Raw genomic sequence first — 144,179 nt, forward strand, 5'->3', positions numbered from 1 at the left:
GGGTATAGGCTATTGTCATGTTAAGAGGATGTCAGTTACTTGGTGGACAACTTGATCGATTGTTTGTTTGAATACGTTTTTAACAGTTTGCATAAAGTACAGAGCAGTGTTGTTTTTGGCAGCAAATTTAGATTTTAGTTTTAATCATAGTCTCTTGAATAATTTTCATATAGTTTTAGTCACATTTTAGTCACCTGGAATGTCTTAGTGTTGTCTAGTTTTAATCGACTAAATGTCATAAGATTTTAAAATTGTATTTTGGTGGGCCTTGATGCTCTCTCTCTCTCTCTCTCAAGCAAATGCAATTATGCATGCGATGCGAAACTTAATATTAATACTAGCGTTTTTTTGTTTTTGCAGGCCGCGGGGCGGGCGGGTTGTTGATTAATATATTGTTTTGCGGGGCAGGTTGGGCTGACTCCTGTGACGGGCGGGTTATGCAAAATAGCCGGCAACGCTAGTAGCTTGGAAAAAAATGAAAATTAATGAGGCGGTTACAAACACAGCAAAAAAAGTCTCACTTTGAATAGTGGGCTCGGATTGGAAGTGAAATGTAAGTGCCAGACCACTCTCCCCAATCTCGCCATAATGCTTGAGCATCTTGAAAACCAGGCCCGCGTTGTTGTTGTACTATGACTATGATTTTTGTAATATTCCATGCTGTGGTACTGTGACATTACTGTATACTACACTACTACAATATTTTCCTAACTTTTTATTATTAATTTCCTTCCACAGAAATTAATTTCCTTCCACAGAAATTAATTTCCTTCCACATCTGCTGTTAATTACAGAGTGATTAATTAACAAAGGTTTGACAAGATGTACGTAAAAGGTTTTCCAAACTCAGCGGCCCAGGCAATAAATGAGTAGAGACCAGTCCAGGGCACCTTCAATAAGGCTTTATTTCTTAATTTTTTTCCTCAATCACTTTGACAGTCATATTCAAGACAACCTGTCATCACTCGGGTTAGAGACCACTGACTGCCTTTTATAGGGTGGGAACCCATTACCTGATTAGCCCATACCATTCCCCAGGTAACAATAACAATATTCCCCACTCTTTGAATCACACAATGCCATTGTATATAAACCTACTACATGTATATGCACCCTCAATACCTATTCACAGTTAGCATTTAGCATAGAAATATATACACAACACATGATTACATTCAATATAGTCCATCCCAATCTCCCCTTCTATTCATTTCCCACTTGGTATCACCTCCCCCGGAACTATAAAAGGGGTGCCTATACCCAGAGGGAACTCATTTGCCCGAACACCACCCTGAAAGGAGGATGAGAATAAACAGAGGTAAATTTAGACATCAGAGAGATTTACATTCCTTCTTCACAAGTCTTCTCATTATACTGGTCAGTTAGAGGTCCCCAGCAAAACATCACAATCATTTTATCCATCCATATTTTTATTTTATTTTTAACTTTGGAAAATTTAATCTTCTCTTCTGGGGGGTCCTAGCTGGCACAAAACCTTTTCAGATGGCAGTTCATGTGCCAAATATTAATTGGCATGGAAATGTTTGAGAACCATTGGGTTAATATGTTTTGTCATCTAAATCACAACATCTGCCTCTGAGATATAGTAGAAGTATGGAAAATTGTACAGTACTTATAGTAGGGTATAGTAAAAGCGCCTAATTTTGCATCCCAAAACGCAGTTTATAGTTAAGGGATTCTCACATTTTGCTCGCATTTTTTTGAGGGGCGCTCTTATATCATTGTACATCATCCTACATCGTCTCATTCGGGCCAATCAGAATTTGCGTCCTCACCTTCGTCTTCAACGTTTGTGTTAATTATGCAATGAATTGTCCATTCATTGTCAATGTCATTTAATGTTTTGTGTTAGGGACAAAGTGTGTGTTCACGCACGCACGCATGCACGCACGCACGCACGCACGCGCACACACACACACACACACACACACACACACACACACACACACACACCAAGCTGGACAATAAAAAAATACAGTACAGTATTATAATGGTCCAGAGCTAGTCTCCATGTCCGACCACAAGCGGAGAAAGATATAATATTTTGCTAGAGGGCAAACAACAGGCCTATTCTCAGAATGGCACCACGGGACCCTGTTTGCAAATGTTATTCTAATGATAACTTCATGACACTAATAATCCCTGTCACGGTATATATATGGCCTGCAGCGACAGGGGGAGAGAGAGCTCCCCGTGGTGCGCTCAGCCGCCCCCGCGACCTTCCACAACATTCTTATATACAGTAGGTCCTGGGAAGGAAGAGCTATACGTCCATATAGTTAGAGTTATCACATTCACTTCTGTGAAAGTGTTTGTATTCCCACAAGGACCATTACGGTTTTTAACAACAGCAAGCCCTGGTTCAATAATGAAGTGAGATCGCTTTGTAGAGAGAAACATGCTTATAAACGTGGAGATATGGGGAATTATAAGAGACTGAAATATGAATTTCAGCGTGCTGTGTCTAAGGCTAAGGCCTCCTACAAAGTGAAGCTTGAAAACAAACTGCAAGCAAATTACATCAAAGGTGTATGGCAGGGTTTGCAGGACATCACTGACTATAAAACCAAACACCATGTTCCAGACAGGGACCCCTCCCTTCCTGGGAGGCTTAATGATTTTTATTGTCGGTTCGATAGTGAAAACCATCAGTCCCCCTCTTTTCCAAGAGAGCAGGGTGACTCTCCACCCAACATACATGAACATGATGTCAGACTGTTGCTCCGTCAGCAAAACCCTAGAAAGGCGGCAGGGCCTGATGGCGTGTCGTGTGCCACACTAAAGCACTGTGCTGACCAACTTGCACCTATCCTCACTTCCATTTTCAACTGGTCACTTGAAATCTGTACTGTGCCTGCTTGTTTTAAATCTGCGGTTATCATTCCTGTCCCAAAGAAAAATAATATCACATGTCTTAATGACTATAGGCCTGTTGCCCTTACATCTGTTATTATGAAAGTCTTTGAGCGACTGGTCTGTAAACACCTGTCCAGCATAGCACTAGACCCCCACCAATTTGCCTACAGAGCAAATAGGAGTGTAGATGATGCAGTATCCCTCTGTCTGCACACTATTACCCAACACCTAGAATCCAGATCCACCTATGCTCGTGTACTTTTTGTTGACTTCAGCTCCACATTTAATACAATGGTGCCTGGGAAGCTGATTTCAACCCTACAGGAGCTAGGCGTCAGCACACATCTATGTAAATAGATCTTTAATTTTCTATGTGACAGGAAACAGGTGGACAAAATAGGTGATCTCGTCTCGCTGTCGAGGCTCCTAAACACTGGGGCCCCCCAGGGGTGCGTCCTTTCTCCACTTCTCTACTCATTATACACTTATTTCTGTCAATCTCACTTTAGTACAGTTATGATGTATAAGTTTGCTGATGACACATCTTTAGTAGGTCTTATTACCAACGAGGTTGAAACCGACTACCGCAGAGCAGTAGAGGAGCTGGTGAAAGGTGTGAGAGTTACAACTTGATTCTAAACATCTCTAAAACCAAAGAGACAAAGTTGACATGGCAAATAAATTATTGAATCTTGAATCTTGGTGGAGGAAGTACTCATAGGCTGTTCCGTGCTTAGGTTAAAGAGCCAACGCCACCATGTCAGTGTTGATTTCGTCGACTAATGCTAAAGGTCATTACACACTGGCGAATTAGCGACGCGATGCGAATAAGTGATCTGAAAATGCGAAATATTGCATGTTGCAGTTCGCCTGCGAATCTCTGCAAAATACGACACCAGAGCGAACAAATAAAGAGCGAAAACGGTCGCATTTTCGCACATTCGCCACTGATGTGGAAGCTTGCATGGACTTAAATTGTTTTTTTTTAAATGCCTACTTTCCTTAGTAGAAGCACTCTGAGCCCCCCACCACATGTATAAAATGCAGTCCACTGCGCCCCCTACCGATATTGCCAAGAGAAGAATCTCATAGACAAGATTTTCCTTCCGGAGGGGGAAAAAAAATCCCTTTCTGGCCTACAGGTGCATTCTTTACATGTGGTGGGGGGCTCAGAGTGTGTCCACTAAGGAAAGTAGGCTTTCAAATTACACAAACCACCATTGTTTTTTCATTTTATATTTACGCTACAGACGAGAGGCTGGTCTGCATTTATGCGAGCGTAGAACAGTGAGCTATGGATCAGAGCTATTACTAACCCTATAAAACGCTCTTTCCTGTGAGTTTTTGTTGTTGTTGTTGTTGATGTTGACTATTCTATTCATGGTGTCCTACAACAATTTGCACTTGCTTACCCAAAGTTACTGTTTGAGCTGTTTAGACAAGAATAAAGAAATAAAATGTAAGTTGAGCCCAGCAGCTCCTCTGGGCATTGCTTGGTTACGTTAAAGATCATGTTGGCATATTGTACTATACTGTATTTGGCACGGTATGATGCTGACTGTATACCGTACAGTACATGCTCTAGGTGTTTTATCTATCAACACAAGGAAGAGAAAGAACATCCGCACACTAGCTTTTTACTACCATAAGGCAACAGATTGCAACATTTGGACCTACTATACGGTAGGTCTTCATCAGGCAATATTCTCTTCCTTGAGGTTTGCCTTGCTGTGTGACATCCAGCACCTGGCCTAAATATACAGTAGGCATTGAGATGTGCACACAATCTTCTCTGTGAACTATATCTATGAACACACGCATGCATGCACAATGCAAGCCCGCATGCAAGCCGTCATGTGAGGATGATGTAGAAGTAAAGGGACCTAAAAAGGTCTAGTTTAAACTATGATTAAAATAAAAATGTACTGTGCCTGAGTCTGCTTTTTGGAGACCAGCCATGTTCCTCTGATGACGAGGCAGCAGTTTTATAGCTTTGGTTATATCCTACGTTGAAAACATGTGTCGAGTGGTCAGCCTTACAGAGGTATTTATTTTCACCTGTCCAAAACTTGAGGAAAAACAAAACATACATTTTACGGGAGCGTACCTATGTTCCCCAGGTTCTATGTTCCCCACCATGCAAAAAAGGTTCTTTGTTCCCCACTTAGAATAAACCTAAACCAGAAACCTAACCTAGTAATTTTAGTAATTCTAGTAAGACTAAAAGTATTTTAGCAACTTAGTCTTAGTGTTACTTTTCGTAGCAAATTCTGATTTAAGCTCAGTCTTTGAACAATCCAATGAACTTTAGGCCTGCCTAGGCTACTAGTACTTAAACTATCTAGTCTTAGCCAAAAAAATTACACTGGCATAAAATAAACTAAAACATAATTGCTCAGACTCTTCAACAAAGATGGCAAGATAGTACAAAACACTGAAGTCCTTAAACCAGAAACATAACGCTAACCCTAAACCCTAAGGTAAGTGGGGAACATAGAACCTGGGGAACATAGAACCTGAGGAACATAGGGATGACCCCCATTTTACTTATAGGTCTGTGCGACTTAAATATTCCCTGGGACATTTTAAGATGAGGAGCTTTGATCTTCAACCAAACCCTGTCACGGTGGTATAAAGTTGCTTGTGTTATTAGTGTGTTTTCTCTGTCATTGTGGGGAAGGCTCTCGCACGCAGAAGATAGCCGGCAAGCTCACAACGCTTCACATCATGTGGAATGCATTAACATGCATCCCAACGAGCACTGCAGTTGAGGAATACAGTCATTCCTCACTTCAAAACTGCTGCATATGGTTTTGTATATTATTTGTATGGTAGCCTACTATAGTCCACAAGTCATTTGGTGCTCAATATGTGTGTTATACGGAGTAATCTCTCTGCTGCGAACTGGGGACGTGACAACTACAAATAAATGTATAAGAAAGCCTTCTAGACGTCCGAAATTCTCCTTTAAGTAAAGCAATCTGAGTATACTTTTCATCCATCCAACTGAATGAAAAGGCGCCTCACACATAGTAGGCTCAAAAGGATGTAATTGTGAATTATTCATAATAATAGCTATGCATAGTTGCATATCTTTCAGCTGATCTCGCCGTTGGTATAGCTCAGGTACCTATACGGCACCGGACATGTAGATTTTTTGTTTTGTTTTTCTACTGATCTCTCTCTCCTCTTCTTCTTCTTTTAAGGGACCAGGCCAGTCCCGAAGGGACTTGGTTGCTTATTGTTTTTGTCTGTTTTTTCTTCTTTGGCCAAAGAGTGGCGCTATAGCATAATTGAAAATGACCACACATAGCTCATGCACCGCTTGACCGACGGCAATGAAACTTCGTGTACATGTACGTAGTCCTTCGTCTGCCGTGTTGGGGACCAACATGGCAGATTTAGGACTATACATTTGAAACTCGTGAGTATTAAAGGCCATCTTTCAGAGCCAAGATGTCTATAACTTTGTTTCCCAAACAATGGGCCGGGACCCATTTCTGCGTCTCGGACACATTTTTATGAGCAAGAAAATATTTCTTCTTTGTTTGTTTTTGTTTTAAATGTCCTACAATTCCTTTTTTATTACAATTATTTGTTATTATAAAACACAAATTAAATTCAGGAAAAAAAAATGGCTATGCCCAGCTTTGTGTGAATCATAGTGATGATTTGATTGGCTGATCACCCCATAGCGATGATTTGATTAGCTGATCACCCCATAGCGATGATTTGATTGGCTGAGCAAATATTGAGGATAAAGTGAGGGCAGAAACGTGACTGAAGACGCAAATTGCGATTGGCCGGAATCAAGAGCGCCCCTCACTTCACATGGGTGTGATTTTTTTTATTAGATATACGGCAGGTTAAATAATAATGTATTTTTGTACATTGGGTCTATAGGGTCTTTTGGGCATCGAGCTCAATATTTTACAGTGCAGATTGTTGGGGTCGACAGACAAAACAAATAATTTAAAATAAATCACACTCCCGTGAAACCAAAGGGTGCCTTTGGTTGCATATGTACATCATGGGGCGTATGCTTAAAGCAAACTCACAAAATCACACTTGTGTGAATGAAGGGCGTTCTTATCATCATACTCGGCCAATCAAATCATCACATTCCGTGGTACACAGACACGCAAAGCTGGACATAGGAGGGGCTACCACTGAAAAAATGCATAGACTTGAGTCAAGTGTATGCAAATATGCAAAAATCCACATGCCCCCACCGTCAAGTCACTTAATGGTGGGCATGTGGATTTTTGGGGGATTGCATGACATCAAGTCTGAAAGCCAGACGTTGGAGGGGCCTAATAGTCCATGGCCTAATAATGCATAGCAAACTGGGGGGGTCCTTGAAATTGAAACGGTTGAGAATCACTGACCAAACCTACACTGGGACGTCAATCTAGATACTGTACTGTAAACTATAACATCTTGCTTACAGTATTTAACTCTTGAGATGCACGGACCAGGAACGGTCCACTTGGACCCTTGCAGTCTCCAAACCACCATTGAGAACCAGTGTTCTGATACAAGTCAGGATATTCAGTTCCATAATCATTACCACGCACGCACGCAAACACACTGGGTTTAGCCTTTAAAGTTAATTTTTTTGTTGTAATACATGTTTTTTTTCATGTTTTTTTACTTGAGTGGCAAGTCCTTCAAGAGGATTCAATTCAAGCCACCAACACCCCCATTTTGAAACCCATGTGCCCTAAAAAGGCCATTTTCGTTAACCTCCCCAACCATTTCTTTCTGCTTTTTAGTCAGACTTCTGCTTCTCTTTCATGTGCAGGAAGACGACGCTGAAGAGGAACAGGCCGGCCATCATGGAGAAAGCGCTGGCGTAGTAGGGGTAGGCCGAGGGAACGAAGCGCTCGTACTGCCAGTGCTGCAACGGACGCACGGACACCTGCGTGAACGAGTGCAGGTGCGTGTAGCCCAGCCTGTTGTAGTCCACCTTGAACTGGAACACTCCGTACACGTCGGGCAGCTTGAACCGCACGCTGTACTCGCCTCCGTCGTTCCCCTCGAGGTGCGTCCTCACGAAGGGGTCGATCCGCACGAACTCCAGCTGCACGTCGTCGGCGCGGTAGGGAACCCAGTGGCCCTCGTCGGACAGCGTCTCTATCACGATGCTGTACTCCACCAGGTCGCTGACGGTGTACATCGCGGGCGGGGCGCTCTCCCCCACCAGGTGGTGGGCGACGGCTCCCGCCCTGAGCACTCCGGCCTCCTTGAACACCCAGCGGGAGAGCGCCGCGGCCAGCTCCTCGTTGCCGGACCGCTCATGCCTCGGGGAGCGGCCTGGCGGCGCGCCGGCCTTCTGCACCGGCGCGTCGAAGAACGCGTCGCCGAAGAAGTCCAGCGAGCCGCTGAAGAGCGCCCGGGCGTTGTTCCTGGCCTGGACGCCGACGATCAGCAGGGTGTCCCTGCCGACGGCGGGGTGTCCGTCCCCCCGCACCGGAGAGACGGGTCTGTCCGGGAAGGAGGAGTAGGAGGTGGAGGAGCCGGTGAGGATGCGATGGACGAGAGGGTTCTCCCGGTCCGCCGCCATGCCCACGCCCTTGAAAAGAACAGGCTTGTCGACGGGCTTGTCGCCGACGATGGTGGGAGCGGCTTTCAGCAGGTTCTCCGGGTCGGCAACGACCAGCGTGTGCTCGCCGGGGTCGGACGTGTCGTGGCTGTGGTGGTCGATGACTGCGGTCCTCTTCTCGTCGAGCGCGACGCCACACCGCGCGGCCAGCTCTCTCAGCGGACCGCCGACGTCGGAGCTGGCGGCGACCAGCACGTTGCCCCCGCCGTCGATGAAGGACGCGATGGCTCCCGCGTCGACGTCACCCCCAAAGTCCTCGACCGACGGCGAGAAGACGATCAGGTGGTCGTAGAGGAACCGGCCGTACTTGACGAGGGACAGGGAGGGGTCGTCCGCCGACTTGAACGTCATGTCGAAGCCTCGATCCGCCAGGCCACGGAAGAACATCGAGTGAGTCCGTCGGATCGCTGGGTCGTCCAGCAGAACAAGCGTCTTCTTCCCGTCCGCCCACACTGACCCCATCACGGACACCAGTACCACGGCCAGGATCGCCACGCATCTGGATCTGTTCGCAGCCATGACTCCTGTTGTCGTCTTACGGTGATAGTCTGGAACTGGACGGGTTTCATTCTGCACTGACTGCTTTCAGTGACGCCATGACGTCACGTCAGTCGCACGATGATGTCAGTCCTTTTGCGTCGGTCGACTCCATACTTGGGCAACCTTTGACTTCCAGTTATAATATTGACGTTTTAAAAAGTTATGTATTTGAAACCACGTGGTCGCTCAGGTTAGCTCACTGCCATGTCTTAACCATAATGGTTGTCAAAGATATGTCTGTCATCCATAAACACATCGTAGTACAAGAATGGTGCACTCAGCAGACACTCTCCTTCTCTCCATCCTACCGATGTCTTGTACAGATGTTCCCAAATACAGATGTTCCCAAACTTGGGATCGGGACCCTCGGGGGGTCCCCAGATGTTTAGCTTAATGTGCAACATTGTTTTCTCACAGTAAACAAAACCAACATACACCATAAGTGTTTCAAATTGGCCAAATTGTCAAATAGTACGTAAGGAAGAGGCAAACATTGTGAAGAGTTCACAACGTCTCCATGTGAGCTTGTAGATCAGCTATGTTCCACAATATTTATTGGTGGAACTGAGTGCTTTTCTAGGGTGAGGGGTCCCTGCAGTTAAAATATATTTTTGGGGGGGTCGCAGCCTGAAAAGTTTGAGAACACTTGGTCTGTTAGTAACTAGACATCAGTATCATATTTGTTCTACAAATTAAAACTCGCTCACAGTTATTGTTTGTTGGCTCGATCTCTGGTGAGATCTCCATTTTATGTTCTCACTATCATAATGTTTTGGTATTTATATTTATTTTTTACAGTGCTACAACAGAAAACCTCCACTCCACTGTGTACGTTTGTATCGTCGTATTGTCGTGTGTCTAGATTCTCTCTATATTTATGGACCACAAAGGAAACAATACTTTTTTTTTACTTTTTTTGTGATAATCTATTTGGCTAATACTCAATCAATCAATCAATCAATCAATCATCAATACATAGATTTTAAGTTAATTATAGAAGTCTGGGATCAGTGAGAATGAGAATGAGTGGAATGTGACAAAAAAAGATGTCCATAAAATCAAGGCTTCATGGCGTGTGTAATTGAGAAATAGTGCTTTAAGTCTCCCTTCTTCAGAATAGCAAACTTGAGAAACATTCTCCAGATCTCCACCAGGGCAGGTCAGGTTGTGGCCTCGTGGTGGCGCTATAATAGGCCAATGTGAAAAGGGTGCCATTTGTCCTTATGCCTTTGATGGCAATTGGATGATTTGAGGCATTTTGTTCCAAAAATCCACCTGTTGGTGGCGCTATTACAGGCCAATGTGAAAAGGGTGGGATATATTCCTCAGCCTAGTAGGAAAGTGTGTGAAAGATTTCACGTAAATTGCATGCTGTGTTCATGATTTGAGGCTTTTTGTTCAAAACGGGCCAATCCTGCAAACTTTGAAGGCCAATGTTAACCAATTAGGGTGGAATATGAAATATCGGATAGATCCGCCTTGAACACATGATTATAGAGATAGTGTGTAACGACTTGTGGGATTTTTGGACAGAATCTGGAGGAGTAAAATGTGCGCCCGTGTGTGACGGGCACACACACACTCACACACACACACACACACACACACTGACAGAGTGCAAAACATACTCTCCCCATTCCTTCGGCCTGGTGGAGACAATATGACCATCACTGCATGCATCAAAAGTAATCAACAAACTATATTATGAAAACTGGTGAAACATTGGTAGAATTATCAAATAATATAAGAGGCTAAAATTGTGAAATTGTCTTCTCTTCTCGTCTCTTGATGCTAGACGCTGCTTGCATCTGCAGCTCGTAGGCCTTGGGGTGGATCTCGAAGCCGTACAGCTTGGGGACAAAGTGGCTGCTAGGCCTCTCGGGCCTGTATTCGGGATGCACCATGAACAGCATGTGAGGGAAACCCGTGCCGAAGTAGGCTCCGTCCGTGCGGTGGTGCCTGGACGACTTGGGCGTGTACACGTCCATGCACTTTGGACAGTACAGCTTCACCATGGCCTCCCCGGGGACGTCCGACAGGCCGATGGGCAGCACGGGCTGGTCGTCGCAGTAGACCCGGAGGCAGCGGCCAAAGTCGCCCTGGTGGTACTTCTTCAGCATCTGCGCGATGCCGCGGTTGGTGAGGATGTAGCGCGCGTGGATGAGGCCGTACAGCGTCTCGGCCGCCTGGTGCAGGTGGTCGATCCGGTTGGGGGGGGTGGTGGTGGTCGTGGTGGTGTCCTGCTGCTCCTCGTCCACGGTGCCAATGTCCAGGATGAGACCCAGGGCCTGGCGGTAGTGGGAGACCTGCTCGCTGAGGTCCGTCAGGTTGAACTTGTCTTGGATGAAGTTCCGGTCCACCTCGCAGAAGAATGCGTTGCCCCTCAGTCCACAGAACCAGGAGATCCATGACATTTCCTCTGAACTGCTCATTTCTTCTCCCCACCCCCTCCTGCGAGGAATATACAGTATAACAGGACCTGGAAGGTATATATATAAATAAGATGGGTAGTGTTAAGGATAGGAGGTGTTCTGAATTAACAGGTAAGGGCAGCAGACGGTTCGGAATACAGATTGTGATGGTCAGGTGAGATTGAGCCGAGTGTTGTGTTGCACACACAGGATACAAACAATAGCTGTCATGTGAAGGACAGTATATGTGGAGTATCAACAGCTGAGAGCTTTGAAACCAGCTGCTAAAGATATTGATGGCGAGTGGCAAGGTACAAACTTATCAGTGTTTCTTTGTATATTATGCTACTGGTGATGATGTGACATCATCACAATGCTACGTGTACATATTTGGGCAATTGGAGCAAGGTTAATAAAGTAGGTTTTCTAGCTATTATATTTTTGAGGGGCGCTATGTCCAGCTTTGAAGGTGTGTGTAAACGCAAACATTAAATGCCGTTGACAATGAATGGCCAGCTTTGAGTGTTTGTGTAAACAAACATTGCGTAAAATATGCAAACAATGAAGACGAAGGTGAGGACGCAAATTCTGTTTGGCTGGAACGAGATGATGTACGATGATAAGAGCGCCCCTCACTTCACACAGATTTTTCTGTCTACAATTTCATATAGAAAAAATTTATAAAATTTGTAAAAGCAAGTAGGCCTACTGCAGTACATTTAACTCCAGTATAAATGTGACTGATATGAGGGTTATTTTAAGGGGTTGCTTAACCCCCAAACTCCACTCGCAACCTCCACTTTGAAACCACTGTTCTGTACTTTGGCACTTTGAGATTTGTTTCAAATGTAAAGTGCAATACAAATACAATGTATTATTTTTTCACCATTGCAATATTTGCGTCTGATAATGTGGTGTAAAGTATCAAAAGAATGGGAAGACTCAAATGAAGTTTTAAGTGCCTCAAGTTCACAGTAGGCTATACATGATCAGTGGGTGGACTTACAGTTGCGTTCCACCAGTGGCAACCCAGTCGGGCATTTAAAGGATGGATGGCTATGGTGTAAAACTCGTTGTTTTGTAATAAAACAACCCTGTCTGGGTGACTCGGCTTCCATCGCCCTGGGATGGAAGGCGAGAAATTAATTTGTAATACGTCTCCGTCGGGTGGATGTCCAAACTCCAAAGCCAGTCCTTGTTGTATTATTTATTTTTGATAAAATATTGAAAATGGTAGATCTACATAAGCTTCAAGCTAAATGTAGATCTACCATCTGCTATATTTTCACTACTTTTGTGTGACATTCTTGCATAATGAAGTATATCGCTTTAATTTACAAAGAATTTACCAAAATGTGTTGCGTTGCAACACATTGTGAGCTTGTAGATCTGCTATTGTCAAAAGACTTCTATAAAATGTATCCACGGCACATTCTGCACAATGAGTAGGCTACTTTCTACTTTTGGTACATTTTGATACCAATACCTTTGTACTTTTACTTTGTAACACTAAAGAATGCAGTATTGATACTTTTACCTTAAAATGTAACTAAAGTACTTTTTTCCCAACAACTGGCGCTCATGTATTCTGAACCCTGGAGGAGGTCATGTATAATTGTGACATGCTCCATTCCTCTCACTGCTCCAAGGTGCCTCATACTGCAGTCTGCAGCTTACATTAGTGTCTCACTCTCTCTCTCACACACACACACACACACTTCAAAGGGCTTTATTGGCATGAGAAAACACATGTTTACATTGCCAAAGCACAATACAGCAATACAATCAAAACAAAGATTATGTACATTTGAAAGTCAGAATCTTCAATTGATCGATTTCTATGTACCAAGATCACTCGATGCAGGTATAGTGCAGGAATACAGAAGTGACATACGGTAGGAAAAGAGAAGGGAACCCGTACACTCATATGCTTCAAAAGGTATATATATGCCTATATATTATTGACGACGTTTCGAGCCAATTAAAGCTCTTCATCTGGTCAAACTCGTGCAGGAATATACACAATTGTGTTCCATTTGATATCCTTTTCCTATCACAGCAACTCACGAATCTTGCTGCTGTGTTTGCACATTGTTGTACTTCGCCCAGCAGATATGGGAGTTTTTTTTGTCACACACACTTATACACAAACACCTACTTAAAGGGTAAGACCACTTTTTGAGAGGTTTGGGTCGTTTTCTTACCTTATTATAGGCAAACTATTCCATTCCATTAGTTATTTCGCTCCGTTGTGTTGTTTATTAGCAATTTAAGAAATAAAAATAGTCGCTCATTGACTTCCATTGTAACGGGGAAACAGCTATCAAAGTCACTCTTTTAGCACATAAACCTAAAGCTGATTCTGACAGTTTATGACATCAGGAAAACTCATGCGGTTTTATTTTCTTCTTTTAAGTCGGAGATAGACTGGAGCAGTACTACGGCGTTCCCAAATCTCGCGGGCCGTCTTGCAAGGTTTCGTTTGTAAACAGAAGTCTCCACACTGTTTGAGATGCACCCTCACATGAGCAATCCCAGACACAGACACTTTACACACTTCTTCTAAAGTGTCTTTTAAACTGTTTCCCTCAAACACGTCCATTGTGTATGTTTTTTGTGACAAGCAGACGAGATCAAATCCATTTGTTTACATCCCTGTCGTTTCCAAATTAAGAAGTGGTGTACTGTTTTGGTCCATTCAGATCGGACCAAACAGAAGTGATTCGGTCGGTGTAGGCATGCATACCTACCGGATCTTCTTTCTACACAAATTAGTCAAAACAAGACAAAGTTAAAAAAATTATTACAAATAAAACCGCATGAGTTTTCCTGATGTCATAAACTGTCAGAATCAGCTGTGTTCGTTTATGTGCTAAAAGAGTGACTTTGAGAGCTGTTACCCCGCTACAATGGAAGTCAATGGACCCTATTTTGTATTTCTTAAATTGCTAATAAACAACACAACGGAGCGAAATAACTTATGGAATGTAATAGTTTGCCCATAATAAGGTAAGAAAACAACCCAAACCTCTAAAAAAGTGGTCTTACCCTTTAAGCCCAATGTGGAAGCACACGCGTGTGCGACCCACACACACACACACACACACTAAACCACATCACCGAATTCACCGCAACACATAACAAGGTTAATCAATGCATTGTGGCTTATAAAAATGGAATTCATCCCAGGCACGGCAGGCAGGGTGGTGGGATCATGAGTATCTAAAAGACAGACGTCTGAGACTTAGCATAAATCCTTCACTAACAGGATCTCCACATTCATACACACAAACAAGGGCGCCCGGCGGTCCCAAGTGAAACTCCACGATTCTTGTACTTGAGTAAAAGTACAAAAGTATATACTTAACATGTACAGTACCGTATATAGGCCACACACACACAGTGGCAAACCAGGGGAAACAGCCAGGCCTATTCCCCACAGAAGGAGGCTGGGGGAGGTGATAGAGGGAGTATATCACCCTGTACAGGTACATTGCAGCCAATGGGAGCCTGGACATGGACGCACCTGCAGCCTGTAAGGCAATCATCAGAAGCTTTTAAATAGCCGACGCCCAAGCTGTCTGGTGTGTCAGTTTGGACTAATGGAGGAGTGAGGAAGGAGGAATCACTCTGTTCATGAGGAGGCTGGTATGAGGGAGATCTCACAAGTGAGTACAAGATTTTACTCAAACCTTTGGACCCACTTGGATGTGCTGTGCGTGTATTATGGCTCACCTGGTCTCGTTCTCTCTTCCTCCCTCCTAGGCCGACTGAACTCCACAAGGGAGAGCCTACAGCACTCTCCCCCAACTGAATAAAGTAGTCACTAGCTCTCTCTGCTCTGCCCACAGGACTGCATGTGAATAGAAGCCCAATCCCCTGACAGGAGGAACCCTGTGTTGACGTTTTGCCCCGTTTCCCCCTTTCCCCTAACTTTAATAAAAGACAATTTAAATGTATGTTGAATCTGACTATTGAGCCTCTTATTTTATTGTGAATCTGTGCCTATTCTCCCCTGGGTTGCCACAACACACACACACACACACACACACACACACACACTGTGTACAGCCACATGTAATGATTAGTCAACACTAGTTTTATTTCTAAGTCTACTTACAGGACATTAACATCACATTTGAGTTCCTTTTGAATGCCTGTCAGATTTCTCTACATAACTGTCTCAGCTGTTGGTGCACGCCTTGCATGCCTTTGATCTATGGCTACGCGTAGAAAACATCTAAACATGTAACATGTAAACACAACATGAACATAGTACTCTTATTATGCATATTGCATTCTCGCCGAGATTTTTTTTATATATTTAAAATAATAATAAACAAAATAAATGAATGGTTCAAGCCCATTAATTAAGATTCGAGTGCCAACCCTAACGAGTGAAGGTTCGAGTACTTTAGTAAAAGTACAAAAGTATATACTTAACATGTACAGTACCGTATATAGGCCACACACAAACACGCACGCACACACACATGAGTGTGTACAGCCACATGTAATGACTAGTCAACACTAGTTTTATTTCTACTTACAGGACATTAACATCACATTTGAGTTCCTTTTGAATGCCTGTCAGATTTCTCTACATAACTGTCTCAGCTGTTGGTGTGCAAATGCTCCTTGTATGCCTTTGATCTATGGCTACGCGCATAAAACATCTAAACATGTAACATGTAAACACAACATGAACATAGTACTCTTATTATGCATATCGCATTCTCGCCGATAAATATTTTTATATTATTAAAAATAATAAATAAATAAAAACGAATGGTTCAAGCCCATTAATTAAGATTCAAGTGCCAACCCTAACGAGCGAAGGTATTCCTTGAATGTCCCATCGGGGTCCAATATGAGGAGGGACCGGTTGTATTAGAATAACGTGTTGTAGAACCTTATGTGGAGTACAATCTGAGGCAAAAGATGATCTCATTCTCTCCGAGTCTCCGTGCACAAATGCGACCAGGACGGAATATTACCATATATATATATATATATATTATTTGTGAACTTTGTATAGTTTGTGCCCTAAATATGGTTATAAGAGAAGTATTTATTGGTAAAAATGTCTTCTATTTGTGTTGATTTCCTTGATGCTAGATGAACTTGCATAATTTCATGGTGCCATAAATAGGATCATAACTTAGAGAGGTATTTGTTGGTAAATTGTCGTATTTGTGTTGCTTTCTTTGAGCTAGATGATTATTAATTAAAACTTGAGATACAGCGTGTTTCAGGAAAGTTGTAATCGTCAAACTTGCATGGGAGAGAAGACGGAGAACACTATATAATATTAATACCTGAGCTGTATTATGGTAAATGGTGCATTTATATAGCACCTTTATCCAAGGCGCTTTACATAGACTGTGCATTATACATTCACCCATTCACACACTGATGGCAGCAGAAACCATACAAGGCACCAACCTGCACATTTAGGGGTTCAGAGTCTTGCTCAAGGACACTTTGACAGTAACTCTGGGGGAGCCCACAGGGTTCGAACAGGCAACCTTGCGGTTACCATCCATCCAGCCACTCTACCCCTGAGCCACCGCAATGTGAACGCAAACACGCTTCGACCTGGTGGTCTGGTTGGCCACTTTGTCTGCGGGACACGAAAATAAAATAATCAAATCAACAAATCAAATCATAGTAGTTTAGTTAGTTGCTGCGAGAGTGAGGTCTAGCCAACACCAACTCGGGATTCCTGGATCGCTGCCCTCCACAATTTCCTATCCAACATCAGGTTCTTGAGCAGTGTTGTCAGCCAAGCACGTCTACATACAGTAGGTGGTATGCTTCTTTCCCCTCCTGGCTTTGCCCTGGGTTGGCTCCCATAGGGTCAATTTACTTGCTTACTAAGTCATGAAAAGGGTATCTTTGAAAAACAAACTGTCAGACACTTTTTTTTTGCTCTTTATTAGGTCGACGTTTCGGTCGCTTGGGCCTTCATCAGGACAGACAAGTGTCAATACATTGACAATCATTTAAGGTCTACATTTGCAGCCCTACTACGATGCAGCAAATACAGTGAGTGACAGGCGAGATTATAGCGATGAAGACATAACAGCACGCCCATGAAGTAGAGAGAAAGACAGTAGGAAGTATAGGAACCAGACCCAGCCCCTCCCTAGCAGAGTTATAAATCATGCTGTAATGATGATGGTCTGTGGTGTGGACTGACTGCTCTATAAACTAACAGCTGGACTTCAATAATCCCTCTCTGACTGTGTTCTCTCGCTGTTGAATATCATGTTGTATTTGAACAGCTATAAACAGTCCTCTATTTTAACGTGTGTCCCCCACTTAAACCCTTCGCTGACCAGAGTTCCTCAGGGGTCTATACTTGGCCCCTTCTTTTCCCCCCTATATGCCACATATAATTGGTGAGAATAGCCAATATTTCATGTTTTGGCCGACTGATCCCTCCAGAATAGGGATGCTAGGGACAAAAACATATACATTTTTGGGGATCCTTGACATGAAAATGTTTGAGAACCGGTGACCATTGGTCTAATGAGTCAGAGGCAGATAAAAAAGGTTTGGCCGTGTGCAGAGGCCGTGGGAGGCCGTTTAACACTTATGAAAACATCAAAGAGGTTGTGTAAACTACAGACGTCACCGTGCTTTATGCCCCAACAATTACACTGCCGTTTTGGAGGGGAATTTATACTTATTCTGGCTTCAAATCAAGAGCCCGGCACAGTGCACACCAGGCAGCCAACTCCCTGTTAGCATTCAGCAGCCAGACACCTCACACGGACTCCGGAGAACCCGCCAGTTTACCAAGTCGCCGCGGTGAAAATTCTTCATCAATGTCTTCATCGTTATGCTAACATGCTGTCTTCATCAGTGTAGTTTGTCAAATTCACAGATGTTATAGTTCATCATTTCCAAAGTGATCAAATTATTTTGTGCAATTAAATGGTCAGCTAGATAATGATGAAAAGGTGAGTATGTGAATACCAATGATGAGTAAGCCTACCATTTCGTTTACTAATGAATTACATTGTTTCGGTACTTTGGTGTTTAAACTTTTACCATTCCTACTTTCTCTAGTGTTAACTCTAAACAACTATCATCTCTCTCTGTCTCTCAATTCAATGCAATTTAAATGAAGGTGAAGTAAAACTAAAATGCACTAAATAGGCCTTGCAAGGCTGACGTCACGGTAGGCTGTCACGCCTACTGGCGAGTGGCGAGTTGGTAAACTGGCGAGTTCTCCGGATACCCCTCACACTAAGTTCAGCGTATAGACTATAGGCTAAGTTTGGCTATAGTTATAGCTTAAATGGCGTATGCATTACTGACAGTGACTGTATGCATAAACAGTGTGAGGTCTAACTGTCTCCTGGTTCTTACACAAAGACAGAAGCTGAGAGGGAGGGAGAGAGAGAAACAGACTGACAAAAAATAAGTGAGCCGTGCCATCATGAAACATATTTCACAGGTTCCAGGTGTGTTTCCATTCACTATGGCTTGGATTCAGTCCCGGAACCCCCCGTTGAAGAGCCCTGTTTTACACTGTACAGAGGAAGAATATTCCAGGCAGGTTTATATATACATCAACACCAAGTCTTCCCCGCTGAAATACAGCGAGCGGTTTGGAAGAAAATGCTATTTAATTAGAGCGTTAAGAAGGCTTAAAAAAACAAACAAAAAAAAACTGCTTCCTTTTGTGTCTTTCAAAGACTCTCAGCAGATACATTGTGTACGTCTCCCCGGTCCTTGGTGGGGTCCCCAGCTAAATGAGGAACAGATTAACCATTTTAAACATATTTTATAAACTTGGCTGAGGTGCTGGAGTCACAATGAAGCCAGGTGTTATTTTTGAGGGGCGCCAGCCCCTCCTATATACAGCTTTTGACCCCACACGTCTCAATATTTGCCATTGACAATGAAAGGAGAAATTAGTAAATTTGTGGCAACAGGCATGTTGATGTACGATGATGAGAACGCCCCTCACTTCACACGGGTGTGACACACACACACACACACACACACACACACACACACACACACACACACACACACACACACACGCACGTATGCACGCACGCACGAGCAAGATAGATCAGGCACTCATGCCTGAGCAGCCTGATCTTACTTCGGAGTTGAACACCCGGAAATAGGAGATCTCCTAATCTCACATTACTTTTGTAGATTGTAGATCGGCTATTTTTGGCTTCAGCTATAGGGTCAGGGCTCAAAATGCCTTAAGATGTATTTTTTAATGCCATTCATGACATTTCTAAATTCTGAAAATCTGACATCCTGACAAGTAGGCCTATACAATGAAACAATGTGTGTGGGTGGCGCGGGTGTGCGTGTGTGAAAGAGAGAGAGAGGGTATGGTGTGCGTGCGTGCATGCAGTGAGAGAGACAGACAGAGAGACAGATAGAGAGAGAGAGAGAGAGAGAGAGACACACAGGGAGGGAAAGAGAGAGAAAGATATAGAGAAAGACATGCAGAGAATGATAAAGAGAGACAGACAGACAGACAGACAGACAGACAGACAGACAGACAGACAGACAGACAAAGGGGGGGAGAGAGAGAAAGATAGAGAGAGGGAGAGAGAGAATAAGACATGAAGAGAAAAATAAGGAGAGAGATAGAGAGAGAGAGAGAGAGAGAGAGAGAGAGAGAGAGAGAGAGAGAGAGAAGACATGAAGAGAAAGATAAGGAGAGAGAGAGAGAGAGAGAGAGAGAGAGAGAGAGAGAGAGAGAGAGAGAGAGAGAGAGGTGTAGTAATAGTGACGTTGCGTCACACGCTCATCCCAGTGAGCAGCCAGCTTGTAGTCCCAGGTCTGCTGGACTGCTGCGATCTGTAGTGTCCACTCCACTCTCAACAGAGAGAGGCGGACGGCAGGCAGGCAGCGCGCCGCTCGAGCTCAGTGTAGGAATGCCATCTGAACAGAACACAGCATGTTTTAGTTTGTTTCTAGTAATCCTACACTATAGTGCGTATACCCTCTACTACAACTAAACCAACGAACGAACGCCTGGTGGAATCTATACTCGTCTTCTGGGATTAAAAAAACGGAATACATCTGCCCACTTTTGCGCGCTAGATGTACACCTTTTTTAGTTTATTTTTGTTTGGTTTAAGTCTATTGTGAGGATTCGTCGTCGCGGCCGGGTGCCTAGACAGCTGTTTTAACGTGACACTAACTACTACGAGTGGCAATGTGTCATGTGACAACTCGGACTTTGTGTTTCTTAACTTTCTTGAGAGCAGCGATGCATTATGTGGGACTTTGTTCTTCTTCTTTTCGTTCGCCACGTTGCCATCACTAAGGAACGCGCGCAGTCAGCTTGGGCATTAATATACCACCACCAGGTGAAATAATGAACCCCCATCAACACGTAAATGACAGACAGCTGCGTTTATTGTCTGAGGGGAGCGGGGATAAGGTTGTTCTCTACCTGTTTTAATTTAGTTCTACTTGGATATTGTGTCCAGCTGAACCGTGCGTAATTGCGCGCACACACGCACGCACACGCGCGCACGCACCTGCACCACCGAACCAGACTGATGCTGCCATGTTCTCCGAAGTGTCGAGCATCAACCTGACGTCCAACTTGTCGTCGCTGCTGGACCCGGAGGTAAAAGGGCTGTCATGTCTGTCTGTCTGTCGGTCACTGTCTAAAGTTACACACTTTAGTTCAGTGGTTCCCAAAGTGGGGTCCGGGGAGCTCCAGGGGTTCCCCTGCAGCTAAATGATAGTTTGGAACCAAATGGACCCTTATGGGTCTGTAACTCTGAGAGTGTACACATGGAACCAAATGGACCCTTATGGGTCTGTAACTCTGAGAGTGTACGTGTACATGCATGATCGAACCAAATGTACACATGGAATTAAATGGACCCGTTAACATTGATTTTTACAATATAAATTGGGGTCTCAGAGATGGAAATGCCATTAAATGGGGGTCCGTGGCGTGTAGCCTATTGCATGTCAATAGGGGGTACTTGAACGTCATACAAATCTTCTCTTATGGGGGTCCCTGGCCTATATTTTCATATGGGGGTCCGCGGGCTAATTAGTGTCAATTTGGGGGTCCTTGACATGAAAAGGTTTAGGGACCACTGGACTAAATAGCCCTGGTCCGGGTCCAACACGTGATTTTTCTTTGGTTAAAGATTTGGTTAAACCATTTGTACGCTCTCAGAGTTCAATTAGCATTGATTTTACAATATAATTTGGGGGTCCCAGAGATAGAAATGCAATGAAATGGGGGACCGTAGACTAATGCATGTCAAACTATAGGTCATTGGTATAGAGGGGTGGCAGTGGCTGGGTGGTGGAGTGACCGGATGTCCGGATCCATTGGTATAGAGGGGTGGCAGTCAGTGGCTGGGTGGTGGAGTGACCGGATCCATTGGTATAGAGGGGTGGCAGTCAGTGGCTGGGTGGTGGAGTGACCGGATCCATTGGTATAGAGGGGTGGCAGTCAGTGGCTGGGTGGTGGAGTGACCGGATCCATTGGTATAGAGGGGTGGCAGTCAGTGGCTGGGTGGTGGAGTGACCGGATCCATTGGTATAGAGGGGTGGCAGTCAGTGGCTGGGTGGTGGAGTGACCGGATCCATTGGTATAGAGGGGTGGCGGTGGCTTTGATCCCAGGCTATCCCAGACTTAGGTCACATTCCCACCTAATATTACTTCGGTAGACTCGATGCGAATGAGCGGAGAAGTTGGGATTCTTACATATTTAATTTGCTGCGGTTTGCCTTCACACTGGCTGTGTCAAACGCAGCAAGGAAACGCAGCAAGGAATTTTATCAATGTGTAATGTGTTCAATTCATAAACTATAGCCTACACAGTGAAATCTATGGTGTTAAGCAATTGATTAATGTACTCGTCCTCATTTCGACCATGGGCTTCTGTCTCCTCATTCGACCACGTCTATCCACGGTAACGAGACATATTTGCGCTGCATAAAATATGCAGTGCAAATATGTTTCACACCTGCCAAATGAAGCGCACTTTCTGACAATGTGCAGCAGGATTCGTTTTAATCGCAGTAAAGCTTTCTGGTGTGAAGGTCACCTTAGTGTTGAAGTGTCCTTGAGTTGCGAGCAAGACACTGAACCCCTAATTTCTCCCAGTTTCCTCCGGCATCGGTGTGTGAATGTGTGAATGTAATGCACAATCTCTGTAAAGCACCTTGGATAAAGGCGCTATATAAATGCATCCATTTATATAGAGGGAAACGATGGACAAATAAAAAAAACAGGGCATACTTGATTGATTGATTGAAGTATTATTAACAGTTTGCAGAATTACAATACAACTCAATACAAAAACTGGTAACTGTGAGTGGACGACACTATAAAAGCATTACACTACCTTTTTTCACTAAATGGAAACTAAATGAAAACTAAGCCATGATGACCAAAACTAGACTAAGGCCCAGGCCAGCCGCCACACGTATGTAAACGCACATTACTTTGTGCGTTTGGGCCTTTCAGCCACATGCAAACGGATTTTCGAAAATATCCGGATCAGTGGAGCTGTGTAGTCATGCACGGAGCTTTTGAGAAACGATGATGTCACCGCTTATAAAACTTTTACTATAATTAGGTGAGAAATGCAGCTTGTGCCTGCATGGAAACTACACGGACGGATATCTCCGATTGTTCATGTTTATATATATCACTGTTAACAACTTTAAAACTTATGTTGCATCAACTGCACTGTCTGCAGTGCGAGCAAAGGCTCTGCTCTGCTGCATCCAATAATACATATTTCAGCCTACTATAGTTCAGTGCGGACTGGTGATTTAATTTGTATTGGTGCCGAGTGTGAAGCTTGAACAATAGATTAATTGCGGTTCGCTACAGATAAACTGTGGACATATTAACCTACCAATAAAGGACCGAGGCCAAATGCCATTGCGCAGTACACCATCAACAAGTCTGTGTGTGCATAGCCATGTGAAACTATATTCTCGTGCTGTTTTTTGCTCTTCTGGTCATGGTCATGGAGGAAGAGAGAGAGAGGGTGCAGAGAGAGAGAGAGAGAGAGAGAGAGAGAGAGAGAGAGAGAGAGAGAGAGAGAGAGAGAGAGAGAGAGAGAGAGAGAGAGAGAGAGAGAGTTGTGAAAATGCGGTACTTATTTCTTCATTCAAAAATATGAGAAAAATATGATATATGAAATGATGAGTACAGCAATATCCGTTTTGCAAAAGATCCAGAGTAGTTGGCCTGGGCCTAAATATATTGATAATTTCATCAACAAATAAAAACTAGACTAAACTGTTAGGAAGGGACTAGCGAACAAGAGATCCAGTATACACTTGGTCGCATGCTGAAAATAGCAGATCTACAAGGTGACGCGTTGTGAGCTTGTAGATCGGCTATTTTCAGCAAGTGTAAAATTACAAATCAGCCATTACGACGGCGTCAAGGCCCGCCAAAATACTATTTTAGTCGACTAAATCAACTGTAGATTTTAGTCGACTAAAATCACATGACAGACGACTAAAACACTAAAACATTCCATGTGACTAAAAATAATGACTAAAACTAAATGAAGTTTCAGTCCAAAGACTATGACTAAACTAAAAATAGAAATTTGCTGCCAAAAACAACACTGCTTTGACAGTGAATTTGTGTCATTTGTGACAAACCAAACTTATAGAGTGTATGCGCGTGACATCATCATCAAACCAGGAAGTTATGCAGGAATGCCTACTGAGTGGCTAAAAACGACTTTCTGGCAGCCCATAAATCCAAACAGAAAAGTCATATCTAATTGCATTAAACGACATTAAACAATGTTAAACTCATTTTGCCTGTCACTTTGCCACTCGATTTGCCATTCACTTAATACATGCACATTCCCTCTATAGGCCTACACGCCCCCGGAGGAGTGGAGCGACGCGCCGGGGGAGCAGCGCCTGTCTCACACCGGCCACCGGGTGGTGTCGGTGTTCCTGGGCTCCATCATGGTGTTCGGCTTCCTCAACAACCTGGTGGTGCTGGTGCTCTTCGTCAAGTTCAAGACGCTGCGCACGCCCGTCAACATGCTGCTGCTCAACATCAGCGTGAGCGACATGCTGGTGTGCCTGTTCGGCACCACGCTCAGCTTCGCCTCCAGCCTGCACGCGCGCTGGCTCTACGGCCGCCACGGCTGCATGTGGTACGGCTTCGTCAACTCCTGCTTCGGTGAGCCTTTAATTTAAAGTAATTCTGTTAATTCTGCAAATCTCTTCTGAATCATTTTCATTCTGGTTAGAATAAAAAAGTCTGCACACCAATTCCAGCTCCCAATAATGCTTTACTTAGAAAGGTGGTATCAAAGACAAGGTGATTGTCTTTGATCCGGCACCCAGCCTACATAAGTAATTGGATGTGTGTCTTTTCGCTGTTTGTCTAGCCTCTAGCCTCTTTTGCTCTACAGTATATCAGTGGTTCTCAGACTATTTCATGTCAATTACCACAAAAATGACAAATGCAAGGCAAATTTAGATTTTAGTTTTAGTCAGTCTCTTGAAAAGTTTTCATTTAGTTTTAGTCACCTGGAATTCTTTAGTGTTTTAGTCTAGTTTCAGTCGACTAAAGATTTTTTTAAATGTATTTTGGCGGGCCTTGATGCCGTCATAATGACACAGATCTGCTATTTTCAGCATGAAACCAAGTGTAAAATGACTTATACTGGATCTCTTGTCCACTAGTCCCTTCCTAACATTTTTGTCTAGTTTTTATTTGTTGACAAAATTGTCAGTACATTTAGTCTTAGTTTTAGTCACCATAGCTTCGTTTTCATGTAGTTTCATTTTCGTTTTCGTCAGCGGACATTTTTCGTCTTAGTTTTAGTCGAGACGAAATCAACACTGCTTTATCCCATTTTAGGCGTGAACCCCTTTTGGTGTTAGAAACATAGCTTTTTCAGAAAACTGTCATTTTCAAACAGACATTTTTAGAATCTGATCTCAGGTCAGAATGGGTTATAATGCATGATATAATATCCATTGATATGATGGGAGACTCCCAGTGTCCCCCCCCGTCTGCGGCCCCTACAGCTGAAGCCGCTCTGGGCTGTGTCTGCAGATAGGCCTCATATACTCGCATGCCTTCGTAGTGTTTAGCCAACGGATTGTGTGCTGTTTGCACTTTGATAAGGTCAAAGCGCTTGTTCTTGATAACAATTGTGAGTCAAACGCACACTATATGGTCGCAAGTTGAACTGGTGCGCACAAAGGTGACTGATACAGGGTGGCTGTGGCTCAGGAGGTAGAGCAGGTCGTCCAATCCCGGGTCGTCCAATATTCAAAACCCCGGGTTGCGAAGTGTCCTTGCGCAAGACACTGAACCCCACATTGCCTCCAATGAGTTGGTCCGTGTGAGCTTGCCACCGTCGGTGTGTGAATGTGGGAAGTGAGGAAGCTGGTGTCGACTGTTCGCCACTTCACCTCCCAATGTATGAATGAATGAACCATTGTAAAGCGCTTTGAGCACTTGGAAAAGTGCTATAAAAAATATTATTATTATTATTACATCGTGGCCGTGGGCACTAAGCAAAAAGAGCTTATATTTAGTGTGCATGGTCTTCTTGATGCGGTGCCGTGCGTTGTTGCAGGACTACAGACACATGCACACTTGGAGCAGCCCAGTACTATAGGGCTGTCATGATTATGACGATTCATTGTCACTCAAATCATTGCGATATCACAAGATTCAATATCACAAGATTCACCACTAGATGGCGCAGCGGTAGCGCTACCACCATCACTCCAAGATGGCGGCAACGCGGTGTCTATGTACGTAACACCTCAAACACACACGTAAACACGTGCATACATGCATGCGCACACATGCACCCTGACATTCTGAATGAATATGTTACTAATTTCTGCTTTGATCCATTCATAAATATGATAAATAAATGAGTACATCAATATATGAGAGTAGAATAGGATAAAAACAAGCTTTTGTTTTGTAGAGCATGACTTTTTTATACTTTTTAAAGTAGTGGTTGTTACTATGTTACTATGGGACTTTGGGAGTTTTGCCTCTTGCTCAAGGCTCCTCAGACAGTGTTTCTCCCTTACTTCCCTCCCAACTAAGCAGTTCATGACCCTTGTGTAAACCCCTCACCCCCACTGTTTATATACGCTCAACAATAGTAGATAAGTTGTGTGTGTGTGTGTGTGTGTGTGTGTGTGTGTGTGTGTGTGTGTGTGTGTGTGTGTGCGTGCGTGCGTGCGCGGCGGGCAACACTCCTTTCACTGCAGCTGGTCATGACTAGAAATATAACGTGGCATTGTTACATAAGAGAGAGACTGAAAACAAGACTCCCTTCTTTTACGGTGCGAAACGAATGGCAGACATCATGTCACTTGTTAGTTCTTTTGGAGGAAGAACATTTGAGATATGCCCAGAATAGTAATTGAATCTCCCAATCAGTCTTGACTTAAGCGGATAACTTAACAAAATTGTCAAACAACTTATACTCATCCCGAGGCTTTTGTGAGCCTGTTAGATCTTCTATTTATTTTCGTGTGACACGGTCGCATTGTGACCGTGTCACAAAATAGAGAGTGGTGGAAGAAGTACTCCATTTTGTTTGTATAAACGTATAAATACTGCCGTGTAGAAACACTGTTAGAAGTAAAAGTCTGCTATATGAAAGATTTACTTGAGTAAAAGTTCAGAAGTATTGGCAATTTGGCATCAAAAACATTATACTTAAAGTACCAAAAGTAAAAGTACTCAATATTACGCATAACGTCCCATTTCAGCTTATAGAAATGCTATTTTTAAATAGCCAAAGTATATAAAGGGCTGGTCATTGCACGTTTTAGTCATCAAATAAGTAAAAAAAAAAAAGAAGAAAAAAGATCACACCCGTGTGAAGTCATCATACGTCATCTCATATTGGCCAATCACAATTTGCATCATCACTTTTGTCATCAATGTTTGTGTTTACACAAACCCTCAAAGCTGGACATAGGAGGGGCTGGCGCCCCTCAAAAATATATATATATTTGCCTCTGAGAGGTTGTGGATCTACTCCACAACCTCTCAGAGGCAAATATATATATATAGTTGAAGTATTGAAAACTGGAAATGCTCAAGTAAACTTGAACTTAAGTACAGTACTTGAGTAAATCTACTTGGTTACTATCCACCACTGAAAACAGGGCGGGGTTCGGATGGGTTGACCTGATAAACAGCTTCACTACGCACAACGGCTTCACTGTTCTTGTACCACCCCCCCCCAAAAAAAGAATGCATTTTACTATTCTGCACTACACTCAGGAACATCTGGACACTGCACAGGCAACTAGTGACACCGGCACTATTGTCACCGGCAAAATGATGCACTGTGAACTATAACTCTGCACTTTATATTCTATTTTTCTTGCACGTGGTTGTCTTGTGTCTGTTGGTATTTATGTGTCATTTGTGAAAAAATAACTGAATGCACACACGATAATGCTGCAACAAATTCCTATGGCTAGTAAAGGTTTCTGAATCTGAATCTATACCACAACGTCCTTCCTGCCACCAACAGGCCCTTAGATGCGTCTTTTAGGTTGCCATGAGAGAGTAGGTACCGTCAGCGCTGTTTTCTGTAGCCTGAATAACCTTTTTTATTGCTCATTGTATTGATGATAAACTTTATTTGTGTAGCACCTTTCATACAGAGTTGCAGTTCAAAGTGCTTCAACTGGCATGACAGAATTCAAATACTTAACAATTCAGAGAGATGGAGAAGTCAGATATAAATAAAAAAGCAGGCGCCAGGCAAAATACATAGAATATGCATAGAATCATGCATTGCATGAGAGGACGGGCATATGATTGGAATAATTAGAGAGAAAAATCACACCAGTGTGAAGTGAGGGGCGCTCTTATCATCTTAAAATGATTACTGTAGGTGATGTAATGATGATGTAAAACAAACTGTGACAAAACAAACATTAAATGCTCTTTATTGTCGACATTTTTAAAACAAACATTGAACTTTAAACATACATTAAAACTGTGTATAGGAGGGGCTAGCTCCCCTCAAACATTTTTTTTTGTATATAGGCCTAATGAAATAATTTATTTAATTATATTTTTTGTTTAATCCTGTGCCTGACTTTTAATCTAACATCAGTTAGTACTTCTTCCAACATGTGTCACCGTCGTCACCTCATTTCTTTTCCATCGGGACACGCTCTGCCAAATATTAAATCTGCTAATTTGAAACGGTGAACTGATCAAAGACGTCAAACTATGTGCATTAATCACGTTCATATTTAATCACGCCAGCGTTTTACTTTAGATAATTATTCATTCCAGCCCGAGGGAAATGAAATGGGACACGCATGGGCGGTGCTCCACAGAAAAATAAAAGTTGCCAACTGGGACGCCGAAAGTGGTTCTTCAGAGTGATCATTTTTGCCGATCTACAAGCTCACAACGCAACACGTTGCGTCACGTTGCGATCTTGTTCTCAGTTTTAAAGACATGTCGAACACTGTGATGCTATAGTGTTTATGCGATGAAATTTTCCTTTAAAGAGCCATCAAAAACATCTTTGGGAAATCGTTGCTGGTTCATCAAAAACATTAGTTTTTGCGTGGGGGGGGGGGAGAACCATACGAGGAACATGAAGAACCATTCACTAAGTAAAATGGTTCTTTAGTAATGGTTCTTCATGGACCCATAGACCCTTTTAACCAACCATTTAAAAAAATGGTTCTGTACATATGGATCGAAGGCTTTCGCAGGAAAATAGCAAGCTCACGAGTCACAACGTGTCTCGAGTGGTTGAGAACCGTTATTTCTCATTGTGCAGTGTTGCGGGCCAAAGACAGATTGTTCCTTCTTGGTTTGGTTATTGGCGTGAAGGCTTTCAACATTGATCATGGGGGGGGGGGGGGGGGGTTGACATGACAAGCGAACGCATCGATACGCTTTAGCCTTGTCCTTTGATGTTCTTTAATCCATTCTGGGCGGGAACCCCTTTTGGTGTTTTAAGCGTTATGTTAAAATAGCAGATCTACAAGCTCATAGTGCGGCACCGAGTGCTGCGCTACGAGCTTGTAGATCTGTTATTTTGAAAAAATGGGAAAATGTGGCACAAGTCGATTATAATATTTCAGAGAATTTTTAGATCAAATCTTTGCTTCTGGGGGGGGGGTCCCTGGAACAACATATTTTCAGATGGGGTCCTCGGCCAAATACAGATAATTCCAGGGGTCCTTGACATGAAAAAGGTTGAGCACCACTGACATAGAAACAGAAAACTGTTTAGAAGTATTTAGAAGAATTTCTTTTTAATCAATCTCAGTCCAAATTGCGTTAATTTGAGACTGAACAGCGTGTCACACTGGAATTAATGTTTTTTTTTTTTTTTTTACATGTAGGCTATATTACGCATACCTTCACCAGTGTGTTTGGTGGTTTAGTTACGTAAACATGGAACATGAAGTGCTTATACATGGGCCTTAAATGCAGTGGTTTATTAACCCTTTAAAAATAAATCCGGACCCATGCTTGAGAACCTCGTAATTGCATGCGGCCCGCCATCCGACCACTTAACCTTTTTGAAAAACCTGTTTCTGTGTCAGTGGTTCTCAAACATTTTCATGTCAAGGATCCCAAAAATTATATGTAATTGGTCGCCGACCCCCATCTGAAAACATGTTGTTCCAGTGACACCCCAGAAGCAAAGATTTGAGTTAAAAACATTCGCTCTGAAAGAATATATTCAAAGATTTGCACCACATATTTACGATTTTTCAAAAATAGCAGAGCTTGTAGATCTGCTATTTTTCAATAGCTAAAGTATAACATAATGCTTTAAAACACCAAAAGGGGTTCTCGCCCCAAAATGGGTTAACACGGCAGTGGAGCGGTTGCCGCGTTAAGTGGTCAGACGGGTGTGAGCCGTGTGTCTGCATCCGTCGGCATCAGTGCCATCCTCGTCCATTATGTTTCTGTGTGGGGATGCCTTTTATCCTGCATTTCTTGGGCTTTACACTAAGATCTCTCATGGGGCACTTCACTTGACCGTCGGGGCAAGTACAGGTCATGTTCTACTTGCCCGCAAAGGTCACGTTGTTATTGTGCAAGGAGCAGTTTCAGAAGCGTTCATTCCCAACGGCAGCTTTTTTTTTTTCTCTCTTTTTTTTCCAGATCACATTATTTATGTATATTTTATACAAAGGTCATGCCCACTTGCCCGAAAAGTAAATCCTCCATCATAAAACAACATGGTAAAAATTTGAATTACTGTTCAATTCAACACTTATTATTTTTACTTTCTGGGGGCTGTGCGATTAAAAAACAACTAAATTTGTATGCCAAATACCTACATATATGACCCCAGGAAGTATAGCTATGCTTTTGCATAAGTAAACTAGTAAAGTAAAGACCAGAAGACACTAATACAGAGTGCTCTGGCCACATTCAGGTGATTAGACGGATATCTTGTGTTGCGTTTATAGACGGTTCCATCCCCTCCCAAATGAACAGTCGCCCGGTGGAAACTCCACCTGCCCTGATAGTTTTATTTACCTGCCAGGGGCACGTGGGCAACCCTTATATTGTCAACTCCTGTCCTGTCTGTATTATGTATGAAAATTGTGGCTGATCAAATGCATAACCCTGCGCAATGCACGTACCCAAAGAACACAGACATAACAGCGTAGCAATTACCGCAGCAGGTAATTATGTGTGACATGTGTCGTTCCCAGACCAGACAAAGTACTCAACGCCTGTACTTGAGTATATACTCAACTACGAGTTTGCTCAGTCAAATTTGAACTGGGGTTAAAGTACTGGAGTACTGGAGTACTTTTCAAAAGTACAAAGTACTGCACATTTCTATTTTAAATTCTCAGTGCATTCATCGGTCTACAAATTCTTTCAGAAATCAATTATAGTGACAAATCTACAAGCACACAACACATCACATCGCAAGCGTCCCGTGCACCCGGGAGGCTCTTTGGATGCGCGTCCCATCTCCCATCGCACATGTACATTTTGAGTGGTGCAACCACTCCTACAACCAGCAATGTCTGTGTACACCTATCTATGTGGCTACCTATGTGCCCATGCACCTATGTGGCCATGATCACGAGTACTATATGGTACCAGTAGGGGGTGCCAGAGAGAGAGAGAGAGAGAGAGAGAGAGAGAGAGAGAGAGAGAGGGAGGTGGGGGGGGGAGAGCTGCACCACTCAGTTCACACGGGTGTGATTTTTATTGTGCAAGGAGCAGATTCAGAAACGTTCATTCCCACCGGCAGCTTTAAAAAAAATTTTTTAGAGCACATTAGTTATGCTCGCAACAAGCAGCCCGATGGAGAGTGAAACTGTCATGTTTAAATCATTATCAGCATTAATCTTCACTTCATCAGATTGAACAGTATGTCATAGCATATAAGTCAAGGGAGATGGTGTGCGTCTGTATTCCATTCCATCATGGCTGGTATCATTTCTGTAGCTTGTTGGAACGGCAACATGTTTTGATGTGTCCGTCCGTCCGTCCGTCTGTCCATCAGTCCGTCCGTCCGTCCCATGTTAACCCCTGCTGTAACCCCTACTGTTAACCCATGTGTCGCTCATCTGCGCCCCTCTGATGTATATCTTCTGTCTCTCTCTTTCCCTCTCTTTGAAACAATCACATCGTGAGTTCAATGGCATAGATGGACGTGTGGCTATTCATCTGCCCCGCGACAGCTTTTCTGACCCACGATCATTTTCCCTTTGTCAAATGGCTACTCCAGATGAAAGGCCTGGAATTTCATCCTTTTATGGGCAAGGCCGAGTGCCAGGGCATGAAGGCCATCAATTAAAACAATGATTTTAAGCCCCGGTCATAATTAATTTAGCTTAAAAGGATGATTTTTTTTTTAAATCCAACGCGAACATTGGTTCAGAACAGTGCTTCTTAAATAAATAATCACAGCTTTAAATAACAAAATATATAAGTAGCTACTGTAAAATATTGTAAACATGTCTGTGACATATATTAGGGTCCCAGTCCAGAGATGAAAATCATAATGAAATGGCCTAGGACCCTGTCACCAGAAATAAGATTTTCCCATTCAGACACAGAAGTACAGGCATATGTCTGCATTAAATTGTCTAAGGAAAAACAAATACCTCATGTCACTCACTGCTGCAGTTGTTTCAGTTCATTTTAAGCTCTGTATAGAGATTCAAAATGTTATATACACTTTCTGTTGTAGTGTAGTTAAATTTGGAAGCTTAACGATGTTTAATTGACTACAGGCGATAGAGTGAGAGAGAACGCGCTGTCACAACGCTGCATGCCCACTTGCCCAGCTGTGCATGGGTTGAGACGAGTGGATTAAAAAAAAAGTTAACATAGTGAAAAGGGACATAAGGCCTGCCACTCTTGTCTATTTTCTGAACATGTCTTTGTGGTCTGATTAGACTGCCAACTTTATAGCATAAGTGTCAAACTATAGAGAGAGAGAGAGAGAGAGAGAGAGAGGCTTTATGGCAGCTACTATGACGTGCCTGTCATATTTCACCAAAGGAATATCTCTGTCTTTTTCCGCCAAAGAGATAAATATTTAGATTTTAGCCTTGAACTTCACAGAACTGCCAAACTCTTTTTTTTTGTTACTCAGCCTGTCAGACTTGCCAGAACGCTGTGTGATCAAAATGACGATGTGTGATTAAACTATGGAGACAAGAGGTTTCTGTCCGACAGTGACGATATACTGTACTTAGTTGGCTTGGTGTCCCCCCTGGGTCTGTAACAACATATTTTCAGATGGGCGTTGTCGGCGTTGTCGGAATTACATATATTTCTGGGGGTCCTTGACATGAAATAGTTTGAGAACGACTGTCATGTTTTAGAAAACATTTGTAGAATCGTCCTCAGGTCATCAGACTAGCTTGTAGATCTGCTATTTTTGAATAGCCAACGTATAAATGGATACAGTGGTTAAAATGCACCCCTCCAAGAACCCCTGGGGGTCCCCACTTTAAAAAACAACGTTGAACAGAACGTGTGATTTTCCATATAGAAATGGCAGTACTGTAGCTCAGAGGTAAAGTGGCCGGTAGAGTGGCCAGGGTGGGTTCCCAGTTCGATCCCCGGGCTCCCCAGGAGCAGTGTCGAGGTGTCCTTGAGCAAGACTCTGAAACCCTAATTGCTCCCGATGAGCAGGTTTGGTGCCTTGCATGGTTTCCTCCGCCATCTGTGTGTGTGTGTGTGTGTGTGTGTGTGTGTGTGTGCGCACACACGCACACAATCTACATGTATAGGACTTTGGATAAAAGTGCTATATCAATGCACCATTTACTATTTGCTCAGTGTCCCTGAGAAAGACAATCTAAAACCCCTGAGCATCTGCTGGTTGAAGCAGAAAACCCTTCCCCCACACAGGATACATTTTAGTTTTTGTTATGTATGTGAAACATGTACTCTATACTGTTTACAGTATAGGCCGCCGCCTATATGTCTTTGGGTCACGTGGCACGCTTTCAAAAGAATATTCTTGAGTGAAATCAACTCAAATTCAATCCAATAAGTCAAGCCAAGCAGATTCAAAGAGCACATTGAGTAATTTCCCTGTTACATTTGCATACCTGCGTCCTGTGCTGTCATGTCCGTGTGCAGTTATATGCCTCAAACCACCGTGTTTCTCCCTGGACCTCTGTGGAATTAGACTGCCTTTGAATGGTGTGTGTGTGTGTGTGTGTGTGTGCGTATTGCCAGAGGGACATGAGCAAACATAGGCAAAAACTGACTTTCCTGACTGCTGGAAGATCCTAATGAGCATTTGTGCCTGCCTGTAGACATGCGCAGAGCAAGTTCAGTCAGGGAACCTCAGTGCAGTCGCTGCCGGCCGTTAATTGGGCCGCCTCAGCGTCACGCTCTCATTCACATGATTCACTCATCCAATCACACACTCACTCCATCTTCATACCGGCTACTTTAACCGGAGGTTTGCATTGCATTGCTTGCTTGCTGCTGCTGTTTCAGCGTGCCGCTGTATACAAACCTGCTGCGCACCCACCTCCATTGGATCTACTGTTTAGGTACGGGGGATTCGGAGTCCCTATGGCCGGGACTGATGCGCTTGATCTGAGTACATAAAAAGCAGATCCAATACATCGCCAAACCATACTAAATATACTGCATTGCTCATCTATATTCAATAAATATATATATTACATCCTTCTTGAGTTGTCTGACTGAATTAAAGTTAAAGCAATAAGCCACGCCAGGGGGGTGCATACTTAGTTTAGACTAGTCATTGGTTAGACATGGGTTAATGACCGTTTTATTGTAACAGTCTAAAGTGAGAACAGCAAATGTACTTAACAAAATGGAAGTGTTAAAAATATATAAAACACTATACAGTACATACAGCTACAGTACATTTGTTGTTCTCACTTGTTAGTTTAGGGTAGAGAGACAGCATGCTCCATCATGCCTCTGTTTAATAAAAGTTCTAACGCGGATGAAGATGACAAATGGACTTGATTTATTCTTAGTTAGTGGTGGTTAGTATCATGGACAGTATCATGGACAGTATCATGTTTGCATAATGGTCACTCAATATCATGGTCAGCATCATATCAGTATCATGTTCATCATCATTTTTTGACCGCGGTCGAGATCATGGATTTCACAATGCCACGCTAGACTTTCTGGTCCTTCATTGCCATCCCCAGTTCCTGCTTATAGATGCATGTGTCCCTAGCGATGACATCAGGGAACGGCAGTTTTCTACCTCTACCTCTGGTCTGCTTTTCCAGAGGAGAAGGGAAGATATACTGTAACCTGCATACACTTAAAGGCAGAGTATCACGCTGGCATCTACTTTGTCTGAGTTTAATTATGACAAAGTTGTGATACTATTCGAAAATGCAACTATAAGGCTCTATACAGCCTGTTCAATGCTGTGTGAAGTCGGGGCGGGCTAGTGGCCACTGCTATGAAAATTCCCTCCCACCACGTCGGAGATAGGCTGAGCCAAAACGTGTCATCGATAGTATCTCCCCTACGTCATCCCATTAGATCCCATGTCAAAAGCCCCTTGGGATTGCACTATTTTAGCGTCTTCATAATGAAATAAATCAATAACTTTTTTGATTAACATGACCAATGACTATACACTCGAGATTTTTTGTAAATAATGTGCTGGTCAAGAGGTGATGGAATTTCTCATTTCTTAGTTTGCAGTCAGCACCAGTGAAGGCATATGCAAGGCCAGCAGAGCTGAATTATGCTAATCTTCAGCCAACTGGTTGATGTTAATCAGCTTGGATATGATTGATGTAGATCAATAACCCTAATTAACTTTGAACTAAGATCAGGTAGAAGTGCTTTTGAAATCACTACAGCTAGTGCACACCAGTGCACGCTTCACGGATTGGTGGCTCACCTCATCTCCATGACAACGTCAGGCTGGCAGGCCCAGTGCGTCACACCGCTGCCATCTTGCCAGCAAGGTGCTAACTAGGTGCAACTTCCCATTGACAGCCCATTCATCCAAACAGAAAAGTCCTATCTGATTGCATGAAACAACGTCAAACTCTATATTGCAGCTGTACGGAAAGCTTGAACTATCCTCTTTCAAACTGTAAAGTTGCCAGCAAGGTGCTAACTAGACGGCTGCGGTCTGCATAAGGTCAATAAAAGCCATGCTGTACCTGAGCCGGTGCCGGTGGGGAAACAACCACATTTGTGCTTGTGTGAACGAAGAATCGATTCCTCCTTTCCCCAAACCGATCCTACTCCAACAGTGACATTTAGTTATGCTTTGAGTCTCCTTTCGGAAAGGAACTGTTTCATTTACTGTAGTATATCTATCATCCTTTGTTATTTGTGACGGCCCTGCCCCCTCTGCCTCTGCACAGCAGGATATCTGGCAGCCTGGGTGATTAGGGCAGAGTGGAGCAGGCCGTCAGGCCAACTGTGTACACCTGAGTGGGGTGTGGTCTGGGAGAGTATATAAGGGCCTCTCCTTCCATGCTCTCAAGCCAGCTATCTTACCTTCCTTTCAAGCAGTTGCACACCTTTTACAACACTCACACACAGCACACTCCATACATCCATACACTGCATACATGACTGATCACTGACATTGTCACATCTCATACCAGTTTATTTGATGATTGCTTAACTTATTTTAATTTAGAATAATAAATAAATAAATATAAAAGTGTGTGGACTCCCTTTTGACATATTGTTAGCCTAATTTAAGCTTTGAATCAATGAACATTTCAGTAATTTTTCATGTAACCTTTAAATTAACTTTTTCTGTTAATATATTGTATTTTGTTGCAAAGCGGTTGTCATCCTTTAAATATGTTACGGGTCTTTGCCCCTTGATAAGGGTTGTAACACATGGTTTTGTGTGTCGTTTTTCATGGTTTTTGGCAAATTAAAAAAATATGAAAATCAACATAATATGCCTACTGTATTATGTCGTTTTTCATGCTTTTTTTGACAGTCAGAACATTTTAAAACCACTGGTATCAAACTATAAGAAACTATAAGAACCTATAAGAACCTGACAAAAACACTAACACCTCAGTAATGATTCAGTGATTTTATTTGGATTACTGAATGCCGTAATTGAATTATATTTCTGCTGCAAATGGGACTTGTTTGATTGGCTACTTACACCTGACAGGGAGACCAGGCCACACCCCCAATTACTCAGGTGTAAGTAGTCACTGATTAGCCCCTCCCCTATAAAGCCTGGTGCCCATGCTCCATTTCCTGTTTGGTCTTTCTTTGTGTGCACTGACTGAGCAAAGTAGGAAACTGCTTGTAGCACTTTTTGAGTTTAGGCCATCGATACAATTTTTGGACTTTGTGGTCCTAATGTATGTTTCTCAGGCGTCCCCTCTCTACGCATCAGTGTCGATGACCAATGTGCAGAAATGTTGCCTTTGACCTTCATATTGTGGTTCTTCTAACAAGCCTCTGCTTATAGGCTTGTCTACTCTCACCATTGTGTAATGCATAAGCAGTGTGGTTACCTTAGCACTTTTAATGGTTTCCCAAGATGGCATACCATCAAGTTGAATTTAAGACATGGTCACACATACAATTCCACAGTACTTAGTTCTTAGCCCAAATTGTTGTTTGTTTTTGTATTTAATTGATTGGTGTTTGTTGTAATAAATAAGTGAAATGGAATTTGTTTGATTCAATTAAATAATGTTTCCTTGAGTCACTATAGAATAGCTCAAAACTCAGCATATACTTGATTTGATTGACATGCTGCATGCCATGAGTGTATAAAGTGTTGTTTTTTCTAAATTAATTGAGCTACTCTAAGATGAGCTGTGGTCATAACAGCGCTGTTTGGTCATTAAAGTGTTTTCAACTAGTTTCTCATTTTATTGTAACAGTCTAAAGTGAGAACAGCAAATGTTCTTTAACAAAACAAATTAAGTGTAAAAAAATATATACTAATCATAAAACACTTTTTGATAAACAGGCTATAGTGCATTTGTTCTCACTTTTAAAGTAAAAGTCTAAAGTGAGAGCAGTAAAATGTACTTAATTTGTTATCATCAGAAACTAATACATTAATATGATAACAAAGGGTATGACCTTTTAATGACATTACTTAGGCTGAAACAAAACATCTCTATTTTCTTTCAATGAAAGTGTAAATCTGTGTGCAGTCTCTAACAATGTTCTACCAGATGGTTTTAAGCAATCACCTAAATCTCAGTTGAGTCGTCATGAACCCTGATCATCACCTTTAGATTCAATCATTCTGGCAGGGGTAGAGGTGTCTGAAGTGGATTTTCATCCCTTGACCTGTCACCTCTGCCTTCAACCTTAAATACAACCTCCAAATTCTTATTAGTGTGAAAGTCCTAGTGGCGTAAGAGGAAAGCATAGGTCTCACAAGCTGAAGGTGGTGGGTTTGAATCTTGCTCAGGGTAAACCTTCATTTTTGGGCTTTTTAAGGCAAAGAGAGCCGAAATCCGGCCTCCCTCCTCCCGCTCTCTTTTGGCTCCTGTGGGAGGGGGAGGATCTTTTTTGGGAACCCGCCTCTAGGGCGGGATTTTTTTATGAGCCTGCCTCCTGGGGGTGGAGCTTAAGAAATGTACATATTAAGCAAAGTGATTTTTGTACTTTTCACATTAATTTGATTGAACCATTTTATTGTTAGTTTTTATTGAGATATTTGAGTTTTTTATGACACTTTGTCTCAGCTGTTTTGTTTCAGTTGATTTTTTTGTTTTTGTTTGACTTTTTGGTTGATTATTAGTTTTTGTTTATTGCTTTTGTTTTGTTATTTGACATGTTTTGTTGTATCAGTTTTTATATTGACTCATTTTTGAGTTTTTTGTTGATTATTAGTTTTGTTTGAGTTTCTTTTAGTTTTGTTTGACTTTTTGGTTGATTATTAGTTTTCTTTGAGGTTTGAACCTATGACGTTTGGTTTTTGAAGCCTAGTTTTTATCTATTGAGCCACACTGGCATGTAAGGTATAATCGGGAACTAATATTTAACCAGCCTTTTAGAATTTAGATGGACAGTGAAAATGTTCTTCAGGAGACTTGAACCCTGAATGTCCTGTTTATAAACCCCCGGTTTATCACCTGCGCCACACTGGCATGTAAGGTACAATCGGGAACTCATATTTAACCAGCCTTTTAGAATTTAGATGGATATTGAAAATGTTCTTCAGGGGACTTGAACTCTGAATGTCCTGTTTACAAACCCCCGGTTTATCACCTGCGCCACACTGGCATGTAAGGTACAATCGGGAACTTATATTTATACTAAACACTGCTCATTGAAATATTAAATGCGAGTGCAGAATAAAGTAGTTCCAACCTAAATCTCATTTGTTGTCATAATGAACCCTAATGATTAGAGATTGTATGACATAAGTTTGCTTTGAAACGCATTTAGGTTAGGCATTTGTATTGTTGTGGTTGATGATTTTTGTTTATTGCTTTTGTTTTGTTATTTGACATGTTTTGTTGTTTCAGTTTTTATATTGACTCATTTTTGAGTTTTTTGTTGATTATTAGTTTTGTTTGAGTTTCTTTTAGTTTTGTTTGAGTTTTTTGTTGATTTTTAGTTTTGTTTGAGTTTCTTTTAGTTTTGTTTGAGTTTTTGGTTGATTATTAGTTTTGTTTGAGTTTTGAACCAGTAACCTTTGGATTGTAAACCTTAGGTGTATCTTTTGAGCCACGCTGGGCTGTAAGTTATAATCGGGAATGTAATACTTAACCCACTTTCGAGAATTTTGATGGACAGTGAAAATGTTGGGTTTGAACCCTGTCCCTCTGGTTTCTAAGTTCCAGGTTTATCTTCTGCACCACACTGACATGTCAGATCTATTGGCGAACGTCTTACTTAACCCACCTTTCAGAAATTAGATCGACTGAAAATGTTGTTCTACAAGAGTACAAACTTGGAAAAAGGTCATCACTGTATTTGAACCAGGAACCTTCTGGTTGCAGGGCCAGTGTCCTAACCAGTTCACCACCATGACTCATGCAGAACTGATGCTATTGCACAGTCTACAGTGAAAGATTGGATAAAGATGCAAAAAGGAAAATGCCCGTGCTGGACTTGAACCCAGAACCTTCTGTTTGCAAGGTCTGAATTTTAACCATTGCACCACCATAGCTCATGGAGAAATGATGCTATTGCATGCTCTACAGTGAAAGATTGGACAAAGATGCAAGACAAGATTAATTGGAAAAATGTCATCACTGTATTTGAACCAGGAACCTTCTGGTTGCAGGGCCAGTGTCCTAACCAGTTCACCACCATGACTCATGAAGAATTGATGCTATTTCACACTCTACAGTGAAAGATTGGATAAAGAGGCAAAGAGGAAAATGCCCATGCTGGACTTGAACCCAGAACCTTCTGTTTGCAAGGCCAGAATTGTAACCATTGCACCATCATAGCTCATGCGGAATTGATGCTATTGCATGCTCTGCAGTGATAGATTGGATGAAGATGCAAAGAGAAAAATGTTGGGTTTAAACCTCAGTGTCTTGCTCAAGGACACTTCGACACCAACTCTGGGGAAGCCCGGGTTTGAGCTGGTTTGAGTTGTCATGTGACAAATTTTTTAACCTACAACTTTCGGTTTATAAATCCTTGTCTTTATGTTTATGCCACAAAGGCATGTGAGATGCATGGTGCAGAGTTCTGTCTCCATGCCCCCAATTACCCAGGTCTAAGTAGTCACTGATTAGCCCATCCCCTATAAAGCCTGGTGGCCATGCTGGGCTTTCCTGTTTGGTCTTTCTTTGTTTGCACTGACTGAGCAAAGTAGGAAACTGCTTGACTGCTTGTAATTGTTTTAGCCTAATGTTTCGCAGGCATCCCTTCTCTACACATCAGTGGTGATGACCAAATGTGCAGAAAGGTTGCCTTTGTGATCTGTACCTTCATATTGTGGTTCTAACAGAGTTCTACTTATAGGCTTGTCTACTCTTGCCATTGTGGAACACATCAACAATGTGGTTACCTTAGCACTTTTAATGGATTCCCTAGATGGAATACCATCAAGTTGAATTCACTGAGCTGTTCTTACTCTGCCATGGTCACATGTATACAATTTCCATAGTGCTGTTCTTACCCCAAATTGTTGTTTGTTTTTGTATTTAATTGTTTGGTGTTTGTTGCAATAAATACATGAAATGGAATTTGTTGGATTCAATTTAAAAAAACGTATCCTTGAGTCACTAGCTCAAAACAGAATGCAGTTCACAAGTATGGAGCTCAGCCTATAATTGATTTGATTGACATGCTGCATGCCATGAGTGTATAAAGTGGTATTTCTTTTTAAATGAAATAAGCTACTCTAAGATGAGCTGTGGTCATAACAGCACTGTTTGAGTTGAAAACTTTAAAGATGTTTAACAGTCTAAAGTGAGAACATATAAAAAATATATACTAATCACAAAACACTTTAGGTTTTGATAAACAGGCTATAGTGCATTTGTTCTCACTTTAAAGTAGTTTTTTTTTCTTTTTCTTTTTTTTAAATTCAGCTTATCAAAGAAGTGCTGTGGTCACAGCACTGTTTGAGAAACTAGTTGAAAACTTTATATCCAACTTAATTGTTTAAATAATAATAAATGTATTAAACAAAACAATTATATTTCTGGTTGATTAAAAGTGCAAAAGTTTTGGTCATCTAAAACTAAGACTAAGAGATGACAATAACTGGTATGCAATGTAATTACATTATGGCAAACTAAACATCTTGTTTGCTCAATGAAAGAGTAAATGTGGGAAAATGGGTAAAAATGTTCCCACAGATGGTTTTAAACAATAACCTAAATCTCAGTTGAGTCGTCATGAACCCTGAGCATCACCTTTAGATTCAATCATTCTGGCAGGGGTAGAGGTGTCTGAAGTGGATTTTCATCCCTTGACCTGTCACCTCTGCCTTCAACCTTAAATACAACCTCCAAATTCTTATTAGTGTGAAAGTCCTAGTGGCGTAAGAGGAAAGCATAGGTCTCACAAGCTGAAGGTGGTGGGTTTGAATCTTGCTCAGGGTAAACCTTCATTTTTGGGCTTTTTAAGGCAAAGAGAGCCGAAATCCGGCCTCCCTCCTCCCGCTCTCTTTTGGCTCCTGTGGGAGGGGGAGGATCTTTTTTGGGAACCCGCCTCTAGGGCGGGATTTTTTTATGAGCCTGCCTCCTGGGGGTGGAGCTTAAGAAATGTACATATTAAGCAAAGTGATTTTTGTACTTTTCACATTAATTTGATTGAACCATTTTATTGTTAGTTTTTATTGAGATATTTGAGTTTTTTATGACACTTTGTCTCAGCTGTTTTGTTTCAGTTGATTTTTTGGTTGATTATTAGTTTTTGTTTATTGCTTTTGTTTTGTTATTTGACATGTTTTGTTGTATCAGTTTTTATATTGACTCATTTTTGAGTTTTTTGTTGATTATTAGTTTTGTTTGAGTTTCTTTTAGTTTTGTTTGACTTTTTGGTTGATTATTAGTTTTCTTTGAGGTTTGAACCTATGACGTTTGGTTTTTGAAGCCTAGTTTTTATCTATTGAGCCACACTGGCATGTAAGGTATAATCGGGAACTAATATTTAACCAGCCTTTTAGAATTTAGATGGACAGTGAAAATGTTCTTCAGGAGACTTGAACCCTGAATGTCCTGTTTATAAACCCCCGGTTTATCACCTGCGCCACACTGGCATGTAAGGTACAATCGGGAACTCATATTTAACCAGCCTTTTAGAATTTTGATGGATATTGAAAATGTTCTTCAGGGGACTTGAACTCTGAATGTCCTGTTTACAAACCCCCGGTTTATCACCTGCGCCACACTGGCATGTAAGGTACAATCGGGAACTTATATTTATACTAAACACTGCTCATTGAAATATTAAATGCGAGTGCAGAATAAAGTAGTTCCAACCTAAATCTCATTTGTTGTCATAATGAACCCTAATGATTAGAGATTGTATGACATAAGTTTGCTTTGAAACGCATTTAGGTTAGGCATTTGTATTGTTGTGGTTGATGATTTTTGTTTATTGCTTTTGTTTTGTTATTTGACATGTTTTGTTGTTTCAGTTTTTATATTGACTCATTTTTGAGTTTTTTGTTGATTATTAGTTTTGTTTGAGTTTCTTTTAGTTTTGTTTGAGTTTTTTGTTGATTTTTAGTTTTGTTTGAGTTTCTTTTAGTTTTGTTTGAGTTTTTGGTTGATTATTAGTTTTGTTTGAGTTTTGAACCAGTAACCTTTGGATTGTAAACCTTAGGTGTATCTTTTGAGCCACGCTGGGCTGTAAGTTATAATCGGGAATGTAATACTTAACCCACTTTCGAGAATTTTGATGGACAGTGAAAATGTTGGGTTTGAACCCTGTCCCTCTGGTTTCTAAGTTCCAGGTTTATCTTCTGCGCCACACTGACATGTCAGATCTATTGGCGAACGTCTTACTTAACCCACCTTTCAGAAATTAGATCGACTGAAAATGTTGTTCTACAAGAGTACAAACTTGGAAAAAGGTCATCACTGTATTTGAACCAGGAACCTTCTGGTTGCAGGGCCAGTGTCCTAACCAGTTCACCACCATGACTCATGCAGAACTGATGCTATTGCACAGTCTACAGTGAAAGATTGGATAAAGATGCAAAAAGGAAAATGCCCGTGCTGGACTTGAACCCAGAACCTTCTGTTTGCAAGGTCTGAATTTTAACCATTGCACCACCATAGCTCATGGAGAAATGATGCTATTGCATGCTCTACAGTGAAAGATTGGACAAAGATGCAAGACAAGATTAATTGGAAAAATGTCATCACTGTATTTGAACCAGGAACCTTCTGGTTGCAGGGCCAGTGTCCTAACCAGTTCACCACCATGACTCATGAAGAATTGATGCTATTTCACACTCTACAGTGAAAGATTGGATAAAGAGGCAAAGAGGAAAATGCCCATGCTGGACTTGAACCCAGAACCTTCTGTTTGCAAGGCCAGAATTGTAACCATTGCACCATCATAGCTCATGCGGAATTGATGCTATTGCATGCTCTGCAGTGATAGATTGGATGAAGATGCAAAGAGAAAAATGTTGGGTTTAAACCTCAGTGTCTTGCTCAAGGACACTTCGACACCAACTCTGGGGAAGCCCGGGTTTGAGCTGGTTTGAGTTGTCATGTGACAAATTTTTTAACCTACAACTTTCGGTTTATAAATCCTTGTCTTTATGTTTATGCCACAAAGGCATGTGAGATGCATGGTGCAGAGTTCTGTCTCCATGCCCCCAATTACCCAGGTCTAAGTAGTCACTGATTAGCCCATCCCCTATAAAGCCTGGTGGCCATGCTGGGCTTTCCTGTTTGGTCTTTCTTTGTTTGCACTGACTGAGCAAAGTAGGAAACTGCTTGACTGCTTGTAATTGTTTTAGCCTAATGTTTCGCAGGCATCCCTTCTCTACACATCAGTGGTGATGACCAAATGTGCAGAAAGGTTGCCTTTGTGATCTGTACCTTCATATTGTGGTTCTAACAGAGTTCTACTTATAGGCTTGTCTACTCTTGCCATTGTGGAACACATCAACAATGTGGTTACCTTAGCACTTTTAATGGATTCCCTAGATGGAATACCATCAAGTTGAATTCACTGAGCTGTTCTTACTCTGCCATGGTCACATGTATACAATTTCCATAGTGCTGTTCTTACCCCAAATTGTTGTTTGTTTTTGTATTTAATTGTTTGGTGTTTGTTGCAATAAATACATGAAATGGAATTTGTTGGATTCAATTTAAAAAAACGTATCCTTGAGTCACTAGCTCAAAACAGAATGCAGTTCACAAGTATGGAGCTCAGCCTATAATTGATTTGATTGACATGCTGCATGCCATGAGTGTATAAAGTGGTATTTCTTTTTAAATGAAATAAGCTACTCTAAGATGAGCTGTGGTCATAACAGCACTGTTTGAGTTGAAAACTTTAAAGATGTTTAACAGTCTAAAGTGAGAACATATAAAAAATATATACTAATCACAAAACACTTTAGGTTTTGATAAACAGGCTATAGTGCATTTGTTCTCACTTTAAAGTAGTTTTTTTTTCTTTTTCTTTTTTTAAAATTCAGCTTATCAAAGAAGTGCTGTGGTCACAGCACTGTTTGAGAAACTAGTTGAAAACTTTATATCCAACTTAATTGTTTAAATAATAATAAATGTATTAAACAAAACAATTATATTTCTGGTTGATTAAAAGTGCAAAAGTTTTGGTCATCTAAAACTAAGACTAAGAGATGACAATAACTGGTATGCAATGTAATTACATTATGGCAAACTAAACATCTTGTTTGCTCAATGAAAGAGTAAATGTGGGAAAATGGGTAAAAATGTTCCCACAGATGGTTTTAAACAATAACCTAAATCTCAGTTGAGTCGTCATGAACCCTGAGCATCACCTTTAGATTCAATCATTCTGGCAGGGGTAGAGGTGTCTGAAGTGGATTTTCATCCCTTGACCTGTCACCTCTGCCTTCAACCTTAAATACAACCTCCAAATTCTTATTAGTGTGAAAGTCCTAGTGGCGTAAGAGGAAAGCATAGGTCTCACAAGCTGAAGGTGGTGGGTTTGAATCTTGCTCAGGGTAAACCTTCATTTTTGGGCTTTTTAAGGCAAAGAGAGCCGAAATCCGGCCTCCCTCCTCCCGCTCTCTTTTGGCTCCTGTGGGAGGGGGAGGATCTTTTTTGGGAACCCGCCTCTAGGGCGGGATTTTTTTATGAGCCTGCCTCCTGGGGGTGGAGCTTAAGAAATGTACATATTAAGCAAAGTGATTTTTGTACTTTTCACATTAATTTGATTGAACCATTTTATTGTTAGTTTTTATTGAGATATTTGAGTTTTTTATGACACTTTGTCTCAGCTGTTTTGTTTCAGTTGATTTTTTGGTTGATTATTAGTTTTTGTTTATTGCTTTTGTTTTGTTATTTGACATGTTTTGTTGTATCAGTTTTTATATTGACTCATTTTTGAGTTTTTTGTTGATTATTAGTTTTGTTTGAGTTTCTTTTAGTTTTGTTTGACTTTTTGGTTGATTATTAGTTTTCTTTGAGGTTTGAACCTATGACGTTTGGTTTTTGAAGCCTAGTTTTTATCTATTGAGCCACACTGGCATGTAAGGTATAATCGGGAACTAATATTTAACCAGCCTTTTAGAATTTAGATGGACAGTGAAAATGTTCTTCAGGAGACTTGAACCCTGAATGTCCTGTTTATAAACCCCCGGTTTATCACCTGCGCCACACTGGCATGTAAGGTACAATCGGGAACTCATATTTAACCAGCCTTTTAGAATTTTGATGGATATTGAAAATGTTCTTCAGGGGACTTGAACTCTGAATGTCCTGTTTACAAACCCCCGGTTTATCACCTGCGCCACACTGGCATGTAAGGTACAATCGGGAACTCATATTTAACCATCCTTTTAGAATTTAGATGGATATTGAAAATGTTCTTCAGGGGACTTGAACTCTGAATGTCCTGTTTACAAACCCCCGGTTTATCACCTGCGCCACACTGGCATGTAAGGTACAATCGGGAACTTATATTTATACTAAACACTGCTCATTGAAATATTAAATGCGAGTGCAGAATAAAGTAGTTCCAAACTAAATCTCATTTGTTGTCATAATGAACCCTAATGATTAGAGATTGTATGACATAAGTTTGCTTTGAAACGCATTTAGGTTAGGCATTTGTATTGTTGTGGTTGATGATTTTTGTTTTGTTATTTGACATGTTTTGTTGTTTCAGTTTTTATATTGACTCATTTTTGAGTTTTTTGTTGATTATTAGTTTTGTTTGAGTTTCTTTTAGTTTTGTTTGAGTTTTTTGTTGATTTTTAGTTTTGTTTGAGTTTCTTTTAGTTTTGTTTGAGTTTTTGGTTGATTATTAGTTTTGTTTGAGTTTTGAACCAGTAACCTTTGGATTGTAAACCTTAGGTGTATCTTTTGAGCCACGCTGGGCTGTAAGTTATAATCGGGAATGTAATACTTAACCCACTTTCGAGAATTTTGATGGACAGTGAAAATGTTGGGTTTGAACCCTGTCCCTCTGGTTTCTAAGTTCCAGGTTTATCTTCTGCGCCACACTGACATGTCAGATCTATTGGCGAACGTCTTACTTAACCCACCTTTCAGAAATTAGATCGACTGAAAATGTTGTTCTACAAGAGTACAAACTTGGAAATAGGTCATCACTGTATTTGAACCAGGAACCTTCTGGTTGCAGGGTCAGTGTCCTAACCAGTTCGCCACCATGACTCATGCAGAACTGATGCTATTGCACAGTCTACAGTGAAAGATTGGATAAAGATGCAAAGAGGAAAATGCCCGTGCTGGACTTGAACCCAGAACCTTCTGTTTGCAAGGTCTGAATTTTAACCATTGCACCACCATAGCTCATGGAGAAATGATGCTATTGCATGCTCTACAGTGAAAGATTGGACAAAGATGCAAGACAAGATTAATTGGAAAAATGTCATCACTGTATTTGAACCAGGAAACTTCTGGTTGCAGGGCCAGTGTCCTAACCAGTTCACCACCATGACTCATGAAGAATTGATGCTATTGCACACTCTACAGTGAAAGATTGGATAAAGAGGCAAAGAGGAAAATGCCCATGCTGGACTTGAACCCAGAACCTTCTGTTTGCAAGGCCAGAATTGTAACCATTGCACCATCATAGCTCATGCGGAATTGATGCTATTGCATGCTCTGCAGTGATAGATTGGATGAAGATGCAAAGAGAAAAATGTTGGGTTTAAACCTCAGTGTCTTGCTCAAGGACACTTCGACACCAACTCTGGGGAAGCCCGGGTTTGAGCTGGTTTGAGTTGTCATGTGACAAATTTTTTAACCTACAACTTTCGGTTTATAAATCCTTGTCTTTATGTTTATGCCACAAAGGCATGTGAGATGCATGGTGCAGAGTTCTGTCTCCATGCCCCCAATTACCCAGGTCTAAGTAGTCACTGATTAGCCCCTCCCCTATAAAGCCTGGTGGCCATGCTGGGCTTTCCTGTTTGGTCTTTCTTTGTTTGCACTGACTGAGCAAAGTAGGAAACTGCTTGACTGCTTGTAATTGTTTTAGCCTAATGTTTCGCAGGCATCCCTTCTCTACACATCAGTGGTGATGACCAAATGTGCAGAAAGGTTGCCTTTGTGATCTGTACCTTCATATTGTGGTTCTAACAGAGTTCTACTTATAGGCTTGTCTACTCTTGCCATTGTGGAACACATCAACAATGTGGTTACCTTAGCACTTTTAATGGATTCCCTAGATGGAATACCATCAAGTTGAATTCACTGAGCTGTTCTTACTCTGCCATGGTCACATGTATACAATTTCCATAGTGCTGTTCTTACCCCAAATTGTTGTTTGTTTTTGTATTTAATTGTTTGGTGTTTGTTGCAATAAATACATGAAATGGAATTTGTTGGATTCAATCTAAAAAAACGTATCCTTGAGTCACTAGCTCAAAACAGAATGCAGTTCACAAGTATGGAGCTCAGCCTATAATTGATTTGATTGACATGCTGCATGCCATGAGTGTATAAAGTGGTATTTCTTTTTAAATGAAATAAGCTACTCTAAGATGAGCTGTGGTCATAACAGCACTGTTTGAGTTGAAAACTTTAAAGATGTTTAACAGTCTAAAGTGAGAACATATAAAAAATATATACTAATCACAAAACACTTTAGGTTTTGATAAACAGGCTATAGTGCATTTGTTCTCACTTTAAAGTAGTTTTTTTTTCTTTTTATTTTTTTTAAATTCAGCTTATCAAAGAAGTGCTGTGGTCACAGCACTGTTTGAGAAACTAGTTGAAAACTTTATATCCAACTTAATTGTTTAAATAATAATAAATGTATTAAACAAAACAATTATATTTCTGGTTGATTAAAAGTGCAAAAGTTTTGGTCATCTAAAACTAAGACTAAGAGATGACAATAACTGGTATGCAATGTAATTACATTATGGCAAACTAAACATCTTGTTTGCTCAATGAAAGAGTAAATGTGGGAAAATGGGTAAAAATGTTCCCACAGATGGTTTTAAACAATAACCTAAATCTCAGTTGAGTCGTCATGAACCCTGAGCATCACCTTTAGATTCAATCATTCTGGCAGGGGTAGAGGTGTCTGAAGTGGATTTTCATCCCTTGACCTGTCACCTCTGCCTTCAACCTTAAATACAACCTCCAAATTCTTATTAGTGTGAAAGTCCTAGTGGCGTAAGAGGAAAGCATAGGTCTCACAAGCTGAAGGTGGTGGGTTTGAATCTTGCTCAGGGTAAACCTTCATTTTTGGGCTTTTTAAGGCAAAGAGAGCCGAAATCCGGCCTCCCTCCTCCCGCTCTCTTTTGGCTCCTGTGGGAGGGGGAGGATCTTTTTTGGGAACCCGCCTCTAGGGCGGGATTTTTTTATGAGCCTGCCTCCTGGGGGTGGAGCTTAAGAAATGTACATATTAAGCAAAGTGATTTTTGTACTTTTCACATTAATTTGATTGAACCATTTTATTGTTAGTTTTTATTGAGATATTTGAGTTTTTTATGACACTTTGTCTCAGCTGTTTTGTTTCAGTTGATTTTTTTGTTTTTGTTTGACTTTTTGGTTGATTATTAGTTTTTGTTTATTGCTTTTGTTTTGTTATTTGACATGTTTTGTTGTATCAGTTTTTATATTGACTCATTTTTGAGTTTTTTGTTGATTATTAGTTTTGTTTGAGTTTCTTTTAGTTTTGTTTGACTTTTTGGTTGATTATTAGTTTTCTTTGAGGTTTGAACCTATGACGTTTGGTTTTTGAAGCCTAGTTTTTATCTATTGAGCCACACTGGCATGTAAGGTATAATCGGGAACTAATATTTAACCAGCCTTTTTGAATTTAGATGGACAGTGAAAATGTTCTTCAGGAGACTTGAACCCTGAATGTCCTGTTTATAAACCCCCGGTTTATCACCTGCGCCACACTGGCATGTAAGGTACAATCGGGAACTCATATTTAACCAGCCTTTTAGAATTTTGATGGATATTGAAAATGTTCTTCAGGGGACTTGAACTCTGAATGTCCTGTTTACAAACCCCCGGTTTATCACCTGCGCCACACTGGCATGTAAGGTACAATCGGGAACTCATATTTAACCATCCTTTTAGAATTTAGATGGATATTGAAAATGTTCTTCAGGGGACTTGAACTCTGAATGTCCTGTTTACAAACCCCCGGTTTATCACCTGCGCCACACTGGCATGTAAGGTACAATCGGGAACTTATATTTATACTAAACACTGCTCATTGAAATATTAAATGCGAGTGCAGAATAAAGTAGTTCCAAACTAAATCTCATTTGTTGTCATAATGAACCCTAATGATTAGAGATTGTATGACATAAGTTTGCTTTGAAACGCATTTAGGTTAGGCATTTGTATTGTTGTGGTTGATGATTTTTGTTTATTGCTTTTGTTTTGTTATTTGACATGTTTTGTTGTTTCAGTTTTTATATTGACTCATTTTTGAGTTTTTTGTTGATTATTAGTTTTGTTTGAGTTTCTTTTAGTTTTGTTTGAGTTTTTTGTTGATTTTTAGTTTTGTTTGAGTTTCTTTTAGTTTTGTTTGAGTTTTTGGTTGATTATTAGTTTTGTTTGAGTTTTGAACCAGTAACCTTTGGATTGTAAACCTTAGGTGTATCTTTTGAGCCACGCTGGGCTGTAAGTTATAATCGGGAATGTAATACTTAACCCACTTTCGAGAATTTTGATGGACAGTGAAAATGTTGGGTTTGAACCCTGTCCCTCTGGTTTCTAAGTTCCAGGTTTATCTTCTGCGCCACACTGACATGTCAGATCTATTGGCGAACGTCTTACTTAACCCACCTTTCAGAAATTAGATCGACTGAAAATGTTGTTCTACAAGAGTACAAACTTGGAAATAGGTCATCACTGTATTTGAACCAGGAACCTTCTGGTTGCAGGGCCAGTGTCCTAACCAGTTCGCCACCATGACTCATGCAGAACTGATGCTATTGCACAGTCTACAGTGAAAGATTGGATAAAGATGCAAAGAGGAAAATGCCCGTGCTGGACTTGAACCCAGAACCTTCTGTTTGCAAGGTCTGAATTTTAACCATTGCACCACCATAGCTCATGGAGAAATGATGCTATTGCATGCTCTACAGTGAAAGATTGGACAAAGATGCAAGACAAGATTAATTGGAAAAATGTCATCACTGTATTTGAACCAGGAACCTTCTGGTTGCAGGGCCAGTGTCCTAACCAGTTCACCACCATGACTCATGAAGAATTGATGCTATTGCACACTCTACAGTGAAAGATTGGATAAAGAGGCAAAGAGGAAAATGCCCATGCTGGACTTGAACCCAGAAGCTTCTGTTTGCAAGGCCAGAATTGTAACCATTGCACCATCATAGCTCATGCGGAATTGATGCTATTGCATGCTCTGCAGTGATAGATTGGATGAAGATGCAAAGAGAAAAATGCTCATGTTGGGTTTAAACCTCAGTGTCTTGCTCAAGGACACTTCGACACCAACGCTGGGGAAGCCCGGGTTTGAGCTGGCAACCTTGCGGAGGAATTGCGGAGTATTGCGGAGGAATTGCGGAGTGTTGCGGTTTGAATTTTTTGGAAAAATGGCGGAGTATTGCGGAAAAACGATGGGTTATAGCCCATATATTTTTTAATTTTTTGGAAAAATGGCGGAGTATTGCGGAGTATTGCGGAGGACTTGCGGAGTATTTCCGTGGAATTGCGGAGTGTTGCGGAAAAACGATCGGTTATAGCCCATCGTTTTTTGAATTTTTTTGAAAAATGGCGGAGTATTGCGGAGGAATTGCGGAGTATTGCGGTGGAATTGCGGAGTGTTGCGGAAAAAACTGCGCCACACTGGCATGTAAGGTATAATCGGGAACTAATATTTAACCAGCCTTTTAGAATTTAGATGGACATTGAAAATGTTCTTCAGGAGACTTGAACCCTGAATGTCCTGTTTATAAACCCCCGGTTTATCACCTGCGCCACACTGGCATGTAAGGTACAATCGGGAACTCATATTTAACCCACTTTCGAGAATTTTGATGGACAGTGAAAATGTTAGGTTTGAACCCTTTCCCTCTGGTTTCTAAGTTCCAGGTTTATCTTCTGCGCCACACTGACATGTCAGATCTATCGGCGAACATCTTACTTAACCCACCTTTCAGAAATTAGATCGACTGAAAATGTTCTTCTACAAGTGTACAAACTTGGAAAAAGGTCATCACTGTATTTGAACCAGGAACCTTCTGGTTGAAGGGCCAGTGTCCTAACCAGTTCACCACCATGACTCATGCAGAATTGATGCTATTGCACAGTCTACAGTGAAAGATTGGATAAAGATGCAAAGAGGAAAATGCCGGTGCTGGACTTGAACCCAGAACCTTCTGTTTGCAAGGTCTGAATTTTAACCATTGCACCATCTTAGCTCATGTGGAATTGATGCTATTGCATGCTCTGCAGTGATAGATTGGATGAAGATGCAAAGAGAAAAATGCTCATGTTGGGTTTAAACCTCAGTGTCTTGCTCAAGGACACTTCGACACCAACGCTGGGGAAGCCCGGGTTTGAGCTGGCAACCTTGCGGAGGAATTGCGGAGTATTGCGGAGGAATTGCGGAGTGTTGCGGTTTGAATTTTTTGGAAAAATGGCGGAGTATTGCGGAAAAACGATGGGTTATAGCCCATATATTTTTTAATTTTTTGGAAAAATGGCGGAGTATTGCGGAGTATTGCGGAGGACTTGCGGAGTATTTCCGTGGAATTGCGGAGTGTTGCGGAAAAACGATCGGTTATAGCCCATCGTTTTTTGAATTTTTTGGAAAAATGGCGGAGTATTGCGGAGGAATTGCGGAGTATTGCGGTGGAATTGCGGAGTGTTGCGGAAAAAACTGCGCCACACTGGCATGTAAGGTATAATCGGGAACTAATATTTAACCAGCCTTTTAGAATTTAGATGGACATTGAAAATGTTCTTCAGGAGACTTGAACCCTGAATGTCCTGTTTATAAACCCCCGGTTTATCACCTGCGCCACACTGGCATGTAAGGTACAATCGGGAACTCATATTTAACCCACTTTCGAGAATTTTGATGGACAGTGAAAATGTTAGGTTTGAACCCTGTCCCTCTGGTTTCTAAGTTCCAGGTTTATCTTCTGCGCCACACTGACATGTCAGATCTATCGGCGAACATCTTACTTAACCCACCTTTCAGAAATTAGATCGACTGAAAATGTTCTTCTACAAGTGTACAAACTTGGAAAAAGGTCATCACTGTATTTGAACCAGGAACCTTCTGGTTGAAGGGCCAGTGTCCTAACCAGTTCACCACCATGACTCATGCAGAATTGATGCTATTGCACAGTCTACAGTGAAAGATTGGATAAAGATGCAAAGAGGAAAATGCCGGTGCTGGACTTGAACCCAGAACCTTCTGTTTGCAAGGTCTGAATTTTAACCATTGCACCATCTTAGCTCATGTGGAATTGATGCTATTGCATGCTCTGCAGTGATAGATTGGATGAAGATGCAAAGAGAAAAATGCTCATGTTGGGTTTAAACCTCAGTGTCTTGCTCAAGGACACTTCGACACCAACTCTGGGGAAGCCCGGGTTTGAGCTGGCAACCTTGCGGTTACCATCCAGCCACTCTACCCCTGAGCCACCGCTACCCGGTTATTTATGCTGTACATTGAATTGTATTTCTGTGGTTGGTTTAGGTTCAAATAAAGTCCAAAATCACAGCCGGTCACATGACAACTCCAGAAAGAGCAGGATGTAATTAGGTTGATTGAGAACATGCAGGCTCAGAAATGTTTGTTTCAAGCACAGATGCATTTTAGTGACATTATGAAGGTCACTAAACACTGCTCATTGAAATATTAAATGTGAGTACAGAATAAAGTATTTCCAAGCTAAATCTCATTTGTTGTCATAATGAACCCTAATGATTAGAGGTTAGAAATTCCAGGTTTATCCACTGAGCCACAATGGCATGGTAATGCAGTTGAGAATGTCTCACTTAACCCACATTTCAGAATTTAGAGGTTCTTTAGGAGTTTCATTAGAAGGTTAAAAAATAATGCACACTTTAGCCACAAAGGCATGGAAGATGCCTCTGAGAACCATCAACCTGTTTCAGAGGAGTATCATGTTAGTATTATGGTCAGTATCATGGTCAGTATCATGGTCAGTGTAAAGTTGCCCGAACAGCCAAGGCTCCAAGAATCGACAGTCCAAGAATGTAGATCTTTTCTGGCATTTTATTTACCTCAAAACACAGAGTGAACGACCCATGCTGGATTTGACTTAATAATACTTCCCGAATAAAGACTTACAATACACTTTCAAATAACAAAAAGTAAGACATGAACACTTGACAACTCAACTAAGGAAAAACAACAAACCAATAACGTAAGAAACTGAAAACAGGCTATGCCTTCCTGGCCCTGCCAGCTCTCCCCTGGAGTTGTCTCCTTTGTTAGTCTCAAGCAAAACTGAACATTTTCCACTCAGGATTCCCTCCCAAACATTTCATTTCAATTTCAATTTGGGGGTTCTTCAACCTGAAAATGTTTGAGAACCACTGATGGAAAATTATGATAACGTGTTTGTGACATGTTTCCACCAGACGTGTTTCTGTAAGCACACACATGTGGCATGTTAATGAGCTGTCCATTAGTGTGGTTAAGAGCAGAGGGGAGTGTAACATATGGCATGTGCCGCTCTGCCACACACACACACACACACACACAGACATATGATGACACTTCCCATGACAACAGCTTAATCCCTCGTCAAGTGTGGTCCCCACCTGTCTGCCTATCCCCCCACACACACACACACACACACACACACACATGCATGTCTTCTATATGGAAGCATGGTGTGCGTGCTATTGAAGCGTGTTGCGCAAGCAATGGAAGCATGTTGCGCATGTTGGTTATTATTATTTTGAGATTGGAGCATTTTTTTATCCCACGATTTTGCAACCCACTTTTTCACCCAGTGTCATATTTCTAATGTAATCCGGGGCGCTAAACTTCCTCTGCCAACCTGGGGGGGGGGGGCAGCGGACTGACCTTCCTTCTATGCATGATGAGTCCAAGCTGCTTCTTTTCACCTGACAGGGGAGAGTTTCCCCGGTCGGACGTAGCGCGTGGAAGGAACACATTATTCCGACCAGTTATTTCCCGACCACGTTATTTCCCCTCCATCAGACGCCCCGGCTGGTCAGGGGGAGGTAGTTTAGAGACCAGGATTACCAGGATTTTTTGTGAGGGTACCTACCCTAGGGGACATGGGGAAAACATGAGATTGGAGCATTTGAAGTGGTTAAACTATAGGGATTAGGGACAAAAAATATATATAAACTAAAAAGAATGAAAGCAAAGGTTAAAGCCTCAATCTGTGATTTCTTCACCTGGTTGACAGGAGGAGCAACGCTACTAAAACATCATACTTTCACAAATTGCACATTAGGACGTGGTTATACAAACATTTTCAAAGTCAGAAAGGCATCTGGAATCTCACCCTTGGAATCAGTGGTAGTCTTGTTGTAGTTATTAACTAACAGCCTAACAACCTTATAATTAACCAAGACCTGGAACGCATCTGTGCCTGAAAAATACGGAAGATCTACAAGCTCTTACCGTGGAACTCGGTGCCCAATATGAGCTTTGGGATTATGTTCTTTAATCCATGTTTTGATCGGATCGCATCGGCAGCTGTCTCTCATTAGAATAACAGTCAAAGTGGGACAGTGGCCATTTTGAAGATGCGCTGCATCTCCAAATCGGCACAATGAATGTCGTTTCTGGTGAAAACAAGGTTACTCGCGGTCGGGAAATGGGTTTAACAGTCAGAGTCAGATTACCTATACAGCATCGTGCCATTGCATGTGTCTCTTTCAGCAGCACAGCAGCTGTCATCTCTCCATCCCTGATTCCATACCTCTCTTGTCTCTTGCTCTCCCTGCCTCCATGCGTGGGCTTGGACGTGCGTGGTGCCACACTGTTACAGAATATTGCTAGTTCATCCGCATGGATGCTCACACTTCATCTTACTTCATCTCACACGTTAGCTTTGAAGTCGTACTACAGATGCAACGAACCGTATGGATTTGCATGGACACACAGTATAGGTGCTGCCACACTATCAAAAAACCTGCGCACGTTCCCTGCTGTGTGCAGCTTAAAAACCGGGTTTTTAGACAGCTGGTGGATGGGAATTAACTAAGCTCCACCTCCGCGGACGATTGACACGGAGGAGAGCGCTTCCGGGAATCTGGCCGTCGCGCAAGTCGTCCGCGGAAGTGGAGCTTTTTTTCCATCCACCAGCTGTCTAAAAACCCGGTTTTTAATCTGCGCGCAGCAGGGAACGTGCGCAGGTTTTTTGATAGTGTGGCCTAGTAGCAGCCTGCTAGGTGGCTGGGTTGTGGGGGTTAACCACCTATATCTTCATATAATAGTCACTAAGAATCATGATAAAATGGCACAATTCTTTCCTACTCAGTCTGTGTCTCATAGGAGGGCTGTGGTGGGCAGTTCAGAAACCTGTCCACCAGTGACATCATCGTTAGGCAGATTTATTTTTAAACAATATTTATTTTGACAAAAATGTTTAGATTTGTATTATCGTGAGAACGATGGCTTCCATTATCCCATTACAACTTTACAGGACTAGAAAGCCTGCAGTTTTGAGGTAGCCTACTATTACTTTATTTTATGTGAGTATGTCCATTTTCCAACACTTTCCTAAACTTGTACTCTACTCCAGTACATGTCAGGGGTGAGTTATGTACATTTGACATATTTTTGGTTTAATTTGCAGATTTAGATTAATAATGCAAAACACATACTGTAACATGGCACTTATTGCTTTACACTTTCCAATCTAAAAACACCCAATCTAATAGCTCAGCTTGTTGGCCTATATTTTCCTATATTTGCTATTTTTGAAAAAACACAATTTGAAAAAATTAACTAAGTTATGTTTCTTTGGTGCAAATATTTTGACAGCAATAATAGTCCAAAGTTTTGGAACTGTAACAGTGGAATTCTTATATTGTGATATTGCTTCTTGTACTCAAGTAAAACAAAAATAATCTTCCACAACTGCTTCTCAGATCTTCGCACATCTGGTGTTCCCACCAAGATTAAAGTACCAGGGGGGGGGTCATACTTCATTACACTCATTAGATTGCATTAACATCAAGAGGAATGATCTTGTGCTTTAATCCTCGGACAACGCGCCACTTGGCAGTGTAGTCAAAATAAAGAAGACGTCAATGTCAATTCCCGTCCTTGTTAATTGTGTGCTCTAGTGTGCTGAGGGTGCTGTTTCATACGTGAACGCACATGAACGCGTGCAATGATATTCAACGGCAGTGCATTCATGTGTTTGGGCCCAATCCATCCCAGAATGCACTCTGTTCCTACTCGGAAGTAGGAGTGAAATCGCCTCATGCGCTTTAGAGCAACTTAATGCAAGTGGATGGGAGGAGAACTCGGGTGCCGTCTCTATTCATATATACTCTAAGATATAAACCATCATAAAAAATAAAGAGCAGATCCAGTTCTGGAACCAAAGTTATTTAGCTGGAAAAAGGGTCTCAGAGGTGCATGTTGACAGGAAAAAGAAAAGCGGTCCACAGACAACCCTGGTGCAGTTTATTTACTTTACGTCTAGATAATTTTGTGGGTAACAACCTGTATTATAGTATTACAGTATTGTGTGTTTGAGCTGTGTGTTCCTTATGTTTGGGAATGAATCAATGACACATGCACATCTTAAGAGTTCAAAGTGTGTCCCTAGAGTTTTGGGCTACTACGTCGCACCAAAGGACGGTTCCTTAAGTTACTTCAAGGAAAAGTTGGCAACCCAGGAAATCAGTCGGAGAGGCTTATTGCCGGTATCAGCCAAGAACGCAGCCAAGTTAGACTTTTGCTGAGGTTCACAACACCTACCATCAACACCCAGGCCGTTCTACACAAACCGTCATACGTTAGATTCCAGGCATAATTATGAATCGAACTCATGACCATGTACAGTAGGTCAAAGGCAAAAGGTCTACCAACTGAGCTATCCTATCCCGATACACTACAGCTTGGTGTGCCACCTATATCGACAGATGGTGCATTGTGAGATCTGATATTTTCAAAGAGCCAATGTATTAAATTGTTACGTTTATTACATTGTTTTCTCATTTTTGTGGGGGCCTAAAATCGAATACATCTCTCCTCCCCAGGTATCGTTTCTCTGGTCTCGCTGGCGGTGCTGTCCTACGACCGCTACAGCACACTGACCGTGTACAACAAGCGGGCGCCGGACTTCCGCAAGCCCCTGGTGGCGGTGGCCGGCGCCTGGCTATACTCCCTTTTCTGGACGGTGCCCCCCCTGCTGGGCTGGAGCAGCTACGGCCTGGAGGGAGCGGGCACCAGCTGCTCGGTCACCTGGACGGAGCGGACGGCCCATTCCCACTCCTACATCATCTGCCTGTTCATCTTCTGCCTGGGCATCCCCGTGCTGACCATGGTGTACTGCTACGGACGCCTGATGTGCGCCGTCAAACAGGTATGGATTGGATCACAATGGGAGCCTGCAGGTGATGATGAGTTCAGTTAGTCTTGGGTTAGCCTCGGAAACCCAGTCTGGGGCCGTCTGCACCTTTGTTAAATTGACGCACACACGCACGCACACACACACACACACACACACACACAAACACGCTCTAATTAATTAATTATGTCGCGCAGCTGCATCTAGTTTCTCCTGGCGGATCCTGCCGGGAGCTGCCTATGCCATAGAAGGCACAGGTGCAGGTTCCAGTCTAGTCTTGGGTTGACTCAGGTAACAGCCTGAGGGAGAGCTAGCAGGGCCCTTTGCAATAAGGTTATATAATGAATCCACAGAGGGGTGCCCTAGCTGGCGGGCGGTGTACCAGCAGCACTGATTAGCTACACCTGGCCGACTGGGTACTGCTCCATGGATTTGTCTGTAGCCAGCTACAGCTTATCATCTGCTGGTTCGCTGTTCAATTTGATTTTTACTCTTTTTGTTTTCAAATTATTTATTTTTGTGTGTATTTTGGTTTTGTTTGAGGTTTGAACCTATGACTGTTGGTCTTTAGAACCCTGTATTTATGTATTGAGCCACTCTGGCATGGATTTTAAATCGGGAAAGTATTACTTAAGCCAGAATTTCGAACATAGACAGAGAAAATGTGAGGTTGGAACCGTGAACCTATGGTTTATAATGCCCAGGCTTATCTCCTAAACCACACCGTCATGACTGTTGCAGTTGAGAACTATTACTTTACCCACCTTTCAGAATTTAGATGGACAGGAAAATGATCCAGAGGAGCTTAATAGCAGACCACAAGCTCGTAGCGTGCCACTCGGTGGCACGCTATGAGCTTGTAGATCTGTTTATAAAACCCAGGTTTATCTCCTGAGCCACACTGGCACATGTGATAGTCGAGAACATCTTACTTGAGCCGCCTTTCATAATTTAGATGGACAGTGAAAATGTGAGGATTGAAGACTGCACCTTTGCTTTATGAATCTCAAGTTTATCTCCAGAGCCACATTGACGTGTTAGATATATCGGAGAACGTCTTACTTAACCCACCTTTCAGATATTAGATGGACAGTTAATGTTCTTCAGGAGTCTTGAACTCTCATTTACAGTTCATAAACCCCAGGCTTATCTCCTAAACCACACAGTCAGGGGATATTAATAACCTGGGAATACATTTCTTACCAAGAATTTTCTTGTGTTTGTAAAGGTGTCTAACATATCCCATGGTCGGGGGGGTAGGACCAAGGGATTTGGGATTAGTTTATAAACATTTTGGTATTTGTTTATAAACATTTGTGATTTGTTTATAAACATTTGTGATTTATTTATAAACATTTTGGGATTTGTTTATAAACATTTGGGATTTGTTTACAAACATTTGGGATTTGTTTATAAACATTTGGGATTTGTAAGTCTCATGGGGGGGGTAGGACCACTACCAGTCTCATGGTCGGGGGGGGTAGGACCAAGGGATTTGGGATTTGTTTATAAACATTTTGGTATTTGTTTATAAACATTTGGTATTTGTTTATAAACATTTGTGATTTGTTTATAAACATTTGTGATTTGTTTATAAACATTTGGGATTTGTTTACAAACATTTGGGATTTGTTTATAAACATTTGGGATTTGTTTATAAACATTTGGGATTTGTAAGTCTCATGGGGGGGGTAGGACCACTACCAGTTTACCTGTAGTAAGTCTCATGGTCGGGGGGGTAGGACCAAGGGATTTGGGATTTGTTTATAAACATTTGGTATTTGTTTATAAACATTTGTGATTTGTTTATAAACATTTGTGATTTGTTTATAAACATTTGGGATTTGTTTACAAACATTTTGGTATTTGTTTATAAACATTTGTGATTTGTTTATAAACATTTGTGATTTGTTTATAAACATTTGTGATTTGTTTATAAACATTTTGGGCTCTGTATAATATGTTGCCTAGGGCCTCAAAAGGCCTAGAACCGGCACTGCCCATATTGGTTTATATTCAACCACCCTAGGGGAATCTTTGACAGCTGCTGAAAGTTGGGGTACCATGGTGGGTCTCCATCGCCTGCAGTGCACTCCCACTGCTGGCATTTGACATTTATTTTTCTTGTACTTTTCCGATCTTCTGCGCAGATGGGGCGCGTCCGTCGGACGGCGGCCCGCAGGCGGGAGTTCCACATCCTGTTCATGGTGCTGTCCACGGTGGCGTGCTACCTGCTGTGCTGGATGCCCTACGGCGTGGTGGCCATGATGGCCACGTTCGGCCGGCCGGGCCTGGTCACGCCCGTGGCCAGCGTGGTGCCCTCCATACTGGCCAAGAGCAGCACGGTGTTCAACCCGCTCATCTACATCCTCATGAACAAGCAGGTACGGTCGGTGGTGGGGAAAAGCACTCAATTGTTTTACTACTGCAATTTAGAAGTACTTCGTTACAAGTAAAAGTACGGAATTGAAAATGTACTTGAGTAAAACTACAAAAGTACTTTTACTCGTAGTAAAATGCGCTGCGACACATTGTGAGCTTGTAGATCTGCTATTTTCAAATGGCCGAAATGTATAGGGTTGAAGTGGTTAAGTGGTGTGTTTTCGAATCAAAATTAAAATCTCCAAAGTAACTAAAGTTTTCAAATAATTGTAGTGGTGTAAAAGTAAAGTAAAGTACAAATACCTCAAAATTGGCTGGGTTCCAGCCTGTGTTTTTGGCAGCAAATTTAGATTTTAGTTTTATTCATAGTCTCTTGAAACGTTTTCATTTAGTTTGAGTCACATTTTTGTCACCAGGAATGTTTTAGTGTTAGTCTATTTTTAGTCGACTAAATATCACAACATTTTAGTCGACTAAATCTACAGTTGATTTAGTCGACTGAAATGTATTTTGGCGGGCCTTGATGCCGTCGTAATGGCTGTTTTTACACTTGCTGAAAATAGCTGATCAACAAGCTCACGTGTCGCTCTGCAACGCGTTGTGAGTTTGTAGATCTGCTATTTTCAGAGTGTGTAAAAATCCCTTCCTAACATTTTAGTGTAGTTTTTATTTGTTGACGAAATCAACAGTATATTTAGTCTCAGTTTTAGTCATCGTAGCTTTAGTTTCCATTTAGTTTGTCAGTGAAAAAAGGTAGTCGACGAACATTTGTCGTCATAGTTTTAGTCGGCGAAATCAACACTGGTTCCGCGGATTTGTAAATGTCACTTCACAAAGTGACATTTACAAATCCGCGGAACGCAGCGAATCAGGCTGGAAGCCAGACTACTGGGATGGTGCATTACTCGCTTTGTAAACAAAAATCACACCCGTGTGAACCGAGTGGTGCAACTCCCCTCTCTCTCTCTCCCCCCTCCTCTCTCTCTCTCTCTCTCTCTCTCAACAGTGCAGCACTGTCTCTCTGTTTCTGGCGCCCCTACTGGCCCCTACTGGTACATACTCGTGCTCGTTAACGTCACATAGGTGGACACAGAGTCACAGACATTGCTGTTCCTTGGAGTGGTTGGCACCACTCAAAAAAACAGTACGTTAAAATATGTATTTGAAAACATTGGTGGTGAGAAATAAGCAATGCAACGCATAAAAGTGTGCCCAGTGCTCAGCTTGCGCTCCCTCTCTCTGCCTGCGCTATGCACTCTGATGTCTTTAAGTAATATTTTTAACATCATTTGTAATTAGCATTGTATACATTTTTGGGGGTTCTTGACGCGAGGTTGAGAACAACTTACCGAATATGACACAAAACAATCTCAGTCAAACTCCACTGCTACAAACTAGTATTTTTGTATTATATTAGTCCAGGTAGAAAACAATGAACAAAGTTACAAATTCTATACAGAAAATGGAAACATTATCAGTGCAAATTAGTCTATTCAAAAAAGAGGCAAAAACAAACAGTTTCTTGAAGTGCCTAAAGAAAGAAAGCCTGTGTTTAACATGGCAGGCTTTCGACACGGTCAGTAACAATGACATTTCTATTGCTGTCTTCTTGTGCACACGCTACAACTCAATACATGTACATAGAGTATTACATACATACGTAGTACGAACATAATCGAACGTAGTACATACATACATACGTAGCAGTCCTGGCGTATAAGGGCGAAAGACATCCAGGTTCCCTCCGAAGTTTCGTACGTACGTCTCTTTTGCACATGGATCAGAATGCTCAGCCTGCTTCTGGATCCCCAAGTCCGGCCAACTTAGCCCCAGCAAGACCACATGGATTCAGCTGGGCATACTGGTACAAATATACGTGACAGATCTAAAATAAAACAAAAATCAGACCAGTCTGTACTGTACTGTACTGTACTGTACTGTACTGTACTGTACAAGCCCTCCTCCCTGGCCTGTGTGTGTCTGTGTGTTAGGCTGTGCAACAGTGACACTTGGTGAACAAACTATATAGCGCTATTTTCGTGCAATTTGGGGGCTGTGTCCCAGGGCCCAGGGACAGGGACACAGCCCCATACATAGCTATTAGTCTATTCTCCATATGCAGACCGCGGCCATCTTACCATATGGCAAGCTAATGGCAAGGTGCTACCTAGGTGCAACTTCCATTGGCAGCCCATTCATCCACACAGAAAAGTCCTTTCTGATTGTATTAAACGTCAAACTCACCAACATTGCAGCTGTACAGAAAGCTTGAATTATTCTCTTTCTATCCTCAAAGTGTTTGTAAGTGCTGGAGTTTGGAAGTGCTCGTTAGATATCACTCAACAGCCCTGTGTACCACCTGTTTTGAATTAGCACATAATGCAAGAGGCAGCAGGACATTGCTTTACTGAAAACGAGTGCTTCCAAACTCTGGTGTAAACATGGCCGAGGTCTGCAAATGGTCTATAGACTATAGGAGTGGTTGCACCACTCAAAAACAAACCTTTATAGTGAAAATATGGGAAAGGGATGCAGCAAAAAATTGCTTCGTGGCCAAATACTTAATTAATTTCCATTACATGGACAAAGTTTGAGAACCACCGCTTTACAATGTGCTGAAGCGTAGCACTGCCTAACCATACTGTACACAACACAAGTAACTGCAGTTGCTACTGCGCGCAGACACACACACACACAAACACACACACCCCCCCCCCCCACACACACACACACACACTGGGAGGAGACTGGCAGAGCTGTTGCCCCCGCAATCCGACTGCGGATAAGCGGTTGAAGATGGACGGATAGATGAATGAAATGTTTAAGTCTAGTTTTAGTCAACTAAACAAAAAAATATTTTTTCCGGGCTTTGATGGCATCGAAGTGCTTTTACGCTAAATGTGTAAAAGTGGCAGGAAATGTGTTTTAATGGGCTAAGTAAAAGATACAATAAAATAATCACACCTGTGTGAAGTGAGGGGCACTCTTATCATACATCATCTCATTCTGGCCAATCACAATTTGCGTCCTCATCTTCGTCTTCAATGTTTGTGTTTACACAAACACTCAAAGCTGGCCATTCATTGTCAAAGGCATTCAATGTTTGTGTTAAGACAATTTGTGTTTTCACAAACCCTCAAGAGAAAGGAAAAATGAAATAAAACCGAGTATTATCGTTAGCCGAGTAGAAGCACTGAATTCTCAGCGGAACGGACATATGGGCTGAGTGGGGGGATATCTTTTATGAAGTGCTTGTTAGGCATCCGCCAGTGTAGGTTTGGTCACGGACCCTGTCCCCGAGGAGTTGATGCTTGTGAAATACAGAGCTGTCAATCTGGGGGAAGGTATACATGTTGCTTATGTCCAGAGGGAAGGTATCTCGTGCGTGCGTGCACACACACACACACACACACACACACACACACACACACACACACACACACACACACACACACACACACACACACACACACACACACACCAGGTTTGAACCACTTTAAACCCTCATATGGTTGAGTGGAGGAGTCCCTCAGGGCTCTATACCAGTGTATTTTCTGTTTCCTGTTATTGCAGGAAAAGCTTTCACTGAAAGCTTGATATGTTTCACATGCCTTTCTCACATTTCTTTTGAGGTTTTTTTCCCAAGATTCTTTAAAAAACATTGCCGATCCATGAGCTCACAATCTCAAGTTATACAGATGGCTATATTAACTCATTTGCTGGGGACTCGCTGGAAACCCCTTCAAGGACCACTGCTATACAGTAACCCTGTATGTTATTAAGCTTTACTTGAAATAATAGTGAAAATAGCCAATCTACAAGCTGAGCGACTTTCACTTGACTGAGAAACATTCACTTGTGGAAGTCACATTTGACCCGAAGCATCTACAGTCTACACACTATGACTCAAGCACCGCGGTTGACTACTTTGTCCACTACTGCTAAAGATACAATAAGTCCCTGGTTCTTCTTCCACCATCAGCTGCCATCGAAGACATTCTGTCGGACCGTCACATGGTTCCCAAGCGGTGTTTATGGGGTCACAGACGAAGAGCAAAGAGTGAACAAACAAACTGAGGCTCTGGCCCAACGGTCAGCACCACATTCAGGTCCTGCTCCCACACAAGTGGAGTCACGAACAAGCGGGCTAGGGCCTTCAGACCCTATAACCCTGCCACTGCAATTGTCAATATCCTCCATTTTGACACCTGCAACCCAACCCGTCACACGTGTCGTGAATAGAAAAGCACAAGGTTCAGTCAACTTAAACATTAATCCACCACTTGCGATTCATCACAGGCTAGACTAGACCTACTGGAGAGCCTATTGACTTGAACAGAATTGATTCAGTGGCTTGTTAATAATAGTTCAAAGGGCTGGATGAACGGACGTGTTGCGTGTGATCTCGAGGTGTAATGGAAGAATTAAAAGGAACAATCCTCTTCATTATGATGCGTTACAGTTTGTTAGGGCAACCGTTCCACGATGCGGTCAGTAACAGAATCAGGCCTGTATAATTAATTGCAGCCGATCTCCCGTTTCATACAGTAGCTGTGGCGAATTGTCCTGGAAACTGTCACTTCGACTTAATTTCTTTCCCTTTCCGAACATTGCAAAAAGTACGATCTACAAGCTCTCTACAAGCCTGTAGATAAATAATAATAATAGTTACACGGAGGCGGGTTCCGCATCTTTGCAAGATCCAAAAGGAAATCGTCCCAAAATAGACCAACCAACCGACCGACCGACCAAGAAAAAATAAAAAATATATATAAACGTTCACGGGTCTGCTGCGGCCGAGCAGTCCACGGCGCTGAAGCCCTGCAGCGTGACCTTGCCCTTCCTCCTGAGGTCGCGCTCGGGCGCGGCGCTCATCATGCGCTGCACCAGCAGCTTCTCGTAGAGCAGCGGGTGGTAGGCGCCCAGTGTGCAGGCCGCGTCGTAGTAGCGCTCGTGGTAGTGGCACAGGTCCGTCTGGCGCACCGATGGGATGTACTCGTACACGTCCACCTCCCGGCACAGGGACATCATCAGCAGGATGCCTGGGATAGAAGAAGAAGCAAAAGCACATGATCACGTATACACACACACAATTGTAGGAAAAGGTAAACTCTTGCGACCTTCTTGGTCATCGCGGTGGTCAAGGTTCAGTTATACAAATAACATACAGTACACGTTCACATAAGAAAAGGAAAAACACCATGAAACACCCAACATACAATGGTCTCAAACCAGGGGGGCAGTCAGACAGATATTTTGTGAAGCCACTAAGGAAATCGGGACATCCTGAAAGTTCATATGTGCGCCTGTTGTGGCGCTGTCATTAGGCCCAAAAAAACCCATAGCCCCATAGAAGTCCATGTATTTGGGCCCAACTTCACCTAGACTGTATTACCTTAATAAACATGGTCATGAATACTTTCTGCTTCCAGTCACTAGTTTAAAGTCTCATTTCTAATGTCATAATATTCTTTTGGGAAAATTATGGTCCCATTTATTAAAGAAATTACCATAAAGTCGCGTATGTTCTGAGGGGCGTGGCTACCGTTACAGTCTATGAACGGGATCCCTCACCCACTCGAGTCAAAATAAAAACCAACAAAGAAGAAGGGGGGAAGTCCCGCCTCGTTGTCTGGGCCAGCCAATGGGCCAGCTGGGCCCAAACGGATCTAGAAAGATGGCGACTTACAATACAAGGACTGACAGGCTTCATTTTACGTTCATGTTAGACCCGGGGAACGCTTTGTCCATATTTTTTACAGTCTATGTCTCAAACGCATGAAGGAAAACTGGCAGAAAAAGGCTGGCTCTCTACATTTCAAGAAAGACTCCTCAGAGACTAAGGGCTGTATTTTGCGTGTCTTAAGTACCAGGTCTTATTCCCTAACTTGAGTAAACTAAAGACCTGGAGGCGTGATCAATGCCATTTGGCTATTCTGAGTGGCCAAAGAGCATTGACCACGCCTCCAGGTCTTTAGTTTACTCAAGTTAGGGAATAAGACCTGGTACTTAAGACACGCAAAATACAGCCCTAATAGTTTTATTTTTAACATGCTCATAAAGTGATCTGTGCTCAAAGTGAAAGGTGCAAAGAAGTAGCCAATGTTTCGGCCCTACCAACAGCCATAACACTTCTGGACTCCCATCCAGATTTAAAATAGACCAAAAACAAACAAAACATGGCCATCCTCAAAATGTAATTTATCTTGGATCATTCTATCCCCTACCGGCTTGCCCCCAGAGAAGCAAACAACGCACTCCCTCAGCGAGCTCCACGGAATTGATAGTTGCAGTGCTAGCATGCATGCATATACAGTACGTACATACAGTCCCAATGCCACAACAAGACTTTAAAGATAGCGCAAACCCTGGCAGCAGAAAATGAATATATTTGGGTACGGCTAACCAAATACATGAATTCAGGTCCAAATAATCATTATTTCAGTGCAAATATGTATACATCGCTGTAAGTGTGGACACCTTATATACACTTTTTAAGGTAAAATAGTGGAACATACAGTATGTTCACTACGTACTTAGTACTTTCGTGTGACACTCATGGATAATTAAGTATAGGGTGTTAATATACAACCAGACATGGACAGTTCTGCCAACAACTATATATCGTAACCCTGACACTGCAACTGTCATTGCGAACTCAGTGAGCACTTACTATGAGACCTAGCAGATCATGTCTGTCTGTCTGTCTGTGTGTCTGTCTGTGTGTCCCACCTTTGTGCCCATATATGGAGCTGAGTGATTTGTTTGTGATTGATGCAACACACTCCATATTTGGACGTATGCTTTGGGGACTCCTTATATGGTTATGACTAAGTTAAAAACTTAAACTTCAAAACTTAAAAATAACTTAACTTAAATATGTACGAGCTGCGTTCGCTTCCCGCGTTTGCGCGTCTTACTGGTAAGTATGGCTAGTTTTGACATTTTCATGCACGCTCCTGGCCAGCCATCATGAATAGAAATAAGGCGGGTTGGCGTGTACACTACACTTAAATCAATCCACCACTTGCAATTCATGTCAGGTAACGTAACGAGCGGGCCTACTCGAGAGGAATTGATTTGACATGTAAATTGCGGCCGCCTTCCTTCTTTTGAGAGCGTGATGATTGTAGATGATTGTGAAGTCAGTTGGTTCTCAGGCAGTTGCATGTTTCACATTAATCCATTTTGGGCGGGAACCCCTTTTGGTGTTTTAAACATTGATATAATTTAGCTATTGAAAAATGGCAGATCTACAAGCTCATAGCGTGAGACTGAGTGGTGCGCTACGAGCTTGTAGGACTGCTATTTTTGAAAAATCGTGAAAATATATATTTCAGAAAACTGGAGGATTTAGAATGTAATTTATTTTATGTTGAGGTCAGGCCTAAATGGGTTATTATGCATTGGCCACTTTGGAACCATCACTGTAAGGGTTGGTTTATTAATTTTGTTTGACAAGACATGGAAATAAATCTATATCTATAAATACATAAATACACACGTCTCTGTATGTCCGTCTACTCTGTTCGTTCGTATACGTACGGCTGTAATCCACAGAACTCGAGAACCGTTCGCCCCACCGACTTTGGACCCGGTCACCTCTATATCTCCATATATGGATCTGGCCTGTTCTGACATCACAACACTGCATATTTGGGCGTGCCTGACACAGAACTCTGCATATAGGGAAAAAGGGACACAGAGAGACAGACACATAAATCTCCATATATGGGCATTAAAGGGACACAGGCAGGGTACTCTGACACAGGAATCTAGTAAAAAGTGCAATATTTGCCTCTGAGATGTAATGGAGTAGAAGTATTGGAAATCGGAAATACACAAGTACAAATACCTCAAAATTGTACAAGGAGATCATATCACAGATAAAACATACAGTACAGTAGAAAATAAAAACAATAAAAGTAAGTAAGTAAGTACATTTTATTTATAGAGCACCTTTCGAAACAATGTTACAAAGTGCTGTACAACAAGGCAAAACAATCATGTTAAAACAAGGGCATGAAACAAACAATAGAAGGTAAAACATTAAAATGTAACAAATATATCATAAAATAAAGTGCTGACGAAATAAATACGTTTTTAACAATCTCTTAAAACCTTCGACAGACTCTGCAAAGTAATAAAAAAAACAGGTTTTCAATGTCTAACATGCAGACGAGTCCGCCAATGCTTCCACAGTTTGGAAGAGAATATATATATGAGCTGTATACAGGGTTAGTCAAAGCAGTAATGATGTCATTATCTGACTCAGTTGCTCTACACATGAACGTATACATCAGGTTTCTTAAGACTTCAGAGAAGGTTGGTGCCTCGACACTTACAAACATATGGCTAGTACTGGGGCTTCTTGGCACTCGTAGCAGCAGCCCTCATACTATCATTGTATGCCACCTTTCTCATGCTCTCTTGCTTATATCGACACCACAAATGAGCAGTGTACAGTGAGTTACTTTCCGAATGTACATATTTTCCATCTAGCAAACATCTAACTCTTTCAGAATGCAAATGTTAATATTACCAGCGGTTAACCCTTCAAGACCCGGATATATTTCTACTTGCAAAAAAGAGATATCAACCTTACTACTTTGTACTACTATAGTCCGGCAGCTGAGGTGGACGGGTGGGAAATTTGGTATAGTCTTTTTTTATTGGCCTAAAATATTGTCTACATACATACATTCGTGAATCCACTTGCTGACGGGCTGTTAGTATTGGGATTTTATTTATAGGGGTTTCTTGTGACCCTACCATTAACATCTGGCAGGCAAAAATGACAAACTTTCCTTTTGCTTGTAGCATGTGACATGTCAAACTAGGGGGTTTTCATGATTCTGAATCCATTCCAACCATTAGTTTTGCACAAAATACACTCCTTGGGCTAAAAACGGCCATAGACATCATGACAAATGTGATTAGGTCAGCACATTATGGGCACATTTGGGCAAGTGGCTATGTATATAGACAATATTTTAGGCCAATAAAAAAAGACTATATACCAAATTTCCCGCTTTAGACTAAAGAAGCCTGTCGGCTGCCGGACTATAGGACTTTGCGGAGGAAATTATGTTAAAAAATAAATAAATAAAAGCTCGACATTGAGCTACGTTTGTGAGACACTAGTGTGCCAAAGAATTCACCATCAGTGGTGAAAATACACAAACTATTATTATTACAAAACTCTCTCAAAATCATTTGAACCACGTATACGTTGGCTTACTTTTGATGCTTTTGTGTTACGCTTGGAAGTATAGGGTGTTCATTTCCAAAAGAAACAAATGCAAATATGGAGATACTGCCCGACAGCAACAATATACACACACTGTCATTACTCATGTCTCTCCCTTCATCCCTCCCTCTCTCCCCCTCTATCCCTCCCTCTCCCCCCTTTCTCTCCCTCTCAGTTCTACCGCTGTTTCCTCATCCTGTTCCGCTGCAAGGATCCGTCGGCGGAGACCACCCAGTCCGCGGTCTCCAAGACCAGCGGACTGCAGCTCAACCGGCGGGCGCAAGGCGCCAACAAAGCCGCGGGGGCTGCAGGGCCCTCTGCCGCCACCGTCGGTGGCCAGGCGCCACCGCCGCGCTGCTACGAGCACAGCCAGGCCGGCTGTGCCTCCAACAACAAGGAGCGCACCACCAGCCCTGTGCATTCGGGCTTGGACAAAATGGATGCGTCAGAGCAGCGCCTGGAATTGCCGGATATTGTCTCGTGAAGGCGCCGCTATCCGTGAGGGAGGGGGCCAGACTATATAAAAGGGTGGCTTCCCCTCTTGCTTTGGCCTTTCGTACGCAGTGTGGCGGTGCGTCACTCTTTCGGTTATTTCATCTTTGAACGGTTTTATCCTCTTTTGACCAGTCGTCCCTGTTTGGGAACGCCATTTGAGGCAGAAATTGCACGAAAACAGACCAAAAAAATATAGGAAAGTGGCTGACCTACTGGCTCACAACACATCGCGGTGCTTGTAGGTCGGCAATTTTCGCCACGCCATACTGTCATTACGATGAAGTAAAGACAAAATGGAGGGCACAGTGGCAGAGTCGATAGTGCTGTCGCCAGAAGGTCCTGGGTTCGATTCCCACTGGGGACGCTGTGGGCGTGTTCTCTCCTCCTCGTCATCAGTGCCCACACCAGAGGCGGGGTGTGGAGTTTGCATGTCCTCCCCGTGTCCCCTAGGGTAGGTACCCTCACAAAAAACATGCAGTAATCCTGGTCTCTAAACTACCTCCCCCTGGCCAGCCTGATGGAGGGGAAAGGAACTGGTCGGAATAACGTGTTCCTTCCACGTGCTACGTCCGGCCGGGGAAACTCTCCCCTGTCGGGTGAAAAGAAGCAGCTTGGACTCCTCATGTATAGGCAGCATGAGGTCAGTCCGCTGCCCCCTCCCCCCCCAGGTTGGCATGCAGAGTAAGTGTAGAGCCCAGGATTACATTAGATAATTGACAGTGGGTGAAAAAATGGGTTGCAAAATTGTGGGATAAAAAAAATAAGGGGGAAAAAAAGTAGTAAATACAAAATAATCACACCCGTGTGAACTGAGCGGTGCAGGCTGCTCAACAACACTGTTGGCTGTTGACTGGTTGCAGTTATAGTGCTCAGTGCGAATGGCCCTTTTAGGCTGCTCAACAGTGTCAATGTAGGTCACCCAGCGGTATTGCAGCTGTTTTACCCCAAACAGACATTCAGACAGAGTTGCACACACGGCCAGTCATTGGAGCGGTTAGGCATCACACCACAAGGACCACTTTTCAACCTATCTGCATATAATAGATCCTCACTAACAATCATGACAAAATGGCACCTTTTTTTCCTACTCAATCTGTGTCTCATAGGAGGGCTGTGGTCAGTTCAGGAACCCGTCCACCCGTGACATCATCGTTAAACAATATTCTTTCAACTTTTCAGGACTAGAAAGCCTGCAGTTTCTATTAGCTTGGATTCCCCACAGATGATGTCAATGGTGGACTGCCCACAGCCCTCCTATGAGACACGGACCGAGTAGAGAAATATTGTGCCATTTTATCTTGATTAGTCCTACTGTACCCTATACTGTATCAGAAAAGTGTTTAAGAAAAAAAACACAACAACCGGGATTTGTTCACATGCCAGCAGCCAATGGCACGTCTCGGGACCAGACGCAGCGCTGTGTGAACACTCCAACAACATTACGTTACTGATGAATTGAGTACAATGGACCACAAAGGAATCAATCAAGCCCCTCCCCCCCAGGGGTCCTTATCCTTTCGGCATATAACCTTTGTCTGTACTTCTAACAACCTGCTAAAACTGATAATAGGTCTGAATACTTATTCAATAAATCAGTTCAAAACTGTCACTTATAAAACTCTTGTCGGCCCGTAGCCGTGGACCGGTGACTTTGGGAATCACCCAAAGAGCAACGGTGGACTCACCCGAGCGAGAAGCAACTATGTTTTGACCATACGAGTTTATTTAAAAAAGAAGATAAAGAACAAGATGAAAGTATAGCCCACGAGATGGCTCGACAACGATTTTTAGACGTCAGCGTCATCATCCCAGATTCTCGGTGCAGTGATCCTGTGCGGTGACACCCTGAACCTCTGTGTTGTGCCCTTATTAAAGTTGTCTTTGGTATTGTACGACGCAAGAGCTCACGAATGACCTCCTATAAAGAAGTATAAGCTGTTCATGAAAAAATGTTGTTTGCATTGCACGGTGTTCAAACTGCACGGTCCATCCATCGCTGGTCTGTTACGTCTTCGCCATAGATATACTATAAAATTGCATAGAGTATATTGAAATATACAGATAAGGCTGATTACAAATTAGCTGCTGCTGTTCATTGAAGCCATTGTGCCATTGCGTCCACCATGGTTATGGGCAAAGCCATGATTCCCAATGCATGTATGCCCCACGTACTGTGTCTACTGAAGCACAATGAACACATTTAGACCTGGAACACCTATATGTTGGTATACCGTTCATGCCGGAAACACCTCCGTGTCACATTCTCTATATCGTATACGTCATAGCAGCCAAGTTTATGGACTTTTAATGTTGGCTTAGAGCACTTTAAACAAACTACCACTCACTTCACACAAGTGTGATGTTTTGTAAATGAACACATTACTTAAACATACTGCAAGCGTCACTGCAAGTGTCACACAAAAGCATAATCTGTGCTATATACTTCAGAAAATGTGAAGGGGAAAAAAGAATATGCAGCAAGTTCACAGAGTTGTACATTAACCCATTTTGACCTGAGATCAGATTAAAAAAATGTCTTCTACATCGGTTTTTCAAAAATAGCAGCTATTTTTCAATAGCTAAAGCATAACAAGCTAACACCAAAAGGGGTTCCCGCCCAGAATGGGTTAATAAAATAAAATAAATCTAAATTTAAATATGACCTTTTAATTCCCCACCATGATTATTCTTTGTAGTACTGGCGTGTCACTGGTGTCAGCGATGTTTAAATATTTCATATCATGTTAGAATCCAGTGTGTAATAATTGGACAAAGACATGTCAAAGAGGGAAAAAAAGGAAAATCCAATTATCAGCGCCGACAATCCGGAGGTAATGGACTCGATCAGAATCACCCAATCACAGCATTTGGGGGTTTTCTCACTTCAAAGATAATTGCAATGTCAGGTCTAGAAAAATATCTGTGAGATTGAAAAAGCAGAAGAAAGGTCTCTGTGAATACATTAACCCCTCAAAACCGTAAATTTACAGTACAATTTACAATACATTATTATTATTTTTGCGTTGGCTATTCAAAAACAGTGGATCATGTACAAGCTTGTACATCTGCTATTTAAAAAAATAAAATAAAATCACTGATATACTGTAGAAAGGATTTCTAGGATTTAGAAGACATTCCGGTCTTAATGGGTTAAGGGAAAAGTGCGTCTCGTTTTACCACACAAAAGAGACGTCTCATTGTCGGCTCACAATGTCTGCCAGGTTCATTTTGTGAATGTCATCACCGCTGTCAGGTGGAAACCTCGGACTACCATCTGAAAATGTTGTGCATTTTGGGACCTCCAGAAGCAAAGGTTTGAGTTTAAAATGCATTGTTCTGGTCATAATAGGAGAACCCTTCCGATCTACAAGCTCACAATGCACTACATTGTATTGTCACTGAAGAGACAGCACCCTGGGGGACCCCAGTCAATGAAGTATACAGTACTCTCTCTGTAGGGAGGACACCTCATAATGTCCAAAACTGCAAAAATATCAAAAGTAGCAGATCTACAAGCTCGAAATGTGGTGAGAGGCGGCACGTTTTGCTGCAATTCACCCTTTGTCAAGTCCCGCCCGTGGTTGTGCCCCTCTTCACACCCATTGGTTGCCGTTTCCTGGTGGGACAAAAATCCTCTCTCTCCATCCACTACCATTGATATAAGGTGTTTTTCAGTTGCTTCGTACTGATATCCTGTGAATTCAATTCTTTTTTTAAACTTGGTGTCAGTAAAAAGGAACATCACAGGCGCAGCATGGTGACTGCAGGGCATATCATGTTTGTTTTTAGTTTTTTCCCAAAAATGAGCAAATTCAACATAAACAGGGCGGAACAAGGCAGAAAGAGCCTGCTGGTTGGTCAGTCAGGGACCAATCAGAAGGCTGACAAAGGGTGAATTGTGTGACGTTGTAGTATGATCAAGTAGGGCGTTGATTTTTTGATGTATTGACAATGGTGGGCCCTCTTGTAAACAAGTAACGCTTTCATGGTGTCGTCTACTCACAGTTACCAGTTTTTGTATTGAGTTGTACTTGAAATGTACTGTAATTCTGCAAACTGTTAATAAATCGATTGATTATAGAAGAAAAAGAAAAAAAACACACCCGTGTGAAGTGAGGGGCGCTCTTATCATGCTATGATTAGGTGATGTAATGATGATGTAAAACAAACGGTAAAACAAACTATTTTATTAACACAAGGCTGCTGTACTTTATACCTCATACATTAAATGCTTAGTATGAGGTATAAAGTACAGCAGCCTTGTGTTCATAAAACAGAAAGATTGGGTATTGGGTAAGACTGACGTTATGCATCTTTCAGGACCTTTCACAGCTTCGTCTCAACCATTACTCTATGGCTCTGGTCTCAGGTGGATATTTTGACATTAATCTATTTTATTAATTTTTTTTATGTTGCCACTACTGTTGGAGCAGCCATAAACTACACAGGTTCATCCCGATGTTCTGGGCATCTTTGTAATGTTAGTGTTAGTAAAAAGCAGGTAAAAGAGTAACGTTCTGCTCCGCCTACAGGAGCGCCCCTCAATAAATTAAAATGTGGAGATAACAGCAACGATATACTAGGCTAGAAAACGTAGGTTAAACTAGGTTTACGTCAAGGGTGGCCACACACAAATCAGCTCAACAAGATCTACCCACCATTGGTGAAAATAGTTTAAATATGTACCTGAGGGGGCTTTAGAATAGGGGTGCTGGCGAATACATATAGGACAAATGCACTTGGAATGGGAAATAGAGGGGGAGAAATATAATAGTTAGGGGGTTTCTGTATTTAATTTGTGCACAGCAACACTGTTGAAAACAAAATATTGCATTGTCAATCAATCAAGTCACCTTTAACTCAAGTGGCAGATTCCAAAAATAGATTATATATTTAAATTAAATATTTTTAGTGATCTACCTGCACAGCCTTTGTGATCTACTGGTAGATCGCAATCTACCTTTTGGGCACCCCTGGTTTACGTGTTTAAAATGAATGAGGCCATTATGTGTGCTACACAGCGCAGCTTTTAAGGTGGACACAGGATTTCTCCGTTTAACACGATATAGACTGAACGAAAAACCAGCAGTAGAATTAAACTTCGGTGTGACTATGCCTTTACCCTACCTTTGATGTTATTTTGTTCACTAAACATTATTTGTTTTTAGTGGTGCAACCACTCCATTATGGAGCTATGTTTTTCCCTGGGTCCCTCATGGGTCCCTGCCTGGGTCCGTCTGTCCGAGCACAAAAATCCCCCACAAAGTAACTGTCATTTCTCGACCGTTTCGGACGCCGGGCAGCTCGCCGGAACCGGGCAGCTCGCCGGAACCGGGCCGGCACCCCTGGGTTCGTTCCTGTGGGTCTGGGAGTTCCGGGGACCCCCTGGGGATCCCCACACGGAGTTGCACCACTCACTTCACATAGGTGTGATTTTTGAGTGGTGCAACCACTCCAAGGAACAGCAATGTCCGTGTTCAGTTATGTGTTGGTTCACCTATGTGACTGACGTTAATGAGCACCAGTATGACTATGAGTACCAGTAGAGGCGCCGTTGTGCCAGAAACGGAGAGAGACAGTGCTGCAGTTGCCTGCTAATGAGAGAGAGAAGGGGGGGGGGGGGGGGTGGAGAGAGGAGTTGCACCACTCAGTTCACACGGGTGTGATTTTTTTTTAATTACTGGGGAGGACATTGCAATACTGCCCCCACAGGACAACATGTTGGGAGTCGTTGCGATACACATGTTAGTGTGTGTAAATTAAATGTGTGTAGCTTTTTATATCGTCAACTTGCTTGTGATTCTGTGTGCGTCCAAACTGAAATTGCTTTGTCGTTAACCACATGAAAGCCCTATAGTGCCCCCTATTCTGAGCACATGCTAATAGGCGAACATTTGGCAAAAATGGGAGAACATTCAGCAATTTGTTTTTGCAGATATAAAGATGTAAAGTGTTGCGACGTGTGTGGCTTGTACAGAGGCTACGGTTCCATTTGTACACGCTCAGTCATGGTGGTCCTTGAAATGTAAAAGTTTGAGAAGCACCAGTATTGTATAGCAGATACAGTCTACATATCAGCTCCGATGGTGTAGATGTGATCCCCCCCCCCCCCCCCCCCACATGGTTGGTGTTTCCGTGGTTAAAGTACAGGATGCTGCTTCACGGTGTTATCTCTAAATGTTTGGTGCGACACGTTTTCAAATAAAGTGGTGTGAGTCACCGGCCATGCGAAAAACAGTTCACGACATTACTTTGTTAATGCTTCGGAATTCAAGGTTATGTGGATTTTATTGAGTGGTGCAACCACTCCTATAGACAGCTAAGTGTGTGGCTGTGTCTGTCCCTGGCTGTGTCCGAGCAGGAAAATAGCGTCATAGCGTTTGTTATCACCACCAATTGTCACTGTTGCAGAAGACTGTTACATAATCGGATTATGATTATATTTATGAGATGATAACGTGGTAATTGTATTTATATATATATATATATATATATATATATATATATATATATATATATATATATATATATATTATATGATAACGTGGTTATGTTTATATGTATATGTATATATATATATATATATATATATATAATGTATCATGAGTAGGTTACATTATACAGAGTGCTGATCAGTCCTTTCAGCCACAGGTCTGGTCTGCTGTGGTGCGTGGAGGCTGAGACCCATCAACCTGCCTGCCCACCACCTTGTCACCAGGAGCCAATCCACGCTCAGAGGGCCAGCCTGGGAAGACTACTTAGCAGCAGCTGTGCTGTTTGATCATTGGCATTGTCTCTCAGTCACCCCATACTGAGCAGTACTCTGTCCATCGGAGCTAGTTAAAGCTCAAAGGTTCAAACCTGTTTGTAAGCGTAGGCCTGGGGCTATATCTGTGTGGAGCCCCTGAGCCGATTCTGTATCTGTTTATAAGCGTAGGCCTAGGGCTATATCTGTGTGGAGCCCCTGAGCTGATTCTGTGATCCTGTGGTAAAGATACAACTGATTATAATTATATATATATATTTATTATTTATATATACAGAGATATATAATATAATCTATATGGCGTATGGGAGCGTACTTTTTGTAAACCTTTGTTAGGCAGTAGTTAGGGTAGACAGTTCAGGTAGTTTTGACCTGGTGTAACATTTCATTTCATTCATTGGTTAGAGCTAGGTAAGAGTGTTGTGTGATACTGTAGAATAGGGCTAGATAGTTTTGATGGTTTATTTGAGTTGCCCCATATAGCCTGTCTTTTGTTTTGTCTTAAAGCTGTAATCACTATTGTTCATTATTATTATACTTTATCATTCTACCGTTTAATAAATAACAATTCTTATGCCAGCCGTGTTGCATCCTCTTCTTAAATACCCCTAGACATACAAAGGGAATGTAACAAAGGCATTTTAGAATCAGCCTCAGGTCTTAATAAAGGGGTTCATTTCATTCCAGTGTTTTTATTTTTAATGGTTTGAATTAGGCAGATAACCCTCACAGCCTGACGAAGGAAATGAGCTCTGCTTCGGACGTCTCAGGCTGTTATCAATGACTAACAGGCTAATTTCCTTCCAAATGGGTTGTGGGTATAATTATGACCCCCAGCCTGAACAATAATGAATGGGTCAAAGCCAAACGAATTAAGCCGAATTAAATCCAAGCAACCGCCTAATTGCACAATTATTTGCACAGTTTGAGTCCAATTAATTTGGAGGTGCGGCAGAACTTTGGGATAGAGCCCGGGGACACATTATCACATCACAAACTAGGCCTGACGACAACATTTAAAAAAATGTCTTCTAAATGTGTGTGTGTGTGACTGGAGACCTTCTTCAAATTCCACAGGATGACACGGCACATATTCGGACACACAAGTACAACGAATCATCGATCTGTTTTGTTAAAGGGCTTATACAGAACACACGAACACACACACACGTGTTGATAGTTTGAAACCTTGCCCGATTTATTCACGCCACTAAAGTGAGTGTGGAGGCAATTACCGGCTGAGCTAATCTGCTACATTAGGCTTTGATCACACGCCGGATGCGTTTGTTTTAATGGTAGAGGAGAGGTAGACGAGAGTAGAGGTAAGGAAGAGGATTTCGACATGGCATCCTATACTGTAGTTTGCATCGGAACTATAGTGGCCCTCTGGAGTGAGTGTGGAACTATAGTGGCCCTCTGGAGTGAGTGTGGAACTATAGTGGCCCTCTGGATGAGTGTCGAACTATAGTGGCCCTCTGGAGTGAGTGTGGAACTATAGTGGCCCTCTGGAGTGAGTGTGGAACTATAGTGGCCCTCTGGAGTGAGTGTGGAACTTTAGTGGCCCTCTGGAGTGAGTGTCGAACTACTGTATAGTGGCCCTCTGGAGTGAGTGTGGAACTGTAGTGGCCCTCTGGAGAGAGTGTGGCCCTTTACATCATCTAAGTTGCCCACCCCTGATCCAGAGGATGGGCTGTAACTGAGGGACCTACCAATGAATCCAGAGGAAGGCGGGTTAGGCTGGATGTTCTCCTGCGTGTTGGCCTGTATCACGTCCCACAGGTTCCAGATGAACACCGGGTGGAGGATGTAGAAAGGCTGGTCCGGCCGCCGGAGCCGCCGTTCGCTGTACGGCGTGAAGAGGTCATAGTCCGGGTTCTCATACCACTGAGAGGAGAGGGGAGGGGAGGGGAGGGTTATGCTAATATAAATGGAATGGGATCAATACCCTCACACTGGACGCGACAGTGACCAAGAAGTGAGTGACAGACAGTGACACCCACAGCCCACAACAACGAAGGGAGCGACCATGATCTGGTACCACCTAACACCACACAATCCATTCAAATATGGGAATCACCGGCTTCTTTCAAACTCTTTCAAAAGATGACAGGGGAGGTAAATTAATTCCAATCGAAAGGAGGTGTCTCTCCACACGCACACAGACAGAGTATTCATCGTTGAATCACAAAAGAGAGGACAGGGTAACGTTAGGAGATTAGGTCTGACATAAGTAAAAAGAAATGGTCTTTTAATCACATGCCTGGTTTACATTTAAATCATACACCTTATCTGGTCATATATCCGCTGCTATTTTTAACCACCTCATTCCACCCACTTATTAATCAAGGAACCATTGTGTTCTCATTCTATGCTGCACAAAATTGACATATCTGACCTGTGTTCCCTTTTCTTGTCATTCTCCATTCCTTCCACCTTTTCTTGAAAGTGCAAATTGTGCACTTCGTATTATAACTTTTTGTGCGTGTTTTTTTTTCCCCTGCAAATTAACGCCCTCGATCATGCTACAGCGTAGCATGAAAGAGACAATTCCACCACCAGAGAGATAATTAGAAAATTGTATGTTGCTGCACACAATTTTGCTGCATAAAATTCTCAATTTTGAGGTTTTTGATTTTTTTGCATAAATCAGTGCAACCTGTCTGTGTGTTGTTTCGAAAATATTGAACCAATGGAAAGTAGTAAAAAACGCTTTGGACAAAACCTCTTAAACTCCATTGGACCCTCAAACTGTCTGCTAAAGCAACTAACTCCACCACCTCTCCCCGTCTCAAGTAATTGACAATATATAAAGTCACAACACCCACTTTGATGAGGCAGTATTGCTTTGTTTTCAAAATATAAGGTTTTCTTAATTTGCTGAAAATGTATATTTTTCATTTCCTGAAAAATGAACATTTGCATTAAACAAACACATTGCAGATAGAAAGAGGATAATTCAAGCTTTCCGTACAGCTGCAATGTTGGTGAGTTTGACGTTATTTAATACAATTAGATAGGACTGTTCTTTTTGGATGAATGGGCTGTCTATGCAAAGATGCACCTATGTTAGCACCTTGCTGGCAAGATGGCAGCCGTGTGCATATAATCAATTGCACTCATTCCTGGGCCCAATTCACTAAGATGTTTACACCCATATTCTGCTCTCCCCAACCTGGGGAGAGCAACGGACTTGAACTCATGCTTCCTTCATGCATAAGTGTCCAAGTCGCTCCTTTACACCTGAAAGGGGGGAGTGTCCCTGGTTGGACGTAGCGCGTGGAAGGAACACGTTATTCCAACCAGTTCCTTTCCCCTCCATCAGGCGCCCCAAACTGCCAATCCTGACTACCACTAAATATTTCTGTCCCCAGGTGGAACTAGTTATCTGAGTGGTCAGCTCGGTAAAATACAACTGTACAATTGTGCCAATGGCTGTGTCCACATGTGTCACAGGTCCGCTCTGTTACAATGCTACTTTTGAATAGCCAAGTATAAACATGGTAATAGAGTGGTTAACATGATTGTGATGCTATATCCATTAAGACCCAAGGTCAAAATTCAAATAATGTCTTCTAATTCATGACTTTTCTGAAAACCCTATGTTTATCAGTGGTGCTCAAACTATTTCATGTGAAGTAACCCCAAACGTATGTAATTTGGCCACGACCCCAATCTGAAAATACTGTATGATGTTCCAGGGACCCCCAAGAAGCAAAGACTCGCTCTGAAAGAATATATATTCTATATACAAGCTTGTAGAGTGCCATGCTACGAGCTTGTAGATCTGTTATTTTTCAACAGCTAAAGTATAACATAATGCTTAAAACACCAAAAGGAGTTCCTGCCCTGAATGGATAAAGTAATTACGCTGGGAACCCTTCTGGTATAATCCACAGCTAGGTCCATGAGGAAGTGCAAAAGAAAAAGTCAGTCACACAGTGTTGTCCCTTGTAGAATTCCCAGCTAATGGGAAGAAACTGTAATTGGCCTCTTCCTACACCATCCTCCTCCTCGACGCCATGGCGGCTCAGAGTGGGGGTTCACACCGCTGGCCTATTTTTGGAACAATAATGGACGACCTCAACTTGGCATTTGATGCGATTTGTATGGAAGATCATTGTGAATCAAGGGCTTAAGTGCCATCCGGTAGGATAATGTAAATGGTGTAGCGTTTGCAATGGGAAATTACTATGTACGGTACTCATTTTGTGCTTTTCTTTGATCCATACTGTACCATGTTGCCCCCATGCACATGTGCCCCCGCACATAGCAGCAGAGCATTCCGTTCTAATGAGACATCATTAGTCTTGCGTTCACTTGCGTTGCTTACAAGTAAACCCAGGCTTTGTGATGTTTATTCTTTCTGGGACATCAGTATTCTATTCTATTATATATTATAATATCTCAGTATTTCTCACTCTGTAACCTATCGGTACCTTGACTTGTGCTGCCTCAGGTGTTTTATTTATTTATTTGACAGGGAAAAAGCTCATTAATCAACATGTCAGTTTTCACATCAATGTAAATGGGCCAGAGTTAGCCGAAGCTAAATTTCATCTGTAGTCCCTGGGCAGGCTCTTAAAAAATGAATGATAAAAAAGAAGGACAAAGTGTAGTGTGCCTGCACACAACACCATGCGTTGATGCCATGTGTGCATATGTGCAAGCACCCACACTGCAACTCTGTCATTTCTCAACCGTTTCGGACGTGGGGCGGCTCGCCGGATTCGTCCCGGCCCCCTGGGCGCATTCCTGGGGGTCTGGAACTGCCGGGGACCCCCCCGGGACCCCCACACAGAGTTGCACCACTCACTTCACACGGGTGTGATTTTTCCATTTCCATTGACTCCAAAATAAAAAAGATGGACATACAAGGTTTCTAGAATACACCGGACAGCGACATTGCAGATGTGTCTGCCAAGCTTTGCAAACATTAAAGCAAAAGAAAAAGTGATTTGTGTATTGATCAATGTGGATTCATCTCTGCGGTGTCCGTGACAGAATATTAGACGTGTGCCGTGGAATCTCAGCGGCTTAGATTGCATGGTATTGATCATCACGCAGTACAGGAGGGGGGCGGTCAGTCATTACAGGAGCAACTACTGTACATGCAGTATAGGCACACTGCCGCGCGCCCCTCAACAACCTAGTGCAGACCTGGGCATTGTACGGAAGATTACTTAAAATAAAACATACTTTCACTACCATATGGGTGGACTAAAACTGCATTGCTTTTATTTGCAATCTGCACGTCAACTGTGCACGTGAATTGCGTGTGATTGAGAACCAGTCTTCCTTCCTATTACACTGGTAATAAGGCAGCATGAGGAATTAGAGTCAGTAATAAGGGAGTATAAGGCAGTATTAAGGGTGCATGAGGCAGTAAAGTCATAGTATTAAGGGTGATTCCGTCCCTGCCCGAGTGATTATGATAAAACACTGCTCCGACCCGGCAGGTCTCGGGTCCACTCAGGTATTTTCGGAATCGGGGGCCCCAGTGAAGAGCTCTATAGCATAAAGCAGTAGGGAGTCAGTTATAAGGCAGCATGAGGCAGTAGGGAGTGAGTTATAAGGCAGCATAAGGCAGTAGGGAGTCAGTTATAAGGCAGCATAAGGCAGTAGGGAGTCAGTTATAAGGCAGCATAAGGCAGTAGGGAGTCAGTTATAAGGCAGCATAGGGAGTCAGTTATAAGGCAGCAGTAAAGAGTCAGTTATAAGGCAGCATAAGGCAGTAGGGAGTCAGTTATAAGGCAGCATAGGGAGTCAGTTATAAGGCAGCATGAGGCAGTAGGGAGTCAGTTATAAGGCAGCAGTAAAGAGTCAGTTATAAGGCAGCATAAGGCAGTAGGGAGTCAGTTATAAGGCAGCAGTAGGGAGTCAGTTATAAGGGTTGCATAAGGCAGTAGGGAGTCAGTTATAAGGCAGCATAAAGCATCCGACTGATTGGCCAACCCAAGTTAGCCCACGGGGCTTTGTGGATTGGTCAAGCTTTACGTGACACTTGTGTCGCACTGTACCAATATAAGCGTTAGCGTGCCCGACAGTCCTCAGCCGCCCCATTCTTTGACAGGGCAAACGTTAGAACAACTCTGCTCTGACCCACACACACGTCTTTCTGGTTGTGTGTGCGACATGTTCTGCTGGCCCGTGCACTTGAAGGGCCTAAAGAAGGTCTATCATGCTGCTGTGGCCGTGGGGCACAAGGTGTATTCCTTCGGCGGGTTCTGTCTGATCCCCGCCGTGTCCGACAGACGGAGCTACATGTGCATGTACATCTGCTACATGGACCCCATCGACGTGCACGTCTTCAACACAGTGTCCTTGCGCTGGATCAAACTGCCGCCAGCGACGGCGGCCGGGAGTGGCGAGCTTCCCCTCGAGGTCTCCTACATGCGCCACAGCCACACGGCCGTGCTGATAGGGGGCGTCATCTACATCTGGGGCGGGAGCACGTACAGGGAGCACAGCAACGTGCTCCACACGTTCGACGTCGGCACCCACGCGTGGTTCAGGCCGCGCGTTTCGGGCGCCGTTCCAGAGTCACGGTACCACCACTCGGCATGTGTCCTGGGAAAGGTCATGTATATCTTTGGAGGGTTCAACCTGCTGACCAGATACACTAATGACATTCATAAGCTGGACACCGCCACGATGGCCTGGACTTTCGTTAACACGAGAGACACGCAGGCACCCGCCACGACATGTCACTCCGCCACCATCATTGGTAAAAGTATGTTTGTGTTTGGGGGCAGAGGGGACCAGGACAAGGCACAGTACAACATCGTCAGAGTGTTTGACACCGAGACAAACCGCTGGCTGAGCACGCCGTCGGCACAGCTTCTTCCGGAAGGACGCGCCGATCATTCGGCCTTCGCCTACAACGGAGAGCTGTACATATTCGGCGGCGACAACTTCCGTCTGGGCGAAAGCGTCAACGATCTGTGGAAATTCAACCCGGAGAATTTCTCCTGGACGAAGGTGGAGTGCAAGGGGAAAGGCCCGTGTTCGTGGATGTCTAAGATGTGCTGTTGTATGGTGGGAGATCGCGTCGTCCTGTTCGGGGGACACAGCTGCACGCCCATTCCGGTACACGATAGAGACCTCGAAGATGAGGATGACTCCGAGGTGTGCGACCTGTACATCTTAGACCTAACTCCTAGTTTGAAGACGTTATGCAAGCTGGCGGTTATTCAGTACGGTCTGGAGCAGTCGGAACTCCCGCACGACATCAGGTGGGAACTGGCGGCCATGGCTACTGACAGCAACAGAAAAACTAACATGAGTGTGCTGGCTTCCAGCGGGCCCACTAAAACAAAAAGGCAGAGAACAAGTTCCAGGCAATGGGACAGCAGAAAGGGGAAGACGAGGAGATCACTGCCCTTAAAACGGTTCCCTTCGTTCAGATGGGAAAGACAGCAGGGCACCGGAACAAGTGATTCCACTGGGAACTAGTCAGCATCATTACTGGAGAAGAGGAGAACTACTCCACAACCGGCTTTTTTTAATGGTTTTTATTCTATTTTATTCTATTTAAAGTGAGTTAAATTCTCATCATTTACACAACCCCATGAATGTTTACATGCTTACATTTTACTAATATAGATTGTGCCCCGGGCATTTCGTCATTGACAAAAGATTGATTAACAAAGGCGACAACAAAAGCCAGGTGAAAATGTGTTCGCGAATGAATTTCACAAAGACAATAGTTACAAAAGTAAATAGTGTCGAATCGACGTTCAACAACATGACTGTCAATGAGAAACAGGTGCTTAGTTGTTATAGTTTAGCATTTTGCTTCCTTTGTTTTTTAATACATTTTGTTTTCATTTTTCTTCAATTCGAATCAGTTTCAGTTAGATCCCAGAGTGGGAAGTTTCGTTTTTTTTAATGTTTAACAATCTGTAGTTTTCAGTTCAGTTTTTATTGTTTGAACAGGGTTTTAGTTATTAGTTTCAGTGTTAGTTTTATTTTATGTTTTTATTACATTAGTAGTATTCGTCAAGGCATTTGGAACACTAGTCTGCCTCTTATCTCCATCTTTTAACTTTATTTTGTAAATGAATACCCTACTTCGTCAAACTAAAGTGTCACACAAAAGTAGCAAAATGCAGCTTGGAAAGTAACAGTTTTGGGCACATGAGATTTCCACCTGACGGAACAATGTCTGCCCATGCTTATGTTGATACATTGACCAAATTGTCTTGACTAAAACTAAATACATTTTATTTATTGGGTTTTTTATTCCATCCAGTCACATTTTCTTTCCAGTGAACTTTTTTTTCCACCTCATTTTAATTTTAAGTTTAGTTTAAGTTAACTATAATGTCCTCGTTCGCATAAATTCTGTGAACCATCACAAGTCACTGTTTTCCATAGTGTGTTCCTTCACGCTCAACCCTTTTAATATTAAGGACCATTATTACTTGTGCAAAGCGCGCAAGTAATAGTTTTCGTCTGTCGCCGTTTGATGCGTATGCGCCGTGCCAGCGTATGACGTAATGACTACTTGTGCTTGATACGGCAGTGGTGTCAGATTACATACATGTATACATAGGGGCATAACCTTTAAACCTCTTAAACCCCAGGGGGGTCCAGGAGGGAAAATCTAAAATATCAGAGTTGGAACCTGAGACCTTGACCAGCCCCATTTAGCTGTTGATGAGGTGGCCAGCCGCTGCCCCCGCCAGCGGGGGATTGGGGCTTAAGAGGTTTTAATCCTCCGACACTAAAATATATTGTCATTACGTCACCATCGAAAACCAATTACACCCTGGAATTGGGTCCTTTAATCCACATCATTGAGAGCTAGTTATACCAGTTATACCCTGACGTCATATGCTGCTATATACATGTGCATCAAACGGGGCATACGCAAAGTAACCCACAGTATACTGCTAATCAACTTACAAATTACATGTACAGTACACATATACATAGAGGCATTTCCTTCAATAGCGGTAGACAGTACTTGCGCACTACTTGTGTGCAACAAGCAAGTAGGCACTCGACAGAGTGCAGTTCTAGTTTATTATGGATTCGAGCCACAGACCACCATTTAATGAGACTCTCAGACCCAAAACTAAAATAATATTTTGTGCATTGCAATGGTTTTACAAGATTGGCGAGTGGCAGACAGGCGGCCGCTTTCATTATCCGTGTTCATCAACCTAATTAAACCATCATCTCAAAAGGTCTTCAGGGCAATTGGTTGAAACTTTGACGAGGAATTAAATAAGTGCGTTTGTGAGGTGGGTGGGGGGAGCCGTGCCACAAAGGTTCATCGAGTACATTCTTAAAGTAGTATTTAGCCTATACACAGACAACGACTGATCAGCCTATTTTGGACGATATGGGTCTTTTCTCGAGTCAGTGTGTAGTCTCACTAGTCTGTGTAGATTACCCGGCGGTGTTGCCTGCCCCTGCTGGGAGTCCCGGCTCTTCACAGACGGCACAGAGACAGCAGCCACTCGGCTGAACGTGTCAGTGTTGCTGCAGTGGTGTGAACTGTGAACCGTGCGGGCACTGGTGGTGGTGCTGAGTTCTGACAGACTCACAGGAGTCACAGCTTCTTCTTCTGAATTACTTTATCTTTGCCTTGAAAAATACGTTTTGCTGTTTCCCAAAACAAACCAGCGCGCGCTACTGTTTGCTTCAAAGCGACTGGAAGGACGAGGTTTACACTACAGACATACCAATAGTAGCCAATCATATGCTGATTAAGCCCGTTGCTGTATAGCCTACCTACCCGATCAGCGATCACCAGGGAGCAGCGACAGCACACACAGTCACACACACACACACACACACACACACACACACACACACAAAAGCCTTCTATATAATGCTGCGCACATATATTATATATTTAAAAAAATAACCAGCATAATCTTTGGCCTTCCCTAGCCTTACACACCCGCCGCCTATGAGTGACGCACACCGAGAGCAAGATAAAACTATGAAGCCATTCATTATTAGCAAATCCCCCATGTCCCACGGTTGCTATTATCTTTACTTTGTCAACACTGGAGCGACAACTCATTTTAAGACAGAGATACGATTGATTGTAGCCGGGGAGCCAGTCACCCAAAAGTTGAGAGGACCTGTGATGTACATGACATACTTTTTATTTGCGTTTGTTCTATTAATTTGGTCCCATTTATGAGCGGGAACCCCTTTTGGTGTTTTAAGCTCATAGCATTTTTTTTTATCGTGAAAATGTGGGCGCAAATCTTTGAATATGTTTATATTCTTTCAGAGCCAACGTTTTTAACTCAAATCTTTGCCTCTGGTGGGGTCCCTGGAACAACATATTTTCAGATGGGGGTTGGTGGCCAATTACATATAATCTTGGGGGTCCTTGACATGAAAATGTTCTAGTTCGACTGAGATAGAAACGTAGGGTTTTTCAGAAACTGTCAGGATTTAGAAGACATTTGTAGAACCGTGCAGGTCAAAATGGGTTAAGGGGAACTAAAGAAAAACATTTAATCGGGTAATTGACAGCTTCCCACAAATCCATCACGGCAAATTTGGGAAGTTACAAAGTGCATTAATGATTAATGTACGGATTGTATACGCTAAGCAAAGAGACATCATGTGTCTGTACCGTTTAGTAGCAGTATATGAGTCGTAGTGGCGGTATACAGATTGATTTACAAATTAAATTGCGCTATATGATCATGACTTACTTAGTGGTGCTCAAGCAATTTCACAGGACCCCCAAAATGAAATGCATTTGGCACATTGTGCCGCTCTATAAGCCTGTAGTTCTGTGTCTATCTTTGAATGACCACCAAAGTCTATAAAAACTAAAGTGACACAGATGCATTATTGGATTTAATGGGGAGGCACACGTACAGATCCGATACACCAAAGATCCGACATGCGGGAACAAACGGTCGAACATGCGCCGCTTCCGTGCTCTGCTTCCGTGCTTGCGGTGAGGTTTCTGGTTTCAGGACTTCAGTGTTTTGTATGTATAAAGTACAGAACAAATAATGTTTGCTTTCTCCATCTTTGTTGAAGAAGAGTTTGGGCAATTATGTTTTTAGTCTTACTAGAATTACTTAAATGTCAGTTTGTAAGACAGGTATTCAGCTCATTCCCACATCGCCCCAAATGACCAGAAATGGGAAAAACTGCTCCTAATGCTACCAACTGAAAATGGGTTTGTTTCAGACTCTTACACATTTATCTCATCTCTTACTAATACCAATACAGAAGGGTTAAAAAACAAATGGGAAAGAGAAAAGTACTGTATTGATAGATGAGTTGTGGGCAGACGCACTATACAGAGTCAACTCAACCACCTCATGTGCACGCCTCAGCCTAATTCAACTGAAAGTAGTACATAGGGTGGCTGAAATGTATCCTGAGGCAGACTCGAACCCCTTACAGTACACGAATCAGAAATTAGAGATTATTGCTTTTACAACACTGTTAGCTAGAAGAAGAATATTAGCCTACTATCTTGGAAGTCGCCAAACCCACCCTCTCACTCAATCTGGCTCAACGATGTGATGTACTTCCTAAGCTTAGAAAATATAAAATTCTCTCTCAGAGGAACCGTCGAAGGCTTCACTAAGGCATGGAGACCCTTTATAGAATACTTCAATATTCGTACCTCCCTGGATTAGACTGCTCGGTGTGACCCAAATATAGCGGACTGTGGATTTCAGAATTAACAGACAGTGCCTCTGACTGTGACCCATGATGTGACCTGTGACCTGTGTTTTTACTTTTATTTATTTTTCATTTACTTTTGTCCTGTTTGTCCTTGTGTCGTTGGGGGGGTGTACGTTGTTTGTTGATGTTTGTGTTTCTGTGATGATTTGTGATGTTTTAAAAAAAGAAAATAATGGGTGACTATGTGCAAAGATATTCTTGTCAGATGTGCTGCTTAACTGTTTTCAGAAAACTGTTTAAAACAGGATTTTAGCCAAAATGGGTTAATGTGTGATTACCTTTGAGGGGGTTAAGCATTGTTTACCCACACCCACTGGTGTAAAACCCATTAGTGTCAATATCAGACCATCAGCAGGGTTGGTCTGATTTTCACTATTTTGAATCTAAATGGTTCTTTGCGTTTATGCTATTGCCCTGGAGTATCTATATCTCCTGTAATTCGTTTGAGATTCAATGGCTTTTTAAAGGTCGATGTGGTTTCTTCCCCCGTTTTCCATTTTAATTATTATTTGTATTGTTCAAGCCTTCTGGAAATGTGGTGTTTAACCCATTTAGACCTGAGGACGATTCTACAAATGCCTTCTAAATCCTGACAGTTTTCTGAAAAACCTCATGTTTCTATGTCAGTACGTGCTACGTGGTTCTCAATATTTTCATGTCAAGGACCCAAAAATTATATGTAATAGTCCGCCGACCCCCATCTGAAAATATGTTGTTCCAGGGACCCGCCAGAAGCAAAGATATGACTAATTTATAAGAATATATTCAAAGATATGCGCCACATTTTCACGATTAAAAAAAAATAGCAGATCTACAAGCTTGTAGCGCAGCACAAATTTTCAAAAATAGCTAAAGCATAACATAACGCTTAAAATACCAAAAGAGGTTCCCGGACCAAAACTAACTTTATATAGTAGGTTGTCGGTCTAAACTCTAATATGACACTCGGACCAATAGTATGTCGGAACTAAAGCCTGCAGCCGTTTGACTGGGTTAAGCTTTTCCCATGGATTCAGTGATGTAAACACACAAGAAGGCTAAAAAAGAAAGCCACAGTAAAAGCTGGCCTTCCCAAACTTAGCTTCAAGATCAAGACAAATAGATCTGGTGTCCCCTGCAGTAGGCCTACCCAAGCGTACAAAAATACATTATGAATGAGCCCGAGGAGAAGCGTGACAATGCATTGCGATGCGACTCATTGCGAGTTTGTAGATCTATTTTCATAATGTAAAACAAATGATTTATATCAAATCGTCCCTGTCTGGCACAAACCCAAGTATCTCCACTTTTCAACCGATTATGCGGTTGATGACATTTTGCATGTTAATCCCATGTACAACGAACTGCTATTTTTGAAAAATCATTAAAATGTGGCACAAATCATTGAATATATATTTCAAAGCGAACATTTTTAACTAAAATATTTGCTTCTGGGGGGTCCCTGGAACTACATATTTTGAGATGGGGGTCCGTGGCCCAATAGAGATAATTCTGGGGGTCCTTGGCATGAAAAAGGTTGAGTACCACTGACATAGTTTTTCAGAAAAATGTTTTGATTTAGAAGCCCTTTTTTATCGACCTCAGTCCAAAATGGGTTAAAGGGGGTGTCAGTGATTTCAGTCAAAAACCCTTAGGTTTCGCTTTTGCCTTGGGACACAAGCTTTCATCCAATCAGGATAAGAGAACAAAAACGAGACCTAAGGTTTTTTGACCCCCAGGGGTTAACTGGGGACAGGGAGGAACTCCTTATATGGTCAGCACACTCTATAGTAGAGAGGATTATCACAACAAAACAAAAAAATAAGTGATATTTGAATTAAGTGAAATCACTGACTCTACCTTTAACTAACATCCATAACAGTATATAGTGAACAGTAATCAGCACACCTGCTGCTATGCTCATACACCATATCTCAGGTTTATTTGTACCGATAGTAAATATGTAGTTTATTTTGCCTTGATTTCCATTCCCCTTTGTCCCCCTCTGTCTTCTTCCCCTTCTTTTCTCTCTCAAAAAAGAAGAAAAACATACGATGGGAACCATGCACAAAACAAAACGAATTTCAGCCACCCATTTACTTTGTAAATCTGTGATGTGACAATATAACCGATTCTGATTCTGTCACACAGAAATAGTGAAGAGTAATTGTTTGACTGTACCCAGCTGTGCCGTTTTACTTTTCTATCAAATAAAGTATTCAATATTCATTGTTCAAAGTGTTTAATAATAATAAAAAAGGAAGGCTTTTGGACATTATAAGGTGTCCACCCGAACAGCAATGAAATACTACAGAGCAGCGACGGAGAGGATTAAGCGGCCATTCCCCTGAAATACATCAGTACACTATATATCAGACCGTGAGTCATTCTACGCACACAAAGCATGACAAAGCCTAGTAGCGCTGGAGGAAGTCGCCAAGGACCAAGGGGATTATCTATGCCAAGGGGATTATCTATGGCTGGGGTAAAATAGCAAAGAAAAATAGCTATAAGAAAGGCACAGACAGTGGTGAGAAGAACGTGTACTCTGGTGATTATTGTTATCGATTTTTTTTATTAAAAAGGTACTGTATAGAGCACCGAAGTCCTGACGTAACTCGCTCATCCCTTCGATTCCCCTGGTTCGCGGAAGTAATTTCTCTATGGAGAATAACATGGGGTGATCTTAATATCTACTATAAGCGTTGTGGTCCAAAAATAAACAAGCTGTCTCGGCGTTATTGTCAGGGAGGTGTCTCTGTATCGTTTGCAACAGTCAGTCACTCATATATGATACAGTCTGCTTCTAGCAAAAATGTAACTAATTCAGCAGCAGTAACATTAGCATTTTCTCTCAGTCAGTTGATTCTTCATATCCATACGAGTGACGTGGCCGGGATGACATGTTTATTTTTCAAACACAGTTCTTATATGAAGCAATCTAAAAATCCTCCTATGGCGATTTCAATGCAACTAAAAAAATACATGAACCTGGGGACTGACGCCCTCTACTGAAAGTGACGTCAGACTTCGGTGCTCTATTGGTTGTGATTTTCGTCGGAGGCCGATTCTACAAATGCTTTCTAAAAATCACCCTTTCAAGAGTTTTCAAAAATGTTCAAAAATAGGCAGATGTACGACATTATACCTTGTATTCACTGTGCCTGCAACTGGTGCATAATGTGTCTGCAGTGCTCGCCTCCTTATACTGGCACAAAGAAGCTCCAACACACAACTCCTGTTTTAGCTGCCGTGCATTGGCTCCCTCTCTGTATTGAGTTTGTGCTTGAAATGTACTGTAATTCTGCAAACTGTTAATAAAGATTTCAATCAATCAATCAATCAATCTCAATATTAGAATACACTTTAGGGACCAGACAAAATTTAGGAAAAGGGGGCCTGGAAGAAAATAGGGGAGGGTGATGTCTTTCTAATTTTACTTTGAGTCCTATCCAATTTACAATATACAATACAATAGGCCATGTTATTATAGGCCTATATATTATTTTTTTACTACAGCTTTTCTGAATTAAAGTAGAACTTTGGTCAATGACACCCCTCCGTTACTTTCACTTGGCACTTCCCATTCCCAACATCCTCGCTGTTGGACAGTTCTGTGCGTAATTTACGCAGCGTCAATAATAAAGCTTATCTGACGGATCAAACCGCCAGGAGCGGAAGGTAAATACAGTCCCTTATGGCGGAGTGTTCCGTCACAAGCAGTAAAACCGTTAACGTTTTTTCCACTCAACTCTATGGGCTCAGTTCACTTTGTAGATGGAGTTTAGACTGGATACGGAAACAGCCTTTCTCCGTGCATATGGTGTGCACAGTTAAAGTTCAAACATATACAGTGTATATTCACATCACCTCCGCATATCACCACCACCGCATATCGATAAGCTAATGTATCTGCTCAAAGACACGCTCTCACTGAACTGCAATGTTGATTTCGTCGAACCAAAATTTTTCGAAACGAAAACTACATTTAAACTAACCTTGGATAACTGAGACTAAGACAATATATTGACAATGTTGTTAACAAATAAAATAAATATTAGGGAGGGACAAAGGTAGAAGAGATCCAGTTAGAACTAAAATACAGTAATGTTGTTTGGTTGTGATCTTGCGCTTTGAAAATAGCTGATCTACAAGCTCACAACGGGTCGTGCTTATTAAATAACCCATTCTGGATGGGAACCCCTTTTGGTGTTTTAACATTATACAGCATTATGTTATACTTTAGCTATTTTTGAAAATTTGTAAAAATGCGGCACAAATCTTTGAATATATATTCTTTCAGAACGTTTTTTTTATTTCGACGTCAGGCCTGGATACAGGTACCTAAATGGGTTTAAAAAATGTGTCTACTTGTGCATGACAAATTAAACTTTCTTGATTATATCTATCCACACACAACCCCCTCTAATGTATGCATGTATACAGTACAAGTAGTAGTCAGGAGTCATTGGGTTTATGCGGCAGCATTCTTTGAATAAACAAGGGGAAGTTCATAAGACATAAGTGTTATGTGGGTGGTACACGTGGACAGACAGAGAAGAGAAGAATGGTCTGTCTGCACGTTGTGTACATCGTGCAGCGCACACACACACACATTTGCTGTGTCGATGTGACAATGACCTCGGATGATGCAGCTATTCATGCACATATCGAAGGGATAATAGGACGATAGTAAGACGCGCAAACGGATACCTGGATTCTGCCCGACAGCAATGAAACGCAGTGGGCAGATTTCTGGCGTAAGTGCTGGAAATTCACAGTATTTCAAATTTGTTTAATTAATTACACCTTTGAGGTACTTTCACTTTAGGGACTGGTCGTTATTTATGCACCAGGGCCCCCCACCCTCAGGGCCTGGAAGAATATATATGACCCCCCCAACCAGTACAGTATAGCAGCAAAGTAAAGTGAACCCTGATCGTTTACTAGGCGAATAGCGCCGGCCGTCGGGGGTTCATTTGGTTCCATCCGTCAGTCCAGTCAACACTGATGATATGCCATTGCATTCTTCCAACTAAAGATTTAAATATGAATCTGGCAGCTCCGAAAATAGCAGATGCAGACCTACAAGCTCACAACAACACGCTGATGACGCGACGCAAATTTGTGAGCTTAGATTGGCTATTTTTTAGGTGAGCCTTGTGCGTAAAGCCATTATAGCCACAGATGTGTGCTGGTGCTGCCAGCACACATCTGTGGCTGCCAGGCCTCTGCCAACGGCCTTCGCCACCACCAAATGACATGACCACATTTGTGATGACGGCTATGGCCGTTTTAGCCAAACGAATGTTTTTTGTGCAAAACTAATGCTTGGAATGAATTCAGCATCTTGAAAACCCCCTATTTTGTATCACATGCTACAAAAAGCATGATGAAATTTTGAATTTTTTGCCTTCTATAGGTTGTTAATGATATGGCAATTATGAAAATTGCTCAACATAATTATGCAAGTTAGCATCCGGCTGTTTCTACAGTGGGGACCCATACTCAACATTTCTAACATAAAACGTTGGTGTACTCAACATGCCTGCGGGCTCACATTCTGGCAGGTGGACTAAGATAGAAGAAGAGACAGCTGTGGAAATAAGTGCAGCTGCTTTGCAGACAAACTATAATAGCCTGACAGACGGAGGTGTGATTATGTATATGCACTCTACTCTATGTCACTCCATCGCTTTTAGTTGCAATTCGCAGCCATCTGGTGCAGTGGTGCAAAGTACATTCATGTATCAAATACTGTAGGCTAACATAATGCTTAAAACACCAAAAGGGTGTTCTGAAGTAGAATTTTTAGATACTTTTTTTTTTACTTCAATATTTCCATTCAATCTCCAGTCTTCAAGACTCTTGTACTTTTGTTTTTCTCTTTCTCACTTTCTTTCACTACAATTATTAGACATCTTTAGTTACTAGTTACAAAATGTACATTAACCACTATAGCGGCATTTTGTATATTGTGGTTATTCGGGGAATAAAATAGCAGAGCTGCAAGCTCAACACATAACACGCGCTGTGAGCAAAGTACGGTAGATCTTCTATTTTTATTTATTTGTTTTGGTTTGTTTTTGATAAAAATGAAATTAAAAAAAGACAATCTTCCACTGTATTTGTGAGACGGTGTAGGCATTATATAATCTGTCGGGTGGGAACCTCATGTCTAAAATATAAAACTACTGAAAACAGCAAATCTACAGGCTCAAAACGTGTCGCTTGTGATGCTTTCAAGCGACGCCATACTGTGATCGAGCAGGGCACTCCCTTACGAAGGAACATTCACAAAGTTAAAATAATGGAGACACATGGTTTTTGTGCCCGGCGACGACACAAATGTGTTAAAACTGTTGAATACGTCCGGGGCACAGTGGAGCAGACAGAACTCGCACACTTCACAGCGATGATAAGAACTGCTCCTGACAGCCGACACTCCAACCCTCTGTCGGGGTGGAAAAATCTCGTATGTTCCAAAACCAGTGGCGTGCACAGATAAGACACTAGGTGGTGCTAGACTCTAGCTCTAGCAGCTAGAGCACCTGCCCTTTGACCTCTGGACAGCAATGTGCCATTTTGAAAAAAGATTAAACACTGTAGGCTACAGTATTTGGACCATGGGGTGACATTGATCAAATCTTGATAAAAAGCTTCTAATATATTATGTATGCCCCAAAATCTATAAATCTCACACTTAAGGCAACCAGCCGGTTCCACACGCTGCACAAGGTGCCCTTTTTTTCACTTGAGAACCTGCCCCTCTAAATGTCTGTGCACGCCACTGGGCACTGTACAGTATATATTGCGGTCATGTGTTTTGTAATGTACTTTTAATCCTACTATAAATGCGCCACTGCGTGTGTGTGTGTGTGTGTGTACGGTTGTAATGCACGTAACTCGAGAACCGTTTGCCCCACAGACTTCAGATTCGACACACGCGTTCCACACCGCCGCATGGAGTGCAGTGCCAGGTATCGAGTCAGTCGGACCCACGGTTCTCCGGAACCACCACAAAAGGCTCTGCTCAGGCTCTGCCAGTGGGCCTAATCAGCCTAAATCCCCTTAAATTGTGAGATGACTTCAACGGAAATAAGTCCCTGGCCTGCAGGACCCATTTGGTTTTAATGCTTTTCAAATGAATAATAAAATAAAGTACCTTTGGCAGGTCCACGGAGTAGGGCGCCGGGTCCCAGGCCACCAGGGTGACGTCCTGATACAGGGAGCTGGCGTTGAAGTTGTGCCTGGGCCTCGCCACGATCTGTGGGACACAAAGAGCAGGCCGAGGTCCGGCTCCGAGTGAGGTTCTGTGGCAGTGTTGTTTTTGGGCAGCAAATTTATATTTTAGTTTAGTCATAGAAGTCTTTGGAATGAAACTTCATTTAGTTTTAGTCACATTTTAGTCACCAGGAATGTTTTAGTGTTAAGACTAGTTTTAGTCGACTAAATATCAAAATTCAAGATTAAAGAGCCAAGACTTTACTGCCATGTCAACAGAGTTGATTGGAATTTGTTTCAGTGCACTAAAAAAAAGACGTACAAAAGACACATTCACATCACATATTCAGACAGTAGAAAAAGATACAAAAGTACAAAGATCATGAGGGGGACCAATAAATAAGAAGAATGCAAAACGTTACAATTCATGTTGAATAGATAAATAGCAATTCATCGAGTTCATCATTTTTACAAAGCAGCTTCACGCTGTAAAGTGCGAGTGAAAAGAGGGTCAGCATTCAGGAGGCGAACAGCCTCGGGATAGGTGCTATTCTTAAAGCGGGAGGTATTGCACTTTAGAGACGGGAGTCTCTTACCCCCTCTCCCAAAAAGGCCATGTATTTCACTGCGGACACCGATCTGAGAAATATTCCATCCATCTACAGTACCCAGTGGTGGAAAAAGTAATCAATTTCAATAAAACTCAAGTTTTAAGTACAAGTAGTCATTATGAAGAAAATGTCTCGTTTCAGAAAATCTACAAGCTCACACCGCGTCGCGTTGTGAGCCAATCTACAAGCTCATGTCGCACCACGTCGTTGCGTTGTGAGCTTGTAGTCTGGCCATTTTCAAATTCCAAAAGATGAATCCAAAGATGAAATAGGGCTGAAGAGGTTAATGTATATTTTGTAATAATTAAAATCTACATAATATGATAATTATGATAAGAGCCAAGAGAGCTTAAAGAGCCATAAAGTTTAACAAATAACTATAGAGCTGGAACTCGATTAAAAAAAAAAATCTAATTAATCAGAGGCTTTGTAATTAATGAATCTCGCATTTTAATCGCATATCAATATTCAACCCGAGAACAGTGAGAAACCTTTTTTTTTAATGTTTTTTCTTGGTATCCCAATGAATAGTGACTACGGGATTCCACTCATTTTCAACATTTTACCGTGATTAATATACCTTAGAGTTGTTGTGAGGATATAATAAGAAAGTCCCCCCCCATTCTGTGTTGCCTAGAACTGGATGTCTGAAGTAACATTATGAAGTACATCTCAGTGACATCACAAAAATGTACAGTACTTCATAATGTTACTGTTTTTTTTTCAGTTCTAGGCAACACAGAATTGGGGGACTTTTTATTATTTCCAGTGCACACAACTCCATAGAAAAAATGTATGTTGAAAATGAGTGGTATTCCCCTTTAAGCAATGAAACTTGTGCAGCAAGTGCCTATATAAAGTGTCTTCACTTCAGTGTGTATTATGAATACTCAAATGTGCTTTACATGGCGGGGCATGAGAAAACAAATAAAAACTACTTTATTAGGGGGAAACATTTCACATGAGGTTGGGGCAGACCATTGTCTGACCACGGAATTCCCATGTGAGAGAGCTCTTGATCGTGTGCTGGCTGACGGAATACCATCGCCATTTTATTTCTTTGTGTCAACTAAATCCTCATTAATTGCAAACTAGATTCAACATACTCAAGCCTGCACACATTCTAAATATGCCCCCGAAATATTGTACTGAGCAAATGGACTGTTACCACCTTCAATAATAATGATAATAGTATTTATTGTCTCCACATCATATATTTTCTTTGTCATGGACACTTGTACAAAACATTCATAATTCTACTGGAGTTGGAAGCATTACCCATTTTAACCCTCAATGGCTTCCTTTCTGAAAAATAACTAAAGGTGGCCTAAACCACACAGTCATGTGAATGTTATGTGAAGATGGACATTTGTGCTCTGGACAACTGCAGTTGTCAAAGACCTTTTGTAGCTGGCTTGAAGTTGTCAGGAAGTGCCTGTGTGTCGTATTTCTCTCCAGGCACCTCCTGGCCTCAAGGTCAGGCCTTGCACAACCAGCATTAACCAGCCACTGTTACTACCCTCTTCCCAAATTCTGCCCCTTCCTATTTCCTGATAATGTGGCTTTATATACCCGATGCAAAGTGCATTAATTTTGTGTTCTTGCGACGACTCATGCTGAGCTAAGCGCAATCTCATAATTTGTGTTTTACACATCTTACTTGGAATAAATAGCCGCTAAGACGACTACTTTTCAATTATTTTCTCACCGTTTACATAAAAGTCTGCCTTATCACTACCTACCCACCCAGGGACGTGCAGTGTGTTAGAGAGGCAGGGGCTGAAATCCCGTAAGAGGGCACTTTTGGACAAAAATAGTGAAAATAGCAGTTCTAGATCAGCTATTTTCGGGCCACAACCCAGTACTCTTTATCTATAAAAGGGGCATTTGGCATTTCTTTCACCGTATAGTAAATGCTGCATTTGTGGTCTGGAGAGGACAGTTGTTTTACAGATGGGTAGAAGGGCAGGTGGCTGAAGCCCCCTTTGATGTCTACAGTATGTGTGCATGTACTAGTAACTGAAACTATTCCCATTGTGTTGTCCCCACAACAAGCCCTGTCAGGACACGAGTGTCATGTTTTGACAACATTTTATGCAACAAATGCAGCGTTCCCGTGAGTTCGTAATGTATCCATGATGCTGTCACCGATGACATCAGCCATGTATGAATGAATGCACAAATGCACACCTGATGCAAATCATGTGCGTCATGTTTGTCTGTAAAGGGATACGACGGAATACAATGTTGCCATTCAGTGGGTGGACAGTAAGACCAATTAACTCTGGTAACATACCCAAGAAAAGCTTTTGAGTATCTGTACTTCAAGTCAAGTGATATTTGACCAGAAGTATCTATATAAGTGACAGTCATGCACTGCGTTGTGTGAATGTAATGTTGTTGTTGCTTTTTTGCCTGTGAAGTGGATCCGGTAACATCGTGTTCCCATTTTACCATAATTTCTCATGCTTCTTCACAGAACGGTTCAGGGAGAGGTTTTCAAAGCCAGAGGCTTCGGAATGCTTCATAACATCCATCACTGGCAGGTGGAGACTGTTACTTGTCAGGAAATGGGGAAAAAGGATGAAATAAACTTGAGTGTTCCAGTTATTTAGTCACAAGCTCTTGCTTGATAGATTTTGACCTGAGATCGATTCTACAAATGCCTTCTAGATCCTGACTGTTTTCTGAAAAACCTCATGTTTCTGTCAGTCGTTCCCAAACATTTTAATGTCAAGGACCCCCAATTGGCCGCCGACCTTCCCCCCCCCCCCCCCCATCTGAAAATATGTAGTTCCAGGGACCCCCCAGAAGCAAATATTTGAGTTAAAAACGTTTGCTCTGAAAGTATATTCAAAGATTTGCGCCACATTTTTATGATTTTTCAAAAATAGCAGAGAAAAAAGCAAACATTGCAAAACTCACATCACAATGCCTACTTTTGCCGATTACATATAATTGTGGGGCTCCTTGACATGAAATAGTGTGAGAACCACTGAGGGGGTTTTTAGAAAACTTTTTTTTTCATGATTTAGAAGTCGGTGGGTGCATGCATCTATAGAAACTTCTTTATAATGATGCACCTACTGTATGGCCGACAGCGGAGGAAATGCAAGGCTTGCTTAAACCCTTGCTGTGCGTGCGTGCGTGCGCAGCTCAGAAGAGATGGAGAGTCGAGTGTTAATGGTGTTTATATAGCCTGTTTAGACAGATGCAGTTGGTTCATTGTTTACTTGGTATCAGTGTCTTTGAGGCACTACATTGTTCTCCGTTTGCTTTGTTGTTTATTGGCTGTATAGAGTTCATGCTTACTCTGCTCTGCTGCGTTCTCACTAGGGATGGAGCTCGCTAACCGTTAACCGGAAAAAATCAGATAAGCTTATCGAGTACACGTTATCAATAAGCTTCGGGCTTATCAAGCTTGTTATTGAGCATAGCGGTATAGTGGCCCGGTCATGTTTAAACAATCAAGACAAGAGGCAATCAAGAAATAAATGCGCTGACCGGGTAAACACAATTACGCTTTTAAAGTGGCAGTGTTATATTAATCATTTAAGTTTCTTTAATATTATTTTATTGGTAAAAAGGTCAATTGCCTGTTAGAAATGTTCTGTATTTGAAGGCCCTAGTAAAAGATACTGGTTCTGTACAGAATTTATTGTCTCCCGTCTTTCCACAAAATAGAAAATGCTCGATAGTAATAATAATAATAATTTTGGGGAGTTCGAGTAGGCCAGCAGTGGAGGACCTGAGGGGGGCGGTTAGGGATATATCTAGGCAGACAATCATGTAGATAAGAAGGTTCCAGACCATTAAGAGCTTTATAAACGAGTAATAGTGGGCTCGATAAGAACCCGGATCGATAAGCCTGATCGATAAGGTGATCGTTATCAATAAGAATTAACAAGCTCCATCCCTAGTTCTCACACTATACTGTACGTCAAATGTAAAATTATACATAGACGGAGGTGTGTGTATATGTGTGCGCATGTGTGCGTGTGCGTGCGCATGCGTGTGTGTGAAGTCAAAGTGTCTTGGACACGTGGACACTATCCCAGGGGCAGTTGGGGAGAAGACCCTTCCCATGTGGCCGGCGCTCACTCTACTGTATCTCCCGGGGTTGCGTTTTGTCTCCCTGCTTTTCTATCGAGACATTTAGATGGCGTCATAGGTCACGTCTCACCTAGACACAGGATTACCTGGCCGTTACTTCTACTCCACTACATCTCAGAGGCAAAATTTGTACTTCTACTCCACTACAATTATTTGAAAACTTTAGTTACTGGTTACTTTGCAGATTTAAATTTTGATTAGAAAACACACATTAACCACTTCAACCCTATACAGTACATTTCAGCCATTTGAAAATAGAAGATCTACAAGCTCACAATGTGCCCCAACGCGACGCATTGTGAGCTTGTAGATCTGCTATTTTCAATAGATTTTGTACACATTTTGAACTTGTGAAATGGGATATTCTGCAATACGAGTACTTTTACTTTTAGTACTTAAAGTACGGTACTTTTTCCACCACTGGCCTTCACAGAGCGCTTCCACTTTTCACAGTCAGCTGCCGCAATCCTCACTTCAGACCACGATTTCCATCCTGCTTTCTTGTCTCTCGTTCTCAACGGTGCGCCTCTGGGTGGTCTTTGGTCTTCCTTTTCTTCCGTTTCCCTTCTGGTGGTTCCCATGTCAATGCCATGTTGCAGTCCATTGTTGTGGTCCTGTCGTAGTACAGTATGTATCCAATCATACAGTTGAAGCTGGATGTCCTTGAATTGTAACTGGCCTCACACTAGAGGAAGGCGTATGCACCTGCTTTTTGCATTCACTGCCTCACTCAGCGGCTTCTACTCTCAGCTCTTCCTAGTAGATCTTTAGCGCCGACGTGACCTTGCCAGTCTATACGGAGTATTCTTCCTAGGCATCCGTTATGAAACACGTCAACTGCCTTGTTGTCTACTTTGTTCATTTTTCACACAAAGTTATGTGGTAGTACGGATACGGACACAGGATACGTTGACACAAATCCTGACCCAGACGGTCACGATTCAATGTATGCCATGAGCAAGCAGGCAGGCTCTATTACACTGTCTCCCAAACAGTGGATTTGTGGTCACGGATACATTTTTATGGGTCACAACTAGAGTAAAAATACAAAGTTCTTTCCCTACATTATTTATAGAAAAAGGCAGGTGGCACACCTCAACAGGTTGGTGACAGGCGCTACAAACTGTCAAATCTCAGCTTCTCTGTGAAGGAACTTTTGAAATGTTGAATTATTAGGTTTAGCTATTTGCTACCTACCTACTTTATGCATGTAAAAAAGTAGTATTATGAAATATGGTACAAGTTTCTATCTATAAAATAAATACAGTTTTATCGATTTAGAATTATTCTGGATATCATTTTAGTTTCTCAAAGAAAAATAAATCATCGATATCCGATGAAAAAAAAAGGTATATATTATAAACTGAAATAAAATATTTGATCACATATACAGTATGGCCCATGGATTGTCCGCACTCTTGGAAAACCTGCATCAATGTGACAAAATTTGACTGAGGGACTTCCATTGGATTTTAAATATCTGCCCTGTTCAGGAAGCCACAAGAGAAGGAAGTGACCTGGATGCAGATGTGAAGAGTTCTGAGAAAATGGGCCAGGACTAGGATGTCTGGCCTATGCACAAAGTTGGGCTATAGGCGTAAGTAAAAGTGAGCCAGTGTGTTCCCTCACCGAATTCCTCTCAGAAAGAAAATACAATAGGCCTACCTACAACACAATTAAATGCACTTAGCCAATAGTATGGATCCACCATGGTTTGTGGCAGTGACATACGCTTTGCCATTATAACATGCATTGATTGTTCCAGTCAATATGAACATGAATTTATATTCACACAGACCTTGTGATGGATTAACTTATTTGTGTGGATGCACTGCCCTCTTGTGGACATGTTCATTCATGCAGTGGATGGTATCCACATATCCTCAGTGTTCTACTGGACAAGATAGTGCCTGAGGAGGTTCAAAATGGACCCTTACGGGTCTGTAATTCTGAGACTTTGAGGCATATTTCACTTTTCACATCTACTCAGGCTTTTGTGAGCACCCCAGAAAGTTGTTTAAGGAGGAGAGGAGAGGAGACTCACCTGTGAGTTGATGATGCGAATGGTGGTCCTATTCCCGACATCTTTCTCAAAGCCTTTTGTGGGCGCCGCGTTGAAGCGAAGCACCGCATCATGGGAGTCTGCAGTGGCACAATAAGCCAACAACACATTACACGGTTACAGTCTCGTAGGCAGGTGTATTAATAAATGCACACCTTATTTAAAACTATATAATGTAGTGATTCTTTATACGTTTGAACTCAACAAACACCCAAATGAGAAATGTGATGTCTATACCCTGGGACACCAAACTAGTTAACCCATTCCGGACGGGATAACCCCTTTGTGTTTTAAGTATATGTTATTAAGCTATTGAAAAATAGCAGATCTACAAGCTCATAGTGCCGCACTACGACCTTGTAGGTCTGCTATGGATCTGCTATGGATATTCCGTGGATATATTATTTCAGAGCGAATGTTTTTAACTCATATCTTCTGGTGGGGTTCCATATATTTTTTTTCAGATGGGAGTCGGAGGCCAAATACATATATTTTTGGGGGTCCTTCCTTGATATGAAAATGGTAAAGAACGACTGACATAGAAACATGGGTTTGTCAGGATTTAGTATTTTGTAGACAGGTCTAAATGGGTTAAAATAGCCGATCTACAAGCTCACGAGTACCGACTACTTTCAGTAAAAATGACGAAGCATTCTACACATTCTACATTGCATTACGTATGTGCATGTAGCCTATGACCTCTTCTATGTGCACCTATCTTATATTGATTTGGAGAAAAGTGTGTATTAGAAACATCATACAAAATACTTTATATTGGTGAGGTGTGATGTGCCAGTTCATAATGTGGACATTTAAATGCACTGAGAAGGCATACAAATCCAAATCATGTAGTGATATGGCTGCTCCCTGTAAAGTCATGTCCCTTAATTACCACAGGAGGGCAGCAAAACCTCATTTACTGAAATATTTTCACTAACCACAGTCTAGTCTAGTGACTGAGTCCAAGTATCTACAATGAGGGGGGAAAAAAAGAGTGCAAAACGGTGTTGTTCTTGGCAGCAAATTTCAGTTTTAGTCATAGTCTCTAGAAACGTCTTAATTTAGTTTTATTAGGGTATTTTAGTCACCCGGAATGTTATAGGGTTAGTCTAGTTTTAGTCGCCTAATGTGATTTAGTCTACTAAAATGTATTTTGGCAGGCCTTGATGGCGTCGTAATGACTGATTTTACACTTGTTGAAAATAGCAGCTCTACAAGCTGTTGGTCACTGGGAGCTGACCAGTACAACCACAGTCTACTACTGTTGGTCACTGGGAGCTGACCAGTACAACCACAGTCTACTACTGTTGGTCACTGGGAGCTGACCAGTACAACCACAGTCTACTACTGTTGGTCACTGGGAGCTGACCAGTACAACCACAGTCTACTACTGTTGGTCACTGGGAGCTGACCAGTACAACCACAGTCTACTACTGTTGGTCACTGGGAGCTGACCAGTACAACCACAGTCTACTACTGTTGGTCACTGGGAGCTGACCAGTACAACAACAGTCTAAAACTGTTGGTCACTGGGAGCTGACCAGTACAACCACAGTCTACTACTGTTGGTCACTGGGAGCTGACCAGTACAACCACAGTCTACTACTGTTGGTCACTGGGAGCTGACCAGTACAACCACAGTCTACTACTGTTGGTCACTGGGAGCTGACCAGTACAACAACAGTCTAAAACTGTTGGTCACTGGGAGCTGACCAGTACAACCACAGTCTAGTACTGTTGGTCACTGGGAGCTGACCAGTTCAACCACAGTCTACTACTGTTGGTCACTGGGAGCTGACCAGTACAACCACAGTCTAAAACTGTTGGTCACTGGGAGCTGACCAGTACCACCACAGTCTAGTACTGTTGGTCACTGGGAGCTGACCAGTACAACCACAGTCTACTACTGTTGGTCACTGTCTGGGAGTAGCTCTGGCCAATAGCTCTAATGCCGTGGCATTTAGAGCTATGTTACTGTCAGCTTCCGGTGCTCGCATAAATGCCTCTCGTCTGTAGGGTAAATATAAAAAACTTTTGTCCTACTCCCAAAACAAAGGTGTCTTGTGTTATTAGAAAGCCTACTTTCCTTAGTGGACGCACTCTTGAGCCCCCCACCACACGTATAAAAAGCAATTTTTGGCCAGAAAAGGGATTTTCTTTTTACCAGAAGGAAATTTTCCAGTGGAAAATATAAGAAAAACTATAAGAAGAAAATCCTTCTGCACACCTACAGTGGACAGGTGCATCGGATAACTGGAACTGAGAAGTAGAGGAAAAAAAGTATCCCACAAATAGCCATGAAGCCCAGCTAAGCATGCAGCTCCACAACACGGTAGGGCAGGCACATTTATTTAACCCACTCTAACCCGCCTCGCCAATAAAGTTGGTGTCAAGTCAAGATGCTGCATCATACGGCGGTGTTGCGATATGTGGCATGCTTCTTAAGTTCAGAACGGTTGGGCGATGCGCTGTGAGCTTGTGGGTCGTCTGTTTTCGGCACACGAGTCGACACCGTTGTACCACAAAGTAAATCTGGCAGAACGTGCCCACATCAATGCCTGCCAGGCTGCCAAGTCTCAACAATATCATCACTGGTTGGCTTGTTATTGTGTTTTCAGAACGTCGTTGTTCGTCCTCATCTCACGCTGATAGTAAGCAGTGCGCCATGTGGGTTGTGAAAGTGGCACCTCCAGGGTCCTCCGTATAAGAACAACTATTATTAAAACAGCTACCTCTAATGTTCTCATTGTTAAAATAAAATGCTAGTATTTACATTACATAATTTTTGGCCCCTTGGGAAAAATATTTGCACTCTGTTCCTACCCGGAAGGAGGAGTGAAATCGCCTCATGCGCTTTTGAGCAACTTAATGCAAGTGGATGGGAGGAGAAATCCGGTGCCGTCTCTATTAATATCTACTCTAAGGAGCTGACCCGTACTTGTAACCAGTGTTCACTGCACGCTGCCGCTACCCAGACGAGGCATAGCGGTCATCTCAACCCACCTATCTCCGCCCCCAGGGACGAGTTGAGGATGGCCCCCGCCGAGGTCACCACGGCACAGGTCTTGAACTCTGACCCCGGGGGAAGCTTGTCCAGGGGTCGCGGGGGCACCAGCCGGGCCCAGCCCAGGCTGGCAAATGGCTCCTCCGTGCCGTCCAGCGTGCGGAGGCGGGCGCGCCTCTTCAGCTCGCACAGGACCTGGTGCCCGCTCTGCCGCGGCCTCCGCTGCCCGCTGTGTGGGCACAGAGGTGGACGGGACGAGGCAGCGTTTAGGATTTTAACTCATTCCATCATATCATATGTGACCAAATTTTACTGAGGGACTGCCATTGGATGTTTTTTTTTTGTTTTTGTTTTTTGTCATATGAAAGCAGGGAATCATAGCTTCAAATTGACATATTGGTTGTTCAGTTTGACCCACCAGTTTTGGAGATATGGCTTTATAGAGTAATGATAGAGTTGAGAAAACAGGCTTGAAAGGTTCACTTCTGTTTTCTCTAACATTACATCTAGCTCCATGTTTAAGCATTATTTAATATTATTTAATATTTCCATGTCGATTTCAGCTCCGACACTTATTTCAGACATTATGTCTGACATACAGTATGTGAAGAGTCTGCCTGTGCTATTAACTCATTTTGGGGAAAGGAAAAAAATGTTTTTCTCCTCAGGTGAAAAGCTGGAATTTGCACGATGGCAGGCTCTCAGTCAAAACTGGTCACATATCTCTAATGTTGGACCAGAAACCTCTTTTCTCCATATTCTTCTCGTTTTGTTTTTGTAAAATTAAGATGCCTAGTTCATCATACTACAGCATCACACAAAAGCATCAAATGCAGCCGATCTGCAAGCTCGAAAAGTAGCGCAAAGCGACGTTTTGAGCTTGTAGATCTGCTACTTATACAACTGTAGGCCACATGGACACGCCCCCCCAGGCCTTACCTGTAGGCCACATGGACACGCCCCCGAAGCCTTACCTGTAGGCCACAAGGACACGCCCCCCCAGGCCTCACCTGTAGGCCATGTGGACACGCCCCCCAAGCCTCACCGCTTACCTATAGGCCACGTGGTGCTTGTTGGCGCTCAGGTAGTCCTTCAGGGCCTTCTGGAGACGCCCGCTGAGCATGTCGGCCGACGCGTCGCCCTTCCACAGCTTCTGCACCACCGCCTTGCTCCGCGACACAAAGTAGTCCCCCTCGTCCTCCTCGTCCTCCGCCCGCTTGGCCGTTCCTCCTCCTCCTCCTCTTGTACGGCTCCACCTTCAGAGGTGTAATGTCAGAAAGATATAGGGGGGTGGTAACAAATAACTTACCACCCATAGCCCCCATTTCTACTTTCACTATTTGTTGGGGGGGGGGGGGGGGGGGTGTAACGGACCCCGGAATGGAAATGGAGGAAAGGCTCTTACTTTGAAAGGCTATGTGGGCAAACAGGAAGCTTGCTCACTCACCAGAGTCATACTGTCATATATAGCCCAGCATGCATCAGTCAGGGAGAAATGTTTGTTCCTCATGTGCTCCACCATGAACTTTGAAAGCCAAGCCTAAACCAACAGGATGAAATGGAACACCAAACAGATCAAGTGAGTGCAGACCAACTAAAATAACAAATGGAATGGAAATGGAACTGCCGGATTTTAATTATATGATTTATTGGTTTTAGTGACTTTCATGGAGAACTACATGGTTGAGTGACATCATGGTATTGGGACACCCGTTAGCACCTAGCTGGAGAGGGAACAAGGTGAATGTCATTTTATGGTTATTGGTTTGTGTCATATTGTTGTGGGATCTTGTTTTATTGGTTTGTTTATATGGTATTATGTTTTGATATGAAACTTTTATTGGTTATTTGTAAACTTATTTGTTTATATGAATGCCTCACATTATTGAATATGTCTTCCTGTATTGATTATATGTTTGTGCCTTGCTTTTAGTTTTCACGATGATCTATTAAAGAAACTTCACATCATCAGTCGGCCTTCAACCTCTTTGTCCAGCGTGGTTCGCTACAGGGAAAACTTCACCCAACATGGCCCCCCACCCCCCCCCGTAAGACATCTACACAGTCTCAGATTCTGAGATCTGTACTTCAGAACCCGGCCTACTTCACCCCTTCAGCCTGCTTCACAGTGGTTAGTGGTCTGAGGGTTGATCATTTCAACACAAACACAACAGCAAATACATAATTGACATTACACACAGCTTCAGAAAAAATAAAATAAAGGTTCATGCAGAGGAATGTGAACTGGACATTGTCTTGCTCTTTTGGAAAAAGGTTTCAAGTGCTTGTGGCCATGCCTATGAATTATGGTTTTGATGTTTATGTAAAGTGGTGAAATTATTTATAAAGGTTTTCTTACAGTTTGATACTGTGGGTTTTTGAGGTTTATGCAAAGGTATTTATGAAGGGTTCCATACAGTTTGATACTGTGGGTTTTTGACGTTCATGAAAGGTGTCAGTCTTTGATCCGGTACAGAGGTTTTCTTGGGTTCACCTTTTGTTTGTGGTAATTTTCTGTGATACATTTTCAAAATGCCTGAAATAAGTGTTGAGGTACATGGGTCTGATCTAGACCAAGAACTTGACAAACAAATTGAAAATGTCAACAAAGAAATTGAGGACTTGAAAGATGCCCTCCAAAGGGAAAATGAATCGGAGGAAAGACAAAAATTAAAGGAAGCCATTCATGCCAAAAAACAAACGCTAGAAGATCTCGATGAAAGATGGACGGACTTACAAGAAAAACTTCAGGACGAAACCATAAGCCCTCGACGCAGCAACCGTAAACAAGTTCCAACAAGTAAAATGCTTGCGTATCAAAAGGAAACTACAGATAAAAAGATCAAAACATTCCTCAGTATGTATGAACAATGGAAGGTCATAGTGCGCACATTAAAGATGAATCTAAAATCTAATACTCCAGAAAGTGAAATTGAACTCGTAATTGACAAACTGGTAAGAAGCAAGGAGAATGTCTCAAGGCTCTTCATCGAGATGCGGGATCATGTCACGCCAGATATGGATATGAGGCGGCGGGTCGACTCATGTGAGTCCATCACAAAAGACCTCGTGCAAATAGCTACAGACATAATGCTGGATGATGATATCAATGTGGAAAATCAACATGATCGCCTTCAGGAACTGCGTAACCGTGACTCCTCTCATTCTATCTTTGGTGCTCAGTCACAAGCCAGTTCCAGAAGAAGCCACCGTTCTAGCACCTCTATAGCAGCCAGTCGACTAGAGGCAGCAGCTGACCTTGCTGGAAAGGAGGCTGAATATGAGTCCCAAGTGGAAGAGCAGAAAAAGAAGGGAGAACTGGAGCAGCTGCAAGCAGCAAGAGGAGTCAAGGTAGCTCGAGCTAAACTGAGGATTTATGATCAGGCAGCACAAGAGGAGGCTGCCATTCTGGACAACTATCCCAACTATCCTAACAGCTATCCTAACACCAATAAAGGAGAGGCTGCCATCTCAAAGGAAATCCAGCACTCAGACATCATTACACCAAACATACCCCTTGACATTATTTCTATCACCCAGGCAATTCACAGCAGTATGGTTTTAAACAGACTTCCCATTCCTGAACCATTCATATTTACTGGAGAACCCATAAGCTTCATTCAATGGAAGGCTTCATTTTGCTCATTGATTGATCAAAGGCCCATTTCACCTGCAGAAAAATTGTATTATCTGAAGAGATACGTGGGTGGATCGGCTCGTAAGGTTCTGGAGGGTACCTTCTATAGGAGCGATGATGAGGCCTATCGTGAAGCCTGGGACAGACTACAACAGCGCTATGGACAGTCGTTCACTATTCAGAGAGCCTTCAGAGAGAAACTCACAAGATGGCCTAAGATTCAGAACAGAGATGCCCTAGGACTGCGGGAATTTGCAGACTTTCTGAAATCTTGCCAAGATGCCATGCCTCACGTGAAAGGATTAGAAATTCTGAACGACTGTGAGGAAAATCAAAGGCTCATTCAGAAACTACCCGAATGGACAGCTTCCATGTGGAATCGGCAAGTAGCTCAGCGTCTGCATGACAACAAGGATTTTCCCAGTTTCCGAACTTTCTCTGATTTTGTTTCCATGGAGGCGGAAATTGCATGTAACCCAATTACATCTTCCCACGCTCTCAGATCTTCAGATTCCAACATGGAAAAAATACATCACAGAGAAACAAAGGGGAACAATGCTAGGGTTTTCCATACTCAAGCTGACCCGGATGGCGCCTATCAATATCCTAAGAGTTCAAAACCTCCATGCATACTCTGCCAAGACGGCACGCATCAACTTCAGGGCTGCTTAAGGTTTACGGAAATGTCTTTGGAGGAGCGACATAACTATGTGAGGGAAAGGGGACTCTGTTACGGATGCCTGAGATCCGGCCATATCTCTAAACGTTGTCGTTATCCCCATGTGTGTGAGGTCTGTGAGGCAAACCACCCTACCTGCCTCCATGATTTCAGTCGTGGCAGGGATACACATGCACCTATTACAGCTCCAGCAGAAGACAATACTAACGGTTTAACTGCAGTAACATCACTTAGTGTGTCCAGGGATGGATCTCCTAACACCTCTATGGTTGTACCAGTATGGGTATCGACTAAGAAGGAACCAAATATAGAGAAACTTGCGTATGCCATGCTAGACACTCAAAGTGATACAACTTTCATTGCAAGGGGTTTGAGCCAGTCTTTGAGAGCAGAAACGTATCCAGTTAAACTGAAACTGACCACCATGAGTGGAAGTAATACTCTTGTCAACAGTGAAAGGACCTCAGACCTCCGAGTCAGGGGATATAATTCAACCACCTTTTTGGACCTTCCACTAGCCTACACAAAGGACTGGATACCCGCAAATCGGTCTCACATTCCCACTTGTGAAACGGCGAGGCAGTGGAATCATCTCATGGAGATAGCAGATGAGATGCCATCGCTCAAAGACTGTGACGTAGGCCTGTTAATAGGCTATAATTGTTCTGCAGCACTCGCACCTAAACGTGTCATTCTGGGAAAACCAAATGAACCATTCGCTGTTAAAACTGAGCTGGGGTGGAGTATTGTAGGATCCTCCTTGCCACGTCCCCATTTTTCAAACCCCTTAAGTATGTGTCACAGAGTCATCACCAAAGAGCTACCCCCAATCACCCCTGCTGATGCTATACGCATGCTGGAGTCCGACTTTAAGGACGGTGATGCAGCTGACAAAACAGGATCCGAAATGCCTCTTCCCTTCAAAGAAAGACCCAGTCTACCCGACAATAAGCAGCCGGCTATCATAAGACTAAAACATCTCAAAGGGAAACAGCTTAAAGATGACTGCTATAAGAAGTATCACACCACCTTTATGGAGGAAATAATAGAAAAAGGTGAAGCAGAGAAACGGAAGGAGTTGGAAGAGCAGCAGGGGCTGGCACTGGAAGCTCAAGGATGTGAGGAGGAAGTTAGTGCACCTCAACCTAGGTTGGAGGTCTGCAGCCAGGCTATCCAAAAGGAGGCTGTTATGCCGGTTGACCGCGGTCCAGACACGATCCACAAAGAAGGAAATGTGGTCATTCCGGAGGAGATTGGTGAGCCCTACTTGGTTCAAGCTGCTTTGGGGTGCTCGTCGACCTGTCTGGATTTCGCAGACATCAAAGATCTGTGCGACTGCATTCCCACTGAGGAGTTTCTTCCAACCATCTCCATTGAGACCAGTCAAGGACATAATAAAATGTCCCTGCCCAAGGAGAGACCCAGTTCACCTAATAATCACGCTTCCAACCAACTTGAACACCCAAAGGAAATCTTTAAAGATGACAAGTTCACGATCCATGACACAATGCAGGACGAGACGGCAGCATGTGACATGTTTCAGTTCACCACTCTGCAGTTATGTGAAGAGTTGGAGCTAGTGGGCAACAGAATTGCACTGCTATCCTACAACCCATGTCCCCTCAAGGCCTTCTTTGATGAGGGTGGCCCACTTAAGGTGGGAGGAAAGACTGCATGCCCCATTCCTGCCGATTAGTTTAAATGAATATGGGGTCACGTCATTTCATGTAAAATCATTTTTGATTTATGCAACATGTTTTTTAAAGCACTAAATGATTTGGTGGGAGTGTAACGGACCCCGGAATGGAAATGGAGGAAAGGCTCTTACTTTGAAAGGCTATGTGGGCAAACAGGAAGCTTGCTCACTCACCAGAGTCATACTGTCATATATAGCCCAGCATGCATCAGTCAGGGAGAAATGTTTGTTCCTCATGTGCTCCACCATGAACTTTGAAAGCCAAGCCTAAACCAACAGGATGAAATGGAACACCAAACAGATCAAGTGAGTGCAGACCAACTAAAATAACAAATGGAATGGAAATGGAACTGCCGGATTTTAATTATATGATTTATTGGTTTTAGTGACTTTCATGGAGAACTACATGGTTGAGTGACATCATGGTATTGGGACACCCGTTAGCACCTAGCTGGAGAGGGAACAAGGTGAATGTCATTTTATGGTTATTGGTTTGTGTCATATTGTTGTGGGATCTTGTTTTATTGGTTTGTTTATATGGTATTATGTTTTGATATGAAACTTTTATTGGTTATTTGTAAACTTATTTGTTTATATGAATGCCTCACATTATTGAATATGTCTTCCTGTATTGATTATATGTTTGTGCCTTGCTTTTAGTTTTCACGATGATCTATTAAAGAAACTTCACATCATCAGTCGGCCTTCAACCTCTTTGTCCAGCGTGGTTCGCTACAGGGGGAGCGAAAAGAGAAAATGTTTGAAAATGTTAGTGACATTCCCAAAACTAAATTATAACGTGTACAGTAGATGGACGAGGCATCGATTGTGATGAAATCAGATTCATCCGCCTAAAACAATTCAGAGTTGGGGGACAATTTGCATGCAAAATAACTGAACATGAAAGGTTAAATGTGAATACTAGGGGGAGGCGACGCACCTCCTGGCCCTCTTCATCCGGATGCGGAGTTTCCTCCTGCGTCTCCTCTCCTCCCAGTCCTCCTCCACCTCCGGACTCCAAGAGGAGTCCCCTTTGACCCGTCGCCGTGCGGGGGGCTGCTGCTTCCTCCCCCCCGCAGCCCAGGCCGTGTCCCCGTCGAGGGCCTCTCCTCTGGGGACGTTTGGAGGGTCCCGACTCCCTGGAGGTCCCGAGGAAGGGGTGGAGGAGGACCTGGGGGTCCCGGGCTTCCCCCCGCCGCCTCCCCCTCCCTGTATGGACGCCAGGCGGCGGATCTCGGTGCGGCTGAGCGAGGGTCCGGAGGCCGCGGAGGAGCGCGACCGCGGCGCCACGGCGCTCGGCAGGTCCAGGAAGTGCGAGAGCACCGACAGGAAGAGGAGGAGCCAGGCCAGCATTGCCGCCAGGAGCAACTTCCTCCAGCGCTTCATTGTTGGGGGGGGGGGGGGGGGGGGGGTCACTGGGAGGGAGCTTCAAGAGGGGGCGTGACCTGTACGAGAGAGGAGGAGACACACATGACATGGTTATTGTCGTTTACATCAATGTTAAAAATTTGTCAAAAAAGTCAAACATTTGTGGTCAATTTTGACTGAGGGACTGCTATTAGATTTTTTTGAATTTTCATTTTTATCATATGAAAGCAGGGAATCATCGCTTCAAATTGACATATTGGTTGTTCAGTTTGACCCACCAGTTTTTGGAGATATGGCTTATAGAGTAATGTCTTGCAGAAAACAGCGAGTTGGGGAAACAGGCTTGAAAAGGTTCACTTCTGTGGACTTTAACATTACACCTACATGTTTTAGCATTTATTTTATGTAGATTTCAGCTCCGACACTTATTTCAGACATGCTCTAGTATGTGAAGAGTCTGCCTGTGCTATTAACTCCTTTTGAAAAAAGCTGTAGGTTGCGCGATGGCAGGCTCTCAGTCAAATCTGGTCACATTTGTCAACATTTTCAGTGGAATAAAGCATGCATTTAAACTCATCAGTTAAATTGAATGCACACACAAATAAACTCAGCAACAGAAGTTTGGAAACTTAACTTTGGTCCATTATTTATCCACTTTAATAACAACAATAGGTATTGTATTGTGTATCATTTTAATCCTTGATTAGTCACCTTTACAACGAGGTATAGATTGTAAGGATTTGGCTTTCGTGGAATGAGCAACAAAGATAAACGTGTGGGTAGCACCTTCAAAGAATTTGCCAAAATGGCAAGTGGTTGGTATTCACACTTGCTTTGAGTTGCTTAGTGGATTGGATAATTGCAATTGCAATCATCCAATCCACACACACGCACACGTAATAATCTTTTCCATAGTGGTTTTCCACTGTGTGGTAATTAGTTCTCGGAGGTCACAGAACACGATAACATTACTGCACACCAGACCTAATGTCTTAAGACGGCTTTCTTCCGATTGCAGCAGACTTCACTTAACGGCTGAAAAGGTTTCAGTTGGTCTGCGCAGAGGTGAAACCAGCGTAGAATATAATCAGCCCCACCGGGATTCCCTTTGTCAAAGCCGACATGACGAGATACAGCGGAGGGAAGTTATCAGTAAGTAGATGTACAACAAACTGATTTAGAACACTTTCATTTATGTGTGTAATACAGTATGTGGTTTTTGATATTGTAGACATTAGCAGTGAGCCCAGTGTCTCTGATGTCATGGACACTGGGCTCACTTACTTGCTGGACTACATGTTGTCTCAGTAAGACAGCCTTCCTCCTATCCACAAGGAGGAGCAGTGCACAAAATTATGGAAATTGTAGTCCAGGACATCACTGCTAAAATCTAAAATAGCACACACAAAGACCCCCAGGAAAGTGTTTTAAATCTCACACACACACACACACACACACACACACACACACACACACACCTGCCTGGTACAAAAAATTTCAGATTTTTTTGGGGGGGGGGGGGGGGTTCTGCCGCCAAAAACATATCAAAAACGACATTTTGTATAACCGGTCTCAGGTCTCAACTCATGCCATTGACAAGACACTTGTCATGTGGCGTTTTCAGTGGTTTACGAGAAGATTACACCCAGAAAACACACGATGGCAACTTTTTCATGGCTGAATAGTTTTAGGATTTATTAAAGAAAATGTAAATCTTTTTGGCGAAAACAAACCACATTCAACGGTTTTCTTTTCTAAAAATAGTATAAGCGCTGGCAAGATATACAGTAGACAATGTTTTGACTGGTGGTTAATGACTTATGGATTAAGACAACATTGAAACAAAAAAAACTTGTTTTAAAAACATCAGAGTAGTTCCACCACAGACAGACAGACAGAACGGTGTCACGGTGAAACACAGTAATCAGCCTCACTAGGATTGCCGTTGCCAAAGCCAACATGATGAGATGTCCGTTTGCGTTGCACGGGGATGATGGTGCTGTGAAGGAAAAGCTGACTTTGTTCTCGGCTGATGTCATATTTATTCCACAGCTCGTGGCTCATGGATCAAGACGAGGAGACTATAATCGGCGTGCAATCAAACTGCACAGACCTAAAAGGTGCTCATTAACCACATCGACTCTGCCATCCCTATTTTGAGTTGAACTTTAGCCGGGAAAAGGCAGATCTATAAAGCTCACAACGATATTAATGATGCTATAGGTTGCTAGGAGACGCATGTATTAAGGATGTGATGGTTTGAAAAAACCCCCCAAAAAAAAAACCTGTATGGTATTCAAATAAAAAAAGCGACTCAAACAGTAAAACCAGGATTTTGACCACTTGAGGGCGCACTTGAGTAATTCGTTTTTTTCCATAGCTGTGTAAAGACTATAATTTGGACAACAGAGTGACAGATTTGAGCTTTCACACATTTGTCTTTATTTTTCAATGCTCACACAAATGGAAACAAGCCACAGTGTTTCCTTGCCTTCTTGGGCTCAATTCTTTAAGCATTGTATTTGTATTAAACTGTACTTTTTCTTACAAACTGTATCGTGATCTGCACGCATCTGCCCAGGCCAGCTACAGTATATGGGGTCCGCTGAGCCCGAGTCCTAAAACGTATCGCTGTCGTGTCCAGTCCAGATGTGAGCAACTATAGCTACTGTATAAAGCCACTGGACACTTGACTTTTCGCTGACAAGAAAACCCTCTCAGTCTTTGGGAGGAGAGAGAGAAAAGTAGTGAGTGAAAGATGATGAGAGAGAGAGAGAAAAGTAGTGAGTGAAAGATGATGAGGGAGAGAGAGAGAGAGAGATAAAAGGTTAAACCGCTGCGGTTAAGTATGGCTGCAGGCAAAGTGAGTGTGTGCTGAAAGAATGTATCACACACACACACACACACACACACACACACACACACACACACACACACACACACACACACACACACACACACTTTTGGCAGGCGTTTGCTGTGAACAAAGAGTGACTTAAGCCTTTTTTCCAAATATAACTAGATGAGCAAGGTAATGAAAAATGAAATACAAGGAACACGGACAAACTATACTATGGGAACTGCCCAGGTTAAAAATACAATAGAGGTGAAGTGGCAAAAAAAAACTACTTCCTGGACTTGACAGCCCATACATCCAAACAGAAAGGTCCCATCTGATCCAAACTCAATTTGCCAGTTGCCACTTGATCTGCCATGCACTTTATCCATGTGCATATATGGGTACCCTCTATTCAGTTATGAAGCTGCAGGCCGATTAAAATTTGTCCCAGGGCCCGTGGGCCACACTTTGGACAACCCTGCAAATGTATTCTATATATACATAAATCTTCGTGTTGAAGCACAAAATGCATTTTGGGAACCCACATATTTTCTTGTGCCCCCCCCCCCCACACACACACACACACACACACACAAAATCATTCAACAGCATTAGACAATTGACACTTTACCGTGTGAAAGAAATGCGCCCTGGATGTTATGTCATTTTTCACCTGTACCACTCGTTCGGACACAACATCAGATTAAGGAACTATCCTTTAACACTAAGGGTTTTACAGAGCTTGTTGGAGGCACAGTGCCTATTCTACTACCATATTGTAATCTAAAATGTTGGTTTCGTTTTTGGCTATAGGTGGCCCAGCCTTCATCCAATCAGGATAGAGAGGGGCCTTCCGCCAATCATGATGGGGCGGACCTTGGTGTGCGTGCTGTTGGCCTGTCACGTGTCCCCCCCCACTGTAGAGCGTGTGCATGTGCACATCTTGTTACCGGGGCGGACCGTTTTTTTTTCCAAATCACTGAATGCTCTTTTAACAAAAAATAAGGAAAACATCAAACGAGTCCTAGGTGAGTGTCTTACATAAAAATAGAATTAAAAACAGTCTGTTTGTTATTCAAGGGTAATCTGAGAGAACCTCACACAGTGAGGCAAGAGGAAATATGCTGTTATTGCTGCCCTTTGAGTGGGAAATGTGTCTCTCTCCCTTCTCTCTCTCACTCTGGTTGATGCAGGACAGATGGGCGACCTTTCATTTCCTACATATTGGATGCTGTCATGGAGGGAACCAGTAATAATCATAACAATGATGATAATAATGATAACAATAACACCCATGGGCCTACAGTATAGTATGTGACACCGTTCCCCATCGCAGGACATTTCACTGTGCGCCGTTTGCAAAGAGCAGATCTAAACAAGCTCACAACGCATCGCATTTGTGACACGTTGATCTTGCCACAAATTGCCACATTTGTATTTATTGACAAAATTGTCAATGTATTTAGTCTTAGTCATCATTCTTTCAAAAGACGATGACTAAAACTAAAATAAAAAAGGGTGCTGTCAAAATCAACACACACACACGTTCCTTGCCAAAAAAAGACAAATGCACAGACACACAGTCACACAGACACACAGTCACACAGTCACACAGACACACACACTCTAATGGAGATGATTTCACAGAGCTCAGAGAAAGGTACCCCCAACGTCCCCGCACTGCCCCCCCCCCAACCCACCCCTCACTGTTTTTTGTAGTGTTGTAAAAAACGCCTTTTACATCGTCACACAAGAGTGTCGCACAGCTTGTAAATCATGTATTTTCACACGTTTAAAAATAATTATATATATTTAAAAAATAAGGTTTGGACATACAAGGTTTTCTGAGCCGAAAGCGGACCGTTTGTAGCCCGGCCGAGCCCCTCTAAAAGGACTAGAGTTGCAGTACCTACCTGCATGGATAGCATCCCCGTTCTTCTACCTTCCCACTAAACTCTGCATCCCCATTTCCTTTCCCTGTGTCTCTCTTGCTCCGTCAAAAAGACAGTGGTTCCACTTCCAGGTGGTCCTCACAGGCCCATTGGTTTTCATTTCACACTATTGTTTAACCCATTTCAGAACTGAGGCCGATTCTACAAAAACCTATGTTTCTAAGTCAGTGGTTCTCAAACTACGTTGTATTTCATGTCAATGTATTTGGCTTCCGACCCCATCTTAAAATATGTTGTTCCAGGCACCCCCCAGATTTGAGTTAAAAACGCTCTGAAAGAATATATATTGAAAGATTTGCATGACATTTTCACAATTTCTCTAAAATAGCAGACCTACAAGCTCGTATGAGCTCGCTATGAGCTTGTAGATCTGCTATTTTTCAATAGCTAAAGTATGATATAATGCTTAAAACACCAAAAGGGGTTCCCACCCAGAATGGGTTAAAACTGCATTATGAAATTAAGCAGGAAAATACACAATACCCAATTGTGATACACATTTTAACATCTACTCATGCTTTTTGAGCACCCGAGACAATTCTTAAGTTGCTTGATTCAGTATTTAGAGTATTTATGAACTTAATTTGAACTATGTTAGATTAGATTCAATGAAACACACGTCCCTTTTTTGCACGTCTACGACCACAACACAGATGCCAATCTCTAGATTCCGAACCTGAAAAGCCATCTTTGTCAAGAGATAATTCATGACACGCCTGTCCTTCGCTTAAACCGCGCACCACTCAACAATGTCCTTATAGTTTGTCCTTGCTGCACTTTTCTGACAGTGGCCGTGTCAGTTACTGTGGGACGCAGTCATGATGCAGGGCCAAATTATCCATAGGGCCGGTGGGGCCGGCTATTTCCGTGCTCATACCCAGCCAGCCAGGCAGGCACCCACACACATAGCTCCCCGTAAGGGAGTGGTTGCACAACTCAAAAATGTTCACCGACTAGATTCTTTCACTGACAAACTATATAGATTCTAATCAGACTGAATTAAATGCATGCATTTCCTTTAGGGAAATGTAGACCATGTTTCGCAAACGTTTCAGCTCAAGCAGGGCTCCAGACTAACTTTTTCACAGGTAGCACTGGTGCCACCGACCTTTTCAGTTGGTAGCGCCACCACGAAGTAGGTATAGCACATCTTTGTATAGCGTGGTATTAATACATGACCTTCCTTATCACCAAGGCTAGCAAAGGTTTTCTTGGCTGAAGCATATACCATGGTTTCACGTGAGAGATGTATTTTGCTGGCTGAGGCGATCATGTATGTAGTCTGCACACAGCGCTATACTCGACTCAAAATAAGCTATTGGAAGCCATTCTTCGGTGGCACTCTTATGTTGAATCAAACAAAACAACAACAAGTTTACCACAGTGTTTGGGGACATGTGAAACATTCTGCAATATGAATACTTTTAGTACATTTTGATTCCGCACTTTTACTTGTAACAAAGTAGTTCTAAATTGCAGTATTGGTACTTTTACTTAAGTTAAACAATTGACTACTTTTTCCACCAATGATGCATGGCAGGCACTCAGGCCAGAGGCAGGCAGAGAGGGAGGGAGAGGGGAGAGAGAGGACTTGGTGATTGAGCCAAAAGAAAGTCATCTCAGTATCGCACTAACATAGCCGCCCGGAGCCCGTGCCTCAGTGTTGAGGTGGGGAGTAAAAAACAAACAGATTTTTTTCCCTCGCCTTTTCCAAGTATCAAAGGTGCAACCTTCTTACGTTTTGAAGTAGCACCTTAAGAAATTAAGTGTCATATGCAACCTATTAAGTCGCACGCTGGAGCCCTGAGCTCAAGAACCTAAAAGAGAAATTAGACGTTTGCTCGGGACCCCAAACTATAGTGAAAATAGCAGATCTACAAGCTTGCAGATCAGCTATTTCTATGCACTACTTCTTAAACTTTTAAATGTATTATGGAAATTAGATTTTATTTATCAAATACTTTTGAAAAATGTTTTTTTTTAATTGATGAAAAGTCGAGATTATAATTATTTCTCTTTGTTTATACAGTACTATTTTTTAAAGCTTTGAAAAGATTGTAGGATAAAATGTACTCCCCTGTTTCTATTTCACAATTCGAACACGATCGTGGAGATTCGCAGCACTGTACTGGCACCGATTGATTTCACACCAGGGCAGTGAATTGATGTAAAGACAATAGATTTACTGCTCATTTAATTCCACCCTCACTGGAGAGCTCCAACACATTAAACATGTCAACTAATTGAAGTTATACGATCCATCTCATCACATCTCATTTCCCTACCTAGCACTTGTGCCGTCGTACGCAGTACATGCTCATGGAGTCAATATAGTGCACGGTCTCTCAAAGCCTGGAATTTTCATGAACCCAGAAATGGTGATTAGTATCAACTTGTATGATCTATAGGTCTAATGCATGAAATTCAGCTTGGTTGCTAAAAGTTGCATGTTGAGCAAAAATAATAATAATGTTGCAATTAAGAAGCCTTTTTTTTTCTTTTAAAATCGGCCTCAGGTGAAATAAACGATAACAGCTGCCTGCGGTTCAGGCACAAATGTCACACCACAATTTGCAATCACAACAGCACCGCAGCGCAGCGCTTCAGCAAGCAAAACAACCCGTCAGCTATATGAGCAATATCTCTTTATCAATATCTGAGCTACAATGATTAGAACATTAGGCACAGCAGCCCATTAGCTCTGTTCGTGAAGATTACGTCAGGGTTTCTCAAACTTTTTTGGCCCAATTAGTTACTTTTCTCCAAGCGCCCTCTCATTCTGGTAAGCAGAGGAGAGAATAATGGCATTGCATTCATTGGAACACTATAGTGGTTCTTCTCAGCCACTCCTATAGACAGCCATGTGTGTGGCTGTGTCCCTGGGTCTGTCCCCGTGTCCCTGGGTCCCTGGGTCCCTGGCTGTGTCCGAGCACGAAAATAGCGTTTGTTAACCATCAAGTGTCACTGTTGCACAGCCTAACACGGATACAGACACACACAGGGCCAGGGAGGAGGGATTTTACAGTACAGTACAGTACAGTACAGTACAGTACAGTACAGTACAGTACAGTACAGTACAGTACAGTACAGTACAGTACAGTACAGTACAGTACAGTACAGTACAGTACAGTACAGGTTTTCACCAGACAGTGGCGTTATATGCTGCACCATGTGTGACGTGTTTGGTTGGCTTGCTGCCAACCAAGACTCCCCGTGCGGGACAAGGCCTTGCACACACAACATTACCGGATTGAACTGAACAGGATGACCTGCTGGCAAACACACACAATAACATTTTTAATAGCAGTGTCTCAAAGTCTCAAAAGATCAGTGGAGCAGATTAGTTGTCTCGATAAAGTGGAGCTTATTCTGTGATAAGGGTTATAGTTGGCAAGAGTTACGTACGGCCAGGTCTCGTGCGGTAACTGTATGCAGACGCAGACACGCAGTACAGATAGTTGCTGTCGGGCAGAAACCTCTTATGTCCATATTTGATACTTACTGTTTTTTATATACTGTATGTCCTACTTGGTCATACTACACTACAGTGTCACAAGAAAGGAGCAAAAACAATGTTGCAATGTGATGCAGTTTGAGCCATTATTGAATTTAAATCCTGAAAAGTAACAGTTGTGGACGAGGTTTCCACCAGACTCTGCGACGATACTGTATGTGCAGCCTAAGGGCCGATTCATACTCCTGTTTCGGCGCTGTAGTGCCGAAATGATTTCGGCTCGTCAGAAAATTTCAGTAGCACCGAAGAGCCGACTTTAGGACGGTACCCGCCCCCCCGAACCTCAAATGACGTCAAATTGTAGGCTCTACAGCGCCGAACCGACTTTTATTCGGCTCTAAAATAGGAGTATGAATCGACCCCAAGAGACACGTTGATAGACAAAACACACGCACAAGCAAGCATTGCTAGACAGACATGCATAGGGACAGGGACATGAAAATGAAAGGGTTTTATAGCCAAAATTGCATAAAACCACATGGCTGAGATTATATAGAGCAGACAGACCTGCATAGTGCATAGACAGATACGCATGGGGGGAGGGGGGGTGGAATTGAGTTCTAAATTGGTCTGAATCACGACGAGAGATCAAACTCTGCCAGCCTTATCTATTCCGGCACGGCCTGACAGCCACAGGATACAGTGGACAAGGACAGGGACCATTTCGTTTGATGTGGAACACATGGCTCATGCAATGCAACGCACGCACACACACGAACAGAAAATGATACACACACAAAACCCATATCATTTGAAACTCTGTGTGGTATATATATCTGTTATAATATGTGTAGCCCGTAGCAGTGTAGCCTAATGGACAAACCGGTTTGTTTAATGTCCGGGGCCCAAATGACAAATTGAATATATCCTTAGCAACAACCAAAAGAAATAAATAATAATGAATCCAATAAAAGAAACATTCTCCTTTCGATGTCAGAACTGAACCCAGGGCTCTGTCACGACCTTGACCTATTCATTTAACGATTAAACTGTCATACAAATAACTGCGGTTAAAAAAAATCAGGGGGTGGCGACAAAAACGAAGAAAATCTCCAAGAATTCAAGGCTTGGAGGGGTGTGTAATTGATAAGTAAAACAATATAAAATAAGTACTTTCTTGGGTGAACTACTGTACTGGATGTTCCGGGGACCACCCGGGGACCACGGGAGACCCCCACACGGTAACTCTTGTCATTTCTCTACCGTTTCGGACGTGGGGCGGCTCACCAGAACCGGACCGGCACCCTGTGCGCGTTCCTGCGGGTCTGGAAGTTCCGGGGACCCCCCCCCCCCCCGAGGGACCCCCCACACGGAGTTGCAACACTTACTTCACACGGGTGTGATTTTAATTGACAATTTTACATTGTGGTGACCACTCTTCCCGTTACCTTTTTTGAACACAAGAACATCTCTTAGTATAAACAGCACAATGACTCCACACACACACAACCTCAGCCTGCTAGCAAAGACCCTCCTGCTCAAGTGTGTCACAGGGCTTGCACTGCCCTTAACCTTGGCAGAGTGACTGCTGGGGAAACTGCGCAACACGGAAAGGCACCAAGGAAATGGTGCCCCTATACCCCTGGCACCATTCAGAGCCATGTTCCATTCAACACAGTCACCAGAGCAATGCAACTCGAAACCCTGGGCAACGCCCCCGGGGCCCTAAAACCCATGTCGCATTGAACGGGATCCTGCACCGCAACCTTCCAGAAGGGCTACAAAGCAGGGACGTGCACATAGACATCAAAGGGGGCTTCAGCCACCTGCCCATTTACCAGTCTGTAAATCAACTGCCCTCTACAGACCATGAATGCAGCATTTACCATGGTGAAAGAAATGGAAATACCTCGCCTTTAGATTCCCATGCCGGAAGGCAGCATACAGGAGAATTCTTTTTTTTCCTCCCGAAGTCTCCTGAACTTGAATGCAGCATTTTGGCGTTGAACAAATTTGTTTCGAAATCCATGTCGTACACACCGCATCTCCATTCTCCACTAACTAAGAGTGCATGGGTTGTGCCCCGAAAATAGCAGATCTACAAGCTCTCAACGCATCACGCTGCGACACGTTGTGAGCTTGTAGATCTGCTATTTTTGCTGCAAAGTAAAAGTAAAAGTGAAAATAGCGGATCTACAAGTTCAGGCAAGGCTAGTACATCAGCTATTTTCAATAGGGCTGAAGTAAGTCATTATTATGCATGTTTTGTACGAGTAACTCAAAATGCACAAACTAGATTGAATGCATTGAAAGACTGTGCCTGGTTCGGGAGGGTAGTTCCACAGTCGAGCTGAACAGAAGGTTCAGTCACCCATGGTGTGTGTGTGTGTGTGTGTGTGTGTGTGTGTGTGTGTGTGTGTGACAGTACGGTAGGAGGGGGCATTATACAGTGGATGTTTACTGTGCATTGATGAGTTAACAGAAGAAACGAGGGAAATTCCAATACCCAAATCTCTGCTCACTCCAGTCTACACTAGTTTGTGTCCCAATTTCTCCCAAATGGTACAAATTTGCTTTTGGAGGAGCAGGAGACAGAGAGCGAGACTGCTCTAGAGTTCCCCAATGGACCTGAAATTAAGGCCTGCCCAGGGCTAACTGGGGTGACCCGAGTCTCAGCCCGGCCTGACTAATGCATCTTCCATGCATGGGCAACTGGCGGGCCCGGGGGCCACATGCGGCCCCAACCTTCATTTAATGCGGCCATCAGGTTAATATCGGAATACTGATAGATTATTGATTAATTTGAAATTAAATAAAAGGTTAGTTTTCAGGAGTCAAATTTAAAAATAGCCAAAAAAATTCAATTCAAATATTAGCAAAAAATAGCTGATCTACAAGCTCAAAATAAATTTTCTTTTGCTACGACAGTAATATGCAATGCGGCCCTCTGGAGTAAGAGTGGAAATTTAGTCTCCATCGTCAAAGTTGCCCAAAATGTTCTTCCTGGCCTTAGGGATACTGCTTGTAGATCTGCTATTTTCAGCATGCAACCAAGTGTAAAATGACGGGCCTAGTGGATCTCTTGTCCACTAGTCCCTTCTTAACATTTTAGTTTAGTTTTTAGTTTTTGACAAAATCGACAGCATATTAAAGTCTTAGTTTTAGTCACCATAGCTTAGTTTTCATTTAGTTGCAATTTAGTTTTTGGGAAAAAGGTAGACGAACATTAGTTTTTAGTCGACGAAAACAACACTGGCCGTTACAGTACCTGCCCTGGGCTGAGCGAGGAGCATCTCTCTCACACAGCTGGATGTCCTCTTTATTCACAGAGAGAAGCCACTGAAATATTCATCTGGACAACAGCATGTTTGCACAGAAGAAATGGAGAAAAATGCCGTTGTAGCCTCAGTGGAGCATTGTACAGTAACTGTCCAAAAAAAGGATTTAGAGACAGTGCCAAATTCTCTTTGTCCTCTTGCCAGATTTCAGCTCAACACTGACTAAATACTGCTAAATAGTCTGTTATTGTTGTCGTCAGCAGCACCATTCCACTGAAATTGTATTGTTTAAGCATTATGATATACTTTAGCTATTTTTGAAAAATCATGAACATGTGGCGCAAATCTTTGAATATATATTCTTTCAGAGCGAACGTTTTTAACTCAAATCTTTGTTTCCCTGGAGAGTCCCTGCAGGAACAACATATTTTCAGATGGGGGTCCGTGGCCAATTACAATTTTTGGGGTCCTTGACATGAAATATTGAGCACCACTGATATAGAAACATGAGTCAGGATTTAGAAGGCTTTTTTTTCTTTTTTTTTCAAATCAGGCCTAAAATAATCATATATTGTATGACCTGGGGCTTGGGACAGACAGGCTTTTGTGCTGGTTCTGGGCAACCGGCGATCTGACAGATAGAGCATTTGTTCCCAAAGTGAGGTCCGGGTACTTTAGGGAGTTCCAGGGGGTACCTAGCTCAATTAGAGATATAGTTATAGGAACCAAATGGACCCTTATCGGTCTGTAACTCAGAGAGTGTCATTTGTACACTCTCAGAGTTAAATTAACAGGGGTTTTACAATATAAATTGGGGTACCAGAGATAGAAATACCATTAAATCGGTGGCATAATGCATGTGAAAATGGTGGTCCATGAAATTAATCACTGCTAGAGCCGTAATAATCCCCCCTTATCGGGGTCACTGGCATATATTTTCAAATGGGGGTGTCCGTGGCCTAATAAATGTTGATTTGGGGGTCCTTGACACGAAAACGTTTGGGAACGACTGAGATAGAGACGTGGTGCATTTATAGATAGATAGGACCACCATGGAAGTTGGATATAATACTTTGGGCGGATTAAAAATGTACAATTCCAAGTCCCCAGGACTTGTCAATTGGTGTTATCCTTTTAGCCAATGTCCGACTGTAGTACCACGTGCCGTTTACATTTCTGACTAATAAAAGTATTTAAAATCGGTCAATCAATGAATCAATTCCGCCGTCCCTCACCAAAGAGGCCGGGCAAAAGCTTTTACAAAGTTGTCTCATTAGTAGTCGGCCAGTGTCCAGGTCAGATTAGTGCTGGTCATTCTCAGGTAACCAAGCAACACTCATGACAGCACAAACATGGCTCCCAATCTTCTGTACCAAGTTGGCAACCAAAAAAAAGAAGAAAAAAGCTCAGGGTTCCACTGACGTTGATCATTGTTGTTCCTTCAGCTTGGATAAAGTCTGACTGCACTGGTGTAAATAATATACATACATGTACCCAAGTACTGTACACATTTTTAGGTGTTTTCTTTTTTTTTTTACATTATAGTATTTGCAATGTTCTGTACTTTTATTACTTCTACTCGACTATAAATCTCAGAGGAAAATGTAGCCTACTTCTTTTGCTCCACTACAATTATTTGAAAACTTTAGTTACTACTGTGAATACTTTGTAGATTTTGATTAATATTACAAAACTATTTCAGCCCTAGATACATTCCGGCCATTTAAAATAGCGACACATTAGCTTGTAGATCTGCCATTTTCAAAAGTTTTGTATATACATTTTATACATTTGAATAGGGCATTCTGCATATTCTACTTTTAAGTACATTTTAATACCAATACTTTTGTATAGACTGCTATATTGCAGTATTGATACTTTCACAAAAAATGCGAGTACTTTTTTCCACCACTGCCCGACTGACCCGAAGAGATTTGTCTTCCGAATTTGCAGAAAAGAAGAAAAAAAAGTATGTTAAAGTGGCACCCTGTACTCCAAATGTTTTCTTATGAATAAAGTGTAATTCTGTATGGTAGAATATATTGTCTATGGTCATGTCTCACCTAAACACAGGACCAAGCCCCCAGTGCAGCTCTCCAACGTTTAGGCACTCTAGTGGTAAGAGGTGGGACTGCAGGTGGACCCGTGGAGTTATGACTAGGAAACCCCGTGCAGCTGGGCTTTAACATTGAGCGCCTGTTTGCACTTCCGCATTTTGGGCACCAAATGTTGGTGCCGGTTCAGTCTCTATGCACAGGACACACATTTTGACCTGGAAATGTAATTCAGACAGGCTGACTATTTGCTCCATTAGCTCCATTAGATCAATGGTAAACATTTCAGCACATGCGCAGGAAACTAGGTTCAAATCCGGGGTAGAAGACAAAGGTTACATTAGTGCAGCTTTAACCCATTTAGACTTAAGGCAGATTCTAAAAATACATCAGTGGTTTCCAAAAGTATTTATTTTTTATACTTAAAAAAAAAAGGTAAATAAAATAGTGGAAATAACAGATTTTTACCCGACTTTGTGATGCGTTGTAAGCTTGTAGATCTGCTATTTCTGCTATAAATGTATGAAATGTTTTCAACATGGAAACAATTATGCAAACAAAATAATTGCGATTTTCTCAAATCATTGTGATTAGACGATAATGTAATAATTGTGACAGGCATTGTGAGCAGTGTTGATTTCGTCGACTAAAACTAAGACGAAAAATGTTTGACCACCTTTTTCCACTGACAAAAACGAAATGGAAACTAAATAAAAACTAAGCTATGATGACTAAAACTAAATATATTGACAATTCCGTCAGCAAATAAACTAGACTAAAATGTTAGGAAGGGATTAGTGGACAAGAGATGCAGTATAAGCCAATCTACAAGCTCACAACGCTTCGCGCTGTGAGCGTTAAGGCTCATACATAGTCTGGATTTACGCTGGTTAGGTGACCACCGAACTACAACATGACGTCACGAGCCGCGGTGAAGAGCAAACCACCGCCACCGCTCCAGCCCTTCTCTCTGTTTTTACTCACCACCACTCGATGTTATTTCAGCTCCGGTGGTCAGCTCACCACCGGAGCGGTGGTCACCTCATCACCGAAAATCCAGACTATATGAATAGGCCTTTAGTTTCCATGTATTTAAGCTTGTGAGCTTTTCAGCAGGTGTAAAAACAGTCATTACGACGGCACCAAGGCCCGCCAAAATGCATTTTAGTCGACTAAATAAACTGTAGATTTAGTCAACTAAATTCTCATGATATTTAGTCGACTGAAACTAGACTAAACACTAAAACATTCCGGGTGACTAAAACTCAATGAAAACTATTCAAGAGACTATGACTAAAACTAAAATCAAAATGTGCTGCCAAAAACAACACTGCTTGTGAGCCTTATGAGCGTCTCTTTGTGACCAATCCTCAACGGGGTGCGTGTCGCAGAACAGCTTCCATCGCTCTCCAAAGGCTTAGCGTGGTTGTTTGCTTTACTAAGCCATCATTCACACTAAAGTTTAGATGGCATTTATCAGCTTAAACTTGGGGTAAACATTTACTAACTTTATATTCTTACACTGGTTTTTGCAGTGTACGGACGTGGGTGACAAGGAACATAATATGACAGAGAGAGAGAGAGAGAGAGAGAGAGAGAGAGAGAGAGAGAATAGTTAAGAGTACATCAGACAGCCTTCTACAAGTCCTTCTTGGAAACTTTCTCAATCCCACACATTTTGTAAACATTTGACATAATATTTCGATTCTAACAATATTCCTGCTCTAATTGAGACAATACAGCTTATTCCTTGTTCCTTTGCATTAACCCACTGGCCTACCCTGTCAAGTGTCGACCTTTGAGCCATATGGCTTGAGTCTGATATAAAAAAATCAATCATTGATTGATCATCAATGTGTAGTCTCTATTCTCATATACTGTCCTATATCAAGACTAATTGTGACCAGATTTGACTGAGAGCCTGCCATCGTGCAAACTCCAGCTTTTCACCAGGGGAGAAAATCTTTGTTTTTATTCTAAATGAGTTAATAGCACAGGCACTCTTCACATACTAGAGCACAGGCACGTGCAGGGGGGGGGCTTGAGCACCTGCCCTTTGTGGGGACATGTGGGAGGGGGGCAATACGAGCTTATGTGGGGGCCAATAAGGGCTCGTGGGGGGCCAATAAGGGCTTATGTGGGGGGCAAATAAGGACTTGTGTGTGAGGGCAAATAAGGGCTTATGTGGGGGGCAAATAAGGACTTGTGTGTGAGGGCAAATAAGGGCTTATGTGGGGGGCCAATAAGGGCTTGTGGGGGGCAAATAAGGACTTGTGTGTGAGGGCAGATAAGGGCTTATGTGGGGGGCCAATAAGGGCTTGTGTGGGGGGAAAATAAGGGCTTGTGTGGGGGGCAAATAAGGGCTTATGTGGGGGGCAAATAAGGGCTTATGTGGGGGACCAATAAGGGCTTGTGTGGGGGGCAAATAAGGGAAATAGACATGTAAATATGAAATAAATGTAGCTAGGTGTAATGTTAGAGACCACAGAAGTGAACCTTTAAAGCCTGTTTTCTCAACTCACTGTTTTCTGCAAGACATTACTCTATAAGCTCCAATAATCTCCAAAACTGGTGGGTCAAACTGAACAACCAATATGTCAATTTGAAGCTATGATTCCCTGCTTTCATATGACATGAAAAATTTAAAGAAATCCAATGGCAGTCCCTCATTCAAATCTGATCACAATTTTAACCAACTGCAAGAGGGTCACACGGTCATCATTATGACCGATGCTCCATACAAGTCTAAGACAGTTGGTTGATGAAGACACTTCTTAACCAAAATAGGGCTCAGGGGCAGGGCTCTATGTAGCCCCTCTCGGAACCCCCTGGGTCAGCCCAATCCGAACCGAACCGGGCTGACCCGTAGGGTTCCTGGTCAAGCTAAGATTTTTCAATGCGATTGTTGGGACGCGGATATACACACACTCATCGTTTAGTCCATCGGCGCGGAATTAGGACGCTTTTTATTGTGTTTGTTTACGGATGTGCGAACTATAAGTACCTTACATACCTCTGATAAAATCTCCTGTGTCGCGGAAGCCGTTAAGTATTTTTAATCCATGTTTGATTAAAAATGTCGCTTTGATTTCTTCTTGTTTATTTACCGTTTATTGTACCGCCTCCCGATGTGCGGTTGGCTTTGCGGGCTATGTCCCTGCCTTTGATCTGCTCCGTCATAGCTGTAGCACCACTAGCTAGCCAGATAGGCGGTACAATGAGGTGTCAATAAACAAGGTAGGAAGAAGCGACATTTTTAATCAATCATGGATTAAAAATACTTAACGGCTTCCGCGACACAGGAGATGTGTCGGTATGGTATGTAAGGTACTTATAGTTCGCACATTCGTAAGTCAATACATGAATAACCATGGTCAAAGCGCGCAGAAGTCCGTCTCATGGCGTGTTACATTGTATTTGTTTGTGCGTAACTGGCGACAGCCCCACTTGAAGCAGGACCCAATGCAGTAAAGTCATAAAAGTGTCAGACACTTTACTACATTCGGGTTCTGCTTGCGGGGCTAGGCTCTATGCAATGCGATAATGTCTTTTCAGTTTTCTGTTATCGTGTGCACACATGTGCGAGTGTGTGTCTTTATGCTTTTTGGTTCACACACACACACACACAGAGAAAGAGAGTTGTGTGTGGGCTTCCTTGGAAGCATATGAGACACTTTAATAGATAAAGAAAATAAATAAACTGCCATGATCGGTTCATTGTCATTGTTTAAATGCAAAATGAAAGTGCTCGTTTCCTGTAAATCCATATTATTATGGGATGGGCTTCCATGAAAGCATGACACAAAATAAAAAAACAATCTATAGACTCCACCCAATCAGTCAGTCACAGCCACAACCTCCACAGTCCACACACACACACACACACACACACACACACAACAGCGTCCAATTAGCAATTTAGCAGCAGCAATATGTTAATCACCCCCAGATGGCATCATCATCATGTACATATTCAACTCTGTAGTGTACAGGCACGTGAGAAACATATATGCGGACAGGAGGACAGTATAACTATGGAATCTTGGAAAAGAAAATACATTTTGTTCCAAATAATAATGTTTCTATGGCACCACACTTAATTCATTCCTTCCTTCCAGCTGAAACAATTAACAACAATTAATAAAAACAACGCGTGTCGATTCTATCTCAGTTTAAAGAGACTTCTGCGACGGCTATGCGTTTTGTTTGCAGAGATATGTCGTTCTTACCTGAATGACTCTCCTCCGGTGGTGAGGTTTCTCTCCCCTGCTTTAGAGGGGGACCTTTGCTTTGCAGCAGCAGCTTCGGGTGCTGTTTGTGCGTAATTTAATCTTTACATGGTTCCGTACAGTTCAAATAAAATTGGAGGTATTTTAATAAACACGCACGATATGACGAATGCATGAACAAACCGGTTAAATAATGACATCTTAATTCCTCCTCCTCCACACATGCAGGAGGCTAACAACATTAACACCAGCGCGGCTGTATACTGTCTGCTATAATCAGAGCTCTGGGAGAAGTGAATGAGATTGAGATGCTCTCTCTCTCTCTCTCTCTCTCTCTCTCTCTCTCTCTTTCTCTCTCTCTCTCTCTCTCTCGGTCTCTCTCTCGGTGCACCCTCTCTCTCTCTCTCTCTGATTCTCATAACTCTATGGATATTCACGTTCGCTATTATTATTTGCAGGTCGCATTTCCTGTGGGTGGGCGGGGCGTAAATCCACACGTTTTCTGCCGTATAGTATAGCCGCGCTCCCGTTTTATTATATTTTATTAAAATATATGTTTTAATAAAATATTATATAAAAAACAACGGGAGGCGAAATCAGCCTAGACGTGTGTGTGTGTGTGTGTGTGTGTGTGTGAGAGAGAGACGTGTGACGTGTGTGTGTGTGTGTGTGTGTGTGTGTGTGTGTGTGTGTGTGTGTGCGTGTGACTGTGCGTGTGTGTGTGTGTGTGTGTGTGTGTGTGTGTGTGTGTGTGTGTGCGTTGTCAAAGTAAAAATGAAACATAATTAATATATTTATTTACTTATTTACTATTCATTCATTCATTATTTTATTCTTTTATTGTATTGTTGTATTCAGCAAAATGCTAAAACACAGACACAGGATCTGGCACAAATTTTGACCTGATGGTCAGGATTAAATGTATCCCTGGGCCCTGAGCAAGAAAGCAGGCTCTATCTATTGGATCAATGGTATACAAAAGGTCAGCACTTGGTGCAGGAAACCAGATTTAAATCCGGGGTTAGAAGAGGAAAGTTACAGTGCAGCTTTGAGTAAAAATGGCAAATGGTGCATTTATATAGCACCCTTTATCCATATCGATTCACAATGGTCATTACTCACGGCAGAAGGCACCAACCAGCTGCTCATCAGGAGGAGTTCAGCATCTTGCTCAAGGACACTTCGACAGTAACACAACACAGAGGGAGCCCCGGGATCGAACCTTCCGAATTCCAAAGCTGATGCTCTCTATACCTCCTGAGCCACTGCCGGGAAAAGTATCAAGTTAACCCATTCTGACCGGGCACCCATTTTGGTGTTGGCATCATGTTATGCTTTAGCTATTGAAAAATAGCAGATCTACAAGCTCATATCGCGCCACCGAGTGGCGCGATACGAGCTTGTAGGTCTGCTATTTTTGAAAAATTCGAAGAACGACTGACATTTTTAGAATCTGATCTCAGGTCAGAATGGGTTAATCAGACCAGTGTGTGTCCCGTGGAAACCTCGTATGAATCTGATCTCAGGTCAGAATGGGTTAAAGGGGAGCATTCAGTGATTTTGGGTGATTTGGAAGGAAAACAAAACGGTCCTCCCCGCTAACAAGATTATGCACATGCACACGTCCTACAGTGGGGGGGGACACGCAACAGGTCAACAGCACGCGCAACCAAGGCCCACCCGGCTCCATCCTGATTGGAGGAAGGCCACCCTGAGTCTATCCTGATTGGATGAAGGCTTTCTCACCCACCACCAAAACCGAAACTAAGGTTTTTTTTGACCCCTGCGTTTCACTGGGGACAGGGAGGAACTAATTATATGGTCAGACCGTCAGCACACTCTATAGTAGGGAGGATTAACAGAAAAAAGGAAAATCTTGCTGCAGCGACACTTCAGCACATAGACCGGGGCGCAAACGAGGACTTTCTGTTTGCTCCCATGTCACGGCAAGTCTACCCATTCAGCAACAATGGCCTGTACCGTACTTAGAAAAGTGCTATATAAATCTATAGGCATAATTAATATAATGAATCTCCCCCTTCAGCAACTACTATGTTAAGTTACCGTTGAGCAAGGCACTCACTCAACCCTCTGTGAAGCTGGTGGGGTTTTGCACCTGCCCGCGAGCAGCGGGGTAAACTGGGACAGAGAACATGAGTAATGCTCCCCCTCCGTCAAACAATGTGCCCTCTAGCAAGGCTCCAGCGACTCTCCCTCTGTGTGCAGTGGGTGAAGTTGGGGACAGGTCCCATGGGTGAATGCATGTATCGTTCATCAACATGATATGAAGGCTACAATAAGTATTAAAAAAAATAATTGTTGCAGTAAATATAGCAGATCTACAAGCTCCCAATATGTCGCATCCCTGATCCTAGATTACATTGTGAGCTTGTAGAATCTGTAGTAATCTGGCTATTTTTCGCAGAGGAAGTACACTTTGGAAGGTAGGCTTCCACCACATGGTTTTAGGGGGCAAATCCCCAGATGACAGTGAAGTGACAATTTAAGGACTTTTAAGACAAAAGAAAATAAAATAAAAGAAAAAGACCATTACTCACTGCATCAAAAGTAATCAACAAAAACATTGGCTGAATTGTCGAGGCAAATGTTTAAAAGAATAGACTTGCATTGTGAGGCATCGTCAGCTTGTATCTGCTTTTCACAATAATCTATGGAACCAAGTCAAACTAACTATTATTCCTCAACACCCTACTCAACACTCAACTCCTACAATTCCAACGTGCTTGTCAGGGTGGGGGTCCCCAGTTCAAATATGATTATTTTGTTGGGTCCCAGCCTGAAAAGGTCATGAGAACCACTGGGCTATTTTCAGCATGCAACCAAGTGTAAAATGACTTGTACTTATACTTGTCCACTAGTCCCTTCCTAACATTTTAGTCTAGTTTTTATTTGTTGACGAAATCGTCAGTATATGTAGTCTTAGTTTTAGTAATCATAGCTTCGTTTTCATGTAGTTTCCGTTTAGTTTTCGTCAGTGAAAAAAGGTGGTCGACAAACATTTTTCGTCTTAGTTTTAGTCGACGAAATCAACACTGCCACTGGGCTAACAGTAGGGAGTCTGGGAGTCTGCTGTACTGTTGCCTGCTAATGAGAGAGAGAGATAGAGAGAGAGAGAGAGAGAGAGAGAGAGGGGAGTTGCACCACTCAGTTCACACAGGTGTGATTTTTTGGTAGCCTGTGATACCTGTGGTGGAAATTAACTAGTACGTTTGTTCAAGTACTGCATGTTAATTTCAAGGCACAATTTCGAACCATGTTTACTTGAGTATTTACATTTATCGGTACATTATTCTTCTACTCCAATAAAGAGAGATAAACTAAGGATAAAATAAATTGTGTCTAAATGTAAAAACAGCAAAACATGTGTGAAAAGGTGGGGTTTTGAGGACCTTTTTTAAGTCTGATTTTACACTTAATTGCGTGCCGGTGTGGTGCTCAGTAAATAGCAGATCTGCAAGCTCACAACGTGCCATGAACGTGGTGCGCTGTGAGCTTGTACCGCAGGCAACACCAGTGTGCAACTGAGTATAAATCAGGCTTTAGAAGGATGGGAGGGTGCAGGGGGGGGTGCCCTCTTTGATGTGGGAGTGCATTCCACAGGGAGGAGGGGGGCGACTGCCCTGTCACCCCCAGGTTGGGGCACTCGGTCTGGGGGATTTCCAGGAGCTTGGCTGGCATCACCACCGGACCCTGAGGGATTCGTGGGATTGCCATTACTTACACTTATACCATGTCTTTCCTCCTCCGCACTGGTTGGCACATCGATCGGTCCACGACTCAAAGGGGTTCGGTCGCATCATGCAGCCTCATTCTTCTGACCTCGTTGTTGTGGCTGACCCACTTTACATAAAGATTAGATGCAGTAAACACTGTTGAAAGGATATAAAGATGTCCCGGCTTCATCTTTACAATGTGTTTACTCCAATTTATTTTTTTTCTGGATTACGTCCCAACAACAAAAAACAAAACACCCATCTGGCCACTTAACGCGGCAGCCGATCGATCGACTTAAGTGGTCGGGTGGGTGATCGATCAATCGATTGTGTTCTGTCTACTGTCTGATCAATGGATGGTCAACGGAACTAATATAATACACTGTACTGTAGTTTCTATTTATCTGTATAACAATGTAAACTCAAAGTTTTAAAGACAATATACTGTATATATAGCCTACATATCATTGCTGTTGGGCAAAAACCTCTGCATATTTTTTACTTTTTGTGTTTTTTCGTAAATTAACACCTTATACGTCCTGAATGAAGTGTCTGCATGGTGCAACGCACAGGTCCTGGCTGCACCTGGTGAGAGCAAGAGTGGACCTGGTGAGACTTAGGAGGGGCCCGGACAGTCCTTCCACGCGCCAGAATCTGGTTCTCCCAGTACCGGCAGAGTAGTTCATGGGCGGCGGACTGTGTGGCCCTGGTCTTTCCCTAATGGGACTGATCGTGGGTAGCCACTGGGAAGTAAGTCGGGACTTGATCACCCCGGCTGGGTCATCTGGTCATCTGAGTAAACATAACACATAACATAAATTAAATCAAACATGCATCAAACAAAACTAAAGTAGGGTGTGTTAATCAGTAAGATCAGTAGTGTAAGTGAGTGGCTGTGTAGTAAATGTAATGTGGGGTGAATGGCACAAACAAATGCTGCTGCTCTCATGGAAGGAGAGACAGAGTGAGTGAGTGTGGCCAACTCCCAGCCCTTTATAGAGCACACTGGGAACTGGCCAGGTGCTCCCAATGCACTGATTGGAAAGTCAGAAGAAACTGTGGGAAGCACAAGACTATATAGCGTCGCAGTCCCGCCCCCTTCCATGACGACGAGAGACCCGGAAAATAATTCTCTGTTCATTTTCCTCATAGACTTTTCAAAAAGTATTCATTTAAAGACGTTTACAAAGCCAACTCGAGTTGTGACAAAGGCAGGTTACAGCACTTATTGTTTTGTTTTTCTTCTAACAAAGCATTGTGTTATACTATTGAAAAATAGCAGATCTACAAGCTCATACCTTGTAGATTTCAGAGCGAACCTATTTAGCTCAAATCTTTGCTTCTGGGGGGGTCCCTGGAACAACATATTTTCAGATGGGGGTCGGCGGCCATTTACATATAATTCTGGGGGTCCTTGACATTAAATAGTTTGAGAACCACTGTCAGGATTGTAGAATCGTCCTCAGATCTAAATGGGTTAACTGTTTTTTTATTTGAATCCTGAGAAGTACGAGTTTTGGACATAATGAGGCTTCCACCCGACAGAGACGATATATATTATCATTAAAATGTTATTGCTTTGCCAATCATGTGGCCGGGCCCAAAATTGCCATTTTAACGTGTAGCCTGGCTCCGTGTTGGCAAAACAACAGCTGCTGGTGAAAATATAACACATGGTCTTTTGGACACATGCCGGTAGTAGAAACTGGGCTGTAGCCTGTGTGTGTGCGCGCGCGCGTGTGTTGTCATTCATCAGTGTTTGTGCTGTGCCGTTCCTCTCATCATGCACGCATGCATGGATGGATGCATAGAGGCGTGCATGCACACTGTATAGTGCACACTCACATACCACAGGACCTGCAAGCAAACACTGCACGTGTACACGCACGCATGCACATACTATCAGATCGTGATCTGTTGCCCCTCATCTTCTGGTATTACAAAAGCATTATTCAACCTGCAGTTCTGTTGTCCTGTTCTGCATGTTGCTACACCATCCATGCCTAACAGAAACAAGCTTTTCAGTATCACCCGTGTTGCTTCCAAGATCATCAGACTTAATTCCTACACCTACACTTTCTGATATGAACAATAAGGTCATCACACGGCCATTGTTTGGTAAACAGTGATATAACAAGCCATGATCATGATCTCAAGCTCCCCCATGGCGGCTCTATAATCTCCCAGCATCCTCCTTGGTCTGACGATAGTGTTTTATTTTTATTTTTATCCTGTGGGCCGATAGCCAGCTTTTTATAATTAGTGTTTGTCGGACCCTCAGGCTAATGACAGCCTGTTTGCACTGGCATGGTGGAAGAACTAGACTTTATTCATTATTGTATTACTTTTTTATTTTTTTATTTGGTGAAAATAAATGTTAAATAGCTTTATATTATAGTTGAATACTGATAGTATACTCAATACTCATTAGAGTGTTCGTTCAGTAACAGGCAAACTCCTTATTAAACATAAAATAAATGTTAAGGTCCGGATATACAGGATACCAATTGTATCCAATCAGGATAGAGAAGAGTCACAAAGAAATGAACAGACAAAATTGGAACTGGGAAAAAAATATATATTTCTTTTTTTAAAGCTGATAAATAGGTATACTCTCTCTACTGATTGGCTGAAATGTTGCCACCTATACCTGAAAATGGATGTTTATCAAACCACTGGAGAGACATGGAGACCCCTATAGCTGTTACAAAAATACTTGATATTTTTAAATGGGACATTAATTCTGCACAATGCATACTTTTGGTACTTGTATTCAGATACCCTTGTACCTTTTTACTTGTAAGTTAGACCAGTATTTCAATATTGCAGTATCAATGCTTTTACTGTACTTAACCCATTTTGGGCGGGAACCCCTTTTGGTGTTAGCACTATGTTATGCTTTATAGCTATTGAAAAATAGCAGATCTACAAGCTCATAGCTACGAGCTTGTAGGTCTGCTATTTTGCAAAAATTGAAAAATCGAAGAACGACTGACATAGCTAGACATAGCTTTTTCAGAAAACTGTCAGGATGTAGAAGACATTTTTGGAATCTGATCTCAGGTCAGAATGTGAGTGCTTTTCCCACCCCTGCTTGAGTACATGCACTACTTTGCGCCAGTGCCAGTGTCCCTGGGCAGAGCCCCAAAGCTTTGTGTTGCACCAACCCCCCTCCCTGTGCCAGCACACAAGACCCATGCCAGCCGCAACTAGGTTGTTTCCATGGAAACGCTGGTAATGATGGAGGTGTGTGTGTGTGTGTGTGTGTGTGTGTGTGTGTGCGTGCGCATGCAGGCGTGTGTGCGTGTGGTGCGTACAGTATAGGCTACAGGAGAGAGCCAGCTTGTGTGAGTGCATGTGTGGGTGTCGGGGATGAATGTGTGTGTGTTTCACTCACTCTATGTGATTGCGTGCACATGTGTGTCTGTTCGGGTATGTGCGCGCTCCGACACTAACTCCCCCAGAGGTAGTGTCGACGTGTCCCATGAGCAAGACTCTATAGTCTGAACCCCTGATTGCTCAGGTTGGTGCCTTGAATGGTTTCCTCCGGCATCGGTGTGTGAATGTGTGAATGTAATGCACAATCTCTGTAAAGTGCCCTGGATAAAGGCGCTATATAAATGCACCATTTATCATTACATGGAGCTATGGTGCTTGAGTTGAGGTGACTTGAGGGTTTATTGACTGGCTTGTCTGTCTGTCTGTCTGTCTGTCTGTGTGAGTGAGCGAGCGGGCTGCAAGAATATGTCATTGTGTTTCATCCATTGTCCTTTATTTCATCTCTGTCAATGGACCTCTATCATAATTGTCTGAGATCCTGTTTTGAGGATGATGTCCCCTTGAGGGAAAGGATTTGTTGTCTTTAGGTTAGGATGAGGCATTTAGGGCTAGGGTCACAGGTCAGCGCTTTAGGTTTGTGGTTTTGATCAGGGTTAGGTTGACGGGTCAGTTTGTGTGTGTGTGTGTGTGTGTGTGTGTGTGTGTGTGTGTGTGTGTGTGTGTGTGTGTGTGTGTGTGTGTGTGTGTGTTTGTGTGTGTGTGCGCGCGTGCGCGCATGCGTGCACACGGGCATGTCTTGTCCATCTCACAACACAATTTCTCCAACATAGTTTCCATTTGTCCTTGACAGAAAGACATCACTCAGGAATCCATTAGTGCTAATTGGGAAGCAAGTCCAGACAAACATCGGAGTGCACTGAATGAAACTCTTCATTGAATCACCGCAGAGTGTCTTGACATAATTATGTAGACAGTGCAAGCTTTAATTTGTCAAGATGAGATGTTTACACTATATATGTCTAGCTAGCTGAAGGTATTTTGCTTGTTCATACAGATTAAAGTCAACATTCCCAACTGTAGATTATTTTGATTTCTCTGTGGTTTAGCCTGAACTAACTTTCCGACAGTAGATATTTTGCATTTATTTGCACTTTGTCCAGGTCGTACTCTGGCTGGCTTCATCATCTTGTATTGGCTTCATCAAATTGTACTTTAGCTTTTCCACCTCTCTCTCTCTCTCTCTCTCTCTCTCTCTCTCAATTTCAAAATGCTTTATTGGCATGATAAAATATGTTCTACATTAAGCAGCTTGCAATACAGTAACGATTAAAGAAATGAACAAACAGAGACAGCAACTTTGTCACCACGTTCAGCCAGATATAACTCTCTCTCTCTCTCTCTCTCTGTGTGTGCAAATCTTTGAATGTATATTTTTGAAGTGAAAATGTATACAAACTAACTTTGCTAGGTCCTGCAGGCACAACACAATTTGAGATGGGGGTCCGTGGCCAAATAGGCCTACATATAATTGTGTGGGTCCTTGAGATGAAAAGGTTTGAGCACCACTAATATTGCAACATTCGTCTTTCAGAAAACGGTTAGGATTTGGAAGACTTTTTTGAAAGTTGAGTGAAAATTATGTTCAGAGGTGACCTGCCTTAAAAGTGTGATTTGGGTTTCTGGGTCTTGCATCGAGGCAAAAATATTAAGGTTTTGGTTCTCATAAAAGTCACCATCTGCTGCAGTGAAGTACTGATGCCAGCACAGCTGCCAATCCGGCTATCGGGGCAATCCGTCATGCTGTCAATCCAGACACGCTTTCCTGCCCGCAGACGTCGGTGGAAATTCAGACGATGGTGTTGATCATGAGGAGCTCAGAGGGAGCTAATTCGATGTGATTACAGGCTCTATTCCGGACCTGCCTATATACCTTACCAATCAATGCTTCAGTGGCGCCCCTTATCCCTCATAAATATCTTCTCATGGCCTCTGGGGAGAGGCTCCGACTCTATCAGTGGTGATTTTGACAGCACATTTTGATTTTAGTTTTAGTCAGTCTCTTTCATTTCGTTTTAGTCACATTTTAGTCACCTGGAATGTTTTAGTGCTAGTCTAGTTTCAGTCGACTAAAGTGTCAAATGAGTTATTCCGCACCTGACAGAGACGATATGCTTGATCAACTCAACTCAACAGGTGAGACACACACGTAATATACACATACTGTACGCGTGCGTGCGTGGTTAAAATTGCAGTGGGATGAGGCCGTTAAATTTGCAAGGGAAAGGCACACTTATTTGTATTGCATGCATGCATGCATTATGAGTTATGATTATTGTAATAATACACATAAGACATTAGGCAAAGGAAGAGAGTGCAATTACTGTGCAGAACAATTATTAAGAAGGCAATAAAAGGAGTACGTGCTCCAGTTATGTGGTGCACGTTCTCCACGTTTAGTTCTGATTCTAGCAGTGGTGGAGAGGTTGCTGAACTACCCACAGCCCTCCTATGAGACACAGACTGAGCAGGAAAGAATTGTGGTATTTTATCATGAACATTATAGTGAGCACCAATTATAATATTTTATTTTATGGTATTTAATTTGATGTTTTATATTATGTAATCTGCCTTGTAAGGACCTTGTATGTGTATTAGTCAGTTTGGTATTGACTTGATCACTGTTTGCAAACCGTCATGTCGGTTTATTGTCATTGTTTATGTAAACTGTAAAAAGTGTCCTGTAAGTCCATATGGGCTGGGCTTCTTCGGAAGCATGACACTTAAATAATCAATCAATCAATCAATAAATCATATATGAAGACAAGTTGAAAAGTGGTGAAGTGGTCCGTTAAGTTTGAAAGACGTTGAAAGATGAAATATGTTGAAAGCAGCTACAGTCAAATCATTTTTGGTCGGCTTAATTGTTGGAAGGTCAAAAGGGTCACTGGAAAGGATCAGATGTCTGTCTTGTCTCAGGTCTGGTTGTAATGATTATGGGAATCATTAGCAGACACCTGACCCCAGATCAGCGCTAGATGGACGGTCAGATCAGTGATCGATTTCAACCCCGCAGACAGAAAATCTAAAAAAGGCCAAAATCGCAGCGTGCTGCGCTGAATGTCAATGAGCGATACTTTTGTACTTTTACTCAAGTACATTTTCAATTCCGTACTTTTACTTTTACTTACTTAGGCCTACATGATCTGCAATTTCAGTTATTTTCGTCCTAAAATGTATGTCCTCACAACTTTGCGTACGTACGTGCGTGCGTGCGTGCATTCAGAGAAGGCAAGAAGAGAAGCCCGCAGCCATCATTTAATTCCCATTCCGTACGCATTTAAGCTCCAAAGCACTCACTCCGGCATGAATAAAAATGTGCATATGATGGGAGCGGAACCAGCCGGCCAGCCAGGCCATGCATTTCATGACTGTCTGTGACTCACTCCCTCTTCTTGCTTTCTCTTCTTCCCCCCCTTTTCTCACACTCTCATAGTGTGAAATACACAAATAGGATTTGGAAATGTGCTCGGGCGACGATCCCTCATCCGGCACAGAATCGGGCCACACAATAAGCGTCGGCGTGTTTGTTTAAGTAATGATGCCATGATTTCCTGATCGAGACTGACGCGTCTTGACCTGCCCCAGGCAGGCGAGGCGTTTCAGAAGGAAAACAGTGGAGGACGGGAGGATGGATGGGAATTCACGTTTACCTCCCCTTTTGTGGTCTCCTTACTTTTGAGGACAATTTGGAAAGAAACCCGTGGCTCACATCTTTTAATGGATGGTGTCAAGACATTCCACATTTTGGTGGGTGGTAGAATTGTCCCCATGTGTACAGTGTTCTAAATGTGGGGTGGTATATAGGCCTATATCAGATCATGGTCGCTCCTATAGTGTTGCGGGCCTTGCAGCAGCGGGTGTCTCTCACTTCAGAGAAGTATAGTCTGTCAGGTACAAGGGTATGATCGGATCACTCTCATGCGACAGGAGCCGGTCAGGAATAATTAACCCATTTTGACCTGAGCTCGATTCTACAAATGCCTTCTAAATCATGACAGTTTTCTGAAAAACCTATGTATGTCAGTGGTGCTCAACCTTTTTCATGTTAAGGACCGGCAGAATTATCTGAATTTGGCCGCCAACCCCCAGCTGAAAGTATGTTGTTCCAGGAACCCCCCAGAAGCAAATAATTGAGTTCTCTGAAAGAATATATATTCAAAGATTTGTGCCACATTTTCACTATTTTTCAAAAATAGCAGACCTACAAGCTTGTGAGCTTGTAGATCTGTACGCCGAATTGAAGTGGACTCGGCCGCAGACCTTTTTTTCTCCCTGGAAATTTTTTTTTCTGGGTTTCAGCTACATAGTTATAGCTGAAGTTATAATGGGTTATGAATATCAAATATCTAAATACTGAATGAAGCAACTTAAAAACTGTCTGGGGTGTTCACACATAAGCCAGAGTAGACGATGGAATGGCCAAAAGTTTTTTTGAAAGTGAAATATCCCTTTACGTAGCCTACTGTACATGAGTACAATTCTGAGGCTACTTTACTTACATTTTGAATTCCAGACTTCTACCTGCAACAGAGTATTTATACATTGAAGTATTGATACTTTCACTTAAGTAAAAACTTCCAAGACTGGTGCATGCCGTGTGAGAGAGAGACAATGAGCCAACGACACGCAACCGTTGGCTCAGAGGCAGAGGAGGGAGCTCTTTGTTGTTCTGCCAAAAGAAGTGGAAAAAGGATTTAGATTCTTCGCTTCCCAAGTACAACCCCCTCCTCCCCCCAACCCCTGTACTTGAACCCCGGCCTCCACCCCCGCCATGATTAAACGTTTTTAATTAGATAGATATTGTCGGGGCAGAAACCTTGCAGTCTCCATATTCTATAACCGTGGTGACTCCACTACAAACGAGAAAGCATCCGTCCCATTCTTGATTTTAGCTAGGCTTACTGTAGCCTATAGATTATAGAGTATATGTGCTATAGACTCGAGCATCGAAGTCTGACAATATCGGTAGAGGGCACCAAGTCCACTGGTTCATGTACCCCCATAGGGGGATTTTAGATCACCTCATATATCACCTCGAGATCACCTCGTGTTTGAAAAATAAACAAATCATCCTGGCCGTTTCACTCATATGGATATGAATCAACTGACTGAGAGAAAACGCTATTGTTACTGCTACTGAATTAGTTCCATTTTCGCTAGAAACAGACTGTATCATATATGACTGACTGACTGTCACAAACGATACAGAGACACCTCCCTGACAATAATGCAGAGACAGCTTGTTTATTTTTGGACCACAATGCTTATATGAAACGATTTTAAGTTGACCCCATGTTATTCTCCATAGAGAAATCCGTGAACCAGGGGATAAGCGAGTGACGTCATGACTTCGGCGCTCTATATGCGATATGTACCCTACTGTAGTCTGTAGCAATATACGTTTTTCAGCAAACTCTTGGGATTTGGAAGGCAATTTGTTGCTGCCGGGCAGAAACGTCTTGTGTTTTGTCGTAAATTAAAGCCCCATGCGTACTTGATCACGCTGTATACATAGCAACACACACACGTAGCAGATATGTTTATGTTTATTTATTTGATGGACTTAACAATTGCATTGCTCATTGCACAGTTGTACAAATTGTAGATGCATCGTTTACAGTGTGTTAGCACTGTATGTGCTAGTTTTCACCACCACTTATATAATATTTACAGCTAAATTACAATACCCATTAAATAATCTCCAATACACAAGTAAACATAATGACTCTAGTAACCAGTCAAGCTATACATGTGAACACAGTTGATTTGATTTCAACCAGTTTGAGTCCT

At 42.5% G+C, this 144,179-nt stretch overlaps 5 protein-coding genes across 5 annotated transcripts; 2 read left to right on the forward strand and 3 right to left on the reverse strand.

Annotated features, from left to right (window-relative positions):
• Positions 1-7,648: 7,648 nt before the first annotated feature.
• On the reverse strand, positions 7,649-9,001 carry LOC308311765 (dolichyl-diphosphooligosaccharide--protein glycosyltransferase 48 kDa subunit-like; the record flags this gene model as incomplete). Its single annotated transcript, XM_080758547.1, has 1 exon — positions 7,649-9,001. The coding sequence occupies one exon, from the start codon at positions 8,999-9,001 to the stop codon at positions 7,649-7,651; it is 1,353 nt and encodes a 450-aa protein (XP_080614673.1).
• Positions 9,002-10,773: 1,772 nt separating this feature from the next.
• On the reverse strand, positions 10,774-11,454 carry LOC308311766 (casein kinase II subunit beta-like; the record flags this gene model as incomplete). The annotated part of the gene is made up of 1 exon (XM_080758548.1): positions 10,774-11,454. One exon carries the CDS (start codon positions 11,452-11,454, stop codon positions 10,774-10,776), a length of 681 nt encoding a protein of 226 aa, XP_080614674.1.
• A 9,541-nt stretch (positions 11,455-20,995) lies between these two features.
• On the forward strand, positions 20,996-64,530 carry tmtops2a (teleost multiple tissue opsin 2a; the record flags this gene model as incomplete). The annotated part of the gene is made up of 5 exons (XM_080758549.1): positions 20,996-21,058; positions 24,310-24,625; positions 58,249-58,574; positions 60,710-60,948; positions 64,515-64,530. 5 exons carry the CDS (start codon positions 20,996-20,998, stop codon positions 64,528-64,530), a joined length of 960 nt encoding a protein of 319 aa, XP_080614675.1.
• A 1,190-nt stretch (positions 64,531-65,720) lies between these two features.
• LOC308311769 (beta-galactoside alpha-2,6-sialyltransferase 2-like) lies at positions 65,721-113,528 on the reverse strand (the record flags this gene model as incomplete). Its single annotated transcript, XM_080758550.1, has 7 exons — positions 65,721-65,983; positions 79,162-79,336; positions 96,282-96,383; positions 103,109-103,206; positions 106,130-106,359; positions 107,183-107,386; positions 113,083-113,528. 7 exons carry the CDS (start codon positions 113,526-113,528, stop codon positions 65,721-65,723), a joined length of 1,518 nt encoding a protein of 505 aa, XP_080614676.1.
• Positions 83,585-84,904, forward strand: LOC308311437 (kelch domain-containing protein 3-like; the record flags this gene model as incomplete). The annotated part of the gene is made up of 1 exon (XM_080758124.1): positions 83,585-84,904. One exon carries the CDS (start codon positions 83,585-83,587, stop codon positions 84,902-84,904), a length of 1,320 nt encoding a protein of 439 aa, XP_080614250.1.
• Positions 113,529-144,179: the final 30,651 nt, after the last annotated feature.

The sequence above is a fragment of the Protomyctophum bolini genome (assembly GCF_963924005.1).
Source record: "Protomyctophum bolini genome assembly, chromosome: 24".
In the NCBI taxonomy this organism is placed as follows: Eukaryota; Metazoa; Chordata; class Actinopteri; order Myctophiformes; family Myctophidae; genus Protomyctophum; species Protomyctophum bolini.